Raw genomic sequence first — 144,179 nt, 5'->3', positions numbered from 1 at the left:
AATGCAAATGCAATTGTAGTCTTCTTAAATGACTGAAGATTGTGTTATGTGTGATTTCTGTCATATGTACAACTTCTAACCACTCTGAGTATATATTCTCTGCAATCATGAACACATTATTCACAAACACTCCTGCAAATTTAGTATATAACACCCAGAAACTCCTATAATAATATGTTCAAACGTTTAATCTTGCTTAGACCACCAGATAAAATCAAAATTGGGGAAGTTACCTCCACAAAGAGGCCAGTCAGCAGTGGTGTCACCTAGGGTTCTGTGCTAGGCCCTGTCTTGTTTGGCATCTGCTTTGCTGAAGTAAAAGCCGATACCAAAGGGCTCCAGCTCACTAATTTTGCAGACGGCTGCTGCTAGGAGCAGTCCTTCTTCCTCTTCTTCTTCCCCTTTCCGCTGATCCCATTACCAGTCACTGCAGTGGAGCAGCACTCTGCACGGCGAGTGGCAGTAGAATTTTACAGTGCTGAGTTGCCATCCTGGTGCCTAACCTTCCTCAGAAGGCACACACATGGGCACACTCACACCTAGGGCCAATTTAGAGCGTGCAATACACCTGCAGCATGTCTTGGGGAGGTGGGAGGAAACCAGAGCACCCAGAGGAAACCCACAAAAACACAGGGAGAACATGTACACTCCATGCTAGGAGGGGGTCACTGAATCCTCAAATGGCTTAACCATCTTGCAGGAACATTTCTGCCAGATAAATAAATCGTGCTAAAATCATGGACTGAAACAAAATGCCAAAAAAATGCATTATGGTATCTTTTGGGAAATCAATTACCCCAGGGAGCTACCACATTGATAATGCACCTCAAATAGTTGACTCACTTGTTTGGGATTTGGGAAGTTATGTGGACAGTGACCTAACTTTTGACCAACATGTGCCCAGTGCTGTAAGAAATTCCTTCTATACTGCACAGCTTATAAACAAAGAGACTGTGTCTAGATCTAGGGATGTGGCTATCTCTCTTTACTCAGTCCTCATTTGTCCAGTCATTGAATATAAGAACCATGCCCCTTTATCAATTTTCACAATTACTTGTTGTTGCGTCTTTCGGCTTTTCCCGGTTAGGGGTCGCCACAGAGGAACTCCGGTCCGCTAATTATTGGCAGTAGATTTTTACGTGCCGAGTTGCTGGCCCTGATGCACAACCTTCAATGAAGGTATGCCCATTCAAGCATGTCTCCACACAGAAGACGCTCTAGCTGAGAATCGAACAGGACGTTTTACTGTGAGGAGACAATGCTACCGCAGCACCACCACCGCAGTGTTTACTATATCATATATAATAAAGGGAAATATATAGAATTCTTTCTAATTACATCTTGAGAACATATCAGATCAGTTTCATCTTCACATACTTTTTCTTTCCATACAAATACAGTATTTTTCAAAAATAAATTCTGTTTCTATTTTTTCTTTTACTTTTATAAAAGTTTGCATGCCCCATTTTCCAAATGTTGTACGTTTCCTTTTTAATAGTAACACTCTTGAAGGAAGCCCTTTTTTGTTGCAGATCTTGATTTCCTAACTGCTGCACAACTGTCTCAGCGGCCTACGTGCTGGATGCTATCTCAAATACCTTTTTGAATATTAAATCTAATCCTAGAAACAGTTTTCACTGCAAGCTTCACAGTGAATTTGTGTGATGAATCTGTCTTTCAGTACTTTATCCAACGTTACACTAGATTCACTGTTCACAGGAGAATTTTATTTCAATAGCCTACTAAGCCACAGCCTCACCGACCTTCTGGCTACACTGATTAAACCAAATCCTTCTGCAGTTACCAGAGCTTAGGCTCAAATTCTGTTTCATAGATCTTTTCCTAAGCTATTTCATCGGTGAACCAGGCTGATAAGTAACATAGATATGTCACTCTATTAACAGTGAGCCATGTCAACGTATGCTTCCCCAAAGGGAAGTCATTCACCAGAAAAATCATTGTTTGTTTGTTTGTTCATTTACTTGTTTCCTTATACACACACCACAGCTGCATGGTTGGTATATTTATTTCTTCTTTTCTACTGATTCATTCTTTAACAGTATTGTCATTTTCTTTGAAGTTGGTTTAAATGCTTTGATTTTTCCAATTAGCTCATTATGCAGTTTAGGTGAAAACCTCAATGCCACTTTTCCTTCATTTGTAAACCACAAATACAATATGAAGATACTTTATTGCTGGCACTATGCCATGGGAAGTCACCCTTCATACTCATCCAAGATCTCAGTTTTAAAGAACAGATGTGCCTATGTGGGCAGGTGAGTCCGCCACAGCTTTGGCCCCCTGAAGCATCTGGGATGGACTATTCAGCTATAGACAGATGTGTGAGGAAAAAGCAAAAAGCCAACAAAAGCAGCAAGGCCACTGGACGCTACATTATTTACTTATTTACTTATTTATTTTACATTTGTTGACCGGGAAAATCAGACTGCATGCTTGTCCATTTTCAGCGGAGGCCCGGGGAGAAAATCTCCACGGTAAAATTCAGATAATCATTACAAGCAATGCAGAGACGTTCACATTCACAGAGAGTAACAGGCTTAGCATAGCTAAGTAACATATTATTCATGCTAAGTTCAAGTTAACATATCAGGTATGAAGGTTGACATAGATCAGTTTAAGGCAAAGTAAGGTTCACGTTTAACAGTTTTGGATGGGATACACTCAAGTATTCAGTTTAAGATTTAGTTATTCCATAGTAGTGAGGTAGAGTAGAACAGAACAGTGAAGCAGTTGGTAGGTAGGTAGGTAGAGGGGAAGAAATTGTAACGGGATATTAGGTAGTGGCAATAAGTAGTAGGGGGCAATAGGGAAGGTTGAAAGGATGTTTGGATATGTATGAGAGGCAGGGAAAAGAGTTGTTAGTTTGAGTAGTTCATGTAGGGGTATAGAGTGTAAGGTGGGGGGGGGGTAGCCAGGTGGTGAGCATGTGCACATCCATGAGTGCTTCAGGTGTTCCTTGAGAGTTTTTTTAAATGTGTCCTTTGAGACAGCTGAGGTAATAGATGTGGGTAGGGAGTTCCAGATTTTGCCAATGTAGTTGGGGAAGAGGGAGTCCCCTGCTGTGTTGTTGTTTTTTGTAATCTTAATTAGTCTTTTGTTGCTAGAGTGAAGTTGTCTGGTATTAGCTTGAGGTACTAGCAGATTAGCCAGTGATGGGGGTTTGTCTGGGAATAATAGGAGGTTGTGGGCAAGGGATAGTTGCTAACAGTTCAGGAAATTAGGGAATTTAAGCCAGTCAAGTTGCTTTAGGGATAGGCAGTGGTGAGAATGATAGGGGGCACCTGTTGCAAATTTTGCAATTTGATTATAGCAAGTGTTGAGCTTGCCAGTTTCAGTTTTGGGTAGGTTGGTGAGTATGGGTGAGGAATAGAGTAGTGTTGAGAGAAGGTGAGTCTGAGCAATTGTTATCCTAGCAGTTTGTGTTAGGAAGGGTTTATTTTTATATAGACTGTTCAGTTTTTTGTGAATAGTTTTAATGGTTTTGTTAATATGATGATCAAATTTGAGGTTATTATTGATGGTAACTCCTAGCAATTTGGTGTGAGTGTCAGGGAGATGATGGCCCCATCTCTGGAGACTATGTTAAATGGAATTTGTATGGTGGTAATTTTGGTGGGTGAGAACAGTAATAGTTTGTTTTTTGGGAGGTATAGAATTAGGTGTTTGCTAAGAAACCAGTTTTTCTGTGGTATGGAAGACTTGTTGTGTTGTTGAGATAAGTGTCTGAGGATCACTGGCTGAACAGACACGTGTAGAGTCATCAGCATATTGTATAACTGTTGTATTTTGAGAAATAGTGTGAAGATTGTTTGTGAATATGGAGAATAGGAGGGGACCTAAAATGGATCCTTGTGGGACCCCTGCAGTGATGGGTAGCAGTGAGGATGTTATTGTCCCACCGTACTGCTTGTTGTCTCCCATGTAGGTAGTTCTGAAACCATGCTAGGGTTTGGTTACTTAGAAATGTTAACCTCACAATTAAGGTGAATGTATTACAAGAGGGTAGAAGGAAGGGGCAGAAGGTTTGGTGAACCAGAGTGGAAGGAGACTAGCAGAAGAGCATGAAGGGCATGAACGCAGAAAGTTGCAAATTGAAACTGAGTTGACAGAACATGCCAGAAAAGGAAACAATGGTATTTTAGGCACATGACAGGAAGGATAATGAATGGACATGTCTGGCTAGGCTGAGAAAAGACTGGTGGGATATCAGGGAAGACCCTAGTAAAATTCTGAGGTGACAATTGCAGGAAATCAGGAGGAGGGTGTCATGTTGGGTGGAGGGGAGAACAAAGTGGAATGAACCTTGGTCAGAGGAAAAGACAGAACTGGATGGCTTTAAGGAATACAAAGCACAAAGCCTCAATGGGTTTCTTCCCCACCCCCGAAGAATCTAACCAGTATATTGGTAGTCTCCCTTACAGAAATCTGCAATAAATCAGTGTCTAGTTCAAAAATGAACAACTGCAAGTGCTGAACCCTTATATGGGAGAGAAAGAGAAGAGCAGGTAGAGATGGGTAATTACAGGCTCGTCAGCTTACACATCAGTGGGAGGGAACATTATGGATACAATCCTTTGGGCATGGCTGGCAGCTTTTCTAGTGGACAACAATCTTCAGGTCTACAGACAACATGGACTCATGGACAGCAGGAGCTGTCAGTCAAATCTGAGCCAGTTTTATTACTAGGTTACAACTGAACTTGGCAGGCGACCACCAGTACCCATGGATTACTAGAATATCAACAAGGCCTTTACTTTTGCCACAAAGGCTGGTGGATTTGGAGGCAGGACCAAGACTGAGGAACTAGACAGATGCACGATCAAATGGTAGGAAGCAAAGAGCTGTGGTGAGAGGAACCATGTCAGGAGGATTATAGAATATAAAATTACAGAAATCATCCTGAATCTAGCACTATTCAGTCTATTGTCTCAAATGCGCCTGAAAAAAATGAAATGAAGACCAGCCTCTTGATTGTAAGATACCTGCAGCCATAGAACATGGGAAGTCTAAAGAAGGATATTAAAAAATGATTAGCTGAAGAGAAAGGTGGCAGTTAAGGTTCAATTTATACAAAAGAAAAGTACTGAAGATGGTGCATAACAACTGTGGGGTGAAATAACTGGTGGAGGGACTTGAACCCACAGCAAAAGAGCAGGAAAAGGAAAAAGCATGTTGATCAAACTTTGAATTGTCATTATGAAAAAAGGTTAAGAGGTCAACGGCATCATCATTTTTCAATAAAAGACTCCAAAATGAAAGTCATAATGTATCCAGTCTACAAGGTAATGGTCAGATACTGTGAGCAGTTTCAGAGGCTATACAAGAAAAGGGACATCAGGTGCTAACAGGAGTCCATACCAAAGCTACCAGAAAGGTTATCAAGATGGAGGGGAAATTATATGACCAGAGACTAGAGAACATAGAGCTCTTCTCACTAGAGACCAGAAAAAAATAGGAACGTGGTATAGGTGTACAAGGTAATGCCAGGAAATGTAAGGTGATCATCTTGAAGATAGCAGATGGGATGGAAGGGAGACAAACAGACAGAAGATGCTGGACTAACTACTCCCTTTATATCTAAAAGTATGTCTTTTAAGAGGGAATAGGATACTGAAATGGATGGCGAAGAATGAATATAATGGCTTTCACAAGGCACAGTACAGCTGACAAAAAGGTAAGGGAAAAGCAGGAAAGGAGGGGATATAGAATCATTAATTCATACTATTTGCAGAGTAGATAGAAGTGCTGTCTCTTTATGTAATACCCCAGAGTGCATTACTGTCTCTTACCACCAGCAAGGTTATGTAATAGCCCAGAGTGCATTACTGTCTCTTACCACCAGCAAGGTTATGTAATACCCCAGAGTGCATTACTGTCTCTTACCACCAGCAAGGTTATGTAATACCCCAGAGTGCATTACGGTCTCTTACCACCAGCAAGGTTATGTAATACCCCAGAGTGCATTACTGTCTCTTACCACCAGCAAGGTTATGTAATACCCCAGAGTGCATTACTGTCTCTTACCACCAGTAAGGTTATGTAATATCCCAGAGTGCATTACTTTCTCTTACCACCAGCAAGGTTATGTAATACCCCAGAGTGCATTACTGTCTCTTACCACCAGCAAGGTTATATAATACCCCAGAGTGCATTACTGTCTCTTACCACCAGCAAGGTTATGTAATACCCCAGAGTGCATTACTGTCTCTTACCACCAGCAAGGTTATGTAATACCACAGAGTGCATCTCATAGTTCAGGAGCTCAGTTCATAAGTTCAGCCAAAAAAAAAAAAAAAAAGGTAATGCAGTCTACCTGAGCATTGGCTCTGTCTGGGAGCATGTAAAATGACACTAGTGTCAGTGTATTTAAATCTAAATCATCCATGAGGGTCAGCAGGAGGGAGGAACATTCAAAATCTCCTCATCTTCAGCTGTATGACAGACATGCTCCATATCATTCACCTCTCCCTCCCTCTCTGGTGGAGGGGAACAAATTGACTGATCTGAAAAGGAAGGTTTGATCATTGTGAAGGGTGTCTGGGCTATAACATGTACACAAAAAAATATGTAGGTCATCAAGGATACAAGGTAACATTCCAACCCACTGATTATACACAAGGATACAAGGTAACATTTCAAGCCACTGATTATGCACAAGGATACAAAGTAACATTCCACCCCACTGATTACATACAGCAAACGTCTAGACCCCTTACACACATAGAAAGCTCCTATTCTTCACTCCTTTGCTATAGGGTTTCAGTTCCACCCCATTATGCCCTTACAGAGTCTATATGTTTTTTTTTTTCCCTGCACAGGTATCTCATACATCCAACAGACTGACATAATATGTGGCTATTTACTCCCTCACTGCAGTTATTAACATTAATTTATTTCCAGCTACCAGTATTAACAACTTGGCACAGCCATCACACCAGTTGGGTAGTGTATTGTAATTTGCCAGTTAAGATCCAGGCTCATGTGTTTTTTTTTTTGGTATAGCTGCACCAATGTGAAACAGTTCCTGTACATTAAACATCTTTAGAAAGTACTGCAGATGATGCCCAACATTGTACTATGCTGTTAAATTTGACTGAGTGTTGTAATCAAATGCATCAGGAAGGTAGCATTAGTAAAACTTTAGCTATAATAAAATGCTGACAGGCTTATCATCTGCTACAGAAACAAAATGCAAACGGGGTGATGGTAAGTCTTAATGGAACGTGCATGCAGCATCATGGGTTTAACCAGACATATTTTTGTCATATGCAAGTGCATACATTTTTGAGTACCACTCATGTATGTGCGTGTTTGTGTCTGTGTTTTACACACACACACACACACACACACACACACACACACACACACACACACACACACACACACACACACACACACACACACACACACACACACACACACACTCACACACACACACACACACACACACATATATATATATATATATATATATATAGAGAGAGAGAGAGAGAGAGAGAGATGTATTTATGGTTTACTATCAAAAAATTGAAAATCAAAAACATCTGCGTACTAAGTTGAATTGACATTCCGAATTTGGCAATGTTGCTTTAATGGAATGTTGAAAATCCTCACCATGACCAGATTCAGAATGTCAGGAGGTGACATCAGACCCTCAGGCATTTGTGCTGAAACTGCCATATCAATTGTATGTCTACAGCACAAATGTTTACAGTTTTCCAGGGGGCAGCCCTGCCCCAACACCCCCTGCAAATCATATATTCCAACTCTGAGATCATAATTCAGTGAGGAATATGGCAAATTTCCTGATCTCCAATGTACTGCAATCTTGTATCAGAATGCAAATGCACATAAGTGAATGTACACTACCATTTGCTAATGTGCATTTGAACATTTTCTGAACAACATTGCGAAAACTGGAAAAGTCACATTCTTCCATTCCAGTTTTGCATAAGTGTCATTCCACATTTTGATATGCCTCTAACCCCACCCTACACATTATACTGCTAAATATCCCCTTCCCTGGCCCTTATTCTTATGTCCATACACACATACTAATCACTATAATACGATCTTGCATATCTAAACACCACCACCACATCAATCAAGCATTTTCCTATGCACTCCTGCTTTCTTGGAGGATATAAAATGTATTCACTTATATCTGTAATCACTCTTTTTACACTTACTCAGACTGTTCTATGAAATGAATACTCTCCCTCTATATATAGGAGATGTTAAGTTAATTGCTGTTGTGTCTTTCGGCTTTTTCCTGTTAGGGGTCGCCACAGCAGAACTCCGGTCTGCTAATGATTGGTAGTTGATTTGTACGTGCCAAGTTACCAGCCTTGATGCACAACCTTCAATGAAGGTTCGCCCATTCATGCATGCCACCACACAGAAGACTCTCTAGCTGAGAATCGAACCGGACAGCGTCTTACTGTGAGGCAACAAACTCCCAAATATTGGCATCTGCTTTGTCGACACATTTTGCTCAGCAAAACAGATGGTTGAGAGTTGTGTGAGATTGACAGTTTCTGGGATTGCGGAACAATCCTATCCCAGTGATTGTGAGGCCTTGGACTTAGAATTAGCAGTGGAAGAGTGGGGGTGCAGGGATGCCTGCCCCCTGCAAAAATGATGTTTTCACTATTTTTTTGCAGATTATGATGGTATTCCTCTCACATGCATAATGACCTCTCAACATTTGCATTGTTGACCTTTTGTCGTTGATATTAGCGACTTCGAAATTTGGGTATTTTGATTTACCTGAATATATCTATATACACATATCTATCTATAGACACATATCTATCTATCTATCTATCTATCTATCTATCTATCTATCTATCTATCTATCTATCTATCTATTTTTATTGTTATTGTTACATTATCAATCTTAAGCTTAAGTACAAGGACAGATCAGTGTACATAGGTTCATAGGTAGGTACTAGGCTGTTGGCCCTAGTGCCTATATAAGCTTAGCCAAAAAGGTACCCTGGCTTTCACCATCCAAGAAAATTATTTTCCTGTGCCCCCGTTGAGCAGAACCACAAAGGTGATCCCCAATGTGAATTTCCTATTTCCCATCCAGTCATCAAGATTTTTCTTGAAGAGTGCTAATGAGGAGCTTTGTTTGATATAGATAGATAGTTTGTTCCAGAGTATGGGAAGTCTCTGGGACAGGAATCTATCCCTCCTGCATGTTCTGTTTATTGTGGTGGCAAGATTTAGGTCCTTAGAGCATGTAGCTTGGAGGGATTGGGATTTCTTTAAGTGGAGCATGTCCAACAGCTCTGGGTTCGACATAGCTTTTTATGTTAGGCAGAGATTGCCTCTGAGTAGGTGATATGCACTGGAGTAAAGCTGGAGTTTTTTGAGACGGTCTATGTAGGGCAGCTGTTTGAGGTTGGTAATCCTTTTGTGAGGTATTTCTGTGGCCTTTCCAGTTGTAGATGTCTTGTGAGGTACATAACAAAAGGGGCTTTGTACTCTATAATGGGTCTAATGAGTGACGAGTAGAGGGGAACAATGACCTGCCACATAGAAGGATTTCCTGACTACTGTGGCGATGTGATTATCAAAGGAGAGACTACTGTCCACCTGTGTCCCATGATCGCTTATCACACTTTTGGTGTTAACTAGACTACCACCTATGTGGTAACTCATGGGTACATAGTTTTTACCAAAGGGGATGACAATGCACTTTTTGGCATTGAGCTTGAAGCCATGGCTTTGACAAAAGGCATCTGTTTCTGTGAGGCCCTTTTGTAGGATGTCCACATCGTTAGGAGTCTCGATTATGGCTCCTAGTTTGCAGTCATCTGCAAACGTTGTTAGCCAAAGACCTTCTGTTTTAGCCTGTACTTCAGAAAAGTAGATACCAAACAGGAGAAGACCAAGGACTGAACCCTGTGGTACTCCACTTGTCACTGGTCTGAAGTCGGATTTGGAGTCTGCTACTTTCACAGTATGGGTTCTGTCAGTGAGCCAGTTGGCAACCCATCTTGTGACATAGGGATTTATACCTAGTTTAGTGAGTTTATCTATAATTCCAGAATGTGGGATGGTGTCAAAAGCCTTGGCGAGATCTAGATAGGCTGTGTGAACCACCTTACCCTCATCTATGGCTTTGGTAACTGCTTCAAAGAAGTCTATCAGGTTTAGGAGACATGATCTGCCTTTTACAAACCTGAACTGGGTGGGGTCCAGAGTTTGGAGATTACCAATGTCTTTGTTTGTAAGTTCCACGATGATATGTTCCATGGCCTTGCAGACCAGGGTCATTAGGCTAATGGGGTGGTAGTTCCCAGGGTCCGTGGTGGCTCCCCCTTTGTGGAGTGGTATAAATGTCACTGTGCACCAGTCAGTGGGCACAAAGCCTGAGGTGAGGCTATGATTGAAGATGGTGCTTAGGTGGGGTGCCAGTTCATTTTGTAGTTTATGTAGAACACAGCCTGGGATGTTGTCAGGTTCCATGGATGCTGTGTCCTTGGCTTTGGAGAGTGTGGTTTATACCTGTGCAGTCATGATTACAGGAACTTTGCATTCTTCCAATATAGAGATGGGCCCTTTAGGGGGTGAGAGGGGGGTAAAGTTAGCGGACAGCTGTGGTGGTGCAGTGGTTAGCATTGTCACCTCATAGCAAGAGGCTCTCCGGTTCAATCTTCGGCTGGGGTGTCTTCTGTGTGGAGTCTGCATGTCCTGCCAGTGGTCATGTGTATTTCTTCTGGGTGCTCCAGTTTCTTCCCACATCCCCAAAGACATACTGCAAGTGAATTGGACATGCTAATATTGGCCCTAGGCATGGGCGCGTGTGTGTGTGTGCCTTCTGTGGAAGGTTGGGCACCGGGCTGGCAACTCGACAACGTAAAAACTCCACTGCCAATCATGAGCCGACAAGGTGATCCGCTGTGGTGACTCCTAACTGGGAAAAGCTGAAAGAGAGGAGAGAGCGAGGTGGGTAAAGTTAGCACTGAACCTATGTGCCAGGATGTTGGCAATATTAGTTGACTCTATATATTTAGTGCCATTGTGCTGTAACTCAGAGCAGATCTGAGTGTTGCTATTGAGATTCTTGACATAGCTAGAATGCTTTGTGGTTGTCTTTAGAATCAGTGGCCATTTTGTTTTCATAACTAGCTTTGGAGAATTTTATGAGGGATCTCAGCTTTTTACTGAGGCTGACCAGGGAGTTCCTCCAATCATGGGATTTTACTCTTTTTTGCAACAGTTTCTTTCTTCTGTTGTAGAGTTTGCTTATGGCAGCGGACCACCAGATTGGCTTCCTTTCTTTGGAGGATAGCATCTTGGTTCTGTTGGGGATAGCATGATCCATGCACTTGTGCAAGTGCTTATAAAGTGCATTTGTGTAGGATTCAGCAGTCGTACCTCCATTGTCCGTCTGCATGGGTGTCGTGAAGTTTGCCACTTCTGTCTTAAGAAGCGTGAAGTTGGCTTTGGAGAAATTTTTTATGGTGGTTTGGCTAATGTGGGTGGGGGCGGGATGTGGATGTCTAGGGTGATTAGCTTGTGGTTGGATCTGACCAGCGAGGAATTGACCTCTGGTGTGGAACACCAGTCTCCCATGTTGGTAATGACCATGTCTAGGATATTGCTGCCCCCAGTGGGGCTGTGGATAAGTTGATGCAAGGCATTGGAATTTATGAATTCCAGAAAACGTTGAGCAAAAGAGTTGGTACATGAGTAAGAAATGAGGAGTGGGAATCCTGGGGCATGATGGGGGATCTATAGCAAGCTACAATTTGGATTGCGGTCTTACCCAGAGTTAGTTGCACTTGGATAATATCGGATGCATTATGCTGAGCAACTAGCCTGGAGGTGCGGATATCCTTAATGAATATGGACACGCTTCCGCCTTTAGTGTTTCGGTCCAGGTTAGGTGGCTGAAAGGTGTGGTATGAATTATAGCCTGGTATGCAGGGGTGCTCTCTGGAGCCTTGGACCAGGTCTCTGTCACTGCACAGATGTCTATGTTCTCCATTTTAAGGAGTGCCTCAAGTGAATGCATTTTGAGGTTTAGACTTCTAGCACCGAGTAGCATTACCCTCAGATTTTACTTGCATGTACCTGTTACGGTGGTGAATTTGTCATTTGAACCTTGCCTAAAAAAGTCACTATATGGGTGACAAGAGCCTTAGCAAGTATCCAGAATCCCAAGGGCGACAGGTGCAGACCATCTCTGGCAAAGCATTGTAGTCTGTCGATCATCTCATCCCAGGCAGACAGATACTGTTGCATATCTGATTAAATGTTTACTTTGACGACATCTTTCAATGTTTGGCTTTTTTAATGGCAGTAGCACAGGAAGAAATTACAGGTTCATAGGTTAGTACTAGACTAACTGCTGTTGTGGGCCATTTTAAGCCTAGCTAATTACCCCATGTGAAAATCAAATTCTGCACCTTTTGTGCATAAGGTAATTACCTTAACCATTATGCAAACCTGCCACTATAGATTAATACAAGGCTAACTGATCTTGAGTGCTGTTTTAAGCCTAGTCAATTGTCGTGTGTGAGAATCAAACCCTGCATCTTGTGCTTGTTATGGTAAATACTTTAATCATTATGCCAACCTCCTAACTTTCCTTTCTTCTGGGAAGTAGCAGACAAAAATATGTGCAACTTTTGAACTTGGGGTATGGTCTACACCTGCAGAGAAATGACAATTTCAAGAAAAAGTCAATGCATACATATATTCAGGTTAATGTCTACTAGGCATGAAAGCAGTTGTTTTATATTAAATGAGGTCGATCCAATCAATAAGCAACTTCTGTTGTCCACAATTTGAGTTTATGTATCAAGAGCATTGCAGTTAACTGACATGAGCTGTAGCTTTTAAAATAACTTAAAATGATTGAAAATGTCACAGTTATTACCATCAGTCATGCAGAGCTGGGCATTGTCTGCCACTGAACTTGCTACAGCAAGCAACATGAAACACGTTGCCAAAATGGATTTATCAGAGATTTATAGCAAAATGTATATAATAAACTAAATGGTACAATGTGTGCTCTATTTTCTCAGGAAAGATCCATTGTTAACTCTGTCCCTGATGTTTATTTTTATATTTTCAAAACAGCACCTGGTGTACTTAAAACAGCAGAACATGTATTAGGATGCTTGCTGTAGTAGCTCTGCAAACCTTGATAATATTCAACAAAGCCAATAACATTCTCCGAATAACTCTTTTTTTCAGAAAGCACATCATGCTGACAAGGGAACATTTCTGAATAACTGTGTCTCAGTGCTCATATAAAGCTTACATTGTATCTGATAACAGTTTATACAAATGTAGCTGTCACTGGAGACCTGCATCAGATTTGAACACAAAGATTGCAGGACATCTTCCCTTTGATTTAGGAAATACATGGGGGGGGGTCAGCAACCAAATACTCTGATTAAACAAAGACAGCCTCCTACTGTTGTTAAAAACAAGAGAAATTCTCTATCCTGCCATTGTAACATTCCATATAACCTTTGATCTAATTTTAAAATAATAAAGCAGCAGCAGATGCAGATAAAATCAACAAGAAACTCGAGAAAGTTTCTTGTTTATTCCTTGACCAGGCCAAAGGCCATTTCATTTTATTTCAAGGGTTATCTAGTTGATCTTTTTTTTCTTTACTCCTGGTCACTGCACTGCACCTTTACTTCTGACTTCTGTCTCATCATGATTTTTGGCTCTCTTTTTGAGCTTTTCTTTTTTTTTTTTTTTTAATTAATTCAAGACTTTCTTTCTCTGCTGCTCTGTCCAGGCCACTTGTTCCACATTAACCTTTTAAGCAGGTAAACATGCCCAGGATATTGAGGCATACATGACACATAGGAGCTGTTTCTGCCTGATGATCCGTCTCTTCCTGTCTGTGTTAGTATGTTACCATCCATCCCTTCTATTCCTGTCTGTGTTATTATGTTACCATCTGTGCCTTCTCTTCCTGCCTGTGTTACTATGTTATCATCCATGCCTTCTCTTCCTGCCTGTGTTACTATGTTACCATCCGTGCCTTCTCTTCCTGCCTGTGTTACTATGTTACCATCCATGCCTTCTCTTCCTGCCTGTGTTACTATGTTACCATCCGTGCCTTCTCTTCCTGCCTGTGTTACTATGTTACCATCCGTGCCTTCTCTTCCTGCCTGTGTTACTATGTTACCATCCGTGCCTTCTCTTCCTGCCTGTGTTACTATGTTATCATCCGTGCCTTCTCTTCCTGTCTGTGTTAGTATGTTACCATCCATGCCTTCTCTTCCTGCCTGTGTTACTATGTTACCATCCGTGCCTTCTCTTCCTGCCTGTGTTACTATGTTACCATCCGTGCCTTCTCTTCCTGCCTGTGTTACTATGTTACCATCTGTGCCTTCTCTTCCTGTGTTACTATGCTACCATCCGTGCTGTTTGTTCCTGTCTGTGTTAGTATGTTACCATCCATGCCTTCTCTTCCTGTCTGTGTTGCTATGTTACCATCCGTGCCTTCTCTTCATGTCTGTGTTACTATGTTACCATCCATGCCTTCTCTTCCTGCCTGTGTTACTATGTTACCATCCGTGCCTTCTCTTCCTGTCTGTGTTACTATGTTACCACTCGTGCCTTCTCTTCCTGTCTGTGTTACTATGTTACCACTCATGCCTTCTCTTCCTGTCTGTGTTACTATGTTACCATTCTTTCCTTTGTAACTATACCAGATGAGCCTCTGAAATGATGTATGTCATGAAGGCTATCTAACCATGCTCACTAACAACTATGGCTCAACCTTTGTTAATGTGTCAGTAAAAACTAAGTAAAGCCCTGCCTTATAACAGTTCTTATATGTACTCAGGTAGCATTGCATATCTATGTGCTGCTTTATTGTTAACTATATAAAGCAGCATATGAAACATTCAAAATAATTTGTCTAATGTTTCCAAATTCGATCACCATTTCAGTGCATCTGCTTTCGTATCTGATCCACAATTTAATGTGTTGTATCATATTCATTCAAAATAGTCATAATAATGTTGAGAAGTTGGTAAACCATACTATTTGTAAAATAAACACACTTAATATCATAACTGATGTAAATTATGTAATCTTAACCTTCTTGAAATAAATTCTCTATTTTCTTTCTTTCTTTTTTCTTTTTTAATTTTTCAAGGGACCTCATGTACAGCAAACAGCAGATGAAAACTTGTTCATGTTATTGCTTTTGTACTGGTGACATATATGAAACATCTACATTACTTTTATTATAATTGTCTTCATTCTACACCTTCATTTTCCTTACCTGACATCATACAGATGCAGCACTCATATCATGATGTAATGCATTGTTTTCTCTATCATAATTGGTGTGTGCTACTTGAAAAGCTTCATGTAAAATTTCAAGCCCCACTATTACAAAGTGATGAAGAAAAACAAGAAAAAAAGGTCGCCAACAAAATACCGATCTGTACCAACACCTGTAAAGGCATGCAAGCACAAGAATGCCACTAATATCTGCACAAATAGTGTATCACCTAATAATTTATTTCCTCAGATGTGCAAAGTCACAAATGTAAAAAAAATATCCACATAAATTATTCATTTTATGGCTAGCATTGCATAGCATTCATATATATTATAGATTGCAATAAAGAAAAACCTTGAAGAAACAGCCAGATGGAACCATCAAATCAAATAATCTCTTTATTGGGTATCAATCGCTTTCGTCCCACAACATTACAAAGGACTTCCTCAAAGCTACAAACTCTTTTACTGTACCAGTTAAAATACCATGCCATATGCAATCAATCAATAAACCAATAAAATAATTAAGTCTTTAAAGCAATTAAGACCCCATTAAAAACATTAACCCTCCATATGTCTAAGTTTCAGTAAACAACTGATACTGGTATATTCATTCAAACCAGGATATACAAAAGCATTCAAACTTAGCTGCCATTTTAATTCACATAATTCAAGATATTTTGTAATAGTTTTTCTTGGACATCAGGGACCATCTGCTGTATGACAGAAAATCCAAATTCATGTTCCTTATACTTAACCCAGTGACATGTTTGCATAAAGCATTGGTTTGTTTACCATTTTTAATGTCCAATAGATGTTCATACATTCTTTCCCTTAGATGCCTAGATGTCTCTCCTATATAGAATGCAGGACACTGTAAACATTTTGCTAAGTATACAATATTCTTTGATTGACGTAAAATGTCCATATATTGTAAAATAAAAATTACCAAACTTAAACTTAAACCTTGTGGTTAGTATATAGGGGCATTGTCTGCACATCCCACATTTGAAATTTCCAAAAGCATTACCTGAACCTGTGTTCAATGGCATTTTATTTTCTAAAAGAGTTTTAAAGGACCAATCCCTTTTAAACACTATAGTAGGCTTAGTATTCAGCTTACTAAACACAGTTTGATCAAGGGCAAAGAAATTCCAATTTTTGTTTAAGATTTTAACCACAGTCTGACTATCCTTATTAAACACTGTTATAATGGAATACCTTCCGTCACTAGTTTGTCTTTCTGTCAGCTCACTTCTCTTGGGTATATCATTCTGAAACCCATGTTTAGATGGAGTCTTCTGATACTGCCTCTAACTTCCAACCAATGGAAAGAGTGATGAGATCTGAACAGATTAAAAATAAAGGAAATGTAAATGAAGAAGAAGCTTTTCCGACAGCAAGATTGAAAGGGGACATAACTAGAGTAAAGGCATCATTATCCTGGTTTTGTGGGGAATATGAAGAGGCTTTAACTTTAGATTTACTTCACAAGGAAGGGGAGCAATGTTCATGTGGATTTTGAAGGTAAGAGTGGACAATAAGGGAGCAGATAGAACAGGGGCATAGCTTGATTTCATTAGTTGCTAACTCTGCAGGTTGCAGTCATTCTAGATTGAATTAAGTTTTGTGTTACATGCAGAATGAAGTATTTGTATGGGTGGGGATATTACAGTTAGTATGAGTAGGCCGCATTCCATTTAGTATGGGAAGACCATATTCCAGTTTTATGTTTAGTACATTTTTAGATTTGTTTTTCAAGGGTTTGTCTGGCAAACGGACCAAGAAACCTGTTCATCTTTTATCATGCACTTAACAGGTTTCCTATTTTTCTGAGGTTGCAGTCAATATGCTGTTTAAAAATCTGTTATTGGACTAGTCATTGTCAAGAGAAGAAATCTGTGTAGGTCTAGAGTTTATAGGTCCATGGGGTGTCAGAGAAGTGCATTGGATAGCATTGTCACCTCACAACAAGTCAGTCCCAAGTTTGATTCTTATGTTGGATGCCTTCTATGTGGAGTCTGCATGTCCTGCCTATATTCACATGGGTTTTCTCCAGATGCTCTGGTCTCCTCCCGCATTCCAAAGACATGCAGTATATTCATAGGTTCATAGGTAGGTACTAGGCTATTGGCCTGGGGGCCAAAGCAAGCCTAGCCAACAGTGTATTGGCTTTTGCTACCCATGTAGTGTTAAATTCCTGCCCTCTATTGAGCAGAGCCCCAGACATAATCCTAGGGGTGAATTTCCTATCACCCATCCACTTATCAAGGTTTTTTTCTGCTTTATGTAAATGGGAATTTTGTTCCAGAGCATGGGAAGTCTCTGTGACAAGAATCTGTCCCTCCAGCATGTCCTGTTTATTGTTGTGAGGTTTAGGTCCCTAGGGCATGTAGCTCGGGGAGATTGGGATTTCTTTAACTGGAGCATGTCCATCAATTCTGGGTTTGACATGGCTTTGTATGTTAGACAGAGGTCTCCTCGGAGTAAGCGTTATGTGACTGAGTAGAGTTGAAGTTTCTTGAGTTGGTCAGCATAGGGCAACTGTTTGAAGCCAGCAATGCTCTTGGTGAGGTACTTTTGGGGCCTCTCCAGTTGTTGTAGGTGTCTTGTGAGGTACTTCCCAAATGGGGCATTGTATTCAATGAGGGGTCTGATAAGTGATGAGTAGAGGGGGATGATGACTTTTCTATTTCTAAATGTGAACCCTTTTGTGATTAGGTGGGCCACATAGAAAGATTTTCTGACCACTGTGGCAATGTGGTTATTGAAGGAGAGGTTACTATCCACTTGGGTCCCAAGGTCTCTTATCACACTTTCTGTGTTTACTGAACTTCCCCCTATTTGGTAATTCACGGGTACTGTGTTCTTACCAAAGGGGATAAAGAATGAACTTTTTGGCATTTAGCTTGAGGCCATAATTTTGACACCAGGTGTCTGTCTCGGTGAGGCCTTTTTGCAGGATGTCTTCATCGGTGGGGGAATCAGTAATGGCACCCAGTTTGCAGTCATCTGTGAACTTGGTTAGCCATAGACCCTTGGTGTTCACTTGCACTTCGGAGAACTATATACCGAACAGGAGAGGTCCCAAGACTGAACCCTGGGGCACTCCACTTGTCACTGGTTTGGAGTCGGATCTGGAGTCTGCAACTGTCACTGTGTGGGTTCTGTCCATGATCAGTTGGCCACCCATCTTGTGAAGTAAGGGTTTATGTTAAGGTTGATGAGTTTATCTATGATTCCTGAACGGGGGATAGTGTCAAAGGCTTAAGTGAGGTCCAGGTAGGCTGTGTGGACCACCTTGCCCTCATCTATGGCCTTGGTAACTGTTTCAAAAAAGTCTAGCAGGTTTAGGAGACATGATCTACCCTTCATAAATCTGAATTGGGTAACATCCAAAGTTTGGAGGTTACCAATGTCTTTGTTTATGAGTTCCATGATGATATGCTCCATGGCCTTGCAGAACAGGCTTGTCAGGCTAATAGGTTGATAGTTCCCGAGGTCTGTGGTGGTTCCTTCTTTGTGGAGTGGGATAAGCATTGCTGTGCACCATTCCATGGGCACATAACCTGTTGTGAGGCTGTGACTGAACATGGAGTTTAGGTGGGGGGCTAGTTCATTTTGGAGTTTGTGTAAGACGCAGCCTAGGATGTTGTCCAGTCCCATGGATACTGTGTTTTTGGCTTTAGAGTGTGCTGTTTTTACCTGCGTATTTGTGATTGACGGGGCTCTACAGCCATCTGGTATAGTTATAGGCCCTTTGGGGGGGGTGAGGGGGGCATAAAGTTTGCACTGAACCTATCTGTCAAGATGTTGGCAATATCACTTGGCTCTATATATTTTTGCATCATTCTGTTGTAGCTCTGTGCAGATCGGGGAGTTGCCATGGAGATTCTTGACATAACTAGAGAATGCCTTGTGGTTGTCTTTGGTATCTGTAGCAATTTTTCTTTCAAAATGAGCTTTGGAGGATTTAATGAGATATCTTAGTTTCTTATTGAGGCCCGTCAGTGAGTTCCTCCATATGTGGGTTTTTATTCTCTTTTGCAACAGTTTCTTCCTTATGTTGTAGAGTTTGTTAATGGCAGGGGACCACCAGATTGGCTTCCTTTTTTTGGAGGATAGTGTCTTGGTTTTGTTGGGGATAGCACAATCCATGCACTCATGCAGGTGCTTGTAGAGTGTATTTGTGTAGGATTCAGCAGTCGTGACTGTATTGACTGTATTATCCATCTGCAGGGGCATTGCAAAGTTATACACCTCAGTTTTGAGTAGCGTGAAGTTCGCTTTGGAGAAATTTTTTACAATGGTTTCCTTGTGTGGGGGTGTGGTCGGGATGTGGATATCTAGGGTGATTAGTTTATGGTCTGATCTAACAAGTGAGGAGTTGATCTTGGGCATTGAGCACCGGTCACCCATGTTGGTAATGATCAGGTCCAGAATATTGTTGTCCCTGGTGGGGGTGTTGACAAGTTGATCCAGGACATTAGAGTTTATAAATTCCAGGAATCGTTGAGCAAGGGGATTAGTACAAAAGCAGTTTTCCCAGTTTATGTTAGGGTAGTTGAAATTACCCATTATTATGATATTTGGTTGGACCCTCATATTTTCCAATGTCCCCAGGAATGAGGAGTGAGGGTCCTGGGTCATGGTGGGGGATCTATAACAAGCTACAATGTCTCCAGGAACGAGGAGTGAGGGTCCTGGGTCATGGTGGGGGATCTATAACAAGCTACAATGTCCCCAGGAATGAGGAGTGAGGGTCCTGGGTCATGGTGGGGATCTATAACAAGCTACAATGTCTCCAGGAATGAGGAGTGAGGGTCCTGGGTCATGGTGGGGATCTATAACAAGCTACAATGTCCCCAGGAATGAGGAGTGAGGGTCCTGGGTCATGGTGGGGATCTATAACAAGCTACAATGTCCCCAGGAACGAGGAGTGAGGGTCCTGCGTCATGGTGGGGGATCTATAACAAGCTACAATGTCTCCAGGAACGAGGAGTGACGGTCTTGGGTCATGGTGGGGGATCTATAACAAGCTACAATGTCCCCAGGAATGAGGAGTGAGGGTCCTGGGTCATGGTGGGGGGGGTCTGTAACAAGCTACAATGTCTCCAGAAACGAGGAGTGAGGGTCCTGGGTCATGGTGGGGATCTATAACAAGCTACAATGTCCCCAGGAACGAGGAGTGAGGGTCCTGGGTCATGGTGGGGATCTATAACAAGCTACAATGTCCCCAGGAACGAGGAGTGAGGGTCCTGGGTCATAGTGGGGATCTATAACAAGCTACAATGTCTCCAGGAATGAGGAGTGAGGGTCCTGGGTCATGGTGGGGATCAATAACAAGCTACAATGTCCCCGGGAACGAGGAGTGAGGGTCCTGGGTCATGGTGGGGGATCTATAACAAGCTACAATGTCTCCAGGAACGAGGAGTGAGGGTCCTGGGTCATGGTGGGGATCTATAACAAGCTACAATGTCCCCAGGAACGAGGAGTGAGGGTCCTGGGTCATGGTGGGGATCTATAACAAGCTACAATGTCCCCAGGAACGAGGAGTGAGGGTCCTGGGTCATGGTGGGGATCTATAACAAGCTACAATGTCTCCAGGAACGAGGAGTGAGGGTCCTGGGTCATGGTGGGGATCTATAACAAGCTACAATGTCCCCAGGAATGAGGAGTGAGGGTCCTGGGTCATGGTGGGGGATCTATAACAAGCTACAATGTCCCCAGGAATGAGGAGTGAGGGTCCTGGGTCATACTGGGGGATCTATAACAAGCTACAATGTCCCCAGGAATGAGGAGTGAGGGTCCTGGGTCATGGTGGGGGATCTATAACAAGCTACAATGTCCCCAGGAACGAGGAGTGAGGGTCCTGGGTCATGGTGGGGATCTATAACAAGCTACAATGTCTCCAGGAATGAGGAGTGAGGGTCCTGGGTCATACTGGGGGATCTATAACAAGCTACAATGTCTCCAGGAACGAGGAGTGAGGGTCCTGGGTCATGGTGGGGATCTATAACAAGCTACAATGTCCCCAGGAACGAGGAGTGAGGGTCCTGGGTCATGGTGGGGATCTATAACAAGCTACAATGTCCCCAGGAACGAGGAGTGAGGGTCCTGGGTCATACTGGGGGATCTATAACAAGCTACAATGTCCCCAGGAACGAGGAGTGAGGGTCCTGGGTCATGGTGGGGATCTATAACAAGCTACAATGTCCCCAGGAATGAGGAGTGAGGGTCCTGGGTCATGGTGGGGGATCTATAACAAGCTACAATGTCCCCAGGAACGAGGAGTGAGGGTCTTGGGTCATGGTGGGGATCTATAACAAGCTACAATGTCCCCAGGAATGAGGAGTGAGGGTCCTGGGTCATGGTGGGGGATCTATAACAAGCTACAATGTCCCCAGGAATGAGGAGTGAGGGCCCTAGGTCATGGGGGGATCTATAACAAGCAACAATGTCCCCAGGAATGAGGAGTGAGGGTCCTGGGTCATGGTGGGGATCTATAACAAGCTACAATGTCCCCAGGAATGAGGAGTGAGGGTCCTGGGGTCATGGTGGGGGATCTATAACAAGCTACAATGTCCCCAGGAACGAGGAGTGAGGGTCCTGGGTCATGCTGTGGGATCTATAACAAGCTACAATGTCCCCAGGAACGAGGAGTGAGGGTCCTGGGTCATGGTGGGGGATCTATAACAACAGTGGCGGCTGGTGACTTCAAATCACAGGGGGGCTGCAGGAGACAGCTGAATGGGTGGGGTCAAGGGGAGGGGGTGTGGTCAACCAGAAAGGGGAGGAGCTATGCACAAAACCACAAAAAACTAACTTTAATTAAATATGCTGCCCTGGGTGGCAAACCATCATTATGAAAGTCCAATCAAGACAAAAATAAGTGTAGAAGAATAAAAATATTTCAATGCATTGGCTGCATGACAGCTTACTTAATATCTAGATGGAAACAAAAGGTTTTGAGGCATGAAAAAATAAATTACTTTTTAAATACATTACTGGAATGCCAGTCAAAATCAAGTATAAGAAAAACCAGAAGCACTCAACTCAAACCACTTCTCCTTGCACTGCAGTCCTAATTATAATATATTCAGCTTTATTAAAGTACCAAGTAACATGCTGAAAGTAGAAATCTATGTGATGCCCCACTTGTAAAAATGTTTCTTATCCAAAAAGACCTGCTGCCTGACAACTTGTTTCATGGGGAAAACATGATAAAAGTAAAAATGAAAAGCAAACAAGAAACAAGCTCAAGATACATTGCTTAAAGGATTACTGTACAGGTTATGGACCACACATGGTTGGCATTCTGTTTAGTTTACGGGTAAAGTCTGTAGAGATGACTGGAAGTCTCCAACAAGTGTAATGAGCTTTTTAAAATAATGGAATCCTGTCCTTTAATACCCAAGGCTTATACATTATCTAGTCAAGTATTCTCTGCATGGCAACAACAGAAAGGCTTTCAATGTTGGCAATTCTTTAACAGTATGCTTATTAAAGCTTACTTGCATCTTACGATCTCAGACAAGCTTACCTTATGGTCATTAAAGCATTGCTACTTAAAAACACAGAGCAACAGACACTTTGAGTAATAAGCATAAATCAACAGTACAAAAATATGACAGAAACCAGACCATTCTGCAAAATCAAGGACAGATGAAAAGCCACTGTAGTACTTATGCAGTGTGTCCTCCCCATCCAAGGTAGATACAACTACTCCTTGCCTTGCTTGGACACATCCAGAGTCACTACATGGGGAGTGGGGTGCAACAAGCATGTCACAATTTGAAATCTCTCTGGCTGACTGTGATGGCCCTGACACATTTGTCATACCTCTCAACCTCAAGAGCAAGAAATCTGGACAAAGCCATACACAGAAGTGGGACAAAGGCCCAACAATAAGGACAATTTTTAAATATTGCTCTAATAAACTTAGAAAGATAATAGAATAGGTCTTGCATTAGTATGAATTTTCTGAAGGGTATAAAATCTGAAACTCAAATGTCTGTCATTTTCTAACTTCAGTCTTTAGTGATGTCACTAATTTGCCAAAAACACAATTTTATGAAAAATGGACAAAAACGTGATGCAAAAATATAAAATAGACACACAATACAGCTGCTACCTGTCAAAGAAGGGACACTTTAATATTAGTACTGCTACCTTGAGCAGCTGACAAAATATAAAAGAATCTACATGCATTTCAAGTAATCTATAACTTTGATTATTACAGTTATTTCTTAATTGTAAACCCTCCATGTTTTCTTCCAAAATTTTGAGCCAAAAATTGGGGACAGTTGAGAGGTTGGCTATGCCTAATTCTATAAAGCAATTTATTTGCATGTACCTCTCAACCTGTTAATGCAGTAAATCTGAACAAGGCCAAATATATTGGTGGCACATATAAACAGTACTAAAAATTGCTCTTGTATAAATTGAGACAGTTGATAGAACAGCTCTTACTTTAACATGCATTTTTCTGAAGGTTATGAAGTCTGAAACTTAGAGTGACTTCTGGCAAATCATTTAGGAATTAAAACTACAAATTTTATGAACAAACCAAAAATAAGAAGCAAAAATCTATTCATTCTTTGAAAATCTGGACAGTTGGGAGGTATAGTTCAGCTGGGCCTGTCTGAGTTTGCTGCCCTTCCCCCCTGACAAAATAATGGTTGAATGGAGCCTCTGCAGCCATTCCAATGAACCATTATACTTGGCTATTTCACTCCATTTACCATAAACACTAATGTGCATACTGCTTTACTTCTATGATGAGTTGGACTTCATTTGAAAGTTTTATTTTGTATTTTACAGCACAAACACCAAGTCATCTGTTAAACAAAGCAATGCAGTCTCACAATGAAAACTTAGCATTAAAACTTCTCTGCCCTTGAAACTCACATTCATTGAAACAGCATTGAAACCCACATTCAAAGAAAATACATTTTGCCAGTGGCAGATAAAGATTAATTTTGGGCTGTTTTGAATCATAGGCTCCTTGCATATGAAACATACATGTGCTCTTTGATACACCTTCCTCATTGTACTAAAATTATATTCCTTGTACAATACAGTACACTTGTTACAGGATGTTTTAAATTTGTTTTGAACATTTTTTCCAGTAAGCAATGAAACAAACCATATGCACCCATAATGGCAAAACTGCCCAGTTGAGAACATTTATCATAAAAAGTCTACTCAGACTTCCATAGTCCACCATTATTAGTAAATATACACAATTCCACAGTCCACCATTATTAGTAAATATGCACAATTCCACAGTCCACCATTATCAGTAAATATGCACAATTCCACAGTCCACCATTATCAGTAAATATGCACAATTCTACAGTCCACCTTTATCAGTAAATATGCACAATTCTACAGTCCATTATCAGTAAATATGCACAATCTCTGAAGTCAGTCATCTAAATAATTCCACATTAAAGAAATCTGTAACTAATGAAGTGGTTGCTGCTAGCAATCACCTTTATATTTCATGGTTTCATCGAAATATAAAGTGTCTGTTGCCCCTCAGGAATAAATTGTCTATATTACATTAAAAAAATGATAAGCTAGTAATATTATTGCAAGAGGAAATGGATGGCAAACTGATAACGAACTCATAGTTAGTATCTTCACCAAGGAGAACATTCTCAGTACGGCAGCATCTACCCCTTGTGGGAGTAGAACCCACAACCTTCTGCATCAAAAGCAAGTACACAGCCTGTTGTGCTATAGTATTAACTTGGCAAAGCACTAAACTTCTATTCCCCTGCAGCTCTCAGTTCCTTGTAAAATCTATTCAATACTCAACTGCATCTCAACTTTGCAGCTCAAGAAAACTGGAAAAAGCCAAAATATATTGGGGGGGGGTCAAAAGTCCAAAAACAGGGACACATTAAACATTGTTTGTATAATCTTGGAAAGTTGCTAGAATAAAATGTTGTGTTGCCACCATATATTTTACTGCCAAGGTCCCTGAGCAAAAAACAGTCAGAGTAACATACCACTACGCCACATCAGCTGCTTTGTAAAAGAGAGGAAGACTGAAACTTAAATGGCTATCATTTAGTGAATTCAGTTCTCACCATAGCTGTCAACCTCTTAGTACAAAACACCTGGACAAACCCAGTAATGAGGGAATACAGCCCTCAAACATATTCAGTGAATTCAGTTCTTGCCATAGCTGTCAACCTTAGCACAAAAACATGGATGAAGCCAATAATGGGGGAATACAGTCCCAAAAATAGGGACAAATTTAAAATATTCATCTTATAAACTTCGAAAATTGCTAAAAAAAAAAAGGTTGTGCTACTATGTATTCTGAAGAACATGAAGTTGGAAATTCAAATGCCGGTCAATTTTACTGTGGACAGAACAAAAACAATTTTCAGCAGAGACACAGGGATTAAAACTGCAGACACATCTTTGTAAAATGGCAGGGCACCAGAGCAAATCCACACAAACACAGGCAGGAGATGCACACTCCACACAGAAGCCACCCCAACCAAGAATCAAACCAGAAAACCTATAGCTGTGAGGCAACAATACTACCACCGCACCATCAATTATGCAAGGAATTAAACATTCAGAAACCTGAAGTCTGAAATTCAAATGCCTGTCAATTTTACTGCGGACAGAACAAAACCAATTTTCAGCAGGGATTAAAACTGCAGACACGTCTTTGTAAAATGGCAGGGCACCAGAGCAAATCCACACAAACACATGGAGGAGATGCAGACTCCACACAGAAGCCACCCCACCCAAGAATCAAACCAGAAAACCTATAGCTGTGAGGCAACAATACTACCATTGCACCATCAAATATGCAAGGAATTAAAAATTCAGAAACCCTTAAGTCTGAAATTCAAATGCCTGTCAATTTTATTTAACATTTTTTAATCAGGACAGTCTGACTTGGAACAAATAAACAATTTTCAGCAGAGGCCCAGGAAGAAATAATGCAGACATGTCTTTGTAACATGGGAGGACACAAAAGCAAACCCACACAAACACAGGGAGAAGATACAGACCCCACAAAGAAGGAACCCCAGCCAAGAATCAAACCCAAAAACCTGCAGCTGGGAGGCAACAATGCTACTACTACACCATCAAATATCAAGCATTGCAACATTTACAAACCACAGATATTATGAGGAACAGATCAGATCGAATATGAGGCAAAAATCTGAATTTTTTTTACAAATGGTGGTGGGTAGGGAACTCAAGTCTTTAACACCTGCATACAGGGTACAGGGTTCAAGCCTGAGGCATTCCCTACCACACCACCATAAGCACCTGGGGCATTTTCACACACACACACACACACACCCCCCCCACAGTAAAGCATAAGCACCATACACAAACTCCAGTAAAGCATACGCACCATACACAAACTCCAGTAAAGCATAAGCACCATACACAAACTCCAGTAAAGCATAAGCACCATACACAAACTCCAGTAAAGCATAAGCACCATACACAAACTCCAGTAAAGCATAAGCACCATACACACACAAATAAACATTGTAAATTAAAAAGCACAAACTCCAGTAAAGCATAAGCACCATACAAATAAACATTGTAAATTAAAAGGCACCTTACCTGAATATATCCAGCTAACGTACATCCTTCCCGCGCAATACTGAAAGACCCACGAGATCCTAATGCTCCTGCCCGATGAGATCCTAATGCTCCTTCCCGACGAGATCCCTAATGCTCTGTCCCGAGTCCCTGCTGCTGCTCTTGCAGTCCGGACGCGACCCATAATCCTGGCGAGTCTGTGCACTGTAAAAGTGCACAGACGTCTCCTTGTGTCCCCCTATGGGGACGGCCGGACTGCCTTGAGCATGCGCATAGACCGACAGTAGTCGGGACTCGGTCTATGCGCATGCCAAGTCCGCGAAATTTGAAAAATAATTATTTTTTTAGTTTTCATTTTTCTTTCTCATTTTTCTTTCTCATTTTTGAGGGGGCTGCAGTCCGGCAGCCCTATGCCACGAGCCGCCCCTGTATAACAAGCTACAATGTCCCCAGGAATGAGGAGTGAGGGTCCTGGGTCATGGTGGGGGATCTATAATAAGCTACAATGTCCCCAGGAACGAGGAGTGAGGGTCCTGGGTCATGGTGGGGATCTATAACAAGCTACAATGTCCTCAGGAACGAGGAGTGAGGGTCCTGGGTCATGGTGGGGGATCTATAACAAGCTACAATGTCCCCAGGAACGAGGGGTAAGGGTCCTGGGTCATGGTGGGGATCTATAACAAGCTACAATGTCTCCAGGAATGAGGAGTGAGGGTCCTGGGTCATGGTGGGGGATCTATAACAAGCTACAATGTCCCCAGGAATGAAGAGTGAGGGTCCTGGGTCATGGTGGGGGATCTATAACAAGCTACAATGTCCCCAGGAATGAGGAGTGAGGGTCCTGGGTCATGGTTGGGGATCTATAACAAGCTACAATGTCCCCAGGAACGAGGAGTGAGGGTCCTGGGTCATGGTGGGGATCTATAACAAGCTACAATGTCCCCAGGAATGAGGAGTGAGGGTCCTGGGTCATGGTGGGGATCTATAACAAGCTACAATGTCCCCAGGAATGAGGAGTGAGAGGAATGAGGAGTGAGGGTCCTGGGTCATGGTGGGGATCTATAACAAGCTACAATGTCCCCAGGAATGAGGAGTGAGGGTCCTGGGTCATGGTGGGGATCTATAACAAGCTACAATGGGTCATGGTGGGGATCTATAACAAGCTACAATGTCCCCAGGAATGAGGAGTGAGGGTCCTGGGTCATGGTGGGGATCTATAACAAGCTACAATGTCCCCAGGAATGAGGAGTGAGGGTCCTGGGTCATGGTGGGGATCTATAACAAGCTACAATGTCCCCAGGAATGAGGAGTGAGGGTCCTGGGTCATGGTGGGGATCTATAACAAGCTACAATGTCCCCAGGAATGAGGAGTGAGGGTCCTGGGTCATGGTGGGGGATCTATAACAAGCTACAATGTCCCCAGGAACGAGGAGTGAGTGTCCTGGGTCATGGTGGGGATCTATAACAAGCTACAATGTCCCCAGGAATGAGGAGTGAGGGTCCTGGGTCATGGTGGGGATCTATAACAAGCTACAATGTCCCCAGGAATGAGGAGTGAGGGTCCTGGGTCATTGTGGGCATCTATAACAAGCTACAATGTCCCCAGGAGTGAGGGTCCTGGCTTATGGTGGGGGATCTATAACAAGCTACAATGTCCCCAGGAATGAGGAGTGAGGGTCCTGGGTCATGGTGGGGATCTATAACAAGCTACAATGTCTCCAGGAATGAGGAGTGAGGGTCCTGGGTCATGGTGGGGATCTATAACAAGCTACAATGTCCCCAGGAATGAGGAGTGAGGGTCCTGGGTCATGGTGGGGATCTATAACAAGCTACAATGTCCCCAGGAACGAGGAGTGAGGGTCCTGGGTTATGGTGGGGGATCTATAACAAGCTACAATGTCCCAGGAATGAGGAGTGAGGGTCCTGGGTCATGGTGGGGATCTATAACAAGCTACAATGTCCCCAGGAACGAGGAGTGAGGGTCCTGGGTCATGGTGGGGATCTATAACAAGCTACAATGTCCCCAGGAATGAGGAGTGAGGGTCCTGGGTCATGGTGGGGATCTATAACAAGCTACAATGTCCCCAGGAACGAGGAGTGAGGGTCCTGGGTCATGGTGGGGATCTATAACAAGCTACAATGTCTCCAGGAACGAGGAGTGAGGGTCCTGGGTCATGGTTGGGGATCTATAACAAGCTACAATGTCCCCAGGAACGAGGAGTGAGGGTCCTGGGTCATGGTGGGGGATCTATAACAAGCTACAATGTCCCCAGGAATGAGGAATGAGGGTCCTGGGTCATTGTGGGGATCTATAACAAGCTACAATGTCCCCAGGAACGAGGAGTGAGGGTCCTGGGTCATGGTGGGGGATCTATAACAAGCTACAATGTCCCCAGGAATGAGGAGTGAGGGTCCTGGGTCATGGTGGGGGATCTATAACAAGCTACAATGTCCCCAGGAATGAGGAGTGAGGGTCCTGGGTCATGGTGGGGATCTATAATGAGGGTCCTGGGTCATGGTGGGGATCTATAACAAGCTACAATGTCCTGAGGGTCCTGGGTCAATCTATAACAAGCTACAATGTCAGGAACGAGGAGTGAGGGCCCTGGGTCATGGTGGGTCATGGTGGGGATCTATAACAAGCTACAATGTCCCAGGAATGAGGAGTGAGGGTCCTGGGTCATGGTGAGGATCTATAACAAGCTACAATGTCCCCAGGAATGAGGAGGGTCCTGGGTCATGGTGGGGATCTATAACAAGCTACAATGTCCCCAGGAACGAGGAGTGAGGGTCCTCATGGTGGGGGATCTATAACAAGCTACAATGTCTCCAGGAATGAGGAGTGAGGGTCCTGGGTCATGGTGGGGATCTATAACAAGCTACAATGTCCCCAGGAACAAGGAGTGAGGGTCCTGGGTCATGGGGGGGATCTATAACAAGCTACAATGTCTCCAGGAATGAGGAGTGAGGGTCCTGGGTCATGGTGGGGGATCTATAACAAGCTACAATGTCTCCAGGAATGAGGAGTGTGGGTCCTGGGTCATGGTGTGGATCTATAACAAGCTACAATGTCTCCAGGAACGAGGAGTGAGGGTCCTGGGTCATGGTGAGGATCTATAACAAGCTACAATGTCCCCAGGAACGAGGGTCCTGGGTCATGGTGGGGATCTATAACAAAGTGAGGGTCCTGGGTCATGGTGGGGATCTATAACAACAATGTCCCTCCTGGGTCATGGTGGGGAGGGTCCTGGGTCATGGTGGGGATCTATAACAAGCTACAATGTCTCCAGGAATGAGGAGTGAGGGTCCTGGGTCATGGTGGGGATCTGTAACAAGCTACAATGTCCCCAGGAATGAGGAGTGAGGGTCCTGGGTCATACTGGGGGATCTCAAACAAGCTACAATGTCCCCAGGAATGAGGAGTGAGGGTCCTGGGTCATGGTGGGGGATCTATAACAAGCTACAATGTCCCCAGGAATGAGGAGTAAGGGTCCTGGGTCATGGTGGGGTATCTATAACAAGCTACAATGTCCCCAGGAACGAGGAGTGAGGGTCCTGGGTCATGGTGGGGGATCTATAACAAGCTACAATGTCTCCAGGAACGAGGAGTGAGGGTCCTGGGTCATGGTGGGGGATCTATAACAAGCTACAATGTCCCCAGGAATGAGGAGTGAGGGTCCTGGGTCATGGTGGGGGATCTATAACAAGCCACAATGTCCCCAGGAATGAGGAGTGAGGGTCCTGGGTCATACTGGGGGATCTATGACAAGCTACAATGTCCCCAGGAATGAGGAGTGAGGGTCCTGGGTCATGGTGGAGGATCTATAACAAGCTACAATATCCCCAGGAACAAGGAGTGAGGGTCCTGGGTCATGGTGGGGATCTACAATGTCCCCAGGAACGAGGAGTGAGGGTCCTGGGTCATGGTGGGGATCTATAACAAGCTACAATGTCCCTACCTAACGAGGAGTGAGGGTCCTGTCGGTCAGGTGGGGGATCTATAACAAGCTGAAATGTCGAGGGTCCTGGGTCATGGTGGGGGATATTTAACACGCTACAATGGAGGGTCCTGGGTCATGGTGGGGATCTATAAGAGGGTCCTGGGTCATGGTGGGGATGTATAACAAGCTACAATGTCCCGAGGGTCCTGGGTCATGGTGGGGATCTATAACAAGCAACAATGTCTCCAGGAACAAGGAGTGAGGGTCCTGGGTCATGGTGGGGATCTATAACAAGCTACAATGTCCCCAGGAACGAGGAGTGAGGGTCCTGGGTCATGGTGGGAGATCTATAACAAGCTACAATGTCCCCAGAAACGAGGTGTGAGGGTCCTGGGTCATGGTGGGGAACTATAACAAGCAACAATGTCTCCAGATCCATAACAAGCTACAATGTCCCGAGGGTCCTGGGTCATGGTGGGGATCTATAACAATGTCCCCAGGAATGAGGAGTGAGGGTCCTGGGTCATGGTGGGGATCTACAACAAGCGAGGGTCCTGGGTCATGGTGGGGGATCTATAACAAGCTACAATGTCCCCAGGAACGAGGAGTGAGGGTCCTGGGTCATGGTGGGGATCTATAAAAAGCTACAATGTCCCCAGGAACGAGGAGTGAGGGTCCTGGGTCATACTGGGGGATCTATAACAAGCTACAATGTCCCCAGGAACGAGGAGTGAGGGTCCTGGGTCATGGTGGGGGATCTATAACAAGCTACAATGTCCCCAGGAATGAGGAGTGAGGGTCCTGGGTCATGGTGGGGGGATCTATAACAAGCTACAATGTCCCCAGGAACGAGGAGTGAGGGTCCTCGGTCATGGTGGGGATCTATAACAAGCTACAATGTCCCCGGGAATGAGGAGTGAGGGTCCTGGGTCATGGTGGGGGATCTATAACAAGCTACAATGTCCCCAGGAATGAGGAGTGAGGGTCCTGGGTCATGGTGGGGATCTATATCAAGCTACAATGTCCCCAGGAATGAGGAGTGAGGGTCCTGGGTCATGGTGGGGGATCTATAACAAGCTACAATGTCTCCAGGAATGAGGAGTGAGGGTCCTGGGTCATGGTGGGGATCTATAACAAGCTACAATGTCCCCAGGAACGAGGAGTCAGGGTCCTGGGTCATGGTGTGGGATCTATAACAAGCTACAATGTCTCCAGAAATGAGGAGTGAGGGTCCTGGGTCATGGTGGGGGATCTATAACAAGCTACAATGTCTCCAGGAATGAGGAGTGAGGGTCCTGGGTCATGGTGGGATCTATAACAAGCTACAATGTCTCCAGGAGTGAGGGTCCTGGGTCATGGTGGGGATCTATAACAAACTACAATGTCCCCAGGAACGAGGAGTGAGGGTTCTGGGTCATGGTGGGGATCTATAACAAGCTACAATGTCTCCAGGAACAAGGAGTGAGGGTCCTGGGTCATGGTGGGGTATCTATAACAATCTACAATGTCCCCAGGAATGAGGAGTGAGGGTCCTGGGTCATGGGGGGGATCTATAACAAGCTACAATGTCTCCAGGAATGAGGAGTGAGGGTCCTGGGTCATACTGGGGATCTATAACAAGCTACAATGTCTCCAGGAACGAGGAGTGAGGGTCCTGGGTCATGGTGGGGATCTATAACAAGCTACAATGTCCCCAGGAACGAGGAGTGAGGGTCCTGGGTCATGGTGGGGATCTATAACAAGCTACAATGTCCCCAGGAACGAGGTGAGGGTCCTGGGTCATACTGGGGATCTATAACAAGCTACAATGTCCCCAGGAACGAGGCGTGAGGGTCCTGGGTCATGGTGGGGGATCTATAACAAGCTACAATGTCCCCAGGAACGAGGAGTGAGGGTCCTGGGTCATGGTGGGGATCTATAACAAGCTACAATGTCCCCAGGAACGAGGAGTGAGGGTCTTGGGTCATGGTGGGGATCTATAACAAGCTACAATGTCCCCAGGAATGAGGAGTGAGGGTCCTGGGTCATGGTGGGGGATCTATAACAAGCTACAATGTCCCCAGGAATGAGGAGTGAGGGTCCTAGGTCATGGGGGGATCTATAACAAGCTACAATGTCCCCAGGAATGAGGAGTGAGGGTCCTGGGTCATGGTGGGGATCTATAACAAGCTACAATGTCCCCAGGAATGAGGAGTGAGGGTCCTGGGGTCATGGTGGGGGATCTATAACAAGCTGCAATGTCCCCAGGAACGAGGAGTGAGGGTCCTGGGTCATGGTGTGGGATCTATAACAAGCTACAATGTCCCCAGGAACGAGGAGTGAGGGTCCTGGGTCATGGTGGGGGATCTATAACAACAGTGGCGGCTGGTGACTTCAAATCACAGGGGGGCTGCAGGAGACAGCTGAATGGGTGGGGTCAAGGGGAGGGGGTGTGGTCAACCAGAAAGGGGAGGAGCTATGCACAAAACCACAAAAAACTAACTTTAATTAAATATGCTGCCCTGGGTGGCAAACCATCATTATGAAAGTCCAATCAAGACAAAAATAAGTGTAGAAGAATAAAAATATTTCAATGCATTGGCTGCATGACAGCTTACTTAATATCTAGATGGAAACAAAAGGTTTTGAGGCATGAAAAAATAAATTACTTTTTAATACATTACTGGAATGCCAGTCAAAATCAAGTATAAGAAAACCAGAAGCACTCAACTCAAACCACTTCTCCTTGCACTGCAGTCCTAATTATAATATATTCAGCTTTATTAAAGTACCAAGTAACATGCTGAAAGTAGAAATCTATGTGATGCCCCCACTTGTAAAAATGTTTCTTATCCAAAAAGACCTGCTGCCTGACAACTTGTTTCATGGGGAAAACATGATAAAAGTAAAAAATGAAAAGCAAACAAGAAACAAGCTCAAGATACATTGCTTAAAGGATTACTGTACAGGTTATGGACCACACATGGTTGGCATTCTGTTTAGTTTACGGGTAAAGTCTGTAGAGATGACTGGAAGTCTCCAACAAGTGTAATGAGCTTTTTAAAATAATGGAATCCTGTCCTTTAATACCCAAGGCTTATACATTATCTAGTCAAGTATTCTCTGCATGGCAACAACAGAAAGGCTTTCAATGTTGGCAATTCTTTAACAGTATGCTTATTAAAGCTTACTTGCATCTTACGATCTCAGACAAGCTTACCTTATGGTCATTAAAGCATTGCTACTTAAAACACAGAGCAACAGACACTTTGAGTAATAAGCATAAATCAACAGTACAAAAATATGACAGAAACCAGACCATTCTGCAAAATCAAGGACAGATGAAAAGCCACTGTAGTACTTATGCAGTGTGTCCTCCCCATCCAAGGTAGATACAACTACTCCTTGCCTTGCTTGGACACATCCAGAGTCACTACATGGGGAGTGGGGTGCAACAAGCATGTCACAATTTGAAATCTCTCTGGCTGACTGTGATGGCCCTGACACATTTGTCATACCTCTCAACCTCAAGAGCAAGAAATCTGGACAAAGCCATACACAGAAGTGGGACAAAGGCCCAACAATAAGGACAATTTTTAAATATTGCTCTAATAAACTTAGAAAGATAATAGAATAGGTCTTGCATTAGTATGAATTTTCTGAAGGGTATAAAATCTGAAACTCAAATGTCTGTCATTTTCTAACTTCAGTCTTTAGTGATGTCACTAATTTGCCAAAAAACACAATTTTATGAAAAATGGACAAAAACGTGATGCAAAAATATAAAATAGACACACAATACAGCTGCTACCTGTCAAAGAAGGGACACTTTAATATTAGTACTGCTACCTTGAGCAGCTGACAAAATATAAAAGAATCTACATGCATTTCAAGTAATCTATAACTTTGATTATTACAGTTATTTCTTAATTGTAAACCCTCCATGTTTTCTTCCAAAATTTTGAGCCAAAAATTGGGGACAGTTGAGAGGTTGGCTATGCCTAATTCTATAAAGCAATTTATTTGCATGTACCTCTCAACCTGTTAATGCAGTAAATCTGAACAAGGCCAAATATATTGGTGGCACATATAAACAGTACTAATAATTGCTCTTGTATAAATTGAGACAGTTGATAGAACAGCTCTTACTTTAACATGCATTTTTCTGAAGGTTATGAAGTCTGAAACTTAGAGTGACTTCTGGCAAATCATTTAGGAATTAAAACTACAAATTTTATGAACAAACCAAAAATAAGAAGCAAAAATCTATTCATTCTTTGAAAATCTGGACAGTTGGGAGGTATAGTTCAGCTGGGCCTGTCTGAGTTTGCTGCCCTTCCCCCCCTGACAAAATAATGGTTGAATGGAGCCTCTGCAGCCATTCCAATGAACCATTATACTTGGCTATTTCACTCCATTTACCATAAACACTAATGTGCATACTGCTTTACTTCTATGATGAGTTGGACTTCATTTGAAAGTTTTATTTTGTATTTTACAGCACAAACACCAAGTCATCTGTTAAACAAAGCAATGCAGTCTCACAATGAAAACTTAGCATTAAAACTTCTCTGCCCTTGAAACTCACATTCATTGAAACAGCATTGAAACCCACATTCAAAGAAAATACATTTTGCCAGTGGCAGATAAAGATTAATTTTGGGCTGTTTTCGAATCATAGGCTCCTTGCATATGAAACATACATGTGCTCTTTGATACACCTTCCTCATTGTACTAAAATTATATTCCTTGTACAATACAGTACACTTGTTACAGGATGTTTTAAATTTGTTTTGAACATTTTTCCAGTAAGCAATGAAACAAACCATATGCACCCATAATGGCAAAACTGCCCAGTTGAGAACATTTATCATAAAAAGTCTACTCAAACTTCCATAGTCCACCATTATTAGTAAATATACACAATTCCACAGTCCACCATTATTAGTAAATATGCACAATTCCACAGTCCACCATTATCAGTAAATATGCACAATTCCACAGTCCACCATTATCAGTAAATATGCACAATTCTACAGTCCACCTTTATCAGTAAATATGCACAATTCTACAGTCCATTATCAGTAAATATGCACAATCTCTGAAGTCAGTCATCTAAATAATTCCACATTAAAGAAATCTGTAACTAATGAAGTGGTTGCTGCTAGCAATCACCTTTATATTTCATGGTTTCATCGAAATATAAAGTGTCTGTTGCCCCTCAGGAATAAATTGTCTATATTACATTAAAAAAATGATAAGCTAGTAATATTATTGCAAGAGGAAATGGATGGCAAACTGATAACGAACTCATAGTTAGTATCTTCACCAAGGAGAACATTCTCAGTACGGCAGCATCTACCCTTGTGGGAGTAGAACCCACAACCTTCTGCATCAAAAGCAAGTACACAGCCTGTTGTGCTATAGTATTAACTTGGCAAAGCACTAAACTTCTATTCCCCTGCAGCTCTCAGTTCCTTGTAAAATCTATTCAATACTCAACTGCATCTCAACTTCAGCTCAAGAAAACTGGAAAAGCCAAAATGTATTGGGGGTCAAAGTCCAAAAACAGGGACACATTAAACATTGTTTGTATAATCTTGGAAAGTTGCTAGAATAAAATGTTGTGTTGCCACCATATATTTTACTGCCAAGGTCCCTGAGCAAAAAACAGTCAGAGTAACATACCACTACGCCACATCAGCTGCTTTGTAAAAGAGAGGAAGACTGAAACTTAAATGGCTATCATTTAGTGAATTCAGTTCTCACCATAGCTGTCAACCTCTTAGTACAAAACACCTGGACAAACCCAGTAATGAGGGAATACAGCCCTCAAACATATTCAGTGAATTCAGTTCTTGCCATAGCTGTCAACCTTAGCACAAAAACATGGATGAAGCCAATAATGGGGGAATACAGTCCCAAAAATAGGGACAAATTTAAAATATTCATCTTATAAACTTCGAAAATTGCTAAAAAAAAAAAGGTTGTGCTACTATGTATTCTGAAGAACATGAAGTTGGAAATTCAAATGCCGGTCAATTTTACTGTGGACAGAACAAAAACAATTTTCAGCAGAGACGCAGGGATTAAAACTGCAGACACATCTTTGTAAAATGGCAGGGCACCAGAGCAAATCCACACAAACACAGGCAGGAGATGCACACTCCACACAGAAGCCACCCCAACCAAGAATCAAACCAGAAAACCTATAGCTGTGAGGCAACAATACTACCACCGCACCATCAATTATGCAAGGAATTAAACATTCAGAAACCTGAAGTCTGAAATTCAAATGCCTGTCAATTTTACTGCGGACAGAACAAAACCAATTTTCAGCAGGGATTAAAACTGCAGACACGTCTTTGTAAAATGGCAGGGCACCAGAGCAAATCCACACAAACACATGGAGGAGATGCAGACTCCACACAGAAGCCACCCCACCCAAGAATCAAACCAGAAAACCTATAGCTGTGAGGCAACAATACTACCATTGCACCATCAAATATGCAAGGAATTAAAAATTCAGAAACCCTTAAGTCTGAAATTCAAATGCCTGTCAATTTTATTTATCATTTTTTAATCAGGACAGTCTGACTTGGAACAAATAAACAATTTTCAGCAGAGGCCCAGGAAGAAATAATGCAGACATGTCTTTGTAACATGGGAGGACACAAAAGCAAACCCACACAAACACAGGGAGAAGATACAGACCCCACAAAGAAGGAACCCCAGCCAAGAATCAAACCCAAAAACCTGCAGCTGGGAGGCAACAATGCTACTACTACACCATCAAATATCAAGCATTGCAACATTTACAAACCACAGATATTATGAGGAACAGATCAGATCGAATATGAGGCAAAAATCTGAATTTTTTTTTTACAAATGGTGGTGGGTAGGGAACTCAAGTCTTTAACACCTACATACAGGGTACAGGGTTCAAGCCTGAGGCATTCCCTACCACACCACCATAAGCACCTGGGGCATTTTCACACACACACACACACACCCCCCCCCCACAGTAAAGCATAAGCACCATACACAAACTCCAGTAAAGCATACGCACCATACACAAACTCCAGTAAAGCATAAGCACCATACACAAACTCCAGTAAAGCATAAGCACCATACACAAACTCCAGTAAAGCATAAGCACCATACACACACAAATAAACATTGTAAATTAAAAAGCACAAACTCCAGTAAAGCATAAGCACCATACAAATAAACATTGTAAATTAAAAGGCACCTTACCTGAATATATCCAGCTAACGTACATCCTTCCCGCGCAATACTGAAAGACCCACGAGATCCTAATGCTCCTGCCCGATGAGATCCTAATGCTCCTTCCCGACGAGATCCCTAATGCTCTGTCCCGAGTCCCTGCTGCTGCTCTTGCAGTCCGGACGCGACCCATAATCCTGGCGAGTCTGTGCACTGTAAAAGTGCACAGACGTCTCCTTGTGTCCCCCTATGGGGACGGCCGGACTGCCTTGAGCATGCGCATAGACCGACAGTAGTCGGGACTCGGTCTATGCGCATGCGCGAAGTCCGCGAATTTTGAAAAATAATTTTTTTTTTAGTTTTCATTTTTCTTTCTCATTTTTCTTTCTCTTTTTTATTTTTGAGGGGGCTGCAGTCCGGCAGCCCTATGCCACGAGCCGCCCCTGTATAACAAGCTACAATGTCCCCAGGAATGAGGAGTGAGGGTCCTGGGTCATGGTGGGGGATCTATAATAAGCTACAATGTCCCCAGGAACGAGGAGTGAGGGTCCTGGGTCATGGTGGGGATCTATAACAAGCTACAATGTCCTCAGGAACGAGGAGTGAGGGTCCTGGGTCATGGTGGGGGATCTATAACAAGCTACAATGTCCCCAGGAACGAGGAGTGAGGGTCCTGGGTCATGGTGGGGATCTATAACAAGCTACAATGTCCCCAGGAATGAGGAGTGAGGGTCCTGGGTCATGGTGGGGATCTATAACAAGCTACAATGTCCCCAGGAATGAGGAGTGAGGGTCCTGGGTCATGGTGGGGATCTATAACAAGCTACAATGTCCCCAGGAATGAGGAGTGAGGGTCCTGGGTCATGGTGGGGATCTATAACAAGCTACAATGTCCCCAGGAATGAGGAGTGAGGGTCCTGGGTCATGGGGGGATCTATAACAAGCTACAATGTCCCCATGAATGAGGAGTGAGGGTCCTGGGTCATGGTGGGGATCTATAACAAGCTACAATGTCCCCAGGAATGAGGAGTGAGGGTCCTGGGTCATGGTGGGGATCTATAACAAGCTACAATGTCCCCAGGAATGAGGAGTGAGGGTCCTGGGTCATGGTGGGGATCTATAACAAGCTACAATGTCCCCAGGAATGAGGAGTGAGGGTCCTGGGTCATGGTGGGGATCTATAACAAGCTACAATGTCCCCAGGAATGAGGAGTGAGGGTCCTGGGTCATGGTGGGGGATCTATAACAAGCTACAATGTCCCCAGGAATGAGGAGTGAGGGTCCTGGGTCATGGTGGGGATCTATAACAAGCTACAATGTCTCCAGGAATGAGGAGTGAGGGTCCTGGGTCATGGTGGGGATCTATAACAAGCTACAATGTCCCCAGGAATGAGGAGTGAGGGTCCTGGGTCATGGTGGGGATCTATAACAAGCTACAATGTCCCCAGGAACGAGGAGTGAGGGTCCTGGGTCATGGTGGGGATCTATAACAAGCTACAATGTCTCCAGGAATGAGGAGTGAGGGTCCTGGGTCATGGTGGGGGATCTATAACAAGCTACAATGTCCCCAGGAATGAGGAGTGAGGGTCCTGGGTCATGGTGGGGATCTATAACAAGCTACAATGTCCCCAGGAACGAGGAGTGAGGGTCCTGGGTCATGGTGGGGGATCTATAACAAGCTACAATGTCCCCAGGAATGAGGAGTGAGGGTCCTGGGTCATGGTGGGGATCTATAACAAGCTACAATGTCCCCAGGAACGAGGAGTGAGGGTCCTGGATCATGGTGGGGATCTATAACAAGCTACAATGTCCCAGGAATGAGGAGTGAGGGTCCTGGGTCATGGTGGGGATCTATAACAAGCTACAATGTCTCCAGGAATGAGGAGTGAGGGTCCTGGGTCATGGTGGGGATCAATAACAAGCTACAATGTCCCCGGGAACGAGGAGTGAGGGTCCTGGGTCATGGTGGGGATCTATAACAAGCTACAATGTCCCCAGGAACGAGGAGTGAGGGTCCTGGGTCATGGTGGGGATCTATAACAAGCTACAATGTCCCCAGGAATGAGGAGTGAGGGTCCTGGGTCATGGTGGGGATCTATAACAAGCTACAATGTCCCCAGGAATGAGGAGTGAGGGTCCTGGGTCATGGTGGGGATCTATAACAAGCTACAATGTCCCCAGGAATGAGGAGTGAGGGTCCTGGGTCATGGTGGGGATCTATAACAAGCTACAATGTCCCCAGGAACGAGGAGTGAGGGTCCTGGGTCATGGTGGGGATCTATAACAAGCTACAATGTCCCCAGGAACGAGGAGTGAGGGTCCTGGGTCATGGTGGGGATCTATAACAAGCTACAATGTCCCCAGGAACGAGGAGTGAGGGTCCTGGGTCATGGTGGGGATCTATAACAAGCTACAATGTCCCCAGGAATGAGGAGTGAGGGTCCTGGGTCATGGTGGGGATCTATAACAAGCTACAATGTCCCCAGGAATGAGGAGTGAGGGTCCTGGGTCATGGTGGGGATCTATAACAAGCTACAATGTCCCCAGGAATGAGGAGTGAGGGTCCTGGGTCATGGTGGGGATCTATAACAAGCTACAATGTCCCAGGAATGAGGAGTGAGGGTCCTGGGTCATGGTGGGGATCTATAACAAGCTACAATGTCTCCAGGAATGAGGAGTGAGGGTCCTGGGTCATGGTGGGGGATCTATAACAAGCTACAATGTCCCCAGGAATGAGGAGTGAGGGTCCTGGGTCATGGTGGGGGATCTATAACAAGCTACAATGTCCCCAGGAATGAGGAGTGAGGGTCCTGGGTCATGGTGGGGATCTATAACAAGCTACAATGTCCCCAGGAACGAGGAGTGAGGGTCCTGGGTCATGGTGGGGGATCTATAACAAGCTACAATGTCCCCAGGAACGAGGAGTGAGGGTCCTGGGTCATGGTGGGGGATCTATAACAAGCTACAATGTCCCCAGGAATGAGGAGTGAGGGTCCTGGGTCATGGTGGGGATCTATAACAAGCTACAATGTCCCCAGGAATGAGGAGTGAGGGTCCTGGGTCATGGTGGGGATCTATAACAAGCTACAATGTCCCCAGGAATGAGGAGTGAGGGTCCTGGGTCATGGTGGGGATCTATATCAAGCTACAATGTCCCCAGGAATGAGGAGTGAGGGTCCTGGGTCATGGTGGGGGATCTATAACAAGCTACAATGTCTCCAGGAACGAGGAGTGAGGGTCCTGGGTCATGGTGGGGATCTATAACAAGCTACAATGTCCCCAGGAACGAGGAGTGAGGGTCCTGGGTCATGGTGTGGGATCTATAACAAGCTACAATGTCTCCAGAAATGAGGAGTGAGGGTCCTGGGTCATGGTGGGGGATCTATAACAAGCTACAATGTCTCCAGGAATGAGGAGTGAGGGTCCTGGGTCATGGTGGGGATCTATAACAAGCTACAATGTCTCCAGGAACGAGGAGTGAGGGTCCTGGGTCATGGTGGGGGATCTATAACAAACTACAATGTCCCCAGGAACGAGGAGTGAGGGTTCTGGGTCATGGTGGGGATCTATAACAAGCTACAATGTCTCCAGGAACAAGGAGTGAGGGTCCTGGGTCATGGTGGGGTATCTATAACAATCTACAATGTCCCCAGGAATGAGGAGTGAGGGTCCTGGGTCATGGTGGGGGATCTATAACAAGCTACAATGTCCCCAGGAATGAGGAGTGAGGGTCCTGGGTCATGGTGGGGGATCTATAACAAGCTACAATGTCCCCAGGAACGAGGAGTGAGGGTCCTGGGTCATGGTGGGTGATCTATAGCAAGCTACAATGTCCCCAGGAACAAGGAGTGAGGGTCCTGGGTCATGGTGGGGATCTATAACAAGCTACAATGTCCCCAGGAATGAGCATTCAGGGTCCTGGGTCATGGTGGGGATCTATAACAAGCTACAATGTCTCCAGGAACGAGGAGTGAGGGTCCTGGGTCATGGTGGGGATCTGTAACAAGCTACAATGTCCCCAGGAATGAGGAGTGAGGGTCCTGGGTCATGGTGGGATCTATAACAAGCTACAATGTCTCCAGGAACGAGGAGTGAGGGTCCTGGGTCATGGTGGGTGATCTATAACAAGCTACAATGTCTCCAGGAACGTGGAGTGAGGGTCCTGGGTCATGGTGGGGATCTATAACAAGCTACAATGTCCCCAGGAACAAGGAGTGAGGGTCCTGGGTCATGGTGGGGGATCTATAACAAGCTACAATTTGGAATGCATTTTTGCCCTGGGTTAGTTGCACTTGGATGATTTCAGAGGCATCCTGTTTTGCAACTAGCCTGGAGGTGTGGATGTTCTTGTTGAAGATGGACACACCTCCACCCTGCATGTTTCAGTCCAAGTTTTGTGACCGAAATGTGTGGTATGAATTATAGCCGGTTAGTGCTGGGGTGCTCTCGGGAGCCTTGAACCAGGTCTCAGTCACTGCACAGATGTCGATGTTCTCCATTTTGAGGAGTGCCTCAAGTGAGTGCATTTTGAGGTTTAGACTCCTAGCATTGAGCAGCATTGACCTCAGTTTTATGTTACCTGTAGTTCTTACTGTGGTGGGTTTGTTTTCTGAGCCTTGCCTAAAAAAGGCAATATGGGGAAGCAAGAGCTTTGGCCAATATCCTGAATCCCAGGGGTGACAGATGCAGACCATCTCTGGTGAAGCATCGTGGTCTGTCAAGCATGTCATCCCAGGCAGACAGCTACTGGATCCCCTTTGAATGACACCAGAAGCTTAGCCAATTGTTGAAGTTGATCATCTTATACTTGTACTGTGGTATCATTCTTGCTGAAGGCAGGATGCTACTCAGGGCTAGGCTCATACCTGCATGTGCTACAAGATTGGAGAGCTCTTCTATATCTCTTTTCATGTAGTCCAGGGAGGTACATCTCAGGTCATTTACACCAACATGGTCAATGACAGAGTCATAATTGTACTTGCCTTGTAGTGACCTGAGTGCATGCGTTATGTGGTGGATTCTGGCACCCGACAAGCAGCTGACAGTAACCTTCTCTTTGTCCAGCCTGGTGAGTGGGACATCAGTGTGCCTGACTATACAGTCACCTATCACTAGTGTGTTGGGTATGTTGTTTTGCCTTATGGGCTGTGGTTGTGTGGCACACCAAGTTTGTGGTCTATGTGTTGTTTGGGGTGTGTTGGTGGGAGAAGGTTCCTTGTGTATCTGCTTTGGAGGTCTCTGTTGCCTAGGCAGATTTAGATTTTTAATCAGAGCCTCCATATATGCCTTGGTATTACTATGTGTGGGTTTTAGAGGTGTTGGTTTAGTTAGTCTATGTGTAGTGAATGGGGTGCTGTGAGTTATTACCTTCTCCTCTTGACTGTCTGTTCCAGTCTTGGTTGGCGAGAGCTTTGCCTCTAGATTGTCTGTATAAGTGCATCTCTAACAATTGTTAGTGTTTGGTGGTAGGAGGAGAGGGTTGTCTGTGTACATGAGACAATTGTAACATTGCCTCAAGATGCCCAGGTTCATTAGGTAGGCTGAAGAGTACACCGGGAGCTTCTCTTGGACATGCCTGAAAAAGTAGTAAAGACTGTTTGCTTTTGTTAAGTGGGGAAGTAGTTGTCAAGTAGGAAAGTATATAGACTATTCCCTTCTGGCAGATGCGGGGGTTGAGTGCTGGGGGTTATTTAGTGCTGCAGCAGATTTAGAACAAGTGCTGGGCTAAAAGGTGCGGGTCTGAGTGCTTTAGGCTGAAAGACTGACATGTTATAAGGGAAAAACTGAAGAACAGACTTTGTGAAGACGGGGATAGTTAACCCTAGCTAACCAGCGCTGCGTGGTGCGCAAAACCATGCAAATGCGGGTTTTTATAGCAGAAAGATGAAAAATATAGAAATTAGCCCAAAATGGTCAATAAACTACAAATTGTGAGCTGGAAACCACTCCTCCAGGGGCAGATATGCTGCTCAAAGCTCCCCACACTCTAAATTGTTTATAGGTGTGAGTGTGTGTGAGTGTGTGGTGCAGAAGAACAACTGTGGCAGGGCTAGCCATCTGGTGGTATAAATCTTGGCTCTAGATGATTGTCAGTTTTGAAGTAACACCCCAATCTCATGTGCAAAAATAGGAACAGAGGTTGTAGACAAATGGATGGAAGATGAATAAATCTATAACAATCCATCTGGGAATTTAAATTTCAGTGCATTCACTTTATGGTGGTGCAAAGGAATATAGCATAAACTGTGACAAATTAATTAACAGTGCAGGGACTGGAAGAGTTAACTTGCAGAGCGCAAGAGATTCTCTGGCATTAACCAATCCATGTTGGGGGAGGCAGGTAGCAGGCTTGTTGATGCTCTCCTGACACCTAGTGGTAGCTGCTTATCATTGCAGGAAAATACAACTATTTGCAACAAAGCCAGTCAAGTGCAGGTATGGCACAAGCATCTACGAGAGTGTATATGTTTGGGGTGCTATTGCAGCAGTCCTTAACAGCTGTCAAAGAGATAAGAGTTAGGACAGAGTCAAAAAGAAACTTTTATGGCTGACAGGACTATGGCATTATCTGTGCTCTGATCTTGTACCAAGACCTAGGCCACCTACAGAGTATGGTACTATGAGGCAAGCATTCAGCAGAAACCAAGCAGGTAACAGAAGATGTGGAGGTAGGTGTCTGCTGTGACAGGAGAACAAATGGGCAAGGGAGCAGCAAGAGAGGCCTGATTGGTGATAAGCATGAGAGGTGAGGAAGGATATACAAAAGTTTTAATATATGCAAATGAAGTTTACTCAATAAATGAGTGACACGCCCTTAATAGGTCTACATATGATATTTGCAACAACGTTATTTCTGAACAGGAAAAGTTATGGAACGGATGAAAAATGCTCATGGGCCACCAGGACTGATTTCTGTTGTGATCGTTATTCTCTTCCTCTGATTTCTAGAAGTTTCTAGTTATGAGAGCTGTAAAGTAAAAGTTAGACAATTGCAGCCCCATTCAAGTTCTAGTTGGTTTGGTTGAAAAGCAATCAAAAGCCAGTCCAGTTGCCTGTACTGTACATTTAGGAAGTTGGCCCCCACATCGGCTAATCCCTGTGAGGAAATGTTTCCAAATATTGCTACTAGACCATCTGCCTTCCTTTTTTCCCCTTGTTCTTCTACCACTCTGCTAAAATATTACCGTTTTAGACTCAGTCAAATCTCTTGGGAAATTGAAAGGATTCCACCATGTCCTTTCTCCTTATTTTCTTTGGTGGTGGACTTTATTTCCTTTAATTTTTCTTTATATGTTTTCATGCAAACAAATGATACATTTAGAGTCTGCACTGCTTGATGAATTGGAATATACATTGTTTTCTTGAATATGCATTTTCTGCTTGTAAAAGTGGAATGGGGTTGCTCAATATTTTGTGTACAAATGTAACTGCTTCTGAGAACTTTCCCTTTTAAATCTATAAATGGAAATATTACTAGCTTTTGCCTGTATCTTTGTGCAGTTTTGCATCACTCAATAGCCAAGCCAGATGTTAATTTACAGTAAATTTCCTCTCTCTGTCACATCTTGTGAAATATAGAGGCAGTGAAGCATACTTGCACATATAAAACATGCCACTTCCATTTATCATTTGACGCCCTTAGCATACCTTTATATGATACATTCCTCAAGGAGTTGTCAGCTGCAAGAATTTTCTGAATTTAAAACAGAAAAATGCAGACTACAAAACATTTGATACAAATGATCTGTTTTTAAGACAGAATATTCTTTTTCATAAGTTTCTTTTTTTCTTTTGTTTCCCGCAGTATATTTCTTCACAAGGCACTAGTTTCACAAAACTCTTTGCCTCAGACTTAGAACGAGTTTTTTGTTATATCAGTGAAACAGATTTGCTTGCCTTCTGGGTTACTTATGAGAAACAGAAACTCTTAGTAGAGCTTTGTTAGATCCAGCAATAGGCTGGGATAGAGGCTACATCAACCATTTGTTTTCATCTTTTAAAGAAGACTGCTATATTAAGCAACTGATCACATGGTGTGGGAACCCTGGGTAGTTTTAACTATTGTATGCATTTGAAAGGCCAACAGGTACTGGCATATAAGTTGTTAGTTCATATCTAACACAGAAATCTGTCTGACAAGGTTCAATAAAATGTTTAAAAACATATCTCATCTTGTTGCAAAGGAATAGACTGGCATACTGTCTTTAATTCAGGCTAAGTTGCATACAGTTTACGTTTCTTTACATCCTTGCTTGATTTTTCAGTGGATCTTATTGTACAACATATTTTTGAATTCTTTTTGTTTTTTTTTTTTCTTTCTTTCTTTCTGCCCCTGTTTATTTACAGTTTGCTGTTCTGTACCGCAAGCCTCTTCTAAACCAACTCTTTGTCTCACATCTTCCAGCATTCTACTCCTGGTCCTCTTACCCAAAACACGTAAAACTGTAATTGCAATGTTTACATTAGCAAACATGTTTTACATCAGCCATTCTTATATCAACGCAGTATGAAAGCATCACAGCTTCACATGTAGGACTTATTTCCTAAATAATATTTATTCAGTGTAAAGTACTGTCCTAAGCTTGCAACATAGTCCAAATTGTAAGAGAAGAGCTATGTGCATTATATGCAAATACATATGTGTGCAAGCCTTTATAACTGTCCACGTTATCTATGTCTGTTTATCAGAAATGAGATCAGGGCACAGAAAGAAATAACTGAAGAAATGAAGAAGTAAAAATTGGCATAGAAGACTTAAAAATCCAGGCATGCATAGTAAAATACCACATGTAGGTACTGGGTAATGGATAGCAAAGTGTAAGTGCAACTTAGAAAGTGCTGATAGCAGAGACAGATGAACAGACACAGAACAAACTGCATACTGTTCTGTGGTGATGTATGGATTTGCTCATATTCCTTAATGCTCATAACCAAACCAAAAGGCTTAGAATAACAGTTACAATTTAATCAGGCTGCTACCAAGCAGTAATACTGCAGCAGAATAATACAATTTAAGAAGAAGCACAAGCAAAATAAGGTAATAAAATGGGAAGAAACACTATTACAATAAAAGCAGATGAATAAAGTGCCATTTATATATATAAATATATATATATATATATATATATATATATATATATATATATATAAAAAACAACAGAAAACAAGCAAACTGATTTAAACTAATTACCCAATTAACCAGTAAAAAAACTCAAAACTGAGCCCTGTTCCAGCAGTCTTCAATCTGACAGGTTCTAACCAGACACTTCTGCCACTAGGGTGCAGGGGAACCTTCTCCAAAAAAGATGGCCTGCATTAGTGCTCAAGTTATCCAAACAAAGCTAGATTCAGCAGGCCTGAATCTATTCTATGCTACAGCAGACAAGCCACACCAATATCAGAAAAACAATTCAAATGAGCAGGCACAGTAAGACTTTAGCCAGCTCAGAAGGGTAGAATCTAGCTTTTCCTCCCACAAGAGTGCAGACCACAAACCTTCTTAATGCAAAATAACTGCCCTGGAGCCCATGTGCTTAAACCAGAACTGATACACTTTTAGAAAAACAGACACTGAGCCTTCAGTCAGCAATTCACAACTTAGAAGGATGTAAGCTACCTGTCCTGCCACAACAGTGCAGACCACAAACCTTCTTAATTTAAAACAACTGGTCTGAAGTGAAATAACCAAAAGACTTAGAATAACAGTTACAATTTAATCAGCCTACTTTTTGTATCTTTCGGCTTTTCCCAGTAATAAATGCAGCAGAATAAACACAAGTGAGTACTTTTAAGAAGAGGCAAACTCAAAATAAGGTAATAAAGTAGGAAGAAACACAAATACAGTAAAAGCAGATAAAGTGCGATTTATATATATATATATATATATATATATATATATATATATATATATATATAAAACAATAGAAAACAAGCAAACTGATTTGAACAAATTACCCAATTAACCGGTAGAAAAACTCAGAACTGAGCCCTGTTCCAGCAGTCTTCAATCTGACAAGTTCAGGGCCTAAGTGGGTATGCCTACTCAAATGTTTTCTCTGTTTTAGGCAGGTTGAGCTAATTAGACTAGCCTAGGATAGAGTTGGGATAGAACTGAACAGATGGGACTGGTAGGAGTGTCTGAAATCAAAATATGATCTCACTGTACTCGGTTGAGTCAGCAAATGAGATGGGCCCAGGAGGAGTGTTCAAACACAAATTTACAGAAGGGATGGTCAATTCCAAAGTCACCAAGATTAGTACCACAACAAGAACAGGGAGGGTAGGTGGGAAAAACTAACTGCAGACAGGGAGAGAACAGAGAGAGAGCTCACAATTTTCAGAAAACAAATAAATAAGCAGATAAATGCATTACTATTTTTAACACAATATTCAATGAAACAATAAACAGAAAAAATAAAATTCAGTACTATCTTATAACACTGCAAGTTTGTACTTATGTGACTAGGTGGAGGGGAATTTAAACCCCTGTTTCCTGTACAGGCTTTTTTCTGAGGAAGTTAATTTATTTAATTCAACTAAAAGCTTTTTTATGTGCTTAATTTTAAATGCATTTTGGATTCATTTGACTTGTGTATGGTGTTGGTGTACCACTGGTCGGCTTGCCTGAGCGGATTCCATGTGTGTGAGTTTACAGAAGTTTGTACTTATCTCAGCTTGTAATAAAGTTGATGTAGGTATGCAAAACTAACCAAACAGCTCCAGTATGCAACTATTCAGTAGAAAATAATTTCAGAGATAAGGGACTAAGACTTTAAGGCACAGAGAATCCCTCTAGGCTAAGACTTCTACACCGAATAACAATGAAGTGAGAAGAATAAACTAACTGTAGACAGGGAGAGAACAGAGAGATAGAGCTCACAATTTTCAGTAAACAAATAAGCAGATAAATGCAGTACTATTTTTAACACAATATTCAATGAAACAATAAACAGAAACAATAAAATTCAGTACTATCTTATAACACTGCAAGATGTGGGGTATACAAAAGCTAACCAAACAGCTCCAGTATGCAACTATTCAACTCAGGAATGTACAAAAGATCTTTAAATTAACACACACTGTTGTGTGTACGCACACACACACACACACACACACACACACACACACACACACACACACACACACACACACACACACACACACACACACACACACACACACACACACACACACACACACAAATACGGAGGGACATTACAAAATGAATACTAAGATAGGTGTTTTCTGTATCATACAGACTGCTTAGAGAAGTACCTCCCCTGATTTCCAAACCTTGAGCGATCCACATCTGTTTGAAAATGTGTATTCTGAGAGTATAACGAGAGGAAATGTACACACCTACACGTGATTACATGTTACAACTTAACACTGATAACACCCAGAAGAGTGTTACATCATCTAAAAACTTCAACATCTGTGCAGTAAACATCCTTGGAATTAAACTGTATAACTTCATAACTACCTTCAAAGGTCATGTAAGTGCTTGTGTTTCTGATATATTTTATAAATTGCAGTTAATAAAAGCTGCTTAGTGCTTAGTTATTTGGAATTTGCTGAGCACAGTCTGTGCTCTTGATACATGTTTTCCATAGAAAAAGAGAACCCTACTTGTCCCAGAACCCCAGCATATCATGGAACAAATTATCAGCTAAAGCACTAATATAGAAATTAATTTAATCACTTCTGTACAGACCCATGATGACCGTGTGAACTCTTCCTTAAAAAGTGCAGATAACAGCTCTCTTAGATATATCTTTTGTCCTGCAAATTCTGTCTAATGAAACTCCAGAACTGTTTTACTACAGCGCGTTTCAAAATAGGGAAAGACATGACTAGTTTATTCCTATTCCTTACCCCATAAAATCATTCCCTGTATCCACTTTATTCCATATGATATACACCCATATCAATGGCAATGGCCTTAGTGAACAATGCTGATCTTTTTGATGTGGAATTTACAATAAAATACTTACTTTAATTTTTTTTTTTTTAATGTTTTCAAATTTCTCTATTGAAATAAGAGAATATGAAAGTAGAGCCCCCTACTTTAAAATTCTAAATTTCTAAAGTGATCATATAAGCACAAAGCTAACACAAGACACCAGCTTGCAGTTGCTTGCTTGAGACACGGTTATGTATATCATAGTTGTAGTTTTGCATAAAGAGACATGATGCAAGTAATACTTAGCATTGCCTTCTGCATGATACTTTAATGTTGCTATCACAAATCTGAATTCTTATCACTGCTTAATGTAACACCTGGAATAAAGGAGAATCTGTCTGTGAACCTGAGAGGGAACAAAGAATTGCAACCTGCCAACAAAAGGGAGAAATAAATAGCTGGCCCAGAGATTGAGGCAGAGAGAGAGATCTGTGGTATGATAAACATCACTGTATTATATGGTGCAATGACTCTTTTTCAAAAAAGCCAGGAAAAAAGTCTTACAATTGACAAAAAGCATATTACTCCATTTGTGAACAACATTGCTGACTGCACAATCTTAGTTTTTAGACTACTTGGTAATGGCTTGACTGCAGATATTTTTTGGAGCCAGAAAATAATTTAATGGATTTGATTTATGAATAATATGCAAATATGATTTTTTTTTTATGAAGAAATAAAGCTACCGGCTGGAGTTATGAGATGCGCAGGCCTTAAATTGAATTCTTAGCAGAGCAGAACTTCTCCCTGCAGGAAAGGAGTAAACTATCTACTTGACAGTTTTTACATGTTAATTTGTATTTTCAGCTGTTGTTTTGTTCAGAAACCCAAATATTTACAAAGCAGGGAATTGTTACAAATAACATCTAAATCTTGACTTTTTTCCACTGTGTCACATTTACTTTTCTGACTTTTGTTTTTCACACAAGTACACTTAAAAGTTCAGTGGACATTTAAAGCTATAACCTTAGAAGGACAAAAGAAGTAGATAAGAAACACCAAACTTTCTGTGTTTGCATCTGATTATATAACCACATTCTTTTTATATTGTTCAGTATCTTAAGGACTTGGTAAAACAAGCTCAAATTTATTTCATGCCAAATTTCTTAAGAACGTTTCCTAACAAATGCACACCTTAATAATTATTTCACCAATGAGACATGCCAGGTCGAAGTTTGTCAGTGCAGGATCTCGCTACCAGAATTAATGCTTATTGCTGAGTGATACTCCTGCTTGGATTCTACATTATAACTAAAGGAATATATAAAACCTGAACCACAAATGTAAGTACAGAAAAAAATAAATTGCTTACAATGGTGCAGAACACCTTATTGCATATTAAATAAAAAGTAAAATAAGGAAATAATTATAGACAAAGTACAGGGAGCACTTTCATTACAAGTTGGGACTTGATGAAGTCCACACATATGCATACACACACACACACACACACACACACACACACACACACACACACACACACACACACACACACACACACACACACACACACACCCACACACACACACACACACACACACACACACACACACACACACACATACACACACACCCACCCACACAAACACACACACACTTATACCACCACAGCCGGATCCAGCACTAAGCAACCTAGGCAGTCGCCTAGGGCTGGGAGGGGCCCACTAGCTAGGGTGGGGCTGCCATAACATTTAATTTTTAATTTAAAATTAAAACAAATTTACATGCCTTCTTTAATGGCATTTGTCTTTACGAATGCCCATTTGCATCTTGTTGTGTGTTCACTTGCATCTACTGTCACCTGCATTTACAAACCTGCTGTTGCTTGCTTGTTCTATTCCACATCTGCATGCAGAATTTAAATGCACAACCATTCCTGCTTATTCTTCAGAATGTTATTGTGCAATGCCCTACTTAGGGATGGCAGATTACTTAATTTAATCAGACTTAAAACCTGTACCTTAATTATAGGAGCCAAGAGCCTGAATCCTCTATACCAACTACCAGATTGTGAGCTTCAGTGCATTTCCAAGGAATTCTGAGCTTCAAGAGAAGAGAAATTTACTGCTGCTTATGCTGTCTGTTTTTAATGTGCAACTGTTTGGTTAAGCAAATGTTCAAAAGCGGTGTTGGTAGCACAGCAGGTAGCGTACTTGCTTTTGATGCAGAAGGTTGTGGGTTCTACTCCAATGCCATGTAGGAATGCTGATACTTTGTTGTATTTTAAGGGGTGGGGTTGGGTGGTGTACTGCAGTCCTGGGTGTGTCCTCCTTTGGATGAGATGCCTAGTAACTACATATGAAGCTGTTGTCAGTTTGCCATCCATTCTCTATTGCAATGTAATATGGGCAATTCATTCTTCAAGGGCAGCAGTCACTGAATTTATACACAAAACATTGAAATATAAAGCTGTTTGCTAGTAACAGCATCTTCATTAGCTATAGATACCTTTAATGTGAAATTATTCAGATGACTTTTAATTCTGCAGAGATTGTGCATATTTATTGATATTGATGGATTGTAATGACAAAAGTCTGACTGGCCTTTTGTGGTTGAAATGTTCTGAATTGGGCAGTTTGTCATTATTATTTTATTTCCTCATTGCTTACTGGAAAAATGTTCAAAATTACAAATTCAAAAACACTCTAACAAGTGGTGCTGTATTATACAAGGAATATAATTTAATGCAATCAGGAAGGTGACTCAAAGAACATGTCCATGTATGTATGATCTTAAAATGTGTGGAAGGGGCTTATGGTTTGAAAACAGTCCAAAAGTAAACAATCCACCACTGTCCAGATGTATTTTTTCTTAATCTGGGTTTTAATCCCATTTCAATCAATGTGAGTTTCAAGGGTAAAAAAGTTTAGTCTTAATACTAAGTCTGTTTTCATTGTGAGACTGCATTGTTTTGTTTAGCAAATGTTTATCAGTGTTTGCATTACAAAATTTGAAAAAAGTTTCAAATGAAATCCAGATATCTGTAATCATTGTAGAATAAAATAGTATGCACACTGATAGGTTTGAACAATGTTTATGATAACTGGGAAGAAATAGCCAAGTAATGGGACACAGAAATGGCTGCAGGGGGTGGGGATGGTGGGGTTGGGAGGCTGCTACGTGGTAGGGGGTCCCAATCCATTATACTCCCTAGGGTCCTATTTGAACATGATCTGGCTCTTCATACCACACATACATGTGTGCACAAAAAGTTACCCACATGCATGCATATATGCACAAATGCACGTATACACATACATGCACACATACATGCTTACATTCACACACACACACACACACACACACACACACACACACACACACACACACACACACACACACACACACACACGTTGCCACAAAGTTGACAGAACACAAACAAATCTTTTTGGGTTAGAAAAAAATAGTATAAAAGTGTGTTTGGGAAAGCGATTCATTTCATGTCTCATTTTAAAGAAATGCTTTTGTGTGAAGTTACATATTTTTAACAAGTACCTTGTAAATACCACTTCTTATATTAACTAATTTCAGTTTTCACTGAATTTTATTTGCTAACTATTGTTGCTCTGTAAAGGAACTTGGGAAGCTTCATATTACAAGCTGATGACATGAAACCTACAGGGGAATAAACCAGCCCCCAGGTCAGGAGCTGTTAGAGAGATTCATAGATAGAAAAAAATATGTCTGTGGGTGAGGATTTGCTACATTGGACGACAGACATGGAAGAGGTAAAAAAAACAACTATGCCTGCATGTTGCTGTAGCAGAAAAGTAAGTAAATGTTCAAAACTGCAGGAATAACCAAAAGGATTTGAAAGTTTGACTTGGCTGGACTAAGAACAGGTAAGCGTAGGTGTTTAGAGAATACAAAAGAGTGCCATACAGGTGGAACAGATAGGGTGAACCCATGGAGCTTGCCTGGGGTCTAAAAAGCTGGGGCAGATGCCTGGGGCCTGAAAAGCTGGGGCAGATGTCTGGAATCTCAAAGGCTGGGGCAGATGTAAAGAGGTTTGACTACATTAGGTGCTTGTGTCCACCAGAAGGCATGCAGGCACACAAGATTATTAATCTTTAATTTATATCTGTTCACAACAGTAGAAAGGATCTTAAGGGACATGTTTTAGTATGCTGGTAATCAATCTATTGTTTCAAAAAAGAAAATAATATAAAAGTGCAGCAAATATTTCAATGGCACAACATAGATTTTTGCTTATACGGAGCATGATTTGGGTTATATAACATCACATGTGTTTAATGGCAGAAGATGATACACCTAACTTGTCTGTCTCCCAAAGTATATTACTATTTAAGCTCCATTCCATTCGTACCTTCCCCTTTCCTTTCTTTCAGACCACCCACATCCTTCTGAATGCTTATTTGTATTTTCTCCATGCACCTATACCCATAGTCCCAATGAGATCTTTCTGGAAGCTTTCATCATGATTTTTGTTAAGCAGCCTGATGTCTTTTTCCTTATATGTTCACCAGACGTGCATGCATTTGCCTTGTTGAATGGAAACATTTCAAATTTGCTGCTGGGATCCATATCCCAAGGACACTCCTAGCATTCTGTTAGTGATTGCCACTGCCTTCATACGAGGTACCTGGTTGTCCAATGCATGTATGAGCAACACCTGATAACCGTTTCTTGTTCTGTTACCATCAGCTCCACCCCTTCCCAAATGATACTTCCCTTTAGGGTTTCTATGGCCTAAGCACAACATTTTCTATTTGATTGCAGAGAACTTCAACTGACAGCTTTGTGCCAACTTGGCCATTGTTTCCAGATCTTTTATTACACCCCCCCCCTCCTTACTCCCGCACTACTGCACTTGTCATTATATCATCAACAAAGAGGTTGATCATGTTCTCTTTTCACTCAGGTAACATCCGAGCCAAAAACACACTGAAGAGTATTGGACTCACAATGGACCACAAGCATTACTCTTACTAGTAACTTTCCTAACTTCTGACATTACACCCTCTCACCTAAATTCCCTGCATCCTATCATTCAGTCATGCAACTACTCCAACCACTTCAGTTTCTCTATCAGCCTCCTGTGTGAGGCCAAGTCCAAAGCCTTGATAAAGTCCAGGTATTTATGTCCAATGGAACTCCACTATCAAGTTCACGTTTAACCCTATTGTATCACATACTTTGATCTGACTAAAAACTCCTTCTGGCCATTAACTCAAGTCTGGTGATTGTTGTTGCTAACAGACCTGTGGATCCTTAGTTGTTTTCTGCATTTCTCTTGTACAAGGGCATGACAATTGCTGTCATCCAGTCTCCTGACACTTTCACACCACATGCCAGTAATTTGTTTGGGATCCCTTTTAATGGGTTTGCCAACACACTGTCTCGATTACTGAGGAGCTTGAGAAGTAGACCATCGGGTTTATGAGCTTTATTCTCAGTAAACTGCCACTTCCTTCTGAAAGTCCTCCCTCTCTGTCGCGATGTCTGAACATTATTCTCCCCCCATTCATGAATTAATTCCAGTGTCGGGACATTGGTGGTGGTGGAGAAAGTACAAGGAAGGTGCAAAATGTGACAACATTTGTTTTTGGTGAAGGTGTACAAATCATTTTCAGTGTTAATAGAGGCCTCCCAGTGAAAACAAGAGACATGCCACTACAAAGTACAGTGTGTGTGTGTGTGTGTGTGTGTGTGTGTGTGTGTGTGTGTGTGTGTGTGTGTGTGTGTGTGTGTGTGTGTGTGCGTGTGTGCGCGTGTGTGTGTGTGTGTGTGTGTGTGTGTGTGTGTGTGTGTGTGTGTATGTGTGTGTGTGTGTGTGTGTGTGTGTGTGTGTGTGTGTGTGTGTGTGTGTGTGTGTGTGTGTGTGTGTGTGTGTGTGTGTGTGTGTGTGTGTGTGTGTGTGTGTGTGTGTGTGTGTGTGTGTGTGTGTGTGTGTGTGTGTGTGTGTGTGTGTGTGTGTGTGTGTGTGTGTGTGTGTGTGTGTGTGTGTGTGTGTGTGTGTGTGTGTGTGTGTGTGTGTGTGTGTGTGTGTGTGTGTGTGTGTGTGTGTGTGTGTGTGTGTGTGTGTGTGTGTGTGTGTGTGTGTGTGTGTGTGTGTGTGTGTGTGTGTGTGTGTGTGTGTGTGTGTGTGTGTGTGTGTGTGTGTGTGTGTGTGTGTGTGTGTGTGTGTGTGTGTGTGTGTGTGTGTGTGTGTGTGTGTGTGTGTGTGTGTGTGTGTGTGTGTGTGTGTGTGTGTGTGTGTGTGTGTGTGTCTATGTGTTATACAAATTTGTTTTCATAACATACATTTACTGATGTTTATGGAGAAATTAGAAAATTAGCAAACAAAGAAGAATAGTATTGCTGGAATTGAATTCATTCTCAGAACTTGATAAATACTTTCACGAGATGAATCCTGTCTTTATAAAATCTCAACAAGATGACACTGCCATATAGATTGCATTTTGTATAGCATATATCATGGACAGACACAGGTTAAAAAAATAAAAAGGACAGCTGGGTGCACAAGTCCAGGGAAAATAAGTGCTCAGTCCTGGTGCCAGGACTGGGAAAAATGACAATGTGGAATCCTCAAGACACAGAAATATTCCTATAATGGGGCCAGGCCAGGCTCAGGAGGAGGATGCCCCCATTGTAGAAGGAAGTAGCAGTCCACAAAATTCGCAAAAACTGATAGGCCAAAAAAGAGCCATAAAGATGACAGAGTGGACTATTGAGGATACGAAAGAAATTATGTATTGTTATTATGCAAGAAGCCCAGAATTTCCAGACAGAAGATATTCAAAAAGATTAAGAGAGAAATTATGGGAAAGAAAAATACTTGCATAAGAAAAACTGTCAAATGCTTCAAATGCAAACTTGCTTTCATTAATACAACAGATCCATGAAAAACATTACACAGACCAAGAAACTTTGGACCATTTGGAGAAAGAAGCAACAGGAAGTGCAAAAATATAAAAAATAACACTTATAGATTTTTCAAAGGTATAAAGAAGAGACATGGGCATTGGAAAGAAATAGAGATCTAATATGGTGAAATATTTATGCAAAGGACAAAGCCAAATTAGTCAACAGAAAAAGTACCTCCAAAGATATCCGAAGAGAAATACAGGCAAAGGCACCCAGATATAGAAAATTTCACAATACAAAAAATATGAACACAAAGGGAAGATACAGAACAGAAGATTAGTAACATATAAATTAAAGAAATAGAAGAGGATGTTGCAGAATATCTGCAAAGTGAAGGATTTAGTGTAAAAAGTGTAATGCAGGTTATGTTTCAGCATGATGGAACAATGAGTTACCAAAGCAAGGAGAAACAAGGTGAGTGGGAGGCATCTGAAGAAGAAATATGGAAATGGGAAAGAAAAAGTGATTTAATATGGTGCAATATTAATGAAAAGGAGAGAGCAAAACTAATTAATACAAAAAAAACCTAATCAATACAAAAAAAACAGCACCAAAGATATTTGAAGCAAAATACAGATAAAGGCATCAAGATATAGAAAATGTCACAATACAAAAAATAAGAAAACAAAGGGGAAAAGTATAAAATGAAGTAGCAATGGAGAATTTAAAGAAATGGAAATTGAAGTTGTGGATTACCTACAAAGTCAAGGATTAAGTGTAGAAAATCTAACTCTGGTAACATCACAGCATGATGGAACAATGAGTCCCCAAATTAAGAAGAAACAGATGAAACAAGAAGCATCTGATCACTTACCATATGAAGATACTCTGGAGCCTTCAGGAGGAACTAGTACAAAAGCTCCGTTGAAGTTACACCGCGAGGGCAGGAGCAGGAAATGGTGGCAAGTCTAATGTAGTCAATGTTGTGGAGTGATAGGCCAATGAGTTCCTATATGAAAGACCAATCAATGACAGAGAAGAGAATGTGCCACAGGAAGATGTTCTGGAACTTTCTGTAGAATGTCCACAGGAAGCAAAGAGCAAAGAATATGCCCTCGGGTTAGAAAAAAATGATCTAAAGGAAGAGTTGCCTGATCAAACATTAAAGACTGATGAAAGAAATATATTACAGAAAGTAAATAAGACCCATAGTATTAGAAGTCTGATAAAACAGATGAACTCAGTTGTTGTTGTTGTGTCTTTCGGCTTATCCCGGTTAGGGCTCGCTACAGCGGAACTCCGATCCGCTAATGTTTGGTAGTGGATTTTTACGTGCCGAGTTACCAGCCCTGATGCACAACCTTCAACGAAGGCATGCCCATTCACACATGCCTCCACACAGAAGACGCTCTAGCTGAGAATCGAACGGGACAACGTCTTGCTGAGAGGCGACAATGTTACCGCAGCACCACTACCGCAGATTGTCAGTAATTGAGATTATTAAGAGAAATGTATGTGATATAACAGAAGTAAATATGATGCACATAGATTAGTACTAGGCTAACTGCCCTTGCGAGCCATTTTAAGCCAAGCCAATTATCTCCTGTGAGATTCAAACCCTGTACCTTGCGTTTGTAAGGCAAACACCTTAACCATTAGGCCATCCTCCCAACCCTAATGCATTAGTGTGCAGCTAAATTAATAATAAATGAAGTCTTACCACAAAAACATAGAACAATAGCAGAAAGTAAGGGAAGAAATAAAATGCTACCATGGAAGCATTGAATACAGAAAACTGTAATGCAATAAAGACAAGAAGTGTCATTGTTACAAGAATACAAAAGAGGAAACAGATCAAAAAGATAGACATAGTAAAAGCAAAACACAGTATCAAAAACAAACCAAGTTCTATCATACACTATTGCAAATAATAAACTAAAGTTATCACCACAGGCAGGAAGATTAGATGATGTGCAGATAAATTTAAAGGAAAGGTAAAAAATAAGCAATTTACTGAAAACCCAAAAAATTTTTATAGAGAATTAGGAAACAAAGCAAAAGGAATAGAAACACCGCCAAAAAAAAGAAATGGACAAATTTTACAGAAATATTTATGAAGACCCTGTGGAACACAACAAAGACACTGAATGGATAGAAGAGTTAAAAGAAACAATAAAGAGTTCAAATGTAGAGGATATAAAACGGGATGAAGTAACAGCCAGAGAAATTGAAACAAAATGAAAATAGCTCCTAATTGGAAAACCCCAGGCCCAGATGCAGTACCTAACTTCTGGCTAAACGTATTAACATCTTTACATAAAGATTTAGCCCTGAACAAGAAGTACTTATATGTGCATCCCAAACAGACACCAACCTGGTTAACAACAGGAAAAATGACAGTTGTCCTTAAGAGTGATGTAAGCCACCATAAAAAATATAGACCAATAACTTTTCTTCCGGTGATGTACAAACTATAGACTGGAATTGATGCAGACAGAGTTTATAGTCATTTGGAAAAAAAAGCTCAATCATGACAATAGAACAAAGAGGTAACTAAAGAAAGTCATATGGAACAAAGGCGCATTTTTTGGTAAATAAAGCCATGACAGCAAATTGTGAGTGGGGGGAGAATCTAAGTATGCCATGGATCGAGTCCCCATAAAATTTGACAGCATCCCAAATTCACGAATAAAGAAATGCTTACAGATGTATAAGATATACCCTACACTGATGAATTACATTACAGTGACCATGAAAGAGTGGCAAACCACTTTGCAGTTAAGCCATGGCAAAGGGCAAATTATTATTCCAGGGATAAAAATTCAAAGGGGGATATTCCACTTGCAGGGTGTGATGCATTACTGGCAGAGGGCCTGTACACTGAAAGGCACAGTAATGTGGCCAGACTGTTGCACTGGGGATTGTGCAAACTCTACAATATAGTGAATTTTTTCCCTATTGCTGTTTTGTCTTGCCCTTAACCGATTAAGCTGTTTACTTAACAGTATAGGTCATGGTTATGATTTGGCTGTCAGAGAACAACCTTGCTTAAAGACTTCTCAACTACTTTTTCTGGCTCACTTAAAACTGTATAGTTCCTCCTATGAGGAGTTGAAAGCACAACTGCAAGTGGTTAAAACTCTCTGAGAAGATAAAAGAATGTCATTTGGTCTTGATAAATGTGCAAAAGCAATGTTTAAAACAGGAAACTTGCAGTACCAACAAAATATCAGTCTGAGAGAGGAATGTGATATAACGGAAATTGAGCAGGAGGGAATGAATAAACATCTGGGAAATAATGAAGGATTGGCAATAAAACATGAACAAATGTGAATAAAACTCAGTAAAGAATCCTTCAGAAAATGAAAACTAATATTGAAAACAATTTGACAATTAGAAATAAAATTCAAGCAATAAACCAATATGCTCTTCCTGTTCTAACTTAAGGTTTCAGGGTGATTGACTGGCTCCAAACGGTATTGGATCAGCTGGACAGGAAAACAAGAAAAATCCTTCATGCTTATCAAATTATACCTAAAATAATTGGTGTATACCAATATTATATATTCCTCGCTTTGAAGGAGGCATGGGCCTCCTTGAAACTGAACACATGTATAGATTTCAACTTTTTTTCACCCTGATTTAAAAACTATATTTAGAACCAATGCAGATGCTGATTGTATGAGCATCAATGTGGTGTATTTAGCAGTATGCCAGGTATGCCTGTCTTTTTATGTGGGTAAGACAAATCGTACCTTCAGAGACAGGATACGTGAGCATTTATATCACATCAGGAAAAGATCGAGCCACAATGCATTGGCCAAGCACATAACATTATTTGGGGAATCACACAGTTTTTGTTTAGAATTCTTGAGGTTGTGACTCCCAGTAATAGGGGTGGAGATATCAGGAACCTCACAGAAAGTAAGGAAAGTGAATGGATAGTTATGTTAAGAGCTGATAAAGGGTCTGTGCTCAATGAAATAGCCTCCATAAAACCCAAATTAAGACAGCGGAGGAATGTGAAATGACTTTCATGCCTTATACATAATATAGTAATATCTAAGTTTGCATGCATAATACATATAAGACTATATGCATATATGTAATACTTAGACATGCATATCTATACATTGTACCTACTGAGTACAATTGTTTTAGCATATATATTTTTGTATAGTTACTATACATATATTTTATAAGTATAGTTTTTATCAAGTTTGTTAAATTATTCTATGTAATATTTTTAAAAGTGCCTAGGATAAATGTATGCACTTTTTTAAACATATCACTTTAAATACAATACTTTTCTTTAATTATAATGATGTTAATTGTTTAATTGTTTGAATTGGTTTATTTGCTATATATGTGTAAGGTCCTGCTTTAGTTACTATGAAAAGGATCTGATGAAGCTATTTGTAGTGAAAGCGCTTATCCAAAGTTTGTTTCTGGAACAATAAATCTGTGGAGTCTTAACATTTGTGGATCGCTTGCATTTTGTGACAGGTTCATTTCTGAGACTGTTTAAGCTCACTTCGCAACATCTCTCATATTTCTGAGTGCTTTATTTATTACTTATTGGGACAGTTGTGTTTACCACATTCAACGGTGGTGTATTTTCCACATGTATAGATTTGGTTTATAAAGCACCACTTGTAACAGATGGAAAAGCTTTATTTAACAGCACCCCGGTTTATTAAGCTATCTCAAGCCTTTTTATGAATTGTGGTTCTAATTACTATGAGGTTTTTACTTTGTTCCAAATGTTATTGTCTGTCTCTTTATGGAGTTCGCTGGAGGAGTTTGGTGCTTTTTGCTGTGGGAGAAAATGTGGAAGAATGTACTGTCTAACCTATCTAATCTATGAACCTATGAACTTTTAAAGCCATTATTTCTACAGAGAAACAGTTAATTTCAGCCCGCTGTCCACAGCGTTCAAAGGTTTCTGATTTTGCAGAATGTCCCTGGCTTTGCCTCATATTCCTGCCCTGTCCCTTGTACATTTTTAGATTTTTTTCATAAATACTGAAGATTACAGTCTGTCATTAATGCCAGAAAATAAGACTCTCATAATTATTATTCAGAAATGCATGTTGATTCAGAACCTGTTGATCTATTATCTTTTAAGTGAATTAGGGAAACTTTTAAAACATATTTCTTATTCTGACCCTTTATCCCCCATTATTTTTGGATTTGTTCAACATTCATAACAAAGAAGTTGACAGGTATGCTGCTATTTATTTGGCAGTGCTGAGTGCTTTACAAAGCAGTTCGTGCTACTACACTTTCTCTTTTTTCTGTAATTTGCGATACAAAGAACAGAAAAAGCTTTGTATATTGCAAGGACTTACGATCAGGTCTCCGATCATAACCCTCTATTGTGTGTACAAGACTGGAAAAACTCCCTTATCAGCCTCAACAATAAGTTGAGATCCTTCATCAAATCCTCTAAAGCTGGCTATGAAAACAGACTTGCAGTAGATAGTAAAGACAACCACAAGGCCTTCTAGTTATGTAAAGAATCTCCACTGCAATACCCAGATTTGCTCAGAGCTACTGCACAATGGTACCACCTATACCGAGCCAACAGATATTGCCAATATATTGGCTGACAGATTCAGTGCCAATTTTACCCCCCCCAAGGACCAATCACAATACCTGTAGATTGCCAGGCACCCAGTATTACTGCTGGACAGGTTAAAACAGCACTGTCCAAGGCCAAAAATACAGCTGCTATGGGACCTGACAATATCCCTGGCTGTGTTCTACATGAACTACAGAGTGAACTGGCACCTCACCTGTGTACCCTGTTCAATCACAGCCTCACCTCAGGCTTTGTCCCTACCAAATGGCGCACTGCTACAGTCAATCCTCTCTGCAAAGGAGGAGTGACTACATACCCTGGGAACTATCGCCTCCTTAGCCTGATGAGTCTGATATGCAAAGCTATGGAATGCATCATTGTGGACCTAATAAACAGGGATATAGGGAATCTACAAACTCTGGATCCCACACAGTTTGGTTTTGTGATTGGTAGATAATGCCTGCTCAACTTGGTCGACTTCTTTGAGTCAGTCACCAGAGCTGTGGATGAAGGCAAGGTGATTCATAAAGCCCACCTTGATCTGGCCAAGATCTTTGATACAATTACCCACTCATGAATCATAGAAAAACTCACTAAACTAGGCATCAACCCCTATATCACTAGGTGGGTTGCAAAGTGGCTCACAGATAGAACCCATAGTGTTAAAGTAGCTGACTCCAAGTTAGACTGACAACTAGTCACAAGTGGAGTCCCACAGGGTTCAGTCTTGGGTCCTCTCCTGTTTGGTATCTACTTCTCTGAAGTCCAGGCCAACATGAAGGGACTCTGGCTTACAAAGTTTGCAGATGATTGCAAGTTGGGAGCTATTATTAACTCTCCAAGTGATGTTGACATCCTACAGAATGGCCTCACTGAGACCAACAACTGGTGTTAGAACCATGGCCTTAAACTCAATGCCAATAAATGTGTTATCATCCCCTTTGGGAAAAACCTGGTTCCCATGAATTACCACATTGATGGTATTCCACTGAACACAGAAGGCGTTATAAGAAATCTGGGAACAGAGGTTGACAGCAAACTCTCTTTTGGTCACCACATTGCCACTGTGGTCAGAAAGTCCTTCTATGTGACACATCCCATTACTAAGGGTTTTGTATCCAGAAAGAAAGAGGTCATTGCCTCCCTCTACTCTTCCCTCATTAGGCCAATCATTGAGTACAACACTCCATTTGGCATGTACCTCACTAGACACCTGCAACAACTGGAGAGGCTGCACAAGTACCTCATAAAGAGGAGCCTAGGCCTTAAACACTTGTTCTATATGTTCAGACTCAAAAAACTCCAACTATTCCCTGTCTCATATCACCTACTTAGAGGTGATCTCTGCTTGACTTACAAAGCCATGTCTGACCCAGCTATGTTAGAAATGCTACATCTAAAGAAATAACAATCCTACCGCACCATACGCTCCATACACCTCAACCTCATTATCACAAATCAACAGAACATACTGGAGGGACAGGCTCATAACCCAGAGACTGCTCATGCTACGGAATAGACTTCCCATACATGTCAAGCAGAGCACCTCGCTGACCCTCTTCAAGAGAAATCTTGATGAGTGGATGGAAAATTTGTTAGTAAGGATAGACCTGCCCTTTGTGTTAGAAAAATAGCAGAGAACACAGCAAAGGTTCAAAAAAGGAAACATCAATAAATAAACAAGTTAATAACTAATTAAAAAAAAACACTTGTGAAGTCCCCATATAAAATGTTTAAAGTCATCACATAAAAAGTGGTGCCAGATGAACCAATAACATAAAACAGAATCCGCAAGATGGTTAAACGGTTACATGAGAAAACTTATAGCTCCACTTTAATCCTGTCTTACTAGGGACGTCAGCAAATATAATGTACCTCCTTAAGCTCGTAAACAAACTTGAGTGACCTCAGTTTTCCCAGTCAAAACATATGAGGTCTTTGTACCCAGAGCTAGTTTAATACACTAAAAGTCCTACCCCCTTTTTATGTAGTTCTGTACAGAGCCCTGAGGAATGATACCTTCTTCAACTTAAATAACGTGCCCTACAGTTTTAAATCTAAATTACTACATCAACAATTCCAGATAATATATCAAGTACCTAACTCAATGTAGCTCCCATTTCTCATATAGGTTTCATTTAGTTATCATATTGAATACGTCTCTGGCAACCTTTAAAGTCAGTCTGCATACTGGATGGGTGATAACAAATTTCCAACTGGAATACATGGGGAAAAATCTATTTAATGGGGGATACTGTCAGTCTTGCACTAATACTGAGTGATGTGGCTAAGGTTCACAAAGGACTTTTTGACCGTAAGGTTAGTAAGAATCTACAGACATTCGACTTATGCTGCATTTCAGGATTAACTTGATATTAAGAAAGCATGTAATCTGTATGTCTGTCAAGAAATATAGATGTCAGCCCTCTCTTCAATGAAGCATTTGCTCATACCAAAGTTTGTGCTTTAATTTCTTGTTGTGGTCAGCCTTGCTCCTAAGGTCCTAATTTGCCTTTCATTATACACATCAACATGGATTTTGGACATTAGGAGTACTATAACAACTACCACACCTTATTAGATAATATGCTTCAGAAGATGGGCAAGGCATTCTCTTGGAGGCCGTTTTTATAGACCTCCCCAAAGTTTTTGACTATTTGATCAGAAACCAATGGCCCATGTCCCCTCAACATTAGGGACTAGCTTTAATAATCATTCTACAACTAGATAAAACAACATGCCTGCCATACCATTTTATCTTCAAATGAATAAACTCTGAATCTACCAGGTGATTACATCTAACAAAAGGCGTTCCAGGGATCAGTTTTTTTTTCCTCTGCTTTTTTCCAGGATACCAAATGACCTTCTATACATGTATTATTTACATTCTTTCTACTCATGACATGGCGCTCTATACCTCTTTCCCATCTTAATTTGTAATAAAATAGTAAGCTGACCTCTCAATTCACTCTAACTGGCTTCAAGAAAAACATCCACTTCTTAATAATAAAATAACTACATTTGTGCCCTTAATCTGTAAAAGCTTCTCCCCATTTACCCAGCTGTGGAATATAATTCATAATAACACCACTCCCCTAGAAATAGCAAACCATTTACAATACCTAAGCAGGTGGTTGGGCCCTTCATTAAAGGTTAAATTCCACAATAATGAAAAGAAATGTAAAATTAGTCATCTGGAGAAATAAAGTTTCTTACTTTATATCCCCTGAAAGCAGAATCAGTATAGGGAAATGAATCATTTTGCTCAGTTAGAATATGACCCACCAATAACTGTTGCTGTTTCCAAAAAGGACCTCAGTAGTCTACAAACATGAAGAAATTCAGGCTGTCAATTCACCATCCTTCCCATTAAAATGGAGCACAATTGTCTCAATTTAATGAAAGCAAAATGCCTAGTGGTACAGCAATGTGCTAAATTATAACTCAGATTCCATATTTTTTAAATATTCAAACTAAATGTTCCCCCACTTCTCTCTTATCAGCTTAATATTAACACATCTACATTTAGTCTTAGATTCATCCCTCACACAGGACAAGGTCATCCAACAGCATGTTCACCTTCACCACACTTCACATAACTTTTCTCAACAGAATCCTCAGTTGTAGGAATCCTTCTCAACCCATCTGAAGGAAATTCAGTCATGCTCATAGTGTCATACCCATCTTAATAAATTCCTCAGAGCCAAGTGCTTATGTATTCTTCTTCTGCTACCACTTGAATGACAAGTATAAACCTTTCACCTGTTTATGTTTTTCACATGCTTACGTGTGTCTAATAATCTCTACACATCCTCCACCCCAGCATTCAATGATTTCTAATATGAACTAACCACTTCAACAATTGCCCCTACCCCCCACTTGGCTCTTGCATCGTCTCTTAACATATTTCACTTCTAGTATAAATAACTCCTGTCCATTGCTGATTAGTTCACTCATTTTTCACATTTATACCTCATATTGATTATTAACATATACATGCACATTTTGTATTCTGCTCTTGGTGTTTCTCATTAATTGTCATGTCTACAGAACCTTCTACTCCCCCTATGACTTACTTCAACAGCTTTTGAGACAGGTGAGTTCATTACATTGTCCTAGGGCAGTGTTTTGGGACAACTGAGTTGATTGCATTGTCCTAGGGCAGTGTTTTGGGACAGGTGAGTTGAGTGCATTGTCCTAGGGCAGTGTTTTGGGACAGGTGAGTTGATTACATTGTCCTAGGGCAGTGTTTTGGGACAGGTGAGTTGATTACACTGTCCTAGGGCAGTGTTGTGGGACAGGTGAGTTGATTACATTGTCCTATGGCAGAGTTTTTTGCAGGTGAGTTGATTACATTGTCCTAGGGCAGTGTTTTGGGACAGGTGAGTTGATTATATTGTCCTAGGGCAGTGTTTTGGGACAGGTGAGTTGATTGCACTGTCTTAGGGTAGTGTTTTGGGACAGGTGAGTTGATTACATTGTCCTAGGTCAGTGTTTTGGGACAGGTGAGTTGATTGCATTGTCCTAGGGCAGTGTTTTGAGACAGGTGGGTTGATTACACTGTTCTAGGGCAGTGTTTCGGGACAGGTAAGTTGATTGCATTGTCCTAGGGTAGTGTTTTGGGACAGGTGAGTTGATTACATTGTCCTAGGGCAGTGTTTTGGGACAGGTGAGTTGATTACATTGTCCTAGGGCAGTGTTTTGGGACAGGTGAGTTGATTACATTGTCCTAGGGCAGTGTTTTGGGACAGGTGAGTTGATTAAATTGTCATATGGCAGTGTTTTGGGACAGGTGAGTCAATTATATTGTCCTAGGGCACTGTTTTGGGACAGGTGAGTCAATTATATTGTCCTAGGGCACTGTTTTGGGACAGGTGGGTTGATTACATTGTCCTAGGGCAGTGTTTTGGGACAGGTGGGTTGATTACATTGTCCTAGGGCAGTGTTTTGGGACAGGTGGGTTGATTACATTGTCCTAGGGCAGTGTTTTGGGACAGGTGGGTTGATTACATTGTCCTAGGGCAGTGTTTTGGGACAGGTGGGTTGATTACATTGTCCTAGGGCAGTGTTTTGGGACAGGTGGGTTGATTACATTGTCCTAGGGCAGTGTTTTGGGACAGGTGGGTTGATTACATTGTCCTAGGGCAGTGTTTTGGGACAGGTGGGTTGATTACATTGTCCTAGGGCAGTGTTTTGGGACAGGTGGGTTGATTACATTGTCCTAGGGCAGTGTTTTGGGACAGGTGGGTTGATTACATTGTCCTAGGGCAGTGTTTTGGGACAGGTGGGTTGATTACATTGTCCTTGGGCAGTGTTTTGGGACAGGTGGGTTGATTACATTGTCCTAGGGCAGTGTTTTGGGACAGGTGGGTTGATTACATTGTCCTAGGGCAGTGTTTTGGGACAGGTGGGTTGATTACATTGTCCTAGGGCAGTGTTTTGGGACAGGTGGGCTGATTACATTGTCCTAGGGCAGTGTTTTGGGACAGGTGGGTTGATTACATTGTCCTAGGGCAGTGTTTTGGGACAGGTGGGTTGATTACATTGTCCTAGGGCAGTGTTTTGGGACAGGTGGGTTGATTACATTGTCCTAGGGCAGTGTTTTGGGACAGGTGGGTTGATTACATTGTCCTAGGGCAGTGTTTTGGGACAGGTGGGTTGATTACATTGTCCTAGGGCAGTGTTTTGGGACAGGTGGGTTGATTACATTGTCTTAGGGCAGTGTTTTGGGACAGGTGAGTTGATTAAATTGTCATATGGCAGTGTTTAGGGACAGGTGAGTCGATTATATTGTCCTAGGGCACTGTTTTGGGACAGTTGAGTTGATTACATTGTCCTAGGGCAGTGTTTTGGGACAGGTGGGTTGATTACATTGTCCTATGGCAGTGTTTTGGGACAGGTGGGTTGATTACATTGTCCTAGGGCAGTGTTTTGGGACAGGTGGGTTGATTACATTGTCCTAGGGCAGTGTTTTGGGACAGGTGGGTTGATTACATTGTCCTAGGGCAGTGTTTTGGGACAGGTGCGTTGATTACATTGTCCTATGGCAGTGTTTTGGGACAGGTGGGTTGATTACATTGTCCTAGGGCAGTGTTTTTGGACAGGTGGGTTGATTACATTGTCCTATGGCAGTGTTTTGGGACAGGTGGATTGATTACATTGTCCTAGGGCAGTGTTTTGGGACAGGTGGGTTGATTACATTGACCTAGGGCAGTGTTTTGGGACAGGTGGGTTGATTACATTGTCCTAGGGCAGTGTTTTGGGACAGGTGGGTTGATTACATTGTCCTAGGGCAGTGTTTTGGGACAGGTGAGTTGATTACATTGTCCTAGGGCAGTGTTTTGGGACAGGTGGGTTGATTACATTGTCCTAGGGCAGTGTTTTGGGACAGGTGGGTTGATTACATTGTCCTAGGGCAGTGTTTTGGGACAGGTGAGTTGATTACATTGTCCTAGGGCAGTGTTTTGGGACAGGTGGGTTGATTACATTGTCCTAGGGCAGTGTTTTGGGATAGGTGGTTGATTACATTGTCCTAGGGCAGTGTTTTGGGACAGGTGGGTTGATTACATTGTCCTAGGGCAGTGTTTTGGGATAGGTGGTTGATTACATTGTCCTAGGGCAGTGTTTTGGAATAGGTGTTGATTACATTGTCCTAGGGCAGTGTCCTACTGTTACTGAGAGGGCTTTACCTCTTATCCTCTACCTCTCTGTCCACCCAGTAACTCCCTGATAGTAAGTTTTGGAATGGGCATCAGTTTTGCAAAGCCCCTCAGTTCCACAAAGGGCTGATGCCAATAAGATGCCCCACCTACCCTTAAACAGTACCATGCAGTTGTTTACCTGAACTCAATAAGGGAAATCAGATTTTGACAGTATGCCCCAAGCATGCATACCCCACCTTGATGAGTGCACTCATTTTCCTACTTGTGACGTCAATCCATTATATGAGCTGGGATTGCTTGGGCTATAGTTAGGCACTTATACCACTGACCAAGGCTGACCCTTTCTACTTGCATCATATGCTCATTTTTATTCTATATACTGCCACTATATGGCATTTGTTAACAGGAACGGGCAATGCTGTAGATACTACTGCTCCTGCACTTACTTAAGCCGTGCCTTGTGTGGAACGACTGGTCCATCTCTGTTCATGTGCTTTGAGGATCCATGGCTTATGTAGATGTTGTGCATGTGCTTTGAGAATCCATGGCTTACTCAGCTGTCGTTTATGTGCATTGATATTCCATGGCTTATGTTGCTGCTGGTTTATGCTCTGCATCTTAGGTCAAGGTTTCTATCATAAACTGTTTTGTGCATTGTAGCTGGAACCAATGTCAGATTTACAATTAGCTTTTAACTTGATGTCCTCGCCAAGCACCAGGCATCAGAGTGCTTATTCCAACCTGCCTTCTAACTATTCAGTAGCGTACATTCATCGCTGCTGATTTGAGCCGCCAAGCAGACCCTAAATCACACCATTTCTTTTCTGTGTGCTATCTAAACTATATGGCACAGCTTCCTCTATCAGCAAAACTTTAGTTTTGCAATCACTGGCTCTGCCCAAGTGCATCATTTAGTTTAATCCACTCATATGCCTTTGAAATAGATAGATATTTCTAGCGTTATGTAACTCATTGACCCTGCTCTTTGTAGGCTCTGCTTAAGGGAATTGTTGATGTTCTGAGTTGTTTTCCCAGTGTTTTATCACTAAATTAGCTAATGAGCCAAGCGGACTCTAAAGCATGCCATTTCTTGTCTGCGTGCTATCTAAAGTATAGGGCACAGCTTCCTCTATCAGCAATACTTTAGTTTTGTGATCACTGGCTCTGCCCAAGTTCATCACTTAGTTTAATACACTCATATGCCTATGAAATATCTAGATATCTCTAGTGTTATGTAACCCATTGACCCTACTCTTTGAAGGCTCTGCTTAAGGGAATTGTTGATGTTCTGAGTTGTTTTCCCAGTGTTTTATCACTAAATTAGCTAATTAGCCAAGCGGACTCTAAAGCATGCCATTTCTTGTCTGCGTGCTATCTAAAGTATAGGGCACAGCTTCCTCTATCAGCAATACTTTAGTTTTGTGATCACTGGCTCTGCCCAAGTTCATCACTTAGTTTAATCCACTCATATGCCTATGAAATAGCTAGATATCTCTAGTGTTATGTAACCCATTGACCCTACTCTTTGAAGGCTCTGCTTAAGGGAATTGTTGATGTTCTGAGTTGTTTTCCCAATGTTTTATCACTAAATTTGCTAATTAACCAAGCGGACTCTAAAGCATGCCATTTCTTGTCTGCGTGCTATCTAAAGTATAGGGCACAGCTTCCTCTATCAGCAAAACTTTAGTTTTGTGATCACTGGCTCTCCTCAAGTGCATCGCATAGTTCAATCCGCTTGTATGCCTTTGAAATAGCTAGATAGCTCTAGCGTTATGTAACCCATTGACCCTGCTCTTTGTAGTCTCTGCTTAAAGGCATAGTTAATGTTCTGAGTTGCTTCCCAGTGATTTTATCACTAAATTAGCTATTTAGTTCTAGCATTTTTGCAAGCATTGACCCTGCTTATAGTATGCTCTGCTCTAGTGCTTTGCTACATGTTTAGATGTGGTGGCGACTAGTTTCTAGAACTGTTATATGGGCGGCTCTTATTGTCATTTTCACTTAATATACTCTAAAAGTTAACCTATCATGTCTGGGCATGCCATTTTGCTAGATCTCCTAGCATGTTACTAATAGTGTCTTCATACTCAGGTCTATGGTGCTCGCATAACAACTGGAACCTGCATGTTCTGAAGCTGGTTTAAGTAATATTTTTAAGTACTGTAAATATAATTGTACGTGGTATTTGTTAATGTATCTTCACTTGCTTCTATTCCCTGCTCTCTGCCTTTCTCATTAATCCTTTTCTTCATTTCACTCCCCAGCCCCCTCCTTCTCTTCCTCTCAACAGTATACCCTCCTCACTCTTTCTATCCTGAACTTCAAAGAAAGCTCTCCTGCCATCTCCGAACGGACACCCTGAACTGCCCGTTTTGTTAAACTGTGACCTACCTGCCTTTTGGAAACCCAGTCAGAAACCCACTGTGTAGGTAGTTTAATCATACCTTGGAACTGTATCTGTAACAATTATCCCCTTGTAAACTGACATCTCGTGTGTGTGCTTACAGCCTCCCACAGCCATCAGCCCCCACATCCCTTTTATAAAGCTCCCTGCATCCCATAGGTATATTTCACTATTTAGCACTCAGCCACTACCCCATTTCCACCACTAGATGTCAGCAATCCCCAGGATATGTATTTTACTTATCCTACTTTCCTAAATTACATCACATGAGCTAGCTAGTAATCTAATTATCCTATCTCCCAACTAGTCACTCTCTGTCCCTGCCCTTGGTGTTTCCCCTAGATCGACACTTACCCAGTACAGCAGGACTAGCCATTGTCCATAGCCTCTCTCACAGATTGTTTTTCTCCGTCAGGATTCTCCTCTCTTTGGCTCTACCTGCTCCGTATGCCCTGCAGGCTCACTCTGCTCCCCTACCCTGCTCCCAAATACCACCCACCCCAATACTTTCACATTTATTCTTGCCAGTAGTCTTCTCCCTTCCTCTACCCCTCCAGTCACAGTCCTCCTCTCTGTGCTCCTCCTCTTCTCAACCCCACCCCTCAGTTAAATGCCACTCCCCTTATACAAGTTACTATACCCTACTCCACTCCCCTTCTTCATTCTATACCTCCTACCTCCCCTTTATTATACCTCCTTCTCTGCATCTTATAAACTTATACCATCTCACTATGAACTCCTCTTTTCTACTTACCCTTCTCATCCCCACTAACACCTTGTTAACATTAATTCCACACCATCTCCACCTTATTAGTCCAGCCCATTCACCTCTACTATTTCAAACCAAAGATCTTACCCACATTGCCAAAACACAACTTTCCTAAACCTCTTTCATATCATTCCCAACACTCAAAAGGAAAACGTAACCACTTACTATCTTCTTTCTTCATCCACCTACTTCTAGCAGGTGATATACACCATAACCCTGGATCTAGTTCCACCAACAACCCCATCCCTCCAAAAACTACCACAACTATGAGCCTCAAAAGCCTTAAATGAGTTACTCAATGCCCAAAGTTTATGAAACAAAGTAACTAACTTCCATGCCTGGCTTAACCAGAAACAACCTGACATAGTAGCCATCTTTGAGACTTGGTTAAAACTATACATCTCTGACTCAGAAATTCTAACCCTGGTTACCAAATCATTAGATATGACCGCATGAATAGAAGAGGTGGAGGAGTAGCCTTGATATTTTCTAACATACTCCCTATTATTCCATGCCCTAATCCCACTCCTCTGTTTAACAATGCAGAACTTGTAATAGGTGTGCTACAAATGAATAATCATAAAAGTACCTGCATCATATCCCTCTATATTCCCCAGGTAACAACACTACTACTTTAGAAGAAATCCTCCAATGGGCCTCAACTAATATCCACCTAGAGACCTACATTCTAGGAGACGTTAACTTAGACTGGAATAAAATTAACAACCAAAATCCCACCATATCTGTCAATCTCTTCAACTTCACCCAATTTACTAACTCTATCACCAGACCCAACAAAACCAATCCTCCAGGATCCACTCTGGACTGGATCCTAACTACTCACCCTAACAACATATTTTACTCGGGCATCCTTCTTGATTCTATTAGTGACCACCCACCTGCCTTTATCCTCCGAGCAACCCATTCCTCCCCTCACCAGCACCAGTATATACATACTCATAACCTTACAAACTTCAACCCTACAACCTTCTCTAACACCCATAAACAAACTAATTGGAACACTCTGAAAACACTCCCTCTAGATAACGCCGTTGATTACTTCAATTACATCTTCCTAAATGTACTTAATATAAAAAAGCTCAAAACTGAGCCCTGTTCCACCAGTCTTCAGTCAGAGAAGTTCTAACTGCACACTCCTGCCACTAAGGTGCAGGGGAACCTTCTCCAAAAACGATGGCCTGGATTAGTGCTCAAGTTATACAAACAAAGCTAAACTAAGCAGGACCGAATATAGTCTGTGCTTTTTGACTTTCTGGGCAGTGTTAGAGATACAACTATATATATATATATATATATATATATATATATATATATATATATCTATATATATCTATATACACACACACACACACACACACACACACACACACACACACACACACACACACACACACACACACACACACACACACACACACACATATATATATATATATATCTATCTATATATATATATATATATATATATATATATATATATATATATATATATATATATGGGATCCATCTAGATCCCCAAATGGCAACATCACCAAAACTGATTCGGCCAGGCATACTTGCACGAAAGTGCTTTTCACCGAAGAAGCACTTTCACATAAGTATGCCTATTGTGGAGATCGCACTACAGTGAGGATAAGGGAAAATTCCCTTTTCCCCACTGTAGTGCGACCTCGGAGTGAGAATATTAAAGTGGGGGTGCAGGGCAAAAATGTAAATGTAGTATATTTTGTTTAACACACTTTAACGAAAGCGCTTTTTTGGTGAAAGTGCTTTCGTTAAAGTGTGTTCAGTGATTATGGATTTGGACTATTGAACATTCGTTCAGTAGTCCTATATATATATATATATATATATATATATATATATATATATATATATATATATATATATTATATATATATATATATATATATATATATATATATATATATATATATATACATACATGGGTCTACTTCATATGACCTAAATTTCATATGATCGAAATTCATTTGACTGAGACCAAATGACCTAAACTTCACTTGACCTAAAGCTCATTTCACTGATAATGAGTACTGTCAGTCTGTAGAGCACTGTAAGGCAAGTAAAAGGTATATGCCCTGTTCCCCACTGTACTGCGACCCTGTAGGTAGAATATATAGTTAGTGGGGTGTGGGGGGCACAGCCCCCCACATTGGGGGGCTGGGTGCATACCCCCCACAAAGTTCAGTTTTACTGAACAATATAAAATTAAACCACAGAATATATAATCAAACTAGTTGGGGGGCTAGGCCCCCCACACCCTCCAATGTGGGGGACTGTGCCCCCACACCCCCCTAACTATATATTCTAACTCTAGGGTCACAGTACAGTGGGGAACAGGGCATATACCTTTTACATGCCTTACAGCGCTCTACAGACTGCCAGTGCCCATTGTCAATGAAATGAGTTTTAGTTCAAATGAAGTTTAGGTCATTTGGTCTCAGTCAAATGAATTTTGATCATATGAAATTTAGGTCATATGAAGTAGACCCATATTTTATATATATATATATATATATATATATATATATATATATATATATATATATATATATATATACGGGTCTGTATTGAAACATTGAATATTACAGCAATAACCAATGACATGGGTGTGGTATATTGAAGATTTGCCCATGGTTGGTGTGGCTTAATCACAAGGGCAAACCCTGAATGATTAAACAAAGCCAACCACGGGTAAATCTTCAATATACCACATCACAGAGTCGCTTATTGCTATTATACAATGACATTATTTAGGAAAAAAATGAATGACTTTTCTTATATAATGTCTTTGTATAATGACACCATGGTGTTCTTCCATGTCATTTCCTGATTGCCTTATTTGATGATGTATTGTGCATGTGTACTGAGCTTGAGTTCCTAGGCTTATGCAGTACATCACTGGTATAGAAAGCAAGCAATGGAGAAAGGATGATCTCCATTCCTATTTTTTTTTTGAAAGAAGAAAGAAGTGTAACCTCCCGACAGTTTATATGTATGAGAGAGACAGGAAAATACAAGGAAAATTAGGTATTTTTTAGTTTGTAGAACATACCTGATTTTTCATACCTCTTGATCTTTTATTTAAAAAAATGTGAATATGTGTGCACTGATTGAAGGAAATAAAGTCTAAGACTGACATGCCTGTCATTATTTAGTGAGGAATGAAGTGAAATGATGACATGCATTTCAGTTTCAGAGTTTCTTTCATTCAGAGTAATGCATGTCGACCACATAATAACAGAAAACAAATTAAATGTCTGGCCACTCAGTGATACTTTAGCAGCCAAGCTTTTACCGTCGTTATATTCTCAATTTACAACAAGCACGCTGGTTGGGCTGACCAATCAGTGTGCTCCTTTTTGAATGTTAATGGCTAATCATTGTATAATACTAATTTCATGTCTCAGTATATCAAGCACACTACATCAATTCAACAGAAATGTCAAAAACACATCTAAAAAACTAAAAAAAGTGTTTCTGCAGGGGGGCAACCCCCTTCACTCCCCATTACTTAAATACACTTCACATGTGGTTTATCTTGCTAACTGCACTATCTGCAATAAATTCTATATTGGCAAAATTGACCGCACTTTGAGGGAAAGAATAAGGGAGCATTTATATCATATAAAGAAAGGCAGTAATATTAATGCTCTTGCGAGGCATGTTACAAGTACTAACAAATAGCACACTTTTAAATTTGTAGTAGTAGGTAGGACTTTTTTAAAAATTAGAGGTGGGAACATTAAAACTAAGACAAAAGAACTAGAAGCACGGTGGATAGTGAGACTTAGGGCCAACATTGGACATGGCCTTAATTACTGTGTCCCTATTAAACCACTTTTGTGTAAAAGGAATTTAAGTAGATGAATGTCTGTAAATAATTTTGTTCTTCTTTTTTATTTTTATTTTTATATTTTCATTAGGAAATATTTTTGCATGTATATATTTTTAAATTTGGATGTTTTTAAAATTTAATTGATGTCATGTGATATTGCTGCTAAGTATATAAGGTGTGGTCTTTTTAGTAAATGCATACACCTGATGAAGCTATATGCGAAAGTGCTTGTGTGATCATTAAAGTTGGGCTGCTCAAGATATTTGTATTCAGTGGATTTTTTCACTTATTTTTGGAACCTGGAGCCTCACCTTTGCACTATTTTTGGTATTGTTTCTGCAATTTTCTTTGTTCTCTGCAAAGGATTTTATTGTGTAGTGGGTGTGCTTATTCTTTTTATGCATACATATATATGTACACACAGTATACATTGCATCTTCACATATCTGTATCATACATATATATGTACACACAATATACATTGCATCTTCGCATATCTGTATCATACATATATATGTACACACAGTATACATTGCATCTTCACATATCTGTATCATACATATATATGTACAAACAAAATACATTGCATCTTCACATATCTGTATCATACATATATATGTACACACAATATACATTGCATTTTCACATATCTGTATCATACATATATATGTACACACAGTATACATTGCATCTTCACATATCTGTATCATACATATATATGTACACACAGTATACATTGCATCGTCACATACCTGTATCATACATATATATATGTACACACAATATACATTGCATCTTCACATATCTGTATCATACATATATATGTACACAAAGTATACATTGCATCTTCACATATCTGTATCATACATATATATGTACACACAGTATACATTGCATTGTCACATACCTGTATCATATATATATATATATATATATATATATATATATATATATATATATATATATATATATGTACACACAGTATACTTGCATCGTCACATACCTGTATCATACATATATATGTACACACAGTATACATTGCATTGTCACATACCTGCATCATACATATATATATATGTACACACAGTATATAATGCAGCGTCACATACCTGTATCATACATATATATGTACACAGAGTATACATTGCATCTTCACATATCTGTATCATACATATATATGTACACACAATCTTCTTCTTCTTCTTCTTCTTTCGGCTTTTTCCCGGTTAGGGGTCGCCACAGCGGATCACCTTGTCCGCACATTGAATGGCAGTGGAGTTTTACAGTGTCGAGTTGCCAGCCCGGCGCCCAACCTTCCACAGAAGGCACACTCACACGCACACCTAGGGCCAATTTAGAGTGTCCAATCCACCTGCAGCATGCCTTTGGGATGTGGGAGGAAACCGGAGCACCCGGAGGAAACCCACGCGACCACATGGAGGACATGCAGACTCCGCACAGAAGGCACCCCAGCCGAGGATCGAACCGGAGTACCTCTTGCTGTGAGGCGGCAATGCTAACCACTGCACCACCGTGGCCGCCCATATATGTACACACAATATACATTCCATATTCACATATCTGTATCATACATATATATGTACACACAGTATACATTGCATCGTCACATACCTGTACCATACATATAAATGTACACACAATATACATTGCATCGTCACAAACGTGTGTCATACATATATATGTAAACACAGTATACATTGCATCATCACATACATGTATCATACATATATATGTACACACAGTATACATTACATCTTCACATATCTGTATCATACATATATATATATATATATATATATATATATATATATATATATATATATATATATATATATATATATGTACACACAGTATACATTGCATTGTCACATACCTGTATCATACAAATATATGTACACACAGTATACATTGCATCGTCACATACCTGTATCATACATATATATGTACACACAATATACATTGCATTGTCACATACCAGTGTCATACATATATATGTATACACAGTATACATTGCATCATCACATACCTGTATCATATATATATATATATATATATATATATATATATATATATATATATGTGTGTGTGTGTGTGTACACACAGTATACATTGCATCGTCACATGCCTGTATCATACATATACATGTACACACAGTATACATTGCATCATCACATACCTGTATCATACATATATATGTACACACAATATACATTGCATCTTCACATATCTGTATCATGCATATATATGTACACACAATATACATTGCATCTTCACATATCTGTATCATACATATATATGTACACACAGTATACATTGCATCGTCACATACCTGTATCATACATATATATGTACACACAATATACATTGCATCTTCACTTATCTGTATCATACATATATATATGTACACACAATATACATTGCATCTTCACATATCTGTATCATACATACATATATATGTACACACAGTATACGTTGCATCCTCACATATCTGTATCATACATATATATGTACACACAGTATACATTGCATCGTCACATACCTGTATCATACATATATATGTACACACAATATACATTGCATCTTTACATATCTGTATCATACATATATATGTACACACAGTATACATTGCATCTTCACATATCTGTATCATACATATATATGTACACACAGTATGCATTGCATTGTCACATACCTATGTCATACATATATATGTACACAGAGTATACATTGCATCGTCACATACCTGTATCATACATATATATGTACACACAGTATACATTGCATCGTCACATACCTGTATCATACATATATATGTACACACAATATACATTGCATCTTCACATATCTGTATCATACATATATATGTACACACAATATACATCCCATCTTCACAAACCTGTATCATACATATATATGTACACACAATATACATTGCATCGCCACATACCTGTATCATACATATATATGTACACACAGTATACATTGCATTGTCACATACCTGTATCATAAATATATATATATATATATATATATATATATATATATGTACACACAATATGCATTGCATCTTCACATATCTGTATCATATACATATATGTACACACAGTATACATTGCATCGTCACATACCTGTATCATACATATATATGTACACACAATATACATTGCATCTTCACATATCTGTATATATATATATATATATATATATATATATATATATATATATATATATATGTACACACAGTATGCATTGCATCATCACATACCTGTATCATACATATATATGTACACACAATATACATTGCATCTTCACATATCTGTATCATAGATACATATATATATATATATATATATATATATATATATATATATATATATGTACATACAGTATACATTGCATCGTCACATACCTGTATCATACATATCTAGATACACACAGTATACATTGCATTGTCACATACCTGTATCATGCATATATATGTACACACAGTATACATTGCATCGTCACATACCTGTATCACACATGTATATGTACACACAGTATACATTGCATCTTCACATATCTGTATCATACATATATATGTACACACAGTATACATTGCATCGTCACATACCTGTATCTTACATATATATGTACACACAGTATACATTGCATTGTCACATACCTGTATCATACATATATATGTACACACAGTATACATTGCATCGTCACATACCTGTATCACACATGTATATGTACACACAGTATACATTGCATCTTCTCATATCTGTATTATACATATATATGTACACACAATATACATTCCATCTTCACATATCTGTATCATACATATATATGTACACACAATATACATTGCATTGCCACATACCTGTATCATACATATATATGTACACACAGTATACATTGCATCGTCACATACCTGTATCATACATATATATATGTACAGACAATATGCATTGCATCTTCACATATCTGTATCAAATACATATATGTACACACAGTATACATTGCATCGTCACATACCTGTATCATACATATATATGTACACACAATATACATTGCATCTTCACATATCTGTATCATATATATATATATATATATATATATATATATATATATGTACAAACAGTATACATTGCATCATCACATACCTGTATCATACATATATATGTACACACAATATACATTGCATCTTCACATATCTGTATCATATACATATATATATATATATATATATATATATATATATATATATATATATATATATATATATATATGTACAAGCAGTATACATTGCATCGTCACATACCTGTATCATACATATATAGATACACACAGTATACATTGCATCGTCACATACCTGTATCATACATATATATGTACACACAATATACGTTGCATCATCACATACCTCTATCATACATATATATGTACACACAGTATACATTGTATCATCACATACCTGTATCATACATATATATGTACACACAGTATACATTGCATCATCACATACCTGTATCATACATATATATGTACACACAATATACATTGCATCTTCACATATCTGTATCATAGACATATATGTACACACAGTATACATTGCATCGTCACATACCTGTATCATACATATATATGTACACACAATATACATTGCATCTTCACATATCTGTATTATACATATATATGTACACACAATATACATTGCATCTTCACATATCTGTATCATACATATATATGTACACACAGTATCCATTGCATCGTCACATACCTGTATCATACCTATATATGTACACACAATATACATTGCATCTTCACATATCTGTATCATACATATATATGTACACACAATATACATTGCATCTTCACATATCTGTATCATACATATATATGTACACACGGTATACATTGCATTGTCACATACCTGTATCATACATATACATACATATATACACACACAATATACATTTTATATATCCATATATTTATGGGTCTAGGGCACTGCTTCAAATGGCAAGTGGCCAGACACACACTAGATCGAAACATTCAGCACATGCTCCAAGGATCACCCTGGAGAGGACTAAACCAACAGCAAGTATTTTTGCAGGGGGGCAGCCCCCCATGCACAATCTATGTGGGGGGGCTGTGCCTTCCAACATCCCATGCTAATTATATATACTAACTCCAAGATCACACAATCCCAAGGGAAAGGAAATATCCTCCTACTCTGAAATTGTTGTTTTCAAACACCTGTTGACCACTTGTCTGTGTCGACCAAATGGTGTTGAGCTAGTGTGTGTGTCGGGGCACTTGCCATTTGTTGCAGTGCCTTAGATCCATAGACCCATAACACACACACACTCACACACACACACACACACACACACACACACACACACACACACACATACATATATATATATATATATATATATATATATATATATATATATATAGATATATATATATATATATATATATATATATATTTATATATGTTGTGTCTTTCGGCTTTTCCCGGTTAGGGGTCACCACAGCGGAACTCCGGTCCGCTAATGATTGGCAGTTGATTTTTACGTGCTGAGTCGCCGGCCCTAATGCACAACCTTCAACGAGGGTACACCCATTCACGCATGTCTCCACAGAAGACGCTCTATCTGAGAATCAAACGGGACAACGTCTTGCTGTGAGGCGACAATGCTACCGCAGCAACACCACCACGGAATACATATATATATATATATATATATATATATATATTTATATAGATATATATATATATATATATATATATATATATATATATATATAAGGTATGTATATATATATATATATATATATATATATATATATATATATATATATATATATATATCTATGTGTGTGTGTAGATATATATGGGTGGACTGAATTTGGTGGTTTTTACCTTGATCTACTTAACAGATAATTGACAGGTGTGTGAGATCACACAATTATTGGAGTAGGGAATATGCCCTTTCCCCAAGGTTGTGTGATCTCAGCGCTAGCATGTATATTTAGAAGATGGTGTGGGAGTACAGGGGAGCTTACCCCTCCCCACAAAACTGTGTTAAGCTGTTTAAGTAAATGCATGCACTGAGATTGTCAATCAGTACGTGTATAACAGTGTATTGGTGTTTGCAAAGTTGATCTTTCAGTGTTAACTTTGTAAATGTTCGCATTTAGGTGTTTTGATCAATATAAGCACATCTGCATATATATGTTTTATGGTTTCTTGCAGTGTCATTTTAGTCAGTATAATCAGAAAAGGATTTAGGGATTATTTCTGAAAATCTTTTGCTGTAAACCATTTTTATAGCTGCCTCACTGTCAGCTAATGTTCTACTGATTCTTTCAGCACAGACTTTGCTTCAGGGGTCTGAAGGGACATGCAGAAACAGCTGCATAATAACTGTGTGGATTTTGTTTTTCTTTTTATATTAAAACATTGTATAACCTGTCAAAAAGTAAGACTGCATCTATCAATGTCTGACTAAACTTTGATGCCGAAGTTTTTGTGTAGGTTGAGTAGAAGGTAACATCCTTATGCATTGAGGACATACCTCCCAGGTTTTTTGCATGATTTAAATAGTGCCAACAAAGTTTGGCAGGTGGAAAAATACTGCTGTCAAATTTCTATTGTTCAAGCGGCATTTTGAGAAATTGTATTTTTGTCCTGCTGGCTACAAATGCAATTTCTAAAATGCATTGTATTTCTGTCAACATGGTCTGATATGCAGTGAAAAAGTGACTAAGCATGATATGGAAGAATATGCTCATAAGACCAAATGCTTGTTAAATTCTGTGGATGTGAGTGTGAAGCCCAACACTGTACATGTTATAGTAAAATACATTTACTGTGTCTTTGATTTGCCATACCAGTATAATCAGTCACAATAACCTAATAAGTAATGTGTCCAAGAACTAGGCATGTCGCTCCCACATCACAGCAAAGCCTTTTGCTCTTTATTGGAATCTTTCATGGTGTACCTCTTGGGATCAGAACTGGGTTATTGGAGTAGGAGTTTAACATTAACCTGCTCAACTGCAGGCAGACCAGCACCTGTTTAAAGTTGGTCTGGTCATTAGAGATGGAGCTATAATATTTACAAGGTAGTTCCAGTTTACTGGTAAATGTCCTTTAAGTTTAGTACACTGGATGTGGCTGCATATATGCAAATTACTGCTAAAGCCAAACAAGTGCATGTATGCCATGTTACCAGATGACCTGATGGAAGGCCCAAATCTATGCTAGCCAGAAACACATCCTTAGTTCTTTTCAAGCTGTGCATATATATAATCAAGTTTTGACACCTGTTGAAATTCCTAGGACTGTAATTATGGCTTTTGATGTAGCAGTAACTGCAAATCTGGAGGGGGGGCATATGTTAAGTTTGAGGTATACTAAGTAGAAGTGGTATAGAAAGTACAATTCCACACATCTGATATGTGCATGTGTGTGTGTGTGTGGGGAGGGGGGGGTAAGCGGGTAACACCACACAGCAAAAAAAAAATACTTTAAATTTCTCTCAGTGACTTTTGAAATTCACTGTTTATTGTTTGAACAATTGATTGTTTGTTGAGACTTGCACAATTTGGTTTTGATCTTTGGATAGTTTTCCCAAAAGATGTATTCTTCCACCAGTCAAGGATACTAATCACCATTGTTGATGAAATGATGATACGTCTTTCCAACAGTAATTCTTATAATCTAGAAGTATAGCTCAGAGATTTAATTCTAAGAGTTATTAATAAATCTTATCACATTTAGCTGGGTTTTACCCCTGCAGTCTCCATCTGTGCACAGTATGACTGTGTAAATCAGTTATTGCAATGTTATCCTAAGAAACTTGTCCTCAGTGGGTATTTACTGGATACAAAAGTGGGAATAAAGAAATACCTGAAATATATTGCATACTTTAAATTGAGTATGATTCGTGTAGCTGAGGGGATCCTAGATAGTAGCATAGCATTGGATACTATAGGTTTGTACTTGGCTATCTGCCCTTCTGGGCTATTTTCAGCCTAGCCAAACTTCCCAACTCAAAGGTAAGAATCAAACCCTAAACCTTTTGTTTACAAGGTAAACATATTAACCAGTATGTCAACTCCCAACCCCAAGGAAGTAATCCTTGATTTCACACACACACACACACACACATGATTATCACCTTGATAATTTAACAAACTCTGTAGTCAGGCAACAACAATTGCTGTTTCGCTCTCATATATGAGTCATCTAGTTTTTCACAACCTAAACTATTCTTACCCTCTAAAATTCACTCTCAAACCCAACTGAGTAGACTGAAGTGTCAGCGAATTGAACAAGCTACCAGACGCTGCTCTGAGAGTCACCAGCAGATGTCTCTGAATAAACATGTGCAGTCCAACATTGTGTTTAGTGGAGCTTATTTTAGCTCTGGATATATATAGGTTCATAGATTAGTACTAAGCTAACTGCCCTTGTGAGCCAATTTAAGCCTAGCCAATTATCCCTTTTAAGACTCAAACCTTGCACCTTGTGTTTGTTAGGCAAACACCTTAACCATTTGGCCACCCTCCCAACCCAATATTAACATTTGTTTACAGAGATAGTTTTTCTGGATGAGCAAAGTAACCTTTTTTTACAGTAAAAGCACGATGAGAAAACTTCCATCCATCAGTACGAAACAGACAAAAGTACACAAAAAAGAAAAAAGTTGCAACAATTTTCTACCTGGGTAGCATAACAACACAAAATAAGTTTATGAGCACACATTAGTAATGGAGGAGTTAGTCTTAAAGATTACAATAGATTGCATTTATAATTATTCATGATTACTTATACAAAACAGAGTCTTGGTAAACCAGTTGCAAAAATCAGTTCCATTCATATATGGTTGCATATCAGTATGACAGCAGAAACTACGGAGAAAAGAGAATCTGAGGTTTGAAGAAGGAGAAGGCCACACATTAAAAAAAATAATAAAGAATCATCCCTGATCTATAGTTGTGTGATTTGCTAATCAATATTTTTGGCAGTGTAGGCAAAGACATTAGACATCAGGAAATTAGTTTGCATTAATCTTGACCATGCAATCAGATGGGTCATGATTGGCTTCTGAATTCATGTCATCTCACCTCCCATTGCACAGCTGGTGTCAGTGGGTGTGTAACCGAATGCAAAAGATAGCTTCCATGTTCTCTGTCCTTTTACAGAGGCTGCTATTTAAATTGCATATCTGTACTCATTATGTGCATTTGTATCAGGTGTTAGCTAATAACATATATATATATATATATATATATATATATATATATATATATATATATATATATACACATTTGTATACACCCCTTTAACAGGCAGCAGGATGCAGGAATAGAACCTCATATTTACTTCATTTGATAAATCTCATCCTAGATGTAGTGCCATGTCATTGTTGAAGTCTGTGCATTACAGAAGTGATGCTTAATCAATATCTGCTTGCTTTTATTTCTATTTTTTACCCTCTGATCAATATGTGCATGTGTGTGTGTGTATGTGTGTGTGTGTGTGTGTAGGGAGGGGCTGCATTAGGAACCCCTTCCTGTAAGAAAATCAAAATTCCTTTGACAAACCATACAGCTTTCATTTCTCTGCCTTGGCTACAAAGCTCGTAGAAATCACCATCCAGTGACCATCCTACTTGGCTTCCAATTTCCCTTTTTTCTTCTTCTCACAGTCAGCATGTCCAACTCCTAGATGGATTGGACACTCTAAATTGGCCCTAGGCGTGAGTGTGTGCATGTGTGTACCTTCTGTGGAAGGTTGGGCGCCAGGCTGGCAACTCTGCACCGTAAAACTCCACTCCCACTCATGAGCGGACAGGTGATCCGATGTGGCGACGCCTAACTGGGAAAAGCTGAAAGAAGAAGTCAGCATGTCTAACTCCACAAGCACATTGTCTTTCAAGCCAACAATATAATTTATGAACTCAGGTTAACCACTCTAGTCCATGTTTAACATTACAAAATTAAGTTTTATAATATCCCTGTGGGAGGAATAAAGATGCCTTGTTGAAGTTGCAGGTAGTGAACACTCATCTATCTACTTACTTAACTGAATAAACTACTTGAAGCTTCAACATGGCTTCTTTATTCCTCCCACAGGAAGGGCATCAGAAAGGGAGACTCCTAGAACTGCTAGCTAAAGTGATTTTATCTAGACAAATCCTTTGTACTCTGTTTACTTAACATTCCCCGAAGTGATAAGATTTGGGATTTGTTATGAAAGATATCAAAGTGTGGCAATTCATATAACTATTTCCATCCAATCGTCAAGTGCTGAAAAGCAACTTGGTTAGATGGCCAGATAGCATTTTTTCTCCATAAGTAGTCAAGACCTGTTTGACAGCTTAAAGTCTTAGAAATGCAGCACCACAGCATTCATCTCTAACTGTATTTGCACAGTAATTAGTTTTGCAGAAACACTACTCTGCAGGGTCACTGATGTAACAACAACATCACACTGCAGGTGTTTTGCTGTACTTCTTTCATAAAGGAATTTTGGACAGCCTACCCAGTGATGTACCATTAAGGGAAGCATGTCAGTACCTGGGAGCACATGCCCATTGGCAGGTACCTTCTTTATAACACCTGAGTATTAGTGACTACTCTCTCTCTCTCTCTCTCTCTCTCTCTCTCAGAACAAAGATTCTTGGATGTTTACACACATTACAGACACTTCTATCTGGTGTGTTGCTTCTGCCTATCACTTTTTTCAGTTGTACTAAATTCTTTATATCGTTTTGGTAACCACAGAGGTAAAAAAAACTTTTACATGGATGGCCCTGTACATCACACTCAACCTGCTTACTAGTTGCATGTAGCTGGTTCTTTTTCTCCATTTATTGAATGTTCTCAACAGTCTTTGTTAATTGCAGAGGTCAGATCAGAAACTCGAGTATTAGTTGTCTCTACCAGAAGATTAGGGAAAGGCTTCCATTTAGCAAGGAGATGGATCTGCATATGGAAGTTAGTTTTCCTTTCTTAGGACTGTCTGAGAGGCAGAGATCTTAATAAAGTCAGTAGAAGAAATGACAGAGGTGCTATCCATCATAAAAGAGGTTTTAACAGGTAATTATTACAGATTTAAGAAAAGTATCTTTCCCACACTCCCACTATTCAGACATATTTACATAGAGAAACTGGCAACTATTTTTCACAGCTACAATACCAGCATGATGTTGTAAGGCCCCAAGAAATGGAATAGCAGTTCATAAAGAAATGCAAGACAATGCTATCCTTTCTGCTACCTTTCTTTCTAGCATTGCTTTGCTAACAGGCCATTTAGCTGTTCAGCAATTCTTTTTGGTTTTTAAATGTTTTCATCACACTATCATTTTACTTCATATAGAAACAATAAAACTATAAACTTTACATTACTTTCAAAACATCTACAAACATGCTGTATCAAAGCAGGAGTTATTCAATTTAAATTGCAGCATGCCTTCAATGGCCAGAATCTATGCAAGTGCAAAGGCATCAGACATCAAGTCAAGTCATTCATTCATTCATACATTCATTTATTCTCCTATACCCACTTTATCCTATTTAGGATATGGGTAACACAGTTCATATCCTGGTAAATATTGGGTCCATATAATAGAACCACTCCTGAATAGAAAGTAGAATCATGACAGGGCACACATGCACACATGCACCCTAGATAGTTTAAAGAATCACCAATTCACCTAATGGAGATGTTTTGTGGATGTGGGATAAAACTGTATCACCTTGCCAAATCCCACAAGGACAAAGGGATAACTTGTAAGCTCTGCACACAGCTCTCTCCAGTTTGGAACTAAACCAATAAAACAAAGAGGTGTGAGACCACTGTGCCTACATATAATGTCAAATTTATTTAAAAAAATAAGTCCTGTACAGCACATTGTAGTAATGGTTTAGAATCAGTATATAAGCAATTGGACATTACCCTTTAATGTGTATGTGATGTCCCCACTCTGGGCAAGTAACCAAAGAGCCTGAATCCTTACCACTGACACTGGAGAGGGACGTTAACTTGGAACAAAAATAGATACACACAGTATTGTCAGGTGCAGTTCTCTACATCAAGCACAATTTCCCTTAAGAGCACACAGGGAACACACTCAGTCTGGGTCTGGGTTTCTCTCTCTCTCTCTCTTTCCAGGTCCCCAGTAAGACTTCCCACTGATACAGCTGTAGAGTTAAGTCTTCAGCCGAGTGTCCAAGCCATATCCTCCAGCACCCTCTCTGTGAAACCAGTGCTTCATATCCCTGCTCCAATCACACACACACACACACACACACACACACACACACACACACACACACACACACCTGGGAAAGGCTGACACAGATTTACTAGCTATGCCCCCTTCTGCCCAGACTATAAGGTATTTACTGCCATCAGACATTCTAAAGCCAGCTACTCCAAGGCTCTTACAAGGGTACCCAATTATACTGAATGAAATTAATACTAATACAAATGATAGTGTTTGGCCAATGCAGGCTTTCAGGAGTGGCCACAGTTTCACCAAATAGATATGAGTACTCTCAAAGGTTAAAATATTCTCTAAAGGTCCAGCCATAATGAAAAGTTTAAATATATTTAATAATAAATAATAAAAGAACATGAAAATACTAAATATCTTTTTACAATAAACACCAGAATTTCAGTCACAGGAAATATGAAAATAGCACAGATGAATAGATTAACACAGATTCAGAAAAGCAGTACTTAACATATCTCACTATATTTTCCTGACTGATCTAAAGAATCACTACTCCCTGGTCACTTACAAGGCAAGGCAAGATGAAGCAGGTGAGGTGTCCTTCATCAGGTTCCGAAAACAGACTGCTAAGTCACCAAGAGACTTCTCTCTGTAATACCTAAATACTATTTCAGAGTTGGTTACAAAATGACATCACATCTGGTCATCTGACTCTGTTTCCCACATTACCCCATCACTAGAAACCACCAGGATTTAGCACATATGTGTTACAATGGGTCTACTATAGATTCCCATATGGCCGAGACCATATCATCAACTTTTGTAATTAAGAACATTGTTAAAAAAAATGTACCTATATGTTGCTAGCAGGGGGGGGCAAGCCTCCCTGGACCCCCATGGGAGGCTGCACCCCCATACCCCCTGAAATTTAAATATACCAACTCTGAGATTGCACTATAGTGCGGAAGATGGAAATCTTCCCATTCTGCACTATACAGAGATGCCTGTTCTGCATGTTCGAAATTCCAAAAATCAATCCTATGGCCTCGGCCATCTGAGAATCAGCTTTTTGGAATTTTGATCATGTGTAGGGGACCCGTTACAATACATATCTCAAGCTTTGCTAAAGTTAATTGCAATTTCTGGAAGCTGTAAACTATTTTAACACTTCTGCTCTTCCTACAGAGACTAACAAACCATACTTCTTACAGACATTGAGTATCTGGCTTCATTCAAAACTGTGAGATAACATCTTTATGGCCTAAGCCCAGTAATTTAATTTCTTACTATTTTTCAAAGTTAACTGGAGCTGAGCTTAACCTCTTCTCTTCCAGTATCCTCTGTTAAAATATATACATTTAATCAGTTACAATACAGTCAGACCCCACTGTTGGTACATTTTTTAATACAAGCAACCTTACAAATACATTTTAAACACAAACATCTGTGCAAATCAGTTTGCTATAGAAATGGCATATACTTTTTTACAAAATTCCAGCTAGCTGTGTTGGCATATGTTATACATCCACTGCTCTACTTCTCCTTGCATAGCTGGCAATACCTCACATTGTCACAGTATACTAAACAGGTATAACAGTAACATAATGAGTAATAATAGATAACAAAAAAGCAAACTCAGCTAAATAAAAGAAATATGTAATATTAAACTTTCTAACAAGAATAAATTTCCAATTATCTAAAATATTATCCAACGCCAATGCAGTTTCCATGTTTCAAGCAGCAAAATGCTGAAACAATACAGTAATTTATTACTAGATGATGTCATATCAGTAGATGTAAGTTACAGTTTGAAGGACTTTTTCATAATTATGTAATAAGTGTTTCATCCAGGTCTCTGTCATGCTGATATATCAGTAATGTTAGTTACAAAATACACAGGCTGATTGATAACTTTGATGATTTATTAATAGTTCACTAGTTAGTTGTTTATAGTGCTGAGAGTCATTGTAGTAACATTGTTTATAGCTGCATATTTTCTATTTAACATTGCAGAACAAATGAAAAGCCCCATTGTAAACAGAGATGGAATAAAATGTTTTTAACTGGTCGATTTTAGATAACTGTAATAGTTCTTTCAAAATACAAAATACTTGCTCTGTATTGTTCATTGTATTAAATGCATAAGTTGTAGTTATCATTGTTTATTTCCTCATCTTATTTTTATTTATTGAAAACACAGAATGAAAAATGATCTTGTTTTTTTTTTTTTTTTTTTTGATTCTCCACAGCTAATCATCACTTGTCCCCCAGGGACATCTGTTCATTCACTATATAGACCAAATCCAACTAGTTTCTCCATGAATAAACTGGACCCATGTTTGGGTGGTGAGGAGATTTAGACACCCTGAGGTAGCCCCTTAATGCCACTAGGAAATGGAAACCTAGATTCCCACCCACTTCTTTGTTCCCACTTACATCTTAGGGATGGACATATAGTGGGCATGTTAGAGAATTGTCCTGCTCCTGAGGTGATTAGCCACTGCCTTGTCTCATTGTAGACAATGCTTTCCTGCATGTCCTTGGCCTCCACCCGACATGAATGGCAAAGTGTGCCCAAGTACAAATTCCTAATAAACACAGAATACCAGTTGCAATACAGCGCAAATTAAAATAAAAATAAAATAAAAAAGGTCAGCCAGATAAAATCTACAACCAAACTTTAATATAAAAAGTTAACCGCTTTGGTTCCAAACTCTTAACATGGAACTTCTTCAGAACTAACAAAACACATATCAAAGATAAATTAAATAGCCTCTAAAAACAATTAAAATCACATGACTTAATACATTAATTAATCAATTAGAGGTCTTCAAAGTTTTTTAATTGCAAAACAGAATTTAAAGAGCAAGTTTCATCAACCCTGGGTATGTTGTTGCATTTAACCTCAACTCCCATTGCAATTCACATAAATTTAAATGTAAATGTAAATTCAACTCAGAGTCCTCCTTAGCTTGATCTATCACTAAAAAAACAAACTTGTGGGTATTGAATAACATTTGTATAAAGCACTAGTAATCTTATTTTTCTAGTGTGTAAAATATGCTCATAAATACGTTGTTTACATTGTCTAGATGTTTTACCCACATAATAAGCTGGACAGAACAAACACTGGGCCAAATAAACATTTTTTGTTTCACAGTTATAATGTCCAAAAGTCGAATATGTGCATACCCTAACGCTAAAACTATTTCCACTAATGATGTAACTGCATACAAATTCCTCCTCCCTTTGTACATGCCTCAGATGCCTGAGCTGGTATTTGAACCCAGGTCATCTGGTATGTATTCCAGTCTTTATCCCTCTAAACAATGCACTGGCTGCTATCAGCCCCTCAGGAGTCTGTTTTGTAGTAGTGCTGGATAATAATTTAAGCTGATGTTTCAATATTTTGAGAAATACTGATTATTTAGAATATTAGTTTACAATATGTATAAAATCACACAGTTATGTTATCTGATTTTAAAGAAATAGTTGTAATTCTAAGACAGAGCATAAATAATTGATTTACTGTTTGTAAATATATAATGGGACTGGCTCACCTAGACATACAGACTAAATTCTAGTAGGATTAACATTTCAAATTTATTTAAAGATTAGTACAGACGAAATATAAAATTGCTTTTTATTTTAATGATGCAACGATAAAACAGGATGAGAAAGGAAAGCTGACTGAATTTCTGGATGAATGTAAAATGGATACTAATGAGTGATGGAAGAGAAGAAGAGAGTTAATAAAGAGCACTTATACAGTGAATGTTTTAAGTAGGAATGTGTTGGTAATGATGAATGAAAAGAATATGTGGTTATATTTGTATAAAAAATAGTATAGATTTTGATTTTGATAATACCCGTGTTTCTGATAGCAAAGAGAGTAAAAAAGGAAAAGTAAATATGTTGGGGACAAATCAATGAAACGGTACAAGCAAATGATAACAAACCGAGGTGGGTAAATGTGATGGCTGAAGAGACATCACACATCATATTGGGTAATCTTTGGAGTAATAAATCCTTTACAAGCAATGCTAATCACTAATGTTTAAACAGTATGAATTTGCCAATTAAATTTATACAATATTGTACATACATTATTTATTTATTTATTTATTTATTTACATTTGTTGACCGGGAGAGTCCGACTGGACACAGGTCCGTTTTCAGCGGAGGCCCGGGGAGAAAAGCTCCACATTAAATATTACTTACATTATACAGTTAAAAAACATAGCATTTAAATATAGACATTAGTCCAGCTGAGGACGTAAGACAAGAATAAAACATAGATGTAAAACAGCTGTAGAACATAGGTCAATTTTTAAATATGGTGACATATAATATACATGGTTACAAATGTAGTTGAGATTCACCAGTGAATAATTGATACAATCTGTTTTTGAGGTACATAACAGTCATTAGCAGTTGTTGCTACAAGAAGTTAGTATTATGTGGCAGGTAGCTGGGAACATGAGTAGCCAAGCTTGCTAAGAGTAGGTTGTTGATAGGGGGCTGAGAGAGGTAGTGGGTGGGTGGAGTGGAAGGTATTAGAGAGGGTGGGTTGCAAGGGCATATCTGGCAAGTTTTTAAGTGTGATTTTAGTAAGGATTTGAGGTGGGTGCAAGAAGTTACAGAGGTAATTGAGGATGGGAGGGAGTTCCAGAGTTTGGCTATAGTGCAGGAGAATAATGCTTCTCCAGCAGAGTTATTGGCTCTTGTGATTTGTAGGAGTTTTTTTGTGGCTGGATCTTAGTGGTCTCGCGGTTATGTAGGGTCGGAGTAGATTCTGGAGGGATGGGACTTTTAGTGGTTGGTTTATTAGTTTGTGTGCGAGTGCAAGTTGGTACCATTGAAGGAGGTGGGGGAGCTCTAGCCAGTCTAGTTCTGCTATTGATAGACAGTGGTGAGTAAGGTAGGAAGTCCCTGTGGTGAATTTGGCAGTTTTGTTGTAGCAGGTTTCAAGCTTATTTAGGTTGCACTGTCTAAGGTTAGTAAATACTGGAGAGGCATAGAGTAGGGTAGAGATAACATGAGAATTTGCTACCATAATGTTAGCTGCTTTGGTAAGTAGTTGCTGATTTCTATATAATGTTCTTAGTTTTTTGTGCACTTTTTAAATGGTCATTGAAATGTGAATGTCAAAGTTCAGTTTTTGTCTATTTCTACTCCTAGTAATTTGGTGTGTTCTGTAGAATGGATGGTGGTGTTGTCTTTTGCTGTGATGTTAAGAAGAAGCATTTATGTTTCTGTGTTTTATATTGTGTTTTGAGTGTAATAATATACAAAATACACAGCCAGCAGCAAGGGATGAAACATTTAAATGCAATAATATGAACACCCATCTTCCTTATCTGTTACATGTAGATATTTTACTAACAGGCCATAATGCCCTTCTAGCCTGTTGATATACAAAAACAGTCATCCATATAATAACTGTCCAAGTTGTTCTTAAAAATATTTAAACTTCTGCTAACTTTAATATAATTTAATAGTCAATCCAATGCATCAGATATGCTTTCAGAGAACAAGCAGGTATACATCTCATTTCTGTATAATGTCCTTTAAATGTTGTCAGATGATTCCGTATTCCATGCTCTAGCAGGGTCTAAATGTAATTTATAGACAATGATTTCATTATTTCTGACTTACTAGACTTTATAAATCATTTTTATAGCCTATATGCTTATATCTGTTGCTAACTAATTGATTGGTATGATCATAAAATCTTGAAGCTGTGTCTACCCATATTCCTATGTCCATAAATAAATCCACAATTCACTCACATTGTGTTACATTAAACAATTTTCCTTCAATATATGTCTCCCAAATCTTATATGGTTAGATTTTGATGTATTTATCTGCATGTTAACTCCTGTGCCCAAATGATCAGTTTAGACAAGTACTTTTGCCCTATCTGTAAATGTACACCAGTTTTCAAGTCATCTGCATATAGATTATAGAACACCTCACATGAAAAAGATAGACATGAAAGATGCACCTTAAAACAAGTATTGGCCTACTTCAGAGCCCTGTGGGACACCCTGACTGTAACCTAGAATTTCACTAGACCAATTGCTGTATGATACTTGCTATGTCCTATTTGTAGGTCATGCAGCTATTGATCTTATCAAAAGTACACCAATACCTAGTTCTTCTAATTTATTGAAAAGTGCTTTGTGCATGACCCTGTCAAATGCTGAAGTTAAATCCGTATGAATTACATCACGGCACAATTTTTCATTCATAGCTGTTATTAAATTGTTGTAGAACATCATGTTACAGGTGGTAATAGATCTGTTTTCAACATATGCATGCTGATATATGGTTTCAAGTCCCAGCCTTTCCAATTCTGACAATAACTTATCCAATATTAACTTGTCCATTATTTTTCCACAACATGAAAGTAAATGTAAGGGTCTGTATGACTCTGGGTTTGTCCGAATTCCCTTTCCCTTAAAGACAGGTATAACAAGTGCATATCTCCAATCTTGAGGAACCTCCACATAACTATATGACTAAGTAAATAATAAATATAATGGTACTATAAATTCTTACAGAAGTGTTCTCAAGTCATTATTACTAATTCTCTCTCCTCCCTGTGCTTTGTTTGGATCTGGTTTGCAAAGTTATTTTCAATATAAACTAATCTGATTTCAGTATCTGAGGTTACCTGGATGTCACTAGAACAATTTATCACCTCCTTTGCGCAGCCAAACTACTTTGCATAAGATTTTGGAAATATATTTGTAATGTATTGTATCTGAGTGCACAGAGTTTTTCAGTTTGTATGTCTTTACTCCTTCCACATGTTAAGTATATAAAAAATGCTTTCCTATTATGCTCAATATCTTTATGTAACTTTATCTTCAAAATTTTCTTGATCTTATTTTTTAACATTTGTTGACTGGGAAAGTCCAGCTAGGACAGCCTATTTTCAACAGAGCCCTGGGGAGAAATGTTTCAAATGCACGTCTTTGGAATGTGAGAGGAAATCCACATGAACACAGGGAAGACATGCAGACTTCACACAGAAGGCACCCCAACCAAGAAACGAACCAGAGAACCTCTTGCTGTGAGGTGACAACATTAACCGATGCTCCACTGCACTGCCTGACCTTGTCTCACACCAGGCAGAACAATAACGGCACAGAAACGGCTGCAGCTTCCAGTATAAGAATCTTTACTAAGTGCACAGAACGCAAGTGCTTTCACAAAATGTGCTTCCTCAGGTGTAAAAACTGCACAAATAGGCACACACCTTTTAAACACCTTTTAAAGCCACATGACATAATTCACATGACACAAATCAACTTACTAAAACTAAAGACAAACTACACAACGTATTGCCATATATAAAAACAAAATTACATAGAAAGCTCATAAAAATCATTAAAGTAACATAACTGCATATCTGAAACTACCTGTTAAGAGGTCTACACTTCAACTTAGGCCTAAGAGGTACACATTCGTTTAAGCCATGTCCTGAGTCACCTCTCATTCTAACTATCCATAACTCTTCAGTTTTCATATGTATGTCTCCCAGCCTAACATTTTCAATCACTTTCCCTATGGCTAAAAATGTGAAGGTGTGAGTGTGATCAGTGTTAATAACATGTTTGGCAAGGGCATTAACCTTGTTTTTCTTATTAATGTTATAAACATGTTCCCTTATCCGTTCTTTAAATGCCCTATCGGTCTTACCAATATAATTTTTTTTACACTGTATACAGTGGACGAGGTATACTATGTGCTCAGTTTCACAGGTGGCAAAAACATTAAATGTATAGATCTTGCCCTGATCAGGATGGAGGGACACAGACCTGGTATCTATATACTTAACAATAACTACATCTACCACAAGGTAGAGTACCTTATCCTTTATGTCTGTTTAAGCCATGCCTTGAGTAGCATAATCTCCTTTTCAAAGATTTATTATTCCTAAACATAAATTTTGGTTCAGTATAAGTAAGATTAGCTAAATCAACATCTGTTTAATTTTTTGTTCAGCTTGTTTATTTCAGTTTCCAAAGCTGTAGTTCAATCTCTTTTCCATTTATTATATGTTTTGTATGTGTTTTACCTTAATCAAGTATTTTGTTCTTTGGGAAATACATCCTCTTGATGTAATCTGCCTAGATCCTGATGTTAAACATTTTTTTGACTTTTTGAATTCAAAAGTTGCTGTGGTGCGGTGGTGCAGTGGTTAACATTATCACCTCACAGCAAGAGGTTTTCTGGTTTGATTCTCAGCCAGGGTGCCTTCTGTGTGGAGTCTACATATCCTCCCTGCATTTTTGTGGTTTTTCTCTGGTTACTCCAGTTTTATCCCACATTCCAAAGACATGCATCTGGAGCATTTCTCTCTGGGCCTCTGCTGAAAATAGGCTTTGTCCTAGTCGGTCTTTCCTGGTCAACAAAATGTTAAATAAAATAAAAACTATTTTCTTTCAAAACATTTTGCATTCCTTCTGTAAATCTTCCACTGAATATATCACTCCAGTTAGTTTTACATGTTGACTGTTTTGCTTCCTTGTAATCTGTTATTAATCTCCTGTGCATTGATTTAGATTGCATTTTGCCAGAATTATCTAGTAGCAACTTAACTTTTATAATCCCTTGATCACTGCACTTCAACAGTGGTAAAACCTGACATGAAGTAACACATTTTTTAGGAATACACGAAATGTCCATCTTGTTCAGCTCTGTGGTAGCCTTTTTTACAGTCTGAAGCAATTGTTGCTCCTGAACATACGTTGTAAATAACTTCCTTACTAACGTTGAATCAATGTTATTCTAGTCTCTTTCTGGTAAATTGAAGTCACTCAGCTGCTATTATTTTCCCACCTGTGTTTCATGCAAAAAATGCAGGAATTCCTCTAAGTCATCAACAGTTGATTTTGGTGGTCTATATACTCCAGTAATTGTAACATGTTCAGGGTTGCACTTATTGTGACAGTTACGTAATCTATAGTACATACATATATACATACACACATACATACATACATACATCATCATCATCATCAGCCCCCTTTTCCCATTTTCTACATGGGGTCGGGGTATCGTATTAACTGTCACCATCTCTCTCGATTCAGTGCCACACTCCTGCCTTCTTCAACACTCATGCCTGACTGTCGCAGATCTTCTTTCACACAATCCATCCACCTCTTTGCTGGATGTCCTCACTTCCTCTTACCTTCTTCCTGTCTGTCCCAACTCTTCCTCACCAGATTGTCTTCTGCTTTTATGCACATGTCCAATCCACATACATATAAATAATTCAAGCATGGGCATTAATGTCTTTCAAGCCTGCCAATATACCAAAACAGTTGTTCCCATAATAAGTGTCCAGGCTGCACTTAAAAATATCTACGTTAATGCTTGCTTTAATGTAATTTGATAGTGTGTCCCATGCATCAGCTACTCTCTCCGAGAACCAATTAGTGCACTTCTCATTCCTACGGAACATTCTACATATATCATCTAATGATACTATTCTCAGGGGTAATTGTCTCTAAATGCCCTGTATACTTGAATAAGTTCTCATCTTAAATATCTGTTTGATACATTGCATAAGTTCAGATATTGTAGTTTTTCATAATAACTTATATTTTCACATCCAATGATGCCCTTGGTATATTTCCATTGTATCTTTCCAGTTTGCTGATGTTTGTTTTTATAAGGTTTCCATATTGTTATTCCATACTCAAGTTTGGGTCCAATGTAACTAATAAAGAATGACTTCATCATTTTTGATTTCCTAGACTTTATAAATCTTTTTTTTACAACTGATAGTTCTATAACTATCATTAACCAATTAGTTGACATGATTAGAACAACTCGTAGCTGAATCTACCCATATACCCAGGTCTTTAAATAAGTCTACAGTTTCAGTCAGAGTGTGCTGTGTTAAATAGTCACCTTTCAATTTATGTCTCCCATATCCCATGCTTAATCTTTGATGTATTTATCAGCATATTATTCTCCTGTGCCCACATGGTCAGTTTAGTTGACTTTGTTTGCAGACATGTCCTATATGTAACACATATAATCAGTTTCAAGTCATCTGCATACAGACTATAGAACAAAAAGATAGATCTGAAAGATACAGTCTAAACACGTATGGAACTAGGGCAGAGCTCTGTGGGACACCCCGACTGTAACCTCAAATTTCACCTGTCAAATTGCTATATGATCTTGCCATGTTCTATTAATAGGCCATACAGCTATCAATCTTATCACAATTACATCAATACATAGCTGTTATAATTTATTAATCAGTGTTTTGTGTATAACCCTATCAAATGTTGAACTTAAAGCTATATAAATGACATCTAATCACAATGTTTCATTCATAGCTTTTATTATAGTGTTATAGAACATCATCTTACAGATGGTAATATATCTTTCAACATATGCATGCTGATATATGGTTTCAAGTCCCAGCCTTTCCAATTCTGGCAATATATTAACCAGCATTTACCTTTTCCATTGTTTTCCACCACATGAAAGTAAATTCAAGGGTCTGTATGACTGTGGGTTTGTCCTACTTCCCTTTCCCTTAAAGACAGGTTTAAAAAGTGGGTCTATATCAAGAGATCGAAACCTTACATAGTCAAATACCTAAAGGTCGATCTCCAAATATCGAAATGTAAAAATCACGAGTGGCCGTTTCCACACAGGGAAACAAGTCGTTTGTCCATTACATGGAATTTGCCCTTTTTACAATGTAGAGCAATCTCAGAGTTGGTATATTTAGTTCGGGGGTGTGGGGGTGAAGCCCCACACTTGAGTTCTGTTTAAAACTTTTTTTTTTAGTTTGGCCAACGGCATTGCTGTGTGGAAACAGCCATTTGTGATTTTTACATTTCGATATTTAGTGATTGACCTTTAGGTATTCAACTACCTAAGGTTTCGATCTCGTAATATAGACCCTTAAAAAGCAGATGTCTCCAGTTTTGAGGAATCTCCCCATATTTATATGACCTAATAAGCAGTAAGTTTAATGGTAGTGTAAGTTCTTGATGAAGTGTTCTCAGATCTTTATTACTAATTGCATCTGCTCCTTATGGTTTGTTTGGATTCAGTTTGCATAGTTCTTTTTCAATATAATCTAATTTGATTTCCATATCTGAGGTTACCTAGATGTCACTAGGACAACTTATCACCCCCTTTGTGGAGCCAAACTACTTTGCTTAAGATTTTGTAAATATATCTATAATCTGTTGTGTCTGAGAAAAAATGTTAGAATCTACATACAGTTTGTCAATTTGTATGTCTGTACTCCTTCTGCATTTGTGAATCTATGAAATGGTTTCATATTATATTCAATATCATTATGCAAATCTTTTTCAATTTTTTCTTGATCTTGTCTCACCCTATGTTTAATTTTTTGTCCAGCTTGTTTATTTCAGTTTCCATTATTGTAGTTCAACCTCTTTTCCATTTCTTTTATTTTTTTTGTCTGTCACCTTAGTCAAGTATCTTGCTCTTATGGAAGTATATCCTCCTGACGGTCTGTGCCTAGACACTGATGTTATTTATTTTTTTTTATTATTTCTGACATTCAATCAATTTTTTTCATTCAAAACTACTTTCCTTCTGTAGTTTTTCCACTGAACAAATCACTCCAAATACTTTTACATAATGACTGTTTTGCTTCCATATAATCTTTTATTATTCATTCATACATACTTGGCTATCCGAGGCATTTACAAGCCTTTTCCATCTATTTGTGGCTTACGCCACCTAAGGAGGGGAACTATATAGGAACTATACCCATTATTTTGCTGTGCCTCTGTCAGTGACACTGAGGTAGGGTATATCTATATATCCATATCCATCCATCCATGAACATTGAACAAGGCCAGCGCCAGCCAGTGCTGCTCATCACATGTGATTTTTTTGTTCATTCTTTGGGTGGTGGAGGTGATGAATCTATCCTATCCGTCAGCCCCAGCCGTAATAGGTGGTTTAAGTCTCAAGTCTTCTCCCGCTCTTGTGGCTCTGATGGATTTTTGAGGTGAGCATATTCATCAAAATCTTTGTTTGATGGCCCCTTGTCTGGTTAAAGTCACCTCACCTCTGCTGTAAGCGACTGAATAGATAGAGAGGGAGTTCTTTTTTCGGGCAGCAGCATAGCATTTTTTTTTTTTTTATCCTTTTGGTGAGGAACTTTTGTGGCCTCTCCAGCTGCTGCAAGTGTCGGGTCAGATACATTCCTTTGGTTTAGATTATAATTTGGCAGAATTATCTAGCAACAAATTAAACGTTATAACCCCATGAAAACTGCATATTAATAGAGGTAAATCTTGACATGAAGTAAAATTAATTTCTTTAGGAACACAAATAATGTCTAGTATGTTCTGTTCCCTTTTTAGACTTTTTTACAATCTGAAGCAATTGTTGTTCCTAAACATACATTGTAAATCATTTCCTTACTAATGTTGCTTTAACAATATTATTCCCAGTCTATTTCTTGTAAATTTAAGTGACAATAACTATTATTCTTCACTTCTGTGCTTCATGTAAGAAATGTATAAATTCCTCCAGGTCACCAGCATCTGACCTTGGTGGTCTGTATACTTCCAAACAATAGTTATATGTTCCAGGGTTGCCTTTATTGTCACAACTACACAGTCTATAGTATTGGTGTTATCATTGAACATGTAATAATCACAGGTCTCATAGCTATCTTTAATCCCTATCATAACACCTCCACCTGATTTTTTGTCAGAGTGTCTGTAACAATAAAAACATTTATACCCTGACAGAATGTGTTTCCAGTCATTGTTCTTTAACCATGTTTCACAAGCAATAACAATAGCAATTTTGTGGGAATGTACCATTTTTTTCAATAAAGGTTTTATTATTAATGCTCCAAGTATTAATAACCATCAGATGTGCATCGAATGTTGCTATCTGTGAACTCTTAAAAATTTGACCTGGCAAAAATCCTGCCATGTGTTTGTCAAATACTATGAAATATCTGCTGCAAAAATTCTCTTCCTCTGATCATGACAAGTACACACCATAGTGCCTAAACATGTTTGCCCAAAGTTAGGCTTGGATGCTCTACACTTTTCCATTTTTAAAATGGGACATTTTTTTCATGTAAGCATTTTATCAAACAATCTTTTCATTCATGGTGACCTGACTCTCCATTCAATATGTCATTTGTGAAAAATACGTCCAGGCACCTATACAAGCTACTAACAGTCAGAGAGTCCTTGCTGACAAGATCATTTGCAAGAATATAAATAAAGCAGATCCATACTTCTTACATTAAGGCATTCTAAGGCTTGTCTCACATCCTCTATTTTTGCTGCTGGCAAGTATAACATTATTTGATGTTTATTATCTTCTCTGCAAATGTAAGTATCGGTTCCTGTAATAATTAAATCTCCAATTACAAGAATTATCTATTCTGACCATCTTCTAATTCAGGAATACCTGCCCTATCAGTATCGGCATTATTATCAAAGACTTAATAATCACAGGTCTCATAACAATACTTAACTCCCTATCTTAAAAACTCTACCTGGTTTTTGTTACAATGTTAGAGCTCAATAAGGAACGTATGGCCAGATGAGGAGGAATTTGATTTAATTTAATGTCCAATTTGTTATTCTTAACATTGTGGTTTGTTAGGGTAGTGATTACAGATGATGTTAATATGCAGTGAGAAGTGAGATGTATTAAAATTACACATTTAAGTAGATCAGTAAATAGGTCAATTTAAAACAGTCAGTGGCCAAACAAAAGATATTATTATAAATCCTAAGATGGGTGTTTAATTTGTGCATGTGTGTGGGTGTTTTCTGTTTTTTTTCACTTGTCTACCCACTCACAGTGCATTGGCAATAAATTATTTTGATAAATAAATACATAGATTAAGTCATATATAGATCAGCCACATATATAGACTGAACACCCCAGGGTTCGGTCTTGGGCCCTCTGTTATTTGGGATATACTTTTCTGAACTGCAGGCCAAAACCAGTAGGGTATGTCCTGTTGCAAAAGAGAGTAAAATCCCATGAGTGGAGGAGCTCTCTGGTCAGCCTCAGTAAGAAGCTGAGATCCCTTATAAGATCTTTCAAAGCTAGCTACGAAAACAAAATCACCACTAATTCCAAAGATGACCACAAAGCATTCTATAGCTATGTCAAGAATCGCGATGGCAATACCCAGATATGCTCTGAGTTACAGCACAAAGGCAAGAAAATTACAGAACCAACTGATATTGCCAACATCCTGGCAGATAGGTTCAGTGCTAACTTTACCCCCCTCTCACCCCCTAAAGGGCCCATATCTATACAGGAAGAATGCAGAGTCCCTGCAATCACAACTACGCAGGTAAAAGCTGCACTCTCTAAAGCCAAAAACACAGCATTCATGGGACCGGACAACATCCCAGGCTGCATTTTATATGAACTTCAGAACGAACTGGCTCCCCACTTAAGCACCATGTTCAATAATAGCCTCGCATCAGGCTTTGTGCCCACTGAATAGTGCTCAGCAACAATTATCCCACTCCACAAAGGGGGAGCCACCACTGATCCTGAGAACTATCGACCTATTAGCCTAACGAGCCTGGTCTGCAAGGCCATGGAACATATCATCATGGAACTCATAAACAAAGATATTGGTAACCTCCAAATTCTGGATCCCACCCAGTTGGGGTTTGTGAAAGGCAGATCATGCCTCCTGAACCTGATTGACTTCTTTGAGGCAATCACCAAAGCCGTAGATGAGGGTAAGGTGGTTCACACAGCCTATCTTGACCTCGTCAAGGCTTTCTACATCATCCCCCATTCTGGCATTATAGCTAAACTCACTAAACTAGGTATAAATCCCTACATCACAAGATGGGTTGCCAACTGGCTCACTGACAGAACCCACACTGTAAAAGTTGCAGACTCCAAATCTGAACAAAAAGCAGTGACAAGTGGAGTACCACAGGGTTCCATCCTGGGACCTCTCCTGTTTGGTATCTACTTCTCTGAAGTACAGGCTAACACAGAAAGCCTCTAGCTAATGAAGTTCGCAGATGACTGCAAACTAGGAACCATAGTCAAGTCCCCAAATGATGTGGACATCCTGCAGAAGGGCCTCGCTGAAACAGATGCCTTGTATGAGAGCCATGGCCTCAAGCTCAGTGCCAAAAAGTGCAGTGTCATCCCCTTTGGTAAAAACTCTGTAACCATGAACTACCACATAGGCAGCAATCTACTTAACACCGAATGTGTGACAAGAGACCTTGGGACCCAGGTGGACAGTAGTCTCTCCTATGATAGTCACATCACCACAGTAGTCAGGAAGTCCTTCTACATGGCACACCTCATCATAAAACGGTTCTCATCCAGGAAAAAAGAGGTCAATGTTCCCCTCTACTCGGCACACATTAGACCCATTATAGAGTACAATGCCCTTTTGTAATGTACCTCACAAGACATCTGCAGCAGCTGGAAAGGCCACAGAAGTACCTCACAAAGAGGATTACTGGTCTCAAACAAATGCCCTACACTGACCGCCTCAAAAATCTCCAGCTTTATTCCGTAGCATATCGCCTACTCCGAGGTGATCTCTGCCTAACATATAAAGCTATGTCAAACCCAGAGCTGTTGGACATGCTACACCTAAAGAAATCCCAATCCTTCTGAGCTACATGCTCTAGGGACCTAAACCTTGTCACCACAATAAACAGGACATGCTGGAGGGATAGATTCCTGTCCCAGAGACTTCCCATAATCTGGAACAGGCTACCCATCTGTGTCAAGCAAAGTTCTTCATTAGCACTCTTCAAGAAAAATCTTTGTGAGTGGATGGGAAATAGGAAATGCATCCCGGGCATCACTTCTGTGTCTCTGCTCGACAGTGGCACAGGAAAATAACTTTATTGGGTGGCATAAGCCAGGGAACCTTGCTGGCTAGGCTTAAATAGGCCCTTGGGCCGATAGCCTAGTACCTACCTATGAACCAATGAACCTATTGCTGACCAAGTTTGCAGATGACTGCAAGCTGGGTGCTGTCATCAATTCCCCTAGTGATGTGGACATCCTCCAAGAGGGTCTAAGTCAAACAAATGACTGATGCCAGAAACATGGCCTCAAGCTAAATACCAAAAAATGCATCATCATCCCCTTTGGGGAGAGTGACGTCCCCATAAATTATCACATTAATAACAATGTCCTAAGCACTCAATAAATTGTGAGGGATTTGGGCACCCAGGTTTATAGCAACCTGACGTTTGACCATCATGTTGCTTCCATTGTATGGAAAGCTTTCTACATGGGTCACCTCATAAGTAAGAGTAGCTCATCCATGGACAAGGAGGTCATAACAACCCTGTATTCTTTCCTTATTAGGCCCATTATTGAATACAATGCACCTTTTGGCATGTACCTCGCAAAGCACATGCAGCAGCTGGAGAGACCACAGAGGTTCCTCACCAGGAGAATCCAGGGCCTCAAACATCTACCATACACAGATAGGCTAAAAGCCCTATCTGTCTACTCAGTTTCATACAGACTCCTCAGTGGTGACCTCTGTCTGGCATAGAAACCGATCATGGACCCCACCTTGATGGGACTGCTGCATATCCGCAAGTTAAGCTCCACTCGAGTAACCCACACATGTGGCCTCAGCCTGGTCTGTGACATCAACAAGTCTTGTTGGCAGGACAGATTTGTGTCCCAGAGACTCCATCATCTGTGGAATAGACTCCCTCTCCATATCAAGCAGAGTACCTCTTTGCCCCTTTCTAAGCGTAACCTGGATAACTGTTTGAGAAACAGAAAATATACCCCAGGTATTCCACCCATGTCCCTGCTGGACAAGGGCATTGGGTGCTGATTTGTCTAAACATGGGTTAAACTCTTAGCTAGGCTTTTAAGGGCCTCAGGGCCAATAGCCTAGTAACCTCCTATGATCCTATGATCCTATGACAGATGATGCATATAAATCCTGAGCTCAAGATATTTTACCATTGAACCTTGTGTCTGACCTGTATGAAAGTTATTCCTTAAGATAGTCATGAGGGAGTTATCAAGCCAAATAAAGAAGTAATATAATATGGAGTTTAGTTGAATTTTCTAATTAGATTATGAACCTTTGGGTTTCCAAGAGGAAGTGATGTCAGTGTTGTTTGTTCTCCTGTACTACCTCACAGATGACAATCAGCTGCCACAAGCTCTTCTCAGCATGGGACTACTGAGCCTACATGTTTCCTCTTCCTGTCTAAACCAAACCCGTGTCCTGGAATGGTGAGGAAATCAAAGTCACTGGTGCACTGTAAGAGAGCAGAGATCTGATCAAGCAGAATACCACTTCAGTACAGAGCTCACCAGGCTTTTGCAGCAAACCCAGGCAACCTCCCTGGCCCAAGATAGGATAGCTGGCATTGTGGCTCATTCCCAGCCTTCCCTACCAAGTCCCTCCAAAACTGGACACCGTAAGTTAGCTAGTATGTACCAGTTCTAACTTTGTAAAAAAAAAAAAAACTAGCCTAACACACACACACGCACATATATATATATATGTGTGTGTGTGTGTGTGTGTGTGTGTGTGTGTGTGTTGTGTGTGTGTGTGTGTGTGTGTGTGTGTGTGTGTGTGTGTGTGTGTGTGTGTGTGTGTGTGTGTGTGTGTGTGTGTGTGCGAGTATGTATGCATATATGACTTCAAGTCATCACTAAAAATCTTTTCTGCACTCCTTTTCCGAACATAGTACATTTTTTATGAAGCCAAATGCCCTCTAAATTCCAAATGTGATGTATGGTCCCAATATATCTCATTACATGCTATTCGTTTACACTCTTCTTTCACTGTAGGTCTATATTATAGTCACAGATTAAGGCAATATGGTCATTGTCAATGAGTCATCAATGATCAACTGGTAGTGAGGGGGTCAAACATCTTTGACAATGTCCTCACATATTATTCTTGTGGCATTCAAATTATGTGACTGGAGAGAAGCAATTTAGATGTGGGCTTTCTTTTACAGAACAGACTTGATTCTTTGCTAGACAATTTAGAAGTTGTTCAGGTCTACATTGGTTAGCAATTCCACTGAATATTTTTCATTGAGTGACAAAGTCCTCGTGAGTAACGTAATTGCTCTGCTGTTGATCTATGTCTCTATATTGTCACTAGTGTAGCATTTGCACAGTTAAGTAAAACCATAGACCAGATGATGAGGAAACCTTAGACATGATGAACATTAAACAACAGTTGCTGAACTGCATTCTGAAAGATAAGTCACATGGTACACAGACCCTATTAAAGATATGGCTACAGTATCATCACAATATAATACAGGCAGTAACATATCTTACAAGTAAGGAATGTGATGACAAACCATGGAGTTTTGGATCATAGGATCGTAGGCTCATAGGAAGTTACTAGGCTATCAACCTGGAGGTTATTCGAGCCTAGCCATTTCATCCCAATGTAATACCATAGAACCAGGATTGTATTATGTAATGACTGCCCATGTCGACTTGCCAAAGGCAGTTTCATTGAATGTAAATAATTCAAAAAACATATGTTGAAACTACCATCAGTGAACATTGGACACATTTTTTTTTTGCTTAGGAGCAAGTCTCCATGTACCGCCATGTAGGTGGATGGGTCTAAGTCAGATAATCAGCTTTTCGGAAACTCGAAAAAAATATCAGAGACAATATGATTGAGTTTCCTAAAACTCGAACATCAAAAAAACACAAAAAGTCTACCATTTTATGTTTTTTTCTGGGGGGAGGTCAAGACCCCATCCACCCCCACAAATTATATGCAAATTATATATACCAATTTCAAGATCGCACCACAGTGTGAGGAAAATAGTAGATTTCTTGTTCCTCACTAAACCACGATCTCCATTCAAAAGCTTATTGTTTTCAAAAACTCAGTCATATGGTCTTGACCACATGGAGTTCAAGTTTCTGAAAACTTGATCAAATGATAGGGACCCAGGTGGATACCTCCTCCCCGAAGTTATACATACCAACTCCAATGTTGCACAGCAGTAGAGAAAGAAGCAAACTCCCCTGTTGGTGAAGTTAATTTTGTGAACAATTTTATGTGCATGAGAACTAACTTTGCTGATTTGAAATTATCCGGGAGATTCATGATGATACATAGCTTTCCCCCTCATTTGATCCTGCTATACCTGGATGCTTAATATTTCTGGATTTTTGTCTGTATGGCTCCTTTAAAGAAAAACTCCACCCAAATGCCAAGTTTGGCACAACACAAAATGCTTTTCCCTTTAATCCAATCCTAACAGAGCCAAACATCTTTGATGGACCTACAAATCATACTGCTGTCAACAATACATACAAAGAGCTTGGTATTAACAGTGTATTACAAATTAACACTGCTGTTATGGGTTTTGAACAATTCCTGCCACACAAAAATAAGGTTCTGCCTGTTTGTCCAAAGAACAAAGGTCACACTGTACCACTGCAAAAATATCTCCACTGGCTTTCTATGACTTCTTATGCCTCCATCTCAGCTTGCCTTTCAATCCTCTCTTATCATGAATCTTGAAAAATTGTAACATTCACACATGCACACACATGCACACGCACGCACACACACACACACACACACACACACACACACACACACACACACACACACACACACACACACACACACACATACACTGGTTTCCATGATGGGCTAATAATAGCCACTGTCTCTCCCTGCTCCTATGATAACACATTGCTACCAGCTTGAACATTCTGGCACACCCAGGTCAGTATTACCATGCATTCTTTCAATGATCCAGCAGTAGCATTACTTTGCACAAGCTATAGATGTGCAGTCTCTCTTCAGAGGGTGGACACCGATAGGTAGCATTCATTTCCACCACTCTGAATATGCCAAATAACTAAACCATTGACCCATGATTATTTGCAAAGAATATCAATGAAATTCTAACTAATATATCTTATTGTTTATAAAGTATAAATATACTTTATTAAAAAAGTTCTACCTTGGGAAAATAATTGCATACAATTATATATTGTAAAAATATACATGTTTATAATCATCTGCAAATATCACTGGCATACTTTTTTTTAAATTCTGCAAAATGTTATTTACAATTTCTGTTCTGCTCTCCCACGCCTGGGTTGTGGACAAAAAGGGTTTGTGAACCAGCTCAATTACCTGAGCAACAAATGGAAATAAATAAAATAAATAAACTGAACATTGAATTTCTTAACTTGAAGTGATTAGCTAATACTCATTGAAAATTAAATATACTCTCACACAGGAAAAATATAAAATTAAAAAGTACTCATCTCAGCTGATTGCCTTTCAATCCTCTCTTATCATGAATCTTGAAAAATTGTAACATTCACACATGCACACACATGCGCACACACACACACACACACACACACACACACACACACACACACACACACACACACACACACACACACTGGTTTCCATGATGAGCTAATAATAGCCACTGTCTCTCCCTGCTCTTATGATAACACGTTGCTACCAGCTAGAACATTCTGGCACACCCAGGTCAGTATTACCATGCATTCTTTCAATGACCCAGCAGTAGCATTACCTTGCACAAGCTATAGATGTGCAGTCTCTCTTCAGAGGGTAGACACCGACAGGTAGCATTCATTCCCACCACTCTGAATATGCCAAATAACTAAGCCATTGACCCATGATTATTTGCAAAGAATATCAATGAATTTCTAACTAATATATCTTATTGTTTATAAAGTATAAATATACTTTATTAAAAAAGTTCTACCTTGGAAAAATAATTGCATACAATTATATCTTGTAAAAATATACATGTTTATAATCATCTGCAAATATCACTGGCATACTTTTTTTTAAATTCTGCAAAATGTTATTTACAATTTCTGTTCTGCTCTCCCACGCCTGGGTTGTGGACAAAAAGGGTTTGTGAACCAGCTCAATTACCTGAGTAACAAATGGAAATAAATAAAATAAATAAACTGAACATTGAATTTCTTAACTTGAAGTGATTAGCTAATACTCATTGAAAATTAAATATACTCTCACACAGGAAAAATATAAAATTAAAAAGTATTGAATAGACAAATCTTAAGAAAACACTTTTATCAGTAAGATTATCCAGTTATTACTACTGACTGAAGGTAACTATGATCAGTCTACTTGAGAGCCTTAAGACCGTTTATTAGTTGCAGAAGAATCACAGACAAAATTTGTAGGTATGAACTCAGTAAATCTAGGCAGCAGATTGTTTCTCCTTTATCTGCGGTCCATGAAAATGATCTGCGGTCCATGAAAATGATTCATTAGTACTTCCAGTCAGTAAAGTCCAATGAACAGTCCAAGAGAAAAGCACAAAGTAAGTGAACTATATAGCTGTATTAAACTCATATAGATGAGTCACATCACTTGAAACTCCAGCAGGGTGTTAAGAACTGAGGCAATACAAAGAAATACTCAGCACTGTTCTTGCAGATAAATCCTTCTTGCTCTTAGCTTTGCTCAGCATTGATTGAAATAAAATCATATTAGTTTGGCTATTTTGAGGTACAACAACTAGAAAACAATTACTACATAAAGACCTAGAGAGAGAGAGAGAGAGAGAGAGAGAGAGAGAGATGCAGGAAACCTAGTAGCATAGAATATATTATCTGATAATTTTTCTTCCATTTTTGGCAGAGATATTCTTGAAATTGACTGCAATCGAATGGGCGGTGGTGGTGAGCTCTGCTATGACAGAACGGCTACCATTTACGAATTACATACTTCTCAGACTGACTGCTTAATAAAATTGGGGATGAATGTTAATTTGCGATACTTGGGGATGATGACATGACACATAAGCACCACACCATTACATCATTCTTTGATTACTTGTTTAACCAATTTCAGAGTTGTAGGTGAGTCTGAGCTGATCCCAGCATTCAATGGGTGTAAGGTAAAAGGAAGGGATCCTGAAATGGGCACCAGCTTATCAAAGGATATTCATATTCATTGATTGCCATTGTAGGCCCATAACACCCAGTACAATCAGCTCATGTGGACTCCATGTGAGAGATAACTCAGATAAGAACTAAAAGGGAAAACAAAGAAATTTGAGCACTACTAACTTTTGTTTCACTGTGTTATCCCTTGCGTTTTTAGACTATTAATTCACTTTTCATCATATTATCCCCAGAAATGCTCTGGCTGTGCTTCTTACCGTTATTAAAAATGTACTTCCATTTACCTCGGCCTAGGGGCAGGTAGCCTTGGATGATTTCCATTTGTACAGATGTTACTGAGCAGTGTGCTGACTTTATGCATTATGTATAACACCTGTTCTTAACCCATTATTTAGGCTGCCCCAAGTGAAACAGAGATTTCTTCAGGTTTTTATTGTTTACATATAATACCATATGCAAATCTGGACCTGGCTGTTTCAAAAGACCTTATTGGATACTGCCACCTGGTTAGGAACCCCTAAGAATCCACTAAAATACTTCTGCAGATTCCCCAAGTTTATTTAACTTTTTGGCCCAATACCTTTCTTAGTGATTACACCTAACCGGTGGACTTCTCAAACAACTTATTTGGAGGATCTCCAATAGTTGGCTGTTTGACAATAATGTCGACATGCCACTTTAACCAGGCCTTTAACTCATAACATGATTCATAACCTATGGAAAATGAGATCTATTTTAATCAATTTAAATTTATTACTTGAACAATTCATGTTTGGTACTGTTTTAATAATATATTTTCCTTCTATCTGGCATTGTAGCATATAAAAAATAATGATTTATTTCCATAATATAAATGTTACCACTACCTGAAAAGTGCACATGCTTAGCAGCTGTTTCTATAAATTTTCTGTTCTACATTTCAAAGGTGGAAATAAAATCAATATCATGTATATATGCAATAGAGTGGATGCGCAACCACATTTCTTACTAAAATTACCAAGTTAACTGTCTTGACAAAATACAACATAATAATATATACTTAGCAGCTTTAACAACGACCGCCACCAGTACTGTTGGCCAACAGGGTGCTGGCAGAAATTGGGCTACTGTTGGCCAAAGGAGGAGAAGAGGCGGAAGACATGCCCGAAGGCAGGTAAAGGCTAGGACTGTGATAGTGAGGGTCGGAACATTGAATGTTGGCAGCATGACTGGTATAGCGAGAGAGCTAGCTGATATGATGGACTGAAGAACGGTTGGTATATTGTGTGTGCAAGAGACCAGATGGAAGGGGAGCAAGGCTAGGTGTATCGGAGGTGGTTTCAAATTATTTTATCATGGTGTGGATGGGACAAGGAATGGCGTAGGCATTATCCTGAAGGAACAGTATGCTAAGAGTGTTTTGGAGGTGAAAAGAGTGTCAGAAAGAGTGATGTTTATGAAGCTGGAAATTGATGGTGTAATGATGAATGTTGTTAGTGTATATGCTCCACAAGTTGGGTGTGTGATGGATGAGAAAGAAAGTTTTTGGAGTGAGTTAGATGAAGTGGTGATGACTGTACCCAAGGGTGAGAGACTGGTGATTGGAGCAGATTTCAATGGGCATGTTGGTGAAGGGAACAGAGTGGGATGAGGAAGTGATGGGTAAGTATGGTGTTAAGCAAAGAAATGCAGAAGGTCAGATGGTAGTGGATTTTACGAAAAGGATGGACATGGCTGTGATGAATATGTATTTTAATGAGAGGGAGGAGCATAGGGTGACATGCAAGAGTGAAGGAAGATGCACACAGGTGGATTATATCTTATGTAGGAGAGCCAGTTTGAAGGAGATTGGAGACTGTAAAGTGATGGCAGGGGAAAGTGTAATTAGGCAGCATAGGATGGTGGTTTGTAGGATGACATTGATGATCAAGAAGAGGAGGATGAGTGTGAGGGCAGCACCAAGGATCAAATGGCGGAAATTGAAAAGGGGTAATTGTGAGTTAGCGTTCAGGGAAGAGTTAAGACAGGCACTGGGTGGCAGTGAAGAGTTACTGAATAGCTGGGTAACTACAGCAGAGCTAGTAAGAGAGATGGCTAGAAAGGTGCTTGGTGTGACATCTGGAAAGAGGAAGGAGGACAAGGAGACCTGGTGGTGGAATGAGGAAGTACAGGAGAGTATACAGAGAAAGAGGTTGGTGAAGAAGAAGTGGGATTGTCAAAGAGATGAAGAAAGTAGACAAGAGTATAAGGAGATGAGGTGCATGGCAAAGAGAGAGGTGGCGAAGGCTAAGGATAAGGCGTATGAAGAGTTGTATAAAAGGCTGGACACTAAGGAGGGAGAAAAGGACCTGTACCGATTGGCTAGACAGAGGGACCGAACTAGTAAAGATGTGCAGCAGGTAAGGGTGATAAAGGATAATGAGGGAAACATACTCACAAGCGAGGAGTGTGTGCTGAGCAGATGGAAAGAGTACTTTGAGGGGTTAATGAATGAAGAGAATGAGAGGGAGAGAAGGTTGTATGATGTGCAGATAGTGAATCATGAAGTACAGTGGATTAGCAAGGAGGAAGTAAGGATAGCTATGAAGAGGATGAAGAAAGGAAAGGCTGTTGGTCCCGATGACATACCTGTGGAAGCATGAAGGTGTTTAGGTGAAATGTCAGTGGAGTTTTTAACTAGATTGTTTAATGAAATCTTGGAAAGTGAGATGATGCCTGAGGAGTGGAGAAAAAGTGTTTTGGTACCAATTTTTAAGAATAAGGGTGATGTGCAGAGCTGTAGTAACTACAGAGGGATTAAACTGATCAGTCACAGCATGAAGTTATGGGAAAGAGTAGTGGAAGCTAGGTTAAGAAGGGAGGTGATGATTAGTGATCAGCAGTATGGTTTCATGCCAGGAAAGAGCACTACAGATGCGATGTTTGCTCTGAGAGTGTTGATGGAGAAGTACAGAGAAGGTCAGAAGGAGTTGCATTGTGTCTCTGTGGACTTAGAGAAAGTATATGACAGGGTGCCTAGAGAGGAGTTGTGGTATTGTATGAGGAAGTCGGGAGTGTCAGAGAAGTATGTAAGAGTGGTACAGAATATGTACGAGGGTAGTGTGACAGCGGTGAGGTCTGCGGTGGGAGTGACAGATGCGTTTAAGGTGGAGGTGGAATTACATCAAGGATCAGCTCTGAGCCCTTTCTTATTTGCAATGGTGATGGACAGCTTGACAGACGAGATCAGACAGGAGTCCCTGTGGACTATGATGTTTACAGATGACATTTGATATGTAGTGAGAGTAAGGAACAGGTGGGGGAGACCCTGGAGAGAAGGAGATATGCTCTAGAGAGAAGAGGAATGAAGGTCAGCAGCACTAAGAATATATGTGTGTGAATGAGAGGGAGGATAGAGGAATGGTGAGGATGCAGGGAGTAGAGGTGGCGAAGGTGGATGAGTTTAAATACTTGGGATCAACAGTTCAGAGTAATGGTGAGTGTGGAAGAGAGGTGAAGAAGAGAATACAGGCAGGATGGAGTGGGTGGAGAAGAGTGTCAGGAGTGATTTGTGACAGACGAGTACCAGTAAGAGTGAAAGGGAAGGTCTACAAGAGGGTAGTGAGACCAGCTATGTTATATGGATGGAGACAGTGACATTGACAAAAAGGCAGGAGTCAGAGCTTGACGTGGCAGAGTTAAAGATGTTAAGATTTGCACTGGGTGTGACGAGGATGGACAGGATTAGGAATAAGTATATTAGAGGGTCAGCCCAGGTTGGAAGGTTTGGAGATACAGCCAGAGAGGCAAGATTACGTTGGTTTGGACATGTGCTGAGGAGGGATGCAGAGTATATTGGGAAAAAGATGCTAAGGATGAAGCTACCAGGTAACAGGAAAAGAGGAAGGCCTAAGATAAGGTTTATGAATGTGGTGAGAGAGGACATGCAGGTGGTTGGTGTGACAGAGCAAGATGCAGAGGACAGGAAGAAATGGAAACAGTTGATCTGCTGTGGCTACCCCTAACGGGAGCAGCCGAAAGAAGAAGAAGAAACAGCTTTAATGTCTTTACATGTGGATATAGAAGTACAGTTCCCTATTTTAATGATATGCCTGTGATATTCCTTTACTTTCTATGTGTCCTTGCAGACTCAGGGTCATTAGAACTGTACAGAGAATAGTACAGAGTATTCCACGTGAGATCTTCCCAGATGTCCATGATAGAGCAATAAACAAATATATTTTCAATAGTCTATACTTTCCTGTAACTTGTAAGTCATATGTTAATAGATGTATACTAGGCCAATGACCATCAGGACCTTTATATGCCTAGATGTACAACCAACCCAGTTGTATCCCCCTTGTAATGTGCACCTTAATTGGAGGTGGATGTTTGTTAGGAGGAATAGGCTAGATAAGATGTTGCTAAACAGTTTTATGGGATGGGAATGTTAGTCAGGGAATGTTTACTGTCAGCTTCTGTCTATAAGGGACATGGGGACAGCCAAATGAACGTTTGATTTCCCATGCAATGATCAAGGTTAAATTTGAATAGGGATAGGGATGGACTCTACTTCACATGTAAGGGGAACCTATTCCGGAGCATGGGAATCCTTTGAGACACATATCTTTCTCTCCAGCATCTTTTGTTTGTGTCAAAAGTGAAGTTCAAATCCTTGTATCTAGTTTTTCTAGTGCTGCTTGTTTTGTGGATGTGCAAAAGCTCCATCAGGGCTTGAGCTAATGCTAACTTACATGCCAAGCACAGTTCACCTTTCAACAATCTGTAGGAGACCAAGTACACAGACAGTGCTCTGCGGTGATCTGTATAGATCATTGTGTTAATACCCCAGATTATCTTCATGAGGAACCTCTGTGGGGGTTCCATCTGCTTCATATTCCTAGTCAGGTACATGCTGAATGGGGAATTCTACTCAATGATGGATCTGATAAGGTCTGAGTAGAGAGTTACTTTAACTTCCTTGAACCTGGATGTCATGCCCTTACTTATAAGCTAGCCAAAATAGAATTAGCTTCTTACTACCTTTGCTATGTGTTGGTCAAAGGCCAGATTACTGTCTACATATGTTCCCAGATCTCCATCACCAGGTCAGCTCTTAGGGGTGTCTTATCAATGCAGTAATTTGCCTGTGTGGACATTTTCCCAGAAGGCACTGCAATACCTTGCACTGAGCTCTACTCCATGGCTTTGGCAGCAGTCATTCGTCAACATTATGCTCTCTTGCAGGATGTCAGTGTTATGTGGGTATTTATGATAGCTCCCAATTTGCAATCATCTGCAAACTTGATGAGCCAGAGGCCATTGACATTAGCCTTGACCTCTGAGAAGTAGATGCCAAACAGTAGTGGGCCCAGCACAGAGTCCTGTGGCACTTCACTGGTGACCTGCTTCTTGGTGGAGTTAGTCTCGCCAATCCTGACTTCTTGGGTCATAACCATGAGCCAGCTGGCAATCCATCGAGTTATGTATAGATTTCTGCCTAGTTCAGTGATTTTGTCCACAATACTTGAGTGGGGTATTGTATTGAATACCTTAGCCAGGTCTAGATAGTCTGTATGCATCACTTTCCCTTCATCCATTGCCTTGGTTACCTTCTCAAAGAACTTTACCAGTTTAAGTAGGCATGACCTTTTTTGAAAACAAACAAACCGGGATGAGTCCAGTGTCTGTAGGTTGCTAATGTCTTTGTTAATCTTTTCCAAGATAATTCATTCCATGGCTTTGCATATTCGACTAGTCAGACTAATGAGTCTGTAGTATCTTGGGTCATTGATGGTTCACCCTTGTGAAGGTGGATAACAGTTGCCATCCTGCATTCACTTGGTACATAGCTTGTCTTGTGGCTCTAGTTGAAAAGAGATTCAAGTGGTCCTGTTAGGTCATGTTTCAGGCTATTTTGGAGGCAATTTGGGATATTGCCAGACCCCAATCAGGCTGTTTTTTTAGTCTTGGGAGCATTACTATGACCTGCTCCCTGGTGATAGTTGAGGGGGAGTATGCTAACAGGGATTTCACAAGGGATGTGGGGGAGTGAGGGGTGAAGTCTGACCTGAATTTGTCAGCCAGCAGAGTCACTATGTCACTGTGCCCAGTGAAGGTGGTACCATTTAGAGCCAGTTCTGCACACTTTGAGGTTTTGGACATAGCTGTAGAAGTCCTTGTGGTTGTCTTTATTTGAGAAATTGTCTTGACCTTGTAATTGGCCTTGGCAGATTTAATTAGTCTTCTCAGTTTCTTGTTTAGTTGAATTACTGACCTCTTGTCATTATGAGAGTTGTTGTTTCTGACTTTGGCCATGACTTTTTTTCCTTTTGTTTTATGCTATGTTAAAATTAGGATTCTACCAGTGTGGTGTGTTGTTGGTGTTTGCTTTGGGCTTACTTCTGGTAGGTACAGCAGCAGAAATCTGGGTTAGGTGGGGTATTGAATTTTGAAAAACTTTTGCTTAATAGGATGTAGTTTGTTTCAGAATCATTCTTAACTGTAATTTTTGTTCACCCAGTCTCAGAGGGGTGGGGTTGAGGGGGTGTTGCAGCATTCTCCCATATTAGTGATAGGTAAGTTAATATGTTTGAAGCTCTGGATGAAGTGCTCACTAACTGATCAAGTGCATTTGTGTTAATAAAATCCAGGAAACATAGTGCCTACAAAGTGGAGGTAGTGTATGTTTGCCAGTCTATAGAGACTGGGAAACATACTCTGTCCAGTCTATAGCATAGCTCTCAATCTCTTAGTGAAAGAAGTCTGGACAAAGCCTGACATAATGGGAGACAAAGGCCCAAAATAGGGACACATTTTAAATATTGCTCTTACAGACTTAGATGTTAGAATAACAGGATTTGTGTTAGCATGCATTTTCTGAAGGATATGAAGTCTGAAACTCAAATGCATGTCATTATTTTGTGACTTTAATCCTTAGATCATCCCAGTGATTTGTCAGAAAAACAATTTTTATGATGAACAGACACAAAGTATAAGGCAACAATCTGAACATTCTGCACAGATCTGTACACTGGACAAGTATGGCCTATAGATGTGCAGTTAATGTATTGTATTTTATTTATTTATTTATTTGGCATTTGTTTACCAGGAAATTCCAATTGGGTATGAATCCCATTTTCAGCAGAGGACTGGGGAAAAAAGCTTCAACATACATAGTTCAATTAATAAACTACATGATATTATCTCATGAAGGGCAGTTACAAATAGAAGAATCAACATACAGGATAAATAAAGTCAGATCAGAAAATCATACCCTATAAAGAAATCTCCACCATAAAGGTGAGAACAAAAAAGTTAACCCATAAACTAATTGCTTGAAGGAAACTGCATTTTTTGTTGAAGAAATATTAAATTATTTCCCTACTGTACATATATGTATATATATTGTTATGGACTTTGTATATAGTCTACTACAGTTATATATGTAAATATTTGTTTGAGCATTGTTTTTGTTAAAAATAAAAACATTTAATAAAAAAGAAAATCATACAGTGAATACTTACCAAGAATCATAGGATACTGAACGCTTAATAAAGTGCAGTCAGTAGTGATAACCAACGTTAACGATGTTAAGCATTTTAAATATGGACAAAAGACTGAAAGAAAGGAAAGAGATTTTGCAGTCGGTGGGGAGATTAGGAAATGGAGATAAAGTAGTGAGCTGTCAGAGAAGTAACTGCTGCTTCAGCTAATAACAGAAGGGAGGAAAGGAAAATAGAAAAGGAAGAGCAATGGAAAGAGAAGGAAGAGAAGGAGGAGAGGGGAGAGAAAGGAAGAGAAGGAAGGAGTAACGGATAGTGTCAGCCTGGTGTAAGACATGTACAGAGCCATGAGTAAGAGAAGGAAGAGAGGGGAGATAAAGGAAGAGAAGGAAGGAGTAACAGGTAGTGTCAGCCTGGTGTAAGACATACACAGAGTCAGGAGTAAGAGAAGGAAGAGAGGGGAGAGAGAGGAAGAGAAGGAAGGAGTAACGGGTAGTGTCAGCCTGGAGTGAGACATACAGAGCCAGGAGTAAGAGAAGGAAGAGAAGGGGGAGAAAGGAAGAGAAGGAAGGAGTAATGGGTAGTGTCAGCCTGGTGTAAGACATGTACAGAGCCAGGAGTAAGAGGAGGAAGAGAGGGGAGAGAAAGGAAGGGGTAACGGGTAGTGTCAGCCTGGTGTGAGACGTGTACAGAGCCAGGAGTAAGAGAAGGAAGAGAGGGGAGAGAAAGGAAGAGAAGGAAGGAGTAACGGGTAGTGTCAGCCTCGTGTGAGACATGTACAGAGCCAGGAGTAAGAGAAGGAAGAGAGCGGAGAGAAAGGAAGAGAAGGAAGGAGTAACGGGTAGTGTCAGCCTGGTGTAAGGCATGTATAGAGCCAGGAGTAAGAGAAGGAAGAGAGGAGAGAGAAAGGAAGAGAAGGAAGGAGTAATGGGTAGTGTCACCCTGGAGTGAGACATACAGAGCCAGGAATAAGAGAAGGAAGAGAGGGGAGAGAAAGGAAGAGAAGGAAGGAGTAACGGGTAGTGTCAGCCTGGTGTAAGACATGTACAGAACCAGGAGTAAGAGAAGGAAGAGAGGGGAGAGAAAGGAAGAGAAGGAAGGAGTAATGGGTAGTGTCACCCTGGAGTGAGACATACAGAGCCAGGAGTAAGAGAAGGAAGAGAGGGGAGAGAAAGGAAGAGCAGGAAGGAGTAACGGATAGTGTCAGCCTGGTGTAAGACATGCACAGAGCCAGGAGGAAGAGAGGGGAGAGAAAGGAAGCGAAGGAAGGAGTAACGGGTATTGTCAGCCTGGTGTAAGATGTGTACAGAGCCAGGAGTAAGGGAAGGAAGAGAGGGGAGAGAAAGGAAGAGAAGGAAGGAGTAACGGGTAGTGTCAGCCTGGTGTGAGATGTACAGAGCCAGGAGTAAGAGAAGGAAGAGAGGGGAGAGAAAGGAAGAGAAGGAAGGAGTAACGGGTAGTGTCAGCCTGGTGTGAGACATGCACAGAACCAGGAGTAAGAGAAGGAAGAGAGGAGAGAGAAAGGAAGAGAAGGAAGGAGTAATGGATAGTGTCAGCCTGGTGTAAGACATGTACAGAGCCAGGAGTAAGAGAAGGAAGAGAGGGGAGAGAAAGGAAGGAGTAACGGGTAGTGTCAGCCTGGTGTAAGATGTACAGAGCCAGGAGTAAGGGAAGGAGGAGAGGGGAGAAAAAGGAAGAAAAGGAAGGAGTAACAGGTAGTGTCAGCCTGGGGTAAGATGTACAGAGCCAGGAGTAAGAGAAGGAAGAGAGGGGAGAGAAAGGAAGAGAAGGAAGGAGTAACAGGTAGTGTCAGCCTGGAGTAAGGCATGTACAGAGCCAGGAGTAAGAGAAGGAAGAGAGGGGAGAGAAAGGAAGAGAAGGGAGGAGTAACGGATAGTGTCAGCCTGGTGTAAGACATACACAGAGTCAGGAGTAAGAGAAGGAAGAGAGGGGAGAGAAAGGAAGTGAAGGAAGGCGTAACGGATAGTGTCAGGCTGGTGTAAGACATGTACAGAGCCAGGAGTAAGAGAAGGAGGAGAGGGGAGAGAGAGGAAGAGAAGGAAGGAGTAACGGATAGTGTCAGGCTGGTGTAAGACATACAGAGCCAGGAGTAAGAGAAGGAGGAGAGGGGAGAGAGAGGAAGAGAAGGAAGGAGTAACGGATAGTGTCAGGCTGGTGTAAGACATACAGAGCCAGGAGTAAGAGAAGGAGGAGAGGGGAGAGAGAGGAAGAGAAGGAAGGAGTAACGGATAGTGTCAGGCTGGTGTAAGACATGTACAGAGCCACGACGTAAGGAGAAACCTCTTTAGAGAGTGTTTGAATATGTGACTACCTGGCGTTGCTCTAATATCTGTAGGAATTTTGTTCCAGACCTTTGCTACTGAATAGGAATATAGGCAGCGACCGATAGACTTTTTCGGTTTATAGGTTTCAAGGAGGTGGTTCTCAGATGAGTGAAGAGGGTGATTAGGGAGGCAATGGTTAAGAATGGTGCTGGTTGGTGAGCAGGATGAGGATTTGTATACCATTTTATGAGCAAGGAGGAGCTGAGTGAACTCAAGGTACTGAGGTAACTCTAGCCAGTTTAAATATCTGTGGGTGGAGCAGTGGTGGGAGTTGTATGATTGACTGGCTTCAAATCTATCTACTTTGTTACAGGAAAGCTCAAATTTTGATCTCAGGGAGATCTGAATGCTGGTGAAAATGGGTGAGGCATATAGCAATGAAGGAAGGAGTTGGTAAGAATTTTTTTTCATCTGTAGAGCATGCAGTTTTTGTTGTGTTGTTTTATGCACTTTTGAATATGAAGATCAAATTTCAGCTGATCATGTATTATGACACCAAGGAACTTTGTGTGAGGTACAACTGCAATTTCAATATTGTTGACAGAGGATGTTTTAAAGGTGTGTTTTATGTGTGTTTGGGATTTGTGGAGAAATAAGAGCAGTTTTGTTTTAATTGGATATAAGAAAAGCCTTTTGTTACTCAACCAGTTTTCAATAGAGTTGAAACCCTAGCAGAACAGAATGCAAACAACTTTAAAATAACCAGCAACATCTAATAATGAATGTAAACACTTTCACGGTGGTTAACACGCTTCCTCAGACATAACATCAGTTTTAAAATGCACTCTTAAATACACATTCAAACATTTCAAAAAATTGATTAACCAATGAATGGGTACAGATTTACATTAATACATGCCATCATTTCAACTGTGTTGAAGTCCAGAAAGTTGAAATGATAGCATATATTAATGTATTATGGCCGTTGCTCTTTAAATTTTGTTGGAGTGTTAAGGAGCAGCTCTTGTTAGTAAATCTGTTCCCATTCATTGGTTAATATGAATAATAATGTCTGAGGAGTAATGACTGATCCAGGAATGAAATTCTGAGACTTTGTTTACTAAACTTTGAATATTCATGGATATGATTTTCAAACTTTTAGTAGCTGTTGTTACAGTAGAAAAGGGAGTCAGTAGAGAAGAGATGCAGTCGGGATGTGAGTTTGGGTGGACATTGCCACATAATATGATCTTTTTTATGGTGAAGGTTTAGGTATGTTGGTATTAAATTTAAATTTTACCTTATACAGGTTGGGAGAAGGGTTAAGAATTTTATATCTAAAAACAAGATGGGTGGTGGGGGGGTAAGCCAAATAAGTTAGAAGCAATAGTGATATTGAATGGCTGGTAAGTGACATAAGCCATCTGAGTAGGGGATGGGACTGATGAGTAGGGGATGGGATTGAGAAATAGTTGAAATAAGTGCCATATAACATGTAAGGTATGATATTAGCAGGAGTAGGTCTGTGGATAGAAAGATGAGGAGCATATTTGATGTGTACTAGAAACAGGAGTATTGAAGACATTGATTGAGAATAGGTGGTATATGTAGATATAATTATGTTATATTCTTACATGAACAGAGTGTTTGGTTGGAGGGACAGTACCTCCAGTAGGTCTAGGTAAGAGCTGTGCAGTTCTTGTAACATACTGTAGATTGTCAACTGTAGCTTGTACAATGTGGGAAATGACTTTACCTAAGGTGGTATGGGCATGGGAATTAACTGCAGGGTATCATGCTGTTTAGCCGGTGCTGAGGTGTACTTGTAGTATAGATCAAGCCATCTCAATCCTTTAGTACCTGTCTGTTTGGCTATGTGGTTGTTGGCCTAAATGTTTGAAAGGCATTGTAGCCTTACACTGACCAAGGACATTCTGTGGTTTTAAACCATGTCTCAGTAATGGCACAGATGTCCACATACTCCAGAGTTAAGAGAGCTCGCAGGGTGTGCAGTTTCCTGTTAAGGCTCCTAACATTGAGCAGTAACCCCTTTAGGTTCCTTTTGGTTTTATTTGCTATGTTGGTAGGTTTGTCACTTTGGTATTGTCTAAATAAGTCTCAAAGGGGGTGGATAAAGTTTTAGCCAAAATCCAGTAAGTCCAGGGTAGACAGGTGCAGACCATCCTTAGCAAAGTAAAGTGGTCTCTTGACTAGTTCCTCTCAGGCTGACAGATTTTGAATCCCCCTAAACTGATACCAGAAACGAAAGCAATTGTTACAGTCAATCATTTTTGTTTATACTGTGGCATCATCCTTGGGGAAGGTAGAATTCTCCTCAATGCAAGGCACATTCTCGTCTGTGACACATATTCAGTGAGGTCCATAATATCTCTCTTCATTTATTCCAGAAAGGTATGTCTTAGGTCATTTCTTAGGTTCCTAGGTTCATTGGTGATTAGCAGGCTAATGGTACAAGAGCATTTTCAAGTCTAGACAATAATGCCCAGGGTATGACAATATTATATCTTAATTCCCCAGATATGGGATGGTGTAGTATCAGGTAGTGGTTCTTTGGGTGTTGGATCCCTGAGGCATTTTGCATACTACCTCTGTCCATAAGGGACATGGGAAGTAACCCGGGAGTGAATTTATGGCTCCCCATCCATTTATCCAAATTCTGTTTGAACAGAGTGAGGGACGGGCTTTGTTTTATGAAGATTGGAAGTTTATTCCATAGATGGGATAGCCTTTGGGATATGAATCTGTTTCTCCAGCAAGTTCTGTTAGAGTCACAAATAAGCTACAGGTCCATGGAACATATAACCCTTATGCAATTTTTCTTGTAAATATGTAACATTTTCATTAGTGCTGGATCAGAGAATCTTTTGTAGGTCAGGCATAAGTCCCCACTCAATAAACAATATGAGACCGACTAAAGGGATAGGGCCTTTAGTCAGTCTGCAGAAGACATATGCCTTACGCTTTATATTTTTTTAGTGAGAAACCTCTATGGGCCACTTCAATTGATTTAAGTGCCTGGTTAGGTACATGCAGAAGGGAGCATTGTACTCAATTATGGGCCTGATAAGGGTCAAGTACAATGGCACTGTGACTTCCTTTGATCTTGATCTCATGACTTTACTTATAAGTTGAGCCACACGGAAGGATTTCCTCACTGCTGTTATGACCTGGTGGTCGAAGTCAAGGTTACTATCTGTGTATATTCCTAGGTCCCTCGCTAGCGAGTCTACTTGTGGAGGTGTGCTATCAATATTACAATTTGCAGGGATATCTGATTTACTGACGGGTATAATTACTCACTTTTTAACTTTTAGTCATTTAATCTTAGACCATGGTTTTGGCACAAGTCATTTGTCATTTTTAGGTCTGTTTATAAGATGTCAACCATCATTTAGGGATTCGATGATTGCTCCAGCTTACATTTGTCAGCGAATTTTGTGAGCCAGAGGCCCCAAACATTGGCCTTCACTTCAGAAAAGTATATTGTAAACAGGAAGGGTCCCAACACTGAGCTATGGTGGACACCACTAGTAACAGGTTTCTAATCAGAAATGGATTCACCTACCTGGACAATATGTGTCCTATCAGTGAGCCACTTGGCTATCCATCTGACAATGTAGGAGTTTATGCCTAACTCAGTAAGTTTATCTATGATCCTCAAGTGGCTGATGGTGTCAAATACTTTGGCCAGGTCTAGATAAGCAATGTGTACCATTTTACCCTCATACAATGTTCTGGTGACTTTCTTGAAGACAAGGACCATTATAGAATCATTGTGGTATCTGTGGTGCAGTGGCTTGAGTGCTTGTGTAACATGTTAGAACCAGGCTTCAGATAAGCAAATGACCGTAATCCTTTTCTTGTCTACTCTGGAGAGAGGGGCATTTACATGTCACACAACTGACTCCTATATGACACAAGTCCTGCTCCACTCTGGAGAGAGGGGCATTTACATGTCACATAACTGATTCCTATATGACACAAGTCCTGCTCCACTCTGGAGAGAGGGACATCTACATATCATACAACTGACTCCTATATGACACAAGTCCTGCATAAATTGTTTGCTTGCCATATAGGTCCATTGGATGTAGGCTTATACATAGTCTTACTTTTGGTGTGTGCTTTAGAGATTGCTGAGTATATTTGTTGCCATTTGTAGGCTTAGGAGGTCTTTGAGGTTTGGGGATTTTTCTTTTTAAAGCCTCAGCATAAGATGGTCTATGTATGTGGGCACTATGTGTGGTGGACTGTGTGTGGTGGATGTAGTGTGTGTGTGTGTGTGTGTGTGTGTGTGTGTTTGTGTGTGTGCTCATGACAACTCTGCTTATATGTTATGTATGTACATCTCCTGCATATTGTTTTGGTTTCTTTAAGGATTAAAAGGCTGTCAGTAAACATGAGAGAAGTGCTACATTGTCTTAGGATACCCATATCTACCATGCTGGCTATGAAGACATTTGGAAATTGCATATCCTTGTTGTCTGGACCTGTATTAGAGAGGGCTTTTGGAGTTTGAAGACTCGGTTATAAAGAGGTCTTCTAGGGTGGTCTTTAAGGTTAGGGATTACATTTGAATAGTGCTAGGGTATGGTATGCAATAGTGTTAGGATATGATATTAATGCTATCTGACATGCATTCTAGCTGTTCTAAACTTAACTCTGCTTGATGCATCACTAAACTGCAGGTTACAGTCCTGGTACTAGTTTTATACATCAACCGGACTGTCCAAGAACCTGTGTCTGTACAGGACACTGTCAACCACTGCTGCACTGTGACCAGCTCCATGAAAATACACTTAATGTATAGAAGCAGGAATAAAAGTGAAATCTAACTGCTGACCCCTGTGATATTAAACGACTACACTTTTAGCCCCTCTGGAGCACTTTCCAGCTCTGATAGACAAGGCAAACACTTTCTGTAAGAAGATGGATGTCCTTAGTCCTCTTAATTTAAAAGCACAGCAAAAAAGGACCCTCAGGTACAATGCAACAATGAACAACTTGTTCCCTAGCTAAACCTCCCCTCTTTAAGGCAATTACAATACAAAACAGCTCAAGTACCAAACAGTAAGGAAAAAAGGCAATTTGTAGCAGAAATATGCTTATTAATTGCATGGAAAATTGAAAATACAAACAGCAATCACATGAACCATCAAAAACAAGTTAAATATTTTAGTTTAAGAACTTATTTTTGCCTGGATGGCACTGTATTCAGTGGAAGCACCTCTTCAAGCACAGGCAATACACCGAGGTTTAGCTTATAGCTTCCTTCTGTGTTTTCCCACTTAGATAGACCAGGCCACCACCTTCTGCCACTAGATGGGCAACCCCAGTCCTGTTGATGTAAAAATCCCAAAAAAGATTGCTTTAGGAACAACTATACCACCAAACAACTTTAACAAACTAGCTACACAAAGCGATTTCAAGTCAGTCAGTCAGTCTTAATCTTCCTGCTTTTTCACACCATTTACTTACATTTTTTATCATCAGACATAATCTCATCATCTCATTTTGTTATATTAGTTATTGGGGTGTTGTACCCCAGCCTTATCACTTCAGCAGCAATGAATTTAAGGTTCCAGATATCAGCCCATTCTTCCACGTTTCCCTATGTATACCCTAGTGTATCAGCTTTACTTTTTAAATCATTATATTGTCTGAAAAATGGCATATTTTTTCACACGACAGTAATGCCATGTAAAAACATGATTTAAAAAGACTAGAGGAAGTGCAGGACCCTGTGGTTTCTTTCTAATAGCTCTCATTTCTTCTGACTGGCTACATTTATTACTGCTCTCTGCAGCCATCTGTCTAGCTGAGCTCTTTTTGTTAGACTAGGCAGTTTGTTGCATAATCTAATGGTGTAAATGCAGATTCTCTTATATGGCTGAGAACAAATGGAAGAAGTCACAAAATGTTTATTTATTTATTTATCATTTGTTGACCGGGAATGTCCGACTAGGTTCCACAGAGCCTGTTTTCAGCGGAGGCCCGGGGAGAAATGCTCCAGATGCATGTCTTTGGAATGTGGGAGGAAAGAGTACCGGAGGAAACCCTTGAACACAGGGAGAACATGCAAACTCCACACAGAAGGCACCCCAGCCGAGAATCAAACCGGAGAACCTCTTGCTGTGAGGTGACAACGTTAACCACTGCACCACTGTGCCGCCCAACATGCTGAGTAAACATTGTTTCTTTTTTCCTCCTCTTGCTTTATAAATCATAGCGTCTCATTCTGCTAAAACTGATCGAAGAAGTTATGTTATAAAATTGTTGTGGTATTACTTATTTCAGAAACATATGGAGCTGTAGCCAGGTTAGTTTTGCAGCAACCACTAACAACATCTGAGAATTCATAGTTCCTAATGTTTTACTTGTTAATAAACAATGTTTTTTCCTTTCTGTCACCTAAGGTACAGACGATGAATGTTTTATGTAGCAAATTGAAAACAATAATGTAAACCAATTGTCTCTTTCAAACAAAATCACACTGACTGAAATTGTACTACTTTTGGTAATGACTTTTGTTCATTCACAAAGCATCCTTTGATGTTTGTCTGCCTTAGAAGCTCATACAAAATCCGTGTCATAATTCCATAGTCTCCCTTCAAAGTTAAGTATCTGTTTAGACCACATGACCATCACAATTACTACATCCCTCCTCATTCACCACAGAAAGTCACTTATACTTCCAACTGTTCCCTGGTCACTAGAGCAAATTAATTTTATGTTCAGTGCACTGTACAGCAAAAAAAAAAAATTGTGTCTATTTTTCTGTTGTAACCTTGATTCAGTATCTAAAATTGAAGTAAGAGAAATAATGTTTTTTTTCCTTCCCTCCTGATAACCATCAGCCCTCTCCCCAGTCTTCAGTCCATTTATTCTCCCATCACTGAGGAGTCCCGATCATGAAGCTGAGACTCAGCATGGGTGGGGGATTATCAAAGAGGTGGTTTGTGCTCTCTCTGACCCCTGCTGAGGATGTCAGTGAAACCATTTTCTGTGTGGGTTTTAACCCTAATGTAGGTAGCTGATTGTTGAGGCCTGATAGGTTTTCCTGATGTGTGTGCGCATGCAAGGTTGGGACTATATACATGCATGGGCCTGCTATGCCTTGACGTTGTGTATGTGTACATGTTTACAAACATTAGTAAATAATGGCTGCCAACACTGATTTGGTAACTCAAAGCCCACATTCCTGGTTTATGCTCCATCACTGGAGCCATCAAATCGTTACTTGCTAAACTCATGCAGAATACAGCCTTTGCCCATGACTACTGTTCTACCCCCCAGAATTGGTGAGCAGGCATTGGCTGTTCATTCTCCCCAACCTACCCTGCATGCCTTCTCCTGCACCAAGCAGCTACTGGAACTGGTGTCGTCTCTGTCATACTCAAGGCTTCATTCCTCCATGCCATGGAGATGAGCAAGGACAGATATTTTTATAAAGTTATTAGTATATTTGGGTGACCCCTTCTTTTAAAATGTGTGGTCTGTTTTATTTTACTAAGAAGTCATATTTATTTCACATCATTTATTACCTAAAGGGATAGTAATCATTGATGACATGCTCTATATGTTACATAAGAGAATGCAAATACTAGTAAAGTTATAAAAAATACAGGTGTTCGATATTTATTCATCTACCATTGTGTGAAACATTTCATGAGCTGCAAAAATGGACAAGGAAGAGAGAGCTCGTTATGTGATGAAAATTAATAATAGCAAAAAAAAAAAAGATTGGAAGAAAGAAAATTAGTTAAAGCATTGTTGTTCCACATATTTTTCAGAAATGGTATCTAGTCTTCAAGTGAAAATGTAAGTGGCCTCCAAAAAATTTAAATTAGTGCAGTCTCAGTGGCTTAACAGGTCATAATTTGTCTCTGGTGCAGAAGGCTATGGTTTTGTATTCCCACACCAGTTAATTGGATTCATTTTCCAATTCTAACACTGCTATGCAGCATAAGGGGGGGGGGCTGCAATCTTGAGTGTGCCACCCTTTGGATGAGACATTAAACTGAGGTCCATCATGATGAGTTGGAGGTAGCTCAGGTGAATGTAAAATACCATACATACCACCTGCAACAATTGCTTAGACCTCAGAGGTTTCTAACTAAGAAGATCAAGGGACTCCAGCACGTGCCTAACACAGACCGACTAAAGTCCCTGTCACTATACTCAGCATCGTATAGACTTCTTAGGGAAGACTTATGCCAGGCTTACAGAGCAATCTCAGACCCAAACCTGATGAATTTGCTGCACATCCATAAATCAAACGGGACTACAGCTGCCCATTCCCGGGACCTAAATATGGCCTGCAGCTTCAATAGGACATGCTTGAAGGATAGATTTGTCTCCCAGTGACTGCCACTTCTTTGGAATAGGCTGCCAATTCATGTGAAACAGACAGCCTCTATGACACTGTTCAAAAGGAACCTAGACGAGTAGATGGGGCACCACAAATTCTTACTGGGGATAGCACCCACAGCCCTCCTGGACATGGGCAGTCATTAATAAATACAAAACTGGGTATTGACTAGAGTATCTATGATATTACATTTGGATGAAATGGCTAGGCTTGAAATGCCCTCTGGGTCAATAGTCTAGTAACCTCCTATGATCCTATATCACATAGTACTTAGCAAAAACAGTTAGGGAAGTTCACCAATGCTGTGGCCAGTTTTGCTCTATTTAATATGAATACTACCTCGTCTGTCTCTGGAAAAGAGGCTATTGGCTTAGTGTGACTAATCCAGTCAACAAAGTATAAATAAAATTAAAAATAATGCTTTACACTCCTTTTTCTGACTAAAAATTGAAGACCTTTCCTATTCACTACACATTTCCAGGTGAAACAGAAAAAAAATTGACAAAAAAATAAAACAGTGAAATTCAAAAGTTTGGTCCATCTATGCTAACAAAGTAATTCCGCACATGAGAGCTGTCATGCCTAACCATATGAATGACTTAATCTGGATGGTACAGTTTTCTCTGCTAAACTTCTGATGAAAGACAAGTTAAAAAGCTGAGTTACAATCCCCTTTCCTGAATGTAACAGTTGTTCGACAGGCATTATTTAAAGTGACCTCCTCCTTGCCAACAATATAGTGATAATAGTTGCACCTTTCACACAAAGCTATACCTAGCTTCACCTCAGGTACACCTCTCTCCAACCTTTCCTTAATATTGTATGTACTTTATATATAATATACATTATATTCAGGAAAGGGGATTGTAACTTGGCTGGTTTGGTGTATATGGCATTGTGTATCCAGTGTCCTTCTTTTTATGTAGGAAAGACTGAGAGGACACTTGTAAAAAGGACTCATGAGCACTTGCATGATGTCAAAAAAGCTAATTTTAATAACACTTTATTTAGGCACTCTTTAACATGCACTGGTTTTAAGAAATTTGTTTTTGGTATACTAGAAGTAGTCCCACAATGCCAGAGGAGGTGCCTGGGAAAACAAACTGGAATATAAGCACTATAAGTGTACTCCGTACACACTAGCTGTATTTCTATACTATCTCCTACTACCATCTACTTTGTTCCTGGATTTACTTACTGTTTACTGTTGTCTTGTGTATATACGTAAGTATTGTAAATAGTTTGCTCTCCCTTTATTCCCCTCCCTAACATTTATGCTTGTTCTACCACTCTGCCATAACAAGACTCAGACTCTATGTAACTTTTTTTAACCAACCATGTCAATATCTGACTCATATGTCAATATATGACTCATATGTTATGTAAACACTATACCTCTTATTGTCTCTGTATCACAATCTACCAGTATTTATATCATTCAGGCTGACTGTTGCATCTTTATGTATCTGTATCTTTGAACCTTAATTTAAATTTTATCTTTTGTATTTTCTTTTGTTTTATCGTTTATATTATTATGTAATGTGGAGCTTTTCTCCCCGGGCCTTCACTGAAAATGGGCTCCTGAACCCAATGGACCTCCTGGTCATCAAACTAAAATAAATAAATAAATAAATAAATAACTCCTCTGGCAACTTAGATTGGAAGCCACATTAAAACCAGGTTTAAATGACCATGTTTCAATTAATTTGGTGCTGAAGAAGAAGGCAGCTAAATTATTATTTTTATTTGGCTCTCTAACTTGGTTTTAAGTAAGGGTTTGTCTATATAAAATAACTTCTTATCAGGTTCTGTTTTTATTAGTTGTTTCTATTACATGCTGCTAGTTAACCTATGTTAGGCTACTGACTGGTTTTGGATTTTAATTGAATAATTGTTTTTTAATTGCTGGTCTTATTTAATGAGGGGTATATTCAGCAAAATTTTAGTTCTGAAGAAGTCCTAGTGTAGAACAAAAGCGCTTTACTATTTTGTGGTTTGTGTTTCTTTCAATAAATTTGATACTGTTATCCTTCTGCTTTATGCTTTTGGGTCAACATGGATGTTTTGTTATTTTAATGTGTGTGCAAAACCATTTGTGCAACTTGTTAAAGCAATGCAGATATGTTACACATGGAGACATGTATTTCTATCATGTGTGTGTGCATGAGTGTGTGCATGCTTATGTGTGTGCATGTGTGTGTGCGCATGTGTGTATGTGTAAGTGTGCATACGTGTGTGTGTGTGTGTGTGTGTGTGTGTGTGTAAGTGTGCATATGTATGTGTGTGTGTGTGTGTGTGTGTGTGTGTGTGTGTGTGTGTGTGTAAGTGTGTGTGTGTGTGTGTGTGTGTGTGTGTGTGTGTGTGTGTGTGTGTGTGTGTGTGTGTGTGTGTGTGTGTGTGTGTGTAAGTGTGCATGCGTGTGTCTGTGTGTGTGTAAGCGTGCATGCATGTGTGTGTTGAATTTTTCTGCTCTCAGACAGCAGACATCCAACAGTTAAAATATTGCAATGTATATTCTGATTTGACATATGAACTACAAATATTTGCAAGATTATATGAAAGAAATCCATAAAAGTTCCTTTGAAGTTATAAGCTTTGGAGGGGGGGGGGCAGCACTTGTTCAAGAAAATGCAGCCAACATAGTGAGATCCTGATGTACAATGTGGTGCTGAAACACTAAGGACAAAATGCACATAGTATTTCAGTCAGGGACACTTAATAGTTGAAATTTCTTTTTTCAGATGTACAACTCTATGGCCTGTAAATGCTCTTCACTGTCTATGTGATATCACCTTCGCACATACCTAATATGATATGATATGAATGCAGTAATTAGAATTAGCTACAAGATGAAAATTAAGAACATTTGTTTTTTTTCACACAATCTCGGAGTAAGAGCTTTCATTACTGATTTAATCAAATTGTGATAAAAGAATAAACAAGTCATGTGATTTAGGGCTAATTAAGTAGTTGTGCATAATTATATCCAATAATTGTCAGGCACTTCAGATGGATAAAACACCAAAAAACAAGCTTTTAAATGTTTTACACATGAATAAAAATCAATGTGCTGATCGCCTTTCTTTGAAATGAACGTTATAATTTTACATCTCTTTAGTGTCCATTGTTACACTTCCCTTAAATTTAACTCAACACTTAAACTGCCTCCAGTCTAGAATATTCTCTTCCCATTAAATGGAAAATGACTTCTTTTGAAGTTACTACACACTTTGACATGTTTGTTTCAGTGTTGATATTAATGGCATTTGCATGCTCATAAATGTGTTGTTGTCTTCTATGAGTCATCCTGAAAGAAAAATAAGGACTCATATATGCTTGTAGATGAAATAAGATCAAGGCTTTAATTCATAAAGCTATTGGCATTAATAAAATGTTACTACTGGCAGTCATTCAGGAAGTATGAAAAATCATACTTTTAGCTACAAACAGGAAAGCAAATCAACATATTTAATTAAGCACAGCCTACTTTTGTTAGCTTTATACTCAGCTAAAATATATACACAGATTCTGATTAACTGCAATTCATTTATTTCAGTCTATAACCTCATTTCAAGATACAGATAAACATTACATTTCCATTGCAAATAATAACATGTTCCCGAATACCTAAGAATCCTGCTTTCATAAAAAGCTAGATGGAAACTACAGCAGGATGCACAGACTCCATCTTTAGAAAGACAAAATCATTTTATATCTAATTTCAATGCATACAATCAATAAGAATATTCAAATTATCTTACAGGACTTAGTTGATTGCCCAATTAACCACAAAATGAGAAAGTACCAGGAATATAGTTGTGTGTCATCAGAAGATGAAACAGCATAGTCCAATATTTCTAGAGCATTTGTATACTTTAAATTTTTTACTGGATGAAACCACGAATTGCATCCCTAGGATAACCACAAAAAACAAAACTATTATACAACTGAGCATTTTCAGAATCACAGATTATGTTATCTTCAGTTAATCTACTGGGCATAATGGCCTAACCTTTTACAATATTTTGCTTCAACTAAATTGGTTATATGCTTTCAAACTTCAAGTAACATTACTCAATTACTTTTTGTTTAACATTTTTTTTATTCAGAGTCCAATTTTGTCTATAAAGTGATAAATCCAGAAATGATTACCTTGATAATGTCAATGAAATGGAAGTTTAAAAAATCTGATTCATTATTTAAATAAAAAATAAAAGATTTAAAATGCATTATATCATTAGACCAAATGATGCACAAATTATTTCTAAAATATTTGACATACTTATATCAGACAAGTGCCCACTGTCAAGGATATACAGTTTTTCCCAATTAAGCCATACATATATTTGAATAATTGGGTAGTATTGCCCCACCTGTAGGTACTCTATTTTGCTGTCAAATATTTTCTTTCAAAAACACAAAAATATTAAGACATAATCGCACCAAGTATCTGAAAAATCACCAGTTCAGTCTGTCATATATGGACAGACTGAAATCACTGTCACTTTACTCTGTGTCATACAGATTACTTCGAGGAGACCTGGGCCTTGTATATAAGGCAATATCTGACCCTGCTTTAATGGGAATGCTGCATATTCACAAGTCAAATGGCACATGGGTCACTCACTCAAAGGCCATTAACAGAACTTGCTGTAGACAGATTTGTCTCCCAGAGTTTGCCTCACCTTTGAACAGGCTTTCAATTCATGTTAAACAGAGTCCCTTGTTGACTCTATTTAAGCACACTTTGAAAGATTGGATGGGTAAATGGAAATTCACCTGGGGTTCCACTTGTGTCCTTCTTGGACAGGGGCAATAGATGCTGATTTTAGTGTGTGCTATAAATGGACAATCTTGAGAACAAGGATTGAACTTGGCTAGGCTTGTAAGGGGCCTAGCGCCATTAGATAGTATCCTCCTATGATCCTATACTAATCAATCTACTGTCATGCTCTTCGACATTTGTTTCATCGATTAACATTTTGTAAACATGTTCAAGTCGCATAGCATTTTGGAATCATAAAATTAGGGGTGCCACATCATCTATGATTAAAAAAATCATCATCAATGGAATTGTTCCTTAGTTTGTCAAGTAAATCTTTGGGCTCCCTCATATATATGTCAGTTAGTGCTTGGCCACGTGATAGATGGCTTTTTCTACATAATAGTTGTTGCCTCTGTATTTTTTACCTTTACTTGGTACAAAAGGTGTCAAGGGAGGGGTGTCTAAACAGTTCTGAATCTTAAAAAAAGACCAAAAAGGAGTTCATTTTCCAGTCCTTCACTCTCAAATAATTCACAATATTGCCATAAATTAACTAGTTAAAGCAACCATTTTTGAAGAAAGAATAAATCCATCTAGAACTACAAAGTATTTCATTCAAAGAAGTATGGTTTTATTTATTACTATTATGTTCTAACTCAAATAATGTATAATACTAATTATCATCTAAAATGATGAGAACGACACCTTCATTCGCACAAACATTTCTAAGAATATTATCAATATTATCACACATTAGCCATTTCACAATATGTCTTTCACTGGCAGCTAAGTTATGATACCATTGTGCATTTATTTCCAATAACAGCAAGTGAATATCTGTTTCATAATCTTTTAAAAAAAGCTCTCATTCCAGAAGGAAAGATGGATTCTACTTAACTTTTGAAAAATGTTTTCATTATTAACATTGACATACAGAAGATTTAATCAAGCAATGATTCATTTCTGCACTTATGTTGCAAGGGTAGTATTCGTCTGTACTATGTTCAGTCTAACTGAGAAAGCAAGTGACCAACCTCCATTGCTTAATAAAAACCTTCTTCTACTGAATTAACAAGATTTGATGCATTAACTATTCTGACTAGTGTTTTGAAAATTATCTCTGGTTAGTGATGTCTGTTGTGAAATTTGAATCCTCAGCATGAATGTAGCTGTTGTGATTTCAGTACTGCTTGTGTGGTTGCTTTCTCCTAATTTCTATTTTCTCTGATAGGACCCAACTGTTTATACTCCTCCACCCTTTAAGTCACCTTCTGATAATGATTTTTGCTAGCTGTTTACTTGTCATTGTTACTGATGGTTTGAGAACCTGTCTTTTGCTCATTAATCTGCTGTGATCTCCTTGAGGACTATATAGAAGAAGTTTCTAGAGATCCTAAGGCTGATGTTTGTCCACATTACTCACACTCCCTTCAACTGTAGAAGCTGTAGGCCAGGACTCATCAATATTAGAATGCCTCATCTTGCAGTACACATTTCTAAAAACATGTCTTGCTAGGCCCTTTCAAACTTTTTTAACTTAAGTTCTTTCAGAACTTCATCATCTTAATTAACTTTGTCTTAAATCAAACAATATATTGGTTATGAAACACAACTGCTGAAGAAGGGTTAAACATTAAGGGCTGCCAATGAGCACCTAAAATGTGTCTTCTACAGAAGCTAAATAATTTACAAATTGGGGGAATCTTTCAAATGGGTAATAAATATTAAAGAAAACAAGATCCGCTAGTTAAGAGCTTTGAAACCAACATAAATCAATGACTATTTCTGCAATAGAAGAGAAGGATCAAAGTTAAGATTGTCACCCTTATTAAATGTCATTAAACTCTTCTCTGGGTACCTTGGAGAGGAAAGTATGGCATTTCCATTACAAATATCAGTAGTTAGGATCTTGTACTATTTATTAACTTTTGCACCCCAAAATAGATCTAGACTTTGTCTAAGTCACTATCGCTTCTGAAGTATCTGTCACATTCCTTTGCAATAATTTGTATTACAACTTCTTGAATGGTCCCTTATTGTAGACAAAGGACTGGAGAGACTTGTAGCTGTGTTTATTGTTCACAGTAGCAGTTCTCAACTCAATTCACTGAGTCAAGCATATTAGATCACAGTATCGTATAAATATAATGGCCGGTTAAATGTTGATTAGCCAAAGGGTGCATGCACAGAGGTCTATTAACTAGTATAACCCTATGTGAGAGTGTGAGCAGTGAATAATACACAGAGGCTTTGAAGGCACTATATTTTAACAAAATTTTATTTAGAAAATATAATAGCAAAATGTGAAATGTAAAATGAAACAACGTATAAAACAAAAAAAATCCAAAACATATAACTTCTAAAACAAAAACTATATATATATATATATATATATATATATATATATATATATATATATATATATATATGTACACACACACACACACACACACACACACACACACACACACACACACACACACACACACACATATATATATATATAAAAATTATGTCTTATTATCCATACAGCTTAGAGTTCACACACATCATTCCACTCATCTTAAATACCTGTACTGTGATCTAGTCAATGTAGCACTTTGAAACCTCTAAACAGAATGACTACAGAAACTTTATAAACATGTATGATCTGACTGAAGTGCAATTTCAAGAAAAGGTCAAAATCTAATAATGATAGCCACTAGTTTTCAAATGTTTTGCACAAAAATGTTAAGAATGCTAGCTAGAAACTACGCTACTTCTCATTCAACCAATCTCCTCCTTAAAGTCCTTGGAATGACTCCAAAATTCCACAATTTTCAATCTCATTCCAGAGCAGGACCTAATATGGATCCAACTGGTCCCTGTATCCTATCCCAGCACGGACTTTGGGACATTCCCAAAACATATGCATGCTATCCACTTTGCCCTGTGCACATCTCTAAGAGACTGCCTCCCTGCTGCCTACCTTTTCATGGTTGTTTTGCCAGCATAAGGTACCAGTAAAAGAGTAACCAAAGGAGCTGTTCTCTGAGTTTCAGCCAGTGATTCAGATATCATTCTGCTTTTGCCATACCATTTCTCAGTCTTGGGTTGTTGATATAGTTTGTTTCCTGAGCTTTCCACCTACTCTGTAGAAGTTGACAAATTGCCCTAGCCCCCCCCCCCATAGATCTCTATAAATCACTCATATGACACTGTGTATATCTCCCCAGATGAGGGAGTCCCATCCCACCAAACAGCTAAGGAAAATATCCTATTCTTGCTGAAATTAGTCTTCCATCTCTCCCCAGAACATGACCATCTCTGATCCTGAACATGAAACTAGGACTGTCTTAAGAGTATTATACTGAAGACATGACATCCCACCAAATTCATAGAAAATTTTCTTCAAGACCCCCTCAATCACCTCATAAATATTGGTACTTAGTAAGGCATAATTGTCTGCAAATAGTATAAAGTGCAGACGCCTTTTAACCACTTCATCTCATCAGGATAATCCCTCACTCTCAGTGTCATCTCCTCAATCATCAGTAAAAACAGTTCCATGGACATGGGTCAACCCTGCCTTTTGCCTCTCAAAATCAAATCCTCTTCTAGACCCCATTCACCATCATTTGAAATGTTGGGGAGGTACAAAGGGCTTTCACCCAAGACATAAACCTGTTCTCAAACTTTTTGTCTCTAAAACCTGCCATAGACATGATCACTTAACTGAGTCAAAGGCATTCCCCAGGATTCAGCAAGCTCTGCACAGAATGCATGAATAGTGCAGGAGCTGCTGGAGGCAATATGGCCACAGAGAGATCCAGGAACAAGCTCCCAGGATGTGCACAAGCGCTCCTGCACTATGCCTGCATGGACACAGCTCCTGCATGCAAATTATCCCATTTGCAGGTGAAAACCATGCACATGAGGTGAATGTGCGATCCAGGAAGCTGGCTGCCATCCGTGCAGGACTAGTGTAATCTGCAGAAATGTACTTGATTAGTAACCGAGTTAATTTTCTGCAAACTATAAAATGGAGACATGACAGCTCCAAATAAAGGGTGTATATAATTTTTAAATAATGCCAATGGCCAAATATATGGCCATTGGCATGGAAAACAGTTGCAAAAAATGAAAAAAATAACTTTTATTTTTTTTTTGTCTGATTTCGGCCGTTTAAGCATAGGGCAGCGGCGCACAAACAGGATTGGCTGGAAAATAAAAAAAAAACCCTGAAAAAAGCTTTCCCTGCAAAATCACAATTTTGCCATTATAGTCAATGGCAGAAGACAACAAGGCCAGTGAATAGTGGTTGCTAAGGGGGAAGGCTCAGTGTGGGACTTGTAACTACTCATTAGCAGGCAATCCTATGCAAATGAGGGGAATGATACTGAATCAAAGATTCCCCCTCATGGTTAGCCTGCACCCAACGGTGTAGGTGCAGGAAGACCATGGTGCAAGCCCAAGAGCTAGCAGACATCATAGAAGGGTGTGCCAGGGATATTGTAAGCTTATTGGAGCCCTGTGGCTTGGGTTTGCCCTAAGCAGAGCTAAGGAAGGGAGTGTGTCTGAAGCTGCCAAGCACACTTTACACTGCCTAAATGGGTGTACGTGCCTTGCACTGGGTTTTAAGCCAAAAAAAAAGTAAACCAGGAAATAGCAATTCTGTGCACATCTCAGCACTGTGTTTGTGTGGCACGCCTCTGGGCTTAAACAGGAAGGCAATGGGAAGGGAAAACAGCAGTAGGAAGGTAATCAAGGAGAACTAGCATAGCTGGCAGGTGAAATGTATCAGAATCAGCCAATTACACAGGCAGCAGCCCAGCCCAGCCCAGCACACTAGTATAAACTATGCAAACAACTTTCACTCTGTTTTTTCCCACAAACTCTACACTACCGGTGTACACAAATGGGGAAATTTTACCTAAAAAAAGCAACAAAATGATAGGGGCTGCATTTGCTCTCATAAATCAACATATGGAAGAGGCTGAGGGTGGTGAGGATGGGAATGCTGATGACTAACCCACAGTGAGGAGAAGGAGAAGAGTGTACAGACCCAGAGTAACCTACCAGGAGTTACATGAGCTGGAGATAGTGGAGCGCTATAAGGTGGACAGGGACATTCTACAGCAAATTGTTGAGCTGTGCCGGCCACGCCTCACACACAGAACCAACAGAGGGGAACCCATCCCAGTGGATACCAAGGTATGTGTAGGCCTAAGAATACTAGTCACAGGTACCTTTCAAAGGTGAACTGGGGATATCATGGGGAACTCACAGGCATCAGCATCCAGGTTACTCCACCAGTTCCTGGATGCCATGTCAGCACATGTCGGTGACCACATATATTTCCTCAACACCCGTAAGGTGTTGACCAGCAATATACATCTCTTCCACCAAATAGCAGAATACCCTGAGGTAGTAGGTGCTATAGACTGCACGCACGTACACATCAAAGCACCACTCGGTGAGCGGAGTAGTCTATATAAACTGCAAGGGCTTCCCCTCCATCAATTGCCAGGTCATGTGCGATGCCCAGGGCATTATAATGAATGTGTGTGCTGGCTGCCCTGGAAGCTATCATGACTCCCACATCTGGCATATGATGCAGCTGTACCAGAGATTTGCCAATGGGGACATCCCATATGGCCACCTAGTGGGGGATGCTGGTTACACAATGGAGCCGTGGCTGATGACAACCATCAGAAATGTACACACACCCGAACATGAACTCCATAATGATGCACATGCACAGACCAGAATCATAATAGAGCATGTGTTTGGGATGCTAAAGTCATGATTCTGGTGCCTGGACATATTTGCCGGAGCCTTGCAGTACTCACCAGCTACATGTACCCAAATTGTCATTGTATTTGCCATGCTACACAATATGATCCTGCGGAAACAGCTGCAGCAGGAACAGCATGGGGCAGGGCCACACAGCCCCCCACCATTGCCAAGGCTTGCACAGGCACAGAGTGACTCAAAGGAGGAACAACCTGAGCCTGCCCCATTAGGCAGAAGGAGGCGTGCCCAGTATACCTAGGCCTTGGCAAAGAGGGTACGCATAGCACATACACTGACATGGTAAGAACCCAGGGAATGATACCTCTCTCTGACTCACACATACAGTAAAATGGATGCCAACATGACACTACCTGTGCTTAATCATGTATAGGTAGTGTACTATGTGCATCCAACATAGTCAGCCCTCCAGCACCATCCTCAATACTGGCACAGCTACAAGGTAAGTCACTTTCAACATCAATTGCTGAATGGAGTAGTATGTATTGTTACTTGTATCTATGGTATGGATGTGAGCATGCAAGGGAATTGGGTGGCTGAATGGGATGCCAGCAGATAGTCGACACCTATATTGGCAGCATGAAATCTGTAACAGATACTGGTGTCACCACAGTAGCCAGTACTAGACAAGATGACAAAACTTACTGCAGGAAATGTGGTGGGCCAAATGTGTGACCATATGACACACACATGCCAGTCAGGGAGGTTCACGTACCCAACAACAGTCTCAGCTAGCAGGACAGGTGTAGAAAAACACAGACAAATGCTGTGCTAAGGCCTCTGATTGATGGCTATGGAGAACAGCCCCCCTCCAGACCTACACAGACAGACTACAACAGGTCAGGCAGTGAGATGTTATTTCTGAAGGACTTTATGATAGGCAGAATGCAGAATGAAATGGAGTACCTGAAATACCAGTACAGTCATAGCAAATGTGTACAGTTGCGAGATGTGCCCCCCCCCCGCAATCCTATGTAGAAATGCAGTAACATGTATGTGTAGGTATAATAACAGTGGAGCACAGATTACCTGAGCTGGCCAAAGTAGCAGGATAGATTGTAGCACTTGTACAATATGCAGGGCTGTGTGTGTTAGGTTGGTGTGTGTTGTATATTGTGTGAGAGTGGTCAGCATGTAGGCATGGTTGGTTTGTCCTGGTGGCCATTGGCCAGTACTGCCGATGACAGGGCCAAGTTCTCATAACTGCAGTGCCAAACACAATGCATTCCAGCAAGACACATTCCAGCAGTAAGCCATAGTAATTGTTCAGATGTAATATCTGTCACCATCTGAAAGATGGACATGGCATGAATGTGGGCCCAGACATACAAACAGTACACAGGCGGAAGTACCCTAGACATACAGTGTATAAAATGTTGCTGTCAAACGGACACACCTTTTGAATTGTACATACAGGTTAGCAACACATTAGTTGGGTTTGTAGTATGGAATATCAATGTTGTCTAGCCAAACAATGGCAGATCACAAAGGTCACAGGCATGAAGTATTGAGAAACTGCTGATGTCCCTGCACAAGCCAGCATAAGTGGAATGCCCCATGTATACCTGTGAGTCAGCAGCAAGTAGCTTCCATATCACACATGCACCTAGCTCACCCCACCATCAGCCACAGGTACCTCACAGGTCTTATCCCTGCTGTTGGGAATGAGTATAATATGACCCCTCCACCTCTGTATGGGAATAGCCACAGAATGCAGCATGCTGAAGAGGTGGCCCATGCAGGTGTGTCCCTAGCTGTAAGCAGCACCCTGCCAGCATCCACACCACTGGATTAATAATGACAGAAGCTATTAACATTAACACCTTGAGTACCTACACTGTCACCCCAGGGGAATATAGTGACTTGCAGCCTTGGACTGTAGAAGTGACACAATGCAATGGCCTGCTACAGATGGCCTGCATCACTACCAAATGCCCTACAGTCTTCTGTCAAACGCCTATGTCTCACCCGTACTACCAATGTATGTTATCTCATGGACTCCCAAATAACAACATAACACAGTCCACAGAACCCAAATGCAAGGATACATCAACAAATCCCAGTAACATGTCCACCATGTCCTACTGCATGAACTGTGGACCAACCACAAAATACTGCTGGGATGAAGTGATAACTATAGGGAACTTAACAGATAATGTTTGCATAATGTTTAGAAGAGGATAGAATAACAAAGGGGGGTAGGAGCATGGACGCCATGGAGTGTGTGAAATCTAAAGCTCAGCCATGTGCACATACTATTCCTGCCTGCAAACACAGGAATGGGTGGCTACAAACCTGTTTGTAAACCACAATGTGAAGGGGTACTGACCAGAAATATGAGCCCTGCCTCTGGGTAACCTGTGTGAATCTGTACAGCTGTGAGGTATTGCTACAGCAGGATATGGCCATACTGTCATGTTGATGGATGTACAAGCATGGGATCCTCAGCTACCACTGTACCAAGGTGCTGAACCATTTACACAGACCCATCAGCAAGTGAGTGCAGCTTCTTCTCCAGAATGGCATGATTGTGCAAGAATATGTAGGCTGCAGACCACAATACTGCAGCACACTTGGATGGCACAGTGGTGCAGCGGTAGCATTGTTGCCTCACAGCAAGAGATTCTCTGGTTCGATTCTCAGCTGGGATGCCTTCTGTGTGGTGTCTGCATGTCCTCCCTGCATTCGTGTGGGTTTCCTTCGGCTGCTCCGGTTTCCTCCTACATCACAAAGACATGCATCTGGAGCATTTCTCCCAGGGCCTCCTCTGAAAATTGGCTTTGTTCCAAGTCAGACTTTCCTGGTTAACAAATGTTAAATAAATAAATAAATAAATAAAATAAATAAATAAATACTGGACATAGCTTCATTCATCCTGTGTTTACCATGAAGTTATTGCAAGCAAATATGTATACCTGACAGTAGTTGATGACATAAAACATCACAGTGTAAAACAGTACATATGCCTGAATATCTCTGCTAATACCAAAACCATGTAGCAGAAGCAGCCCAGACACAATTACCTACAGTAACCCACTCTCCTCTGCCCATTCTGAACCCATATTGTCAACCAATCTACAGATGTCCTGCAGAAACAGGTTGCTAGCTGTAGGTGTAGAACTCAAAAGCCTGCACTGGAGTACAACCTACCTGGAATGGATTCACACATTCAATACAGAAGGTCATAATGGACATGGTCCCACACTTAAATAAATGAAGCCCATGTCTGGCAACAACAGTGGACTACACATATCTGACAGTCACAGATGTCTGTGCACACACTCCACATTGCACACCAGTCATGCTTTGCACAAACATCGGACAGGAATACACACATATATCCAAGGACAACACACTATAATAGGCCAAACTTTCACATACATAGATGTGTGGAAGAGAGTGACAGAGAGTGACAAAGAGCCTCCCATCATGAGGCCTGCCCTACCCAGCACACATCCAATTGGCTAAAACCATATGATGTGCAAATGTCAATCACTGTAGACATTTGCTTCTGGTATCCCTCAGCACTATAGTGTATGTGGTGCTTGTGATAACTGTGTAACATGACTGTACAAGTCATTATTTATCTAGCAGTTGTATACATGTACCTGTTAAATTTAAACCTGTGTGTGCCTGAGTGTTGTGTGTCTGCTTCCAGATGAATGGTTTATGGCCCATGCGCACACACTGTACTTCCCATTGCCCTACTTTGGAAAGCCAGTTGATGTAATTCACCTTGAAATACACCTTTGGAGAAGGATTAGCCCTATACGCTCTGTGGCATATGCTATAACTGCATAATGCTGTAATGTGATGTACTAGCTAGGTAGGAGTTCTAATGCCAGACAAGGCAACTATGAGACTGTGTGTGTGCATGTTTGTGTGTGGTTGGTCATTTGTGTGTGCAGGGGCAATGCATTTGTGGCCATTCACAGTCACTACAATTACCTTTGCCCTACTTTGGCAGGCCTGCTGATGTCATTCACTTTGAAATACATCTTTGGGGAAAAAGTAGCCTAGTAAGCTCCATGGTTTGTCCCATAACTGCGTAATGCTGTAGTGTGATGTACTAGTTAGATAAGAGTTTTAATCTCAGACATGACAGCTGTGAAACTTTGTTTTGTGTGTGTTTGTGTAGGGATCAATGCTTTTGAGGCCATTCACAGTCCCTACAATTTCCATTGCCCTACTTTGGCAGGCCTGCTGATGTCATTCATTTTGAAATACACCTTTGGGGAAGGAATAACCCATTAAGCTCCGTGGTGTATCCTATAACTGTGTAATGCTGTAGTGTTATGTACTAGTTAGGTAGGCGTTCTAATCCCACACATAGCAACTGTGAAACTTTGCGTGTGCATGTGTTTGTTAGTCTATGTAGGGATCAATGCTTTTGGGGCCATTCACAGTCACTACAATATCCATTGCCCTACTTTGGCAGGGCTGCTGATGTCATTCACTTTGAAATACACCTTTGAGGAAAGAGTAGCCCAGTAAGCTCCATGGTGTGTGCTATAACCATGTAATGCTGCAGTGTGATGTACTAGTTAGGTAAGAGTTTTAATCCCAGACATGGCAGCTATGATGCTGTGTGTGTGTGTGTGTGTGTGTGTGTGTGTGTGTGTGTGTGTGTGTGTGTGTGTGTGTGTGTGTGTGTGTGTGTGTGGATCAATGCTTTTGTGGCCATTCACAGTCACCAGGCACCCCTGAAAATTGAGAACATCAATATCTGGGCAGCAACAGAGACCTGATCCAAACCTCCAGAGAGCACCCCTGCAATACCAGGTACAGCTCTTACCACACCTGTCGGCCACCAAACCAGGACCAAAACAGTAAAGGTGGAAGAGTGTCCATATTCACCAACGATTTTCACACCACCAGGCTACTTGCCCAATACAATGCATCTGAAATTTTCCTGGTGCAACTAACACTAGATGAGACTGCAATCCAAGTTGTATAGCATGCTACAGATCCTCCACCATGCCCCAAGATTCCCACTACACCTTTCTAAACATAATGGAAATTTTTAAGATGCAACCAAACACCCTAATACTGGGTGATTTCAACTACTCTGCCATTAACTGGGAAAACTACTTGTGTACCAACACCTGT

This window comes from Protopterus annectens, chromosome 12.part0 (genome assembly GCF_019279795.1).
Source record: "Protopterus annectens isolate FY-2018-M chromosome 12.part0, PAN1.0, whole genome shotgun sequence".
Classification (NCBI taxonomy): domain Eukaryota; kingdom Metazoa; phylum Chordata; order Ceratodontiformes; family Protopteridae; genus Protopterus; species Protopterus annectens.
Note: the sequence above shows the minus strand (reverse complement) of the source record.